We start from the raw sequence: 144,179 nt of genomic DNA on the forward strand, positions 1-144,179 counted from the left end.
TTTTGAAAGACCTGACCACTGTTCCAAAATATTATAGATTCTGGAATGGTTCCAGAAAATTGGAGAGTAGCAAGTGTGATTTACGAAAGGAGGGAGAGAGATAATAGAGGACTATTGACTTATTAATCTGACATTGTTTGTAGAACCAGTTCTGAAGTCTGTAATAAAGGTTGTAATAAGTCATTTAGAAAATAACATGATTGTGTGGAGTCAATGTGGATTTATGAAAGGGAAATTATATTTGATTAACCAATTCTTTGATGATGGATAAAGGGGAACCAGTGGATGTAGTGTACCTAGGCTAGGAGACAAAAAAAGGTAAGAAAGCAGAAAGAGAGTCGTAAAGGACTATAGAATGGTTAAGTGAGTGGGCGAAAATATAGCAGAAGGCATTTATGGGGAACTGTGAATATGTACTTTACTGGGAATAATCAAAAGGCAGAGCATTGTTTAAATGGAGAAAGACCTCAGAACGCTGTTGTATAAAGGAATCTGGATGTACATGAAAAGTAGAAAGTTGGCATTCAGGTATGGCAAGTAATTAGGAAGACAAATTAAGTGGTGGCTTTTATTGCAGGAGGTATGGAATATAAAGGTAAGGAAATCTTCTTCATTTATACAGGGCGAGATCTCACCTGGGGTACAGTGTATAGTTTTGGCTTCCATATTTAAGTCGGGAAATACTTAAATTGGGTACAGTTCAAAGTTCACCAGATTAATTCCTGAGATAAAAGATTGTCTTCAGAGGAAGAATTGAGGAGGTTGGGCTTATTTATATTCAGAAGAATGAGAAAAGACCTTATTGATACATGTAAGATTCCAAGGGGTATGATAGGATTGGCTGTTGAGAGAATGTTTATCTAGAACAAAGGCATAGTTTGAAAATATGGGGTCATCCATTAAAATAGAAATGAGGACTTTGTTTCTCTTGGAGGAAGTGAGCCATTGGAATTCTTTACCACAGAGTGTTGTGGACGCCAAGTCATTGAATATATTGAATGCTGAGATGGACAAAATTTTGGACTAAAGGAGACCTAAGAGCTATGAAGTTTGGACGGCGAAGTGGAGATGAAACCAAGAGATCAATCATGACCCCATTGAATGACAAAGCAGGGTCATAGCCTACTCTTGCCCCTATTTCCCAAGCTCTTATCCTTTTTTTACTCAGTGCACTATTTTGATCTGGAGTATTTATTTGCCTAAAGCAATGGTTAAAGAAGGCCCAATAACATTTTAAATTGAATATATACTTGAAAAGGAAATGTTTTGTGACCTAATGGGGAGAAAATGTAATGAACTGGATAATTCTTTCAAAAGACCACCTTGGATATTGTGGTCTCTTTCTATGCTATACATGTAATAATGTGAATGAATTTATGAAGTCATGTAAATATATAATTGAATGTACCTCGTTGATAGCTGTCCTCCTACAAACCAGCAGGGGTCACATACATTTGCAGGCTTATCTTGTGGCACTGTATTGATTGTTGGCAGTCACCATTCTTGGTTGATTTCTGTCATGGCTGTGTTTGCAGACTCGTGGATCAGCAGGCTTGAAGAAAATAAATAAACTTCCGAAAGGATGAATTCCAGTCTTCATCTTGCTGTATGTTAAGATATTGCAGTATAATTCCGTAAGTAACCAGGAAAAACTCTTCTGCTCACTGCCAAAGTAACGTCATCAGGTCTCCTTTGTCCACCTGTTAGGTAAAGCATGATATTAAGACTAATCCAAAAGGCAGCACCATGGAGAATGCTGCACTATCTCCACCAATGCACTGGGAGTATCAGGCTGTTTCTTGTGCTCAGCTCCCTGGAGTGGAACTTGAGGCAAGCGTGCTGCCATCTAACACTTACGAAGCAATCTGTATTGGTGTTTGAGTTAGATAAGATAAGATTTCTTTATTAGTCACATGTACATCAAAACACACTGTGAAATGCATCTTTTGTGTAGAGTGTTCTGGGGGTAGCCCGCAAGTGTCGCCACGCTTCCGGCGCCAACAACTTTCAGGTTTTTGCCCCAAGGTTCTGCACATAGCCCCTTCCAATACACAGCAATTTATCTCAAAAGGCACATTATTATTTTTGTCAGCTTCGTGGAAGGATTAGATTACTGAATTCTGAATTACTGAACTCAAAATAAGATGTAGCCCGAAGTCTTAGCAAATTACGCAAAGACGAAACTTCAAAGGAAGGAACATAAGGTTTCCCTTTATGCACTTCTATAAAGATTAATCCAATTGTCCTTGTCCAGAATGTTGTGGGCATCAGAGGTAGATCTGACTTTGACAATGCCACAAAATAAGCTGAAATAAAACAGAAGAGTATTATTGCAGCAGCATGTTGCTACTAATATATAGTCTGTGCTGTATTTTAAGGGATTGAACAATGGATTAAGATATGTGGAGATTACTCCCACACTGACAGATTGAACAAAAGCAAATTACTCAGTATTATTCTTGAAAAATACTGAGATGAAAGTGTTCTTTTGAAGAGACTGAAGGATGTAGTCAATGACGGCACAGTGCCAAGCATTCAGTGCCTCCTTCAATTACTCTTCATTAGTACTCCCAATCACACCCTTTTTCAGTTTATTCTATGGGCTGGATTGTGCTGGATACAGTCTACTGCCCAACTGGGCCAGAAGCAAAGGAACGTTCGATTGTGCTGACCTGTTGAGGGGTTATCTGGTGAGGTGTAGCAGGGTCACAGCCAGCGTACTACTGAGGTTCTGGCTCAGGAACATCCTTACAGTCTGACAGGAGGCAAAGTTGGGATTGGAACTCCTGCCAAAATGTTTCTGTTTTTAAATGCGTCTGATAGAGAAATTTTAAAGGTATTAAGGTTGCTGTAAATAATATTAAACAATTAAAATTATTTCAAAAAAATAAAAGCCCATTAAAACACCAAGAAGAATTATTTTTTAAATAATAACTTTTAAAAAGTCCCTTTTCTTCTGAATCTCCAAACCAGGAATCCCAGTTCGAATGTACTATGTGGATTCAGTCCCGAACCAGGTCTGACAAGAGTGGGATTATAGGGGCAGGTTCACAGCACAATGCTGAGGCACACCTCAAGGATGTGTGCTTGGCCCACTGCTCTACTCTCTCTACACTCATGACTGTGTGGCTAGGCACAACTCAAATGCCATCTACAAATTTGCCGATGACACCATTGTTGTTGGCAGAATCTCAGAGGGCGGGGAGGATCCATACAGGAGTGAGATAGATTGGCTGGTTGAGTGGTGTCACAACGACCTTGCACTCAACTTCAGCAAGACCAAAGAATTGACTGTGAACTTCAGGAAGAGGAAGTCGGGAGAACACACCCCAGTCCTCATTGAGGGGTCAGCGGTGGAAAGGGTGAGCAGCTTCAAGTTCCTGGGCATCAACATCTCAGAGGATTTATCCTGGGCCCAACACATTGATGCAATCACGAAGAAGGCACGCCAGTGGCTCTACATCATTAGGAGTTTGAGGAGGTTTGCTATGTCACCAAAGACTGTTGCAAATATCTACAGATGTACAGTGGAGAGCATTCTGACTGGTTGCATCACCACCTGGTATGGAGGCTCCAATGTGTAGGATTGAAAGAGACTGCAGAGGGTTGTGAAATCAGCCAGCTCCATCACGGGCACCACCCTCCCCACTAGCAAGAAAATCTTCAAGAGGCGGTGCCTCAAGAAGGCAGCATCCATCATCAAGGACCCTCACCATCCGGGACATGCCCTCTTCTCCATACTACCACAGGGGAGGAGGTACATTTCAGGAGCAGCTTCTTCCCCTCCACCATCAGATTTCTGAACAGTCCATGAACCCATGAACACTACCTCATTATTCCTCCTTTGCACTATTTATTTATTTTTTGTAACTTATAGTCATTTTTATGTCTTTACATCTTGCACTGTACTGCTGCCGCAAAACAACAAATTTCACGACATATGTCAGTGATAATAACCCTGATTCTGATTCTGAATCCCAGCCAGATGGGGCCCCACCTGTGTACTCCACATGGGGTACAGTGGTGGATGCAGGTATCAGTCACCCTGCACTTCCCAGATTTACAGTGTCCGTGTAAGTTGCAAACTTATTTATGTGGCAGAGGCTGAATGCTGGTAATTCCTTTGGAACTGCTGACCACAGCCAGAATGATTATAAAATGGCAAAGGGTGAATAATTAAATATACAGATGAGCACGGTTTAATTTCTTGCAGTGATATCCAATGTGTTAGATTAATTAAGAGCCTAAATGAGGCCATTTTGCAAATATGAAATTTAAAAACTCTTGTTTTCAAATTCTCCATGCTCTTGGTCTTATATGGACCTCTGGCACTACTATTCCCTAAGATATCTGCACTCCTTCATTTCTGCCCCCTTGGTCATCCCTGAACTTCATACCTCCATCATTGGTGGCTGTGCCTTCAACTGCCTGGGCCAGAATCCTACGAACCTCTCCCTTTCTCATTCCCCTTTTAAGATGCTCCTTAAAACTTAATCTTTGACCAAGCTTTTGGTTACCTGCTTTAATGTCTCTTTGCTTCCCCGTGTTGAATTCTACATGATAATGCTTCTGTGAAGGAACATATTGCAATGTTGAAGGTGTTATACAAATGTACGACCTTGCTTTTGTTACTGTTTGGGAATCCAGATGTGGCTAACTATATTTTTGCTTAGTAAGTGAAAGCTGAGTAAGAGACTTGATTGTTGGCCTTGTCATTTCAGTAATCAAATTGGCATGGCGTGTAAATGTGAACTTTAACCTCATTGTGAATTGTTGTTGGAAGGCTAAGACATAAAACAAATTGTGTGACTGCTTTAATTATTTGCCTTACTTTCTCAGTTATTGATGGCAGATGCTTCTTTACCAAATATCCACATGTGGAAGGGATATTTACCTGTTAGGTGATTTTTACTAAAATTAATACATTCCACTAAAACTGTGTCACTGCCTTTGGGGTTAGTGGGGGTTACAATGCAATTTCTACTGAATTAAAGGAGGGAAAGAAACTCAAAGGTTCAGCCGCTACCTTCCAGACCATCCCAACTAACAGACCAGGCCTGGAGTGATCATTTTGTAACCTGTTGGCCAGTGTTTCGATTAGTGGTGACACAGACGAGCTCAATCAAATTTAACACCATACTTCGTGGAAATTCAACTTCTGGTTTCCAGAGCAGCAACATTCTGCCACCTACTGGACAAATCCTTCAGTTTGTTTTCCCTCAAAACTACAGAAAGAATTTTAAATGCCTGCATGAAGCACATACCCTACTTCATCTTATCCATCAACAGTCCCCTTCTGTTCCTTTCCTGTTCCTCTGTATGCTCCAGATTCCCTTAAAGCTTTCAGATTAAAGACAAAGTGAGAGATCATGGATTCTGGAAATTCAAAAATACCCCAAAAATATTGGAAAATTCATTAGGCCAAATTTGGAGACAGAAACAGAACAAAAGTTTCAGGTCAATGACCTTTCATTTAAACTGTGTAAAAATCATTGTTCTGATTTGCTATTAGATTTATTATTGAATTTCTTGTACTTATGGTGTCGATTCAGACCAACTGTAAGTAGAAATATGTCTCTTTAAAAATTTATTCGAGCACAGAATGTGGACATCACTAGCAAGGCCAAGTTATTGTTCAGTGCTATTTGTTATAGAGAATGTATGGTGTGTTGTGTTCTTGAACCACTGCAGTCTGTATACTGCAGGTGTTCCGATGGTGCTGGTGAATGGGAGCTTTCTGGATTTCGACCCAGTGACAACAAAGGAACGGGGATATATTTTCAAGTGAGGATGGTACATGACATCGATGGGATTGTTATCTATCCTGTCAAAATCTTGTTGTGCTGAATACACTGTCCATTCTTCTGTTGTGTGATGGTTATTTTAATCCTCTGGCTATCACTCACTTCATGATTTTAACTACGCCTTTAGGTTAGTTTAATTTCACAATGGCAATCTGATAGATTGAATATACCCCCAAAAAATAAATAATTGATGAGTCCTTCTCTTTCACCATGCCCTTTGCACTCAGTGCTCAGTTCTGATAGTACATGACAGTAACCCAAGATTCTCAGAATCAGAATCAGGTTTATTATCACTGACATATGCCATGAAATTTGTTGTTTTGCAGCAGCAGTACAGTGTGAGACATAAAAAATTACTATAAGTTACAAAAATAAATAAGTAGTGCAAAAAAAGGAAGGACGAGGTAATGTTCATAGGTTCATGGACCGTTCAGAAATCTGATGGCGGAGGGGAAGAAGCTGTACCTAAAATGTTGAGTGTGGGTCTTCAGGCTCCTGTACCTCCTCCCCAATGGTAGTAATGAGAAGAGGGCATATACTGGATGGTGCGGGTCTTTAAAGATGGATGCCACCTTCTAGAGGCACTGCCTCTTGAAGATGTCCTCAATGGTGGGGAGGGTTGTGCCCGTGATGCAGCTGGCTGAGCCTACAACACTTTGTAGCCTCTTTTGATCCTGCGCATTGGAGCCTCTATACCAGGCGGTAATGCAACCACCTAATGTGACCAATGGTTCAAAATCAAACCACATTCATAAAAGAATTTTCAAGACATCATTGAAATTAAGCAGACACTAATCACTTATGGCAGTATGATTGTGGATATATTACTCTGTTTCAGTGGGATAGTTACTTGGTATTCTTGGTCAGGGTTTGTTACTGAAAGGTGAAGCAATGTGAACTTGTTTTCTCCGTACAGCCTCCGCCACTGACCGTGTGTCTTGTGGATAAGGGGCCAATCTGTTACAGCCTAATGAAATACTCACACATATTGTCTCTCATATGATTAATGAAGAAAGTGTAATTTTCTTCTGAAGATGTGACTAAGCAAAATATGATCATGATTTACACTTTTTTAAGGTGTTTGCAAAGCTCCCAGTATCTGATCACATTGCTTTATCAAGAGGGTCAGTAGCAGCAAATATTATTCCATTCGCTTAGCTCATTATATTTTGCATGTTGCCTGATTAGACTAACTTAATTCATTGACCAGTTGTTAAATTATTCTATACATCTTGCTTACTTACACTATTATAGTTTTGTGTTGAAGTCCAAGCTGCATTGGTTTGGTGTTTTGGACACATGTCCCTTGTTATTTAATGTTTTGACAGTGAGTACCAGTGTGATTGGACTTCTCCAGATGCCAAATGATTAAGAAAAATTACAAAGGAAAGAATTAGCATTTATGCACCGACCTTCATAATTTTATGATGTCCCAAATTGTTTTGTACCCAATTAAATACTTGTTGCTCTGTAGGGAAATGCAAGAATTGTGCATAGCAAGCTTTCAAAATAGTGCTGACACAATGAACGGTTATCTGCTTTTCTGCTGCCACCAGAGGGATCTATTTTGGCAGGACAATGGGAAGATCTCATTGAGTCATAGAGTCATAGAGCACAGAATAAGGCCCTTCAGTTCACCAAGCTCACACTGACCATCAAGCATATATTTACACTAATCCCATTTTTTTATTCTTCCCACATTCCCATTAACTTTCCTCAGATTCTACCATTCACCTGTACACGAGGAGTACAGAGAACATAGAACATTACATCACAGTATAGGCCCTTCGGCCCACGATGTTGTGCCGACTTTTAATCCTGCTCTAATATCTATCTAACCCTTCCCTCCAACATAGCCCCCCATTTCACTATCATTTATGTGTCTATCTAAGAGTCTCTTAAATGTCCCTAATGTATCTGCCCCCACAACCTCTGCCGGCAGTGCGTTCCGCGCACCCAACACTCTCTGTGCAAAAAACTTACCTCAGACATCCTCCTTATACCTTCCTCCAATCACCTTAAAATTATGCCCCCTTGTGTTAGCCATTGTCACCCTGGGAAAAAGTCTCTGACCGTCCACTCGATCTATGCCTCTTATCATCTTGTACACCTCTATCAAGTCACCTCTCATCCTCCTCTCCAAAGAGAAAAGCCCTAGCTCGCTCAACCTATCCTCATAAGACATGATCTCCAATCCAGGCAGCATCCTGGTAAATCTCCTCTGTACCCTCTCTAAAGCTTCCACATCCTTCCTATAATGAGGGGACCAGAACTGAACACAATACTCCGTGTGGTCTAACCAGCGTTCTATAGAGCTGCAACATTACCTTATGGCTCTTGAACTCAAAACCCCGACTGAGGAAGGGCAATACACCTTCCTAACAACCATATTGACCTGTGTAACAACCCTATTGACCAAGTAATTTACAATGGCCAATTGACCTACCAACCGCATGTCTTTGGAATGTGGGAGCAAAGTAGAGCACCCAGAGGAAACCCACGCAGTCACCGGGAGAACATGCAAACTCCAAGCAGACAGAACCCTGGGTCAGGATTGAACCTGTCGCTCAGTGGCAGCAGCTCTACTGGCTGTGCCATTGTGCAGCTCATCAACCTCACTGTTTGTCCTAAAATAAAAACAGAAAATACTGGAGGTAGTCAGCAGATATGCAGCAGTTATGGAGAAGGATAAACAGAGTCACTGTTTCAGATCGATGATCTATCATTTGAACTAGATGGTAAAAAACAAATGACATGTCAAGGATGAGTAGACACAATAGGCTCTGGGCTCTGATGGGGTAGGAGGGGCATGTGGGAATGAGAGCCCAGCAGAGATGGGGTGGTGGGGTCTGGAAATGGGAGCCCAACAGGTCACCAGCATCTGTGACTGGATAGGGTGGGTAAGAAGTTCTTAACCTCCTCAGCAGAGATATAAAGCTCAGGGTAGAGATTTTAAGGCTGGGACTGCCATAGTGCTGAGGGCTTAAATGGGGTAGAATTCGTTAAGTCTGTTCAGGAAAGATTCCTCAGGCAATATATAGAAGGCCCTACTAAGGAGAGGGCAAAGCTTGACCTACTCTTGAGAAATAGGGCAGGACAAATGACTGAGGTGTCAGTGGGGCAGCACTTTGGGACCGGTGACAATGGTTCTATAATTATGGAAAGGGGCAGACCTGGTCCACTAGTTAAAATTCTAAATTGGTGCAAGGCAAATTTTGATGGTATTAGACAGGAACCTGCAAAAGTTGACTGGAGTAGGTTGATTGTGGGCAAAGGGACTGGGAAGTAGGAGGCTTTTAAAAGTGAGATAATGAGTGCTTAAGCACTGTATGTTCCTGTCAAGTGTGAATTAGAAGGAAGTTCAATGAAGTTCTTCTCAAGCCCAAAGATGGCAGGAGTCTGGAATTCAGCACCTGAAATGGTGGAAGAGGGAGAAACCCTCAGCAGATGTTAAAAACCTCTTGATGTGCAGTAACAGTGGAATGAGAAACAATTACCGTTTCAGGCCCTGGACCCTTTGATAAATGTTTCTCCTTCCTCTGGTCCTCCATTTGCCCAGCTACCTGACATGAGCACGTCCTGGTTGACCAGGATCTGAGCATGAAATTTCACAAAGAGACATTGGAAACTTTCGCACATTGCGAGACAGGTTAGTTTTACCCTACTGACGACATCTTGTTGCAATAGTAATCCTGCTCAGTGCGAGAGGAATTGCAGGTTCGGACTTTTGGTGTACGTGTTTGGCTGAGGGGTCAATGGTGTGAAGCTACCATGCATGGAATTGTGACTGAGTGCCTCTAAGTCAGAATCCTGCCTAAGATCCTACTTCCCAGAGATCAGTCTATAGGCCTGTAAGTTACAGCACATCAAGTCCTCAAACATGTACTTCTTAACATGAGGGTTTCTGCCTTCACCACCCTTTCAGACACTGAATTTCAGACTCCTACCATTTTACAGCTTTAAAGGAATTTTCCTCAGCTTCCTTTTAATTGCCTTCAAATCTAACTTTTTTAATCTCTGCTGAGAAAATTAGGAGTTTCTTATTCACCCTATCCAGGCCTCTCAAAATTTTATATACTTCAGTTAAATCTCCCTTTTATTCCAAAGAAATCCAACATAATATTTCCTTATAACTAATTTTCTTCAGTTCTGACCCCTCTAGTACTATAGATCTATAAAGTTGTCCAATTCTGTCTCTCATTCCTACTGCTCCTATAATGTACATCCAGAACTTCAGTATATTGAAATAAGACCAGAAAATGCTGGAGACACTCAGTAATTCAGGCAGCATCTGTGGAATGAGGAGCAGTTAATGTTTCAGGTCCTGGACTCCTTGATAACTGTTTCTACAGATGCTGCCTGACATGCCGAAGGGCCTGTTTTGTGCTGTATGGTTCTGTGCTGTATGGTTCAAGCATTTTGGTTTTTATTTCAGATTCCCACCAGCTGCAGTTTTTTTTGGATTTTCATTCAGTATTTTGAACCTCCCTGTGTGAAGTGTTGCCCCTGCTACAGTTCCCTAAGCAGCACACTGTTGACTCCAAATGGTTACTGTCTATTAGAAAGAAACAGGGAGCCACACAATGTTTCATTGATTTGACCAAGAGCTGGTACAAAGGCAAGTTCTGTTGTAGTGCATTGCAAAGTTACCAAAGACAATGGCTCAAGAGGTAATGACAATTTCTATGTAGCAACGATTTGGATCAGAATTACATGTGAATTAAAGCTGGAGATGGTTCACCACCTCCTTCTCAAGGGCAATTGGTGGTGGGCATTTTCTGCTGCCCTTGCCTGTGGAGGGTATTTGCTGTCAGAAAAAGGCTGGGTTGAACGGTGGTGAGCTGCAGGAATGCGGAGATGTGCTGGGATCCTGCACTGACATCTGTCCCTGGGCTGGGCAAAGCTGGAACAGGGTACAGAGCTGGTGCAGTGGCCAATGACCAGACTAATAACCCAGAGGCCTGAACTAACAATGCAGATTTCAAATCCTACCATGGCATCTGCAGAATTTAAATTCAGTTAATAATCTGGAATTTAAGATAAGACATTATTGACAACACCATTACAGGTTTGTCATAAAACCTCATCTTTTTCACTAATACCCTTCAGAGAAGAAATCTGCCATCTTTTCCTATCCGGCCCATACATGCAATACCAGCACATAGATGCAATGACAAGGAAAGCACGCCAGCATCTTTACTTTCTTAGAAGGTTAAGGAGGTTCTGCATGTCACCAAACGCTCTTGCAAACTTCTACAGATGCACTGTTGAAAGTATCCTGACTGGTTGCATCGTGGTCTGGTACAGAAATTTGAATGAGCAGGAACATAAAAAGCTGTAGAGGGTAGTGGACTCAGCCCAATACATCATGGGCATATCCCTTCCCATCATCGGTAGTATCTACATGAGGTGCTGCCTCCGGAAGGCAACATCCAGGCCATGCCATCCTCTCACAGCTGTTATCAGGTAGGAGGTACAGAAGCCTGAAGTCCCACACCACAGGTTGAACAACAGCTACTTCCCTTCAACCACTCAGTTCTTGAACCAACCTGCACAACCCCAATCACTGCCTCAGTATAGCAACACTTTGCACTAAATAGACTTTGTTTTTTTTTTGTTCTGTGTTCTTTCTTGTAAAAAAGTGTTTGTTTATTTCTTGTGAATGCTGCTTATCTGATGCTATGTGCCCGTGATGCTGTTGCAAGTAAGTTTTTCATTGCATCCGTGCACACATTTACTCGTGCACATGGCAATAAACTCGACTTTTGACTTTGACATGACTCCAGATGCATTTATATGATTAAAACTTAACCATCTCCTCCACTCAGGATAACAGTATTACACTATTTAGTCATGTTTTTAGTCAGTCTGTCTTACCAGAGAAATTACCAGTGTGTGTGCACCTTAATAATGATGCAAGAATATGTATTTCTGTGGATAATGTGTATGTTTTAATGTGAATTTCCAAAAGCTGACAGATTTAAATGCCTGCACAAGCCTTTGCATCCATGTCGAAATAAAAACTGGTGATGCTGGAAATCTGAAACAAAACAAAAAAATAATCCTGGAAAAATTCCTGGAAGATGCTGCCTGATCTGCTGAGTGATTTTCCAGCATTGTCTGTTTTTTGCTTGCACCCTCGTTACCCGGTTGAGTTCTCAGAGCCCTCTGGATTAGCCCAGCAAGACGTTCTGTTCGGGGGCAATTGGGGGCAAGAAATGGTTAGATGGACGCTGACAACAGGTCAACATCTCCTGAGAAACGAAGTCGAGCGGCCGGCGCTGGGCGGCGCTCGGGCTCCCAGTCCTGCGCCGCGCCGGGTTTTGCGCTCCGCCAGCTGTCGCTGTGTGCGGAGTGCTGGCCAGGAAGTCGAGCGCTGCCCTCCTGCTCCGCAGCTCGGGGAGTCTGGCGTCAGTCGTGCGTTGGCTTCATGCAAATCTGAGTCAATCAGTAGGTCTGGCGAGAGCGATAACACAACAGCGCTGGGGATCCTTCAGAGTGTAGGAGACATGGAGCTGCGGGTAAGGGAGCGACTCCAGGGCGCGGGCGGCGGACGAGGGGCAAAGTAGGCGGCGGGAGTGTTACACAAAGTAGGCGGCGGGAGTGTTACACAAAGTCCCGGCCCCGCAACAATGGCCGAGGCTCGTGACACAATCGCCGGCGTTCCGCCCTGGATGTAACAATCGCTCCGCCCGGGATGTAACAATAGCCGGCGTTCCACCGGTGATGTAACAATCGCTCCGCCCGGGATGTAACAATAGCCGGCGTTCCACCGGTGATGTAACAATAGCCGGCGTTCCACCGGTGATGTAACAATCGCTCCGCCCGTAATGTAACAATAGCCGGCGTTCCACCGGTGATGTAACAATAGCCGGCGTTCCGCTCGTGATGTAACCACAGTAGCCGGCGGCCCGGTGGGAATCCAGTGTTAAACACTAAATTCTATTGTGATTGTGCTCTGTCAGGGCTTGTGTAACATTAGTGATCTCCTTCGCGATATGACAGTAATTTGCAGTCTAGGCCAGTAGGGCAATCAGGTGATGTACAGCATAATCCCCCAAACGGCGAACAGATCTTTCCTCAGTGACACAGTGTGACTTGACTATAGTGTGATGTCTGTATTTATTGCAAGGCACAACTGGCTGGATCTAATAATTTAAGTAACTTCTTAATCTGCACAACTTTATTTGCTCATTTAGTGCCTTTTGCCTCTGAGTGGGAAGTTAGTTGTGAGCCCCACTCATAGAATCTCAGCTGACATTTCGTTGTGGTACTAAAATAATGATGCACACTTGTTGCAACCTCAGAGACTCCACAGTGCTGTTCAAGTTAAAACCAAAGATCGTAGTCATCAACCGTCATTGTTAAAATGAGCTAATTATTCATTAGCCTTGTTTGTGAAGTGCTTCATTTTTTTTGCATGCACAACAATATTGACTGTTTTTCAAAAGTAATTTGGTTATGGAGTGCTTTGGTTAACTTTGTGGTGTGATGAGTACTACGTAAATATGACAATTAATTTTAGCTGCCAGTGGTTCTTGTTGGGTGACTTCATTCCCTGTGACTTGAGTCAGCCACCTTGTGGGATATGTCATATGATCATGCTGCTGAATACCCAGGGAAGTGGGGTAGAAAGAATCTGCAGTTTTCAAATATGCCATCTTTCCTGTTTTGAACAGAAGCTGTTTGTTAGAGACAATGACGAAGATTTTTTTTCCCCCTGTCCTTGCTCTGTTGTGCAAATCTCCCTAGGAACAGTAAATCTGTTGAGCAACCAGGTTTAAGGCTTGGTGGAGAACTAAATGTATGAGTACAGTCGGGCTGTAACTGTAATTTGTGTGTGAATCTGATCTTAAAGGCATGGGAGCAGGAGGAGACAATTTAGCCTCTGAGTGAATCAATTTGATCCGTTTTTAAGGCAACAACTTGTATGGTGAAGGTGGCAGAAACATCCCAAGGTGCTTCACGGGGTCATGATCAAAGAATGTTTGACCCCTGTGCTGTACAAGGAGATATTTTGTTGGGAGAGATGTCCAAAGACTTGGTTTGTAAGGAGCATCTCAGAGGAGAGGGAGGTAGAGACTGGCTTGGTTCTGTGCACTAACAAGGCAGAAATGTTACAAGTGGTGGTTTTGGAGTTTTCACTGCACACCACTTGTCCAGTTTTAGCTGTGAAGACATGCTCCCTAACATCAACCCTGAATGACCTGGGCTGATTTTTGTGCCCATACCCTTTGTTCTGGACACTGGACCACAGGAAACGGGATGGATAAAGAATGATCACCTCCCCTTGTCTTCAAACACTTGAATTTGGTCTCCCCTAATCTTCTGCACTGGTGAACTATACAACAAAGTTAGGTCCATGGGTCTTTGTCCTGTGACTCAAAATTGGTAAATTGGTTTATTATTGTCACATGTACCGAGGTACAATGAAAACCTTTGTTTTGCATGCCATCCATACAGATCATTTCATTACAACAGTGCATTGAGGTAGTACAAGGGAAAATGATAACAGAATGCAGAATAAAGTGTTACAGTTACAGAGAAAGTGCAGTGCAGGCAGACAATAAGGTGCAAGGCCATAATGAGGTAGATTGTGAGGGCAAGAGTCCATTTTATCGTATTAGGGAACCGTTCAGTAGTCTTATAACAGCAGGATAGAAGCTGTCCTTGAGCTTGGTGGTATGTGCTTTCAGGCTTTTGTATCTTCTGCCCGATGGGGGGGGGGGGGGGAGAAGAGAGACTGTCTGGGGTGGGCGGGGTTCTTTGATTATGCTGGCTGCTTTACCAAGGCAGCGAGAAATCTAGACAGAGTCCATAGAGCGGAGGCTGGTTTCCATGATGTGCTAAAATATGAGTACAAAATTATAGTTTACACATGAGTGTATGCTAATGGGGTCTTGCCTCGTTCACAGGCTCATTCTGCTCCCTTAGGTGGATATGGGTGCTCTTATGAAACTGTTTCAAAGAACGGAGTTGTCTCCAGTTTCCTTGGCAGACTTTACCATCCAATCAACATCATTGAAACTGATAATGTATTTATTATCACACTGCACTTCGTGAGAACCTGCTGTGTGTAAATAGCTGCTCTGTTTCTTCCATTACAGTGGTACGTATACTTGTGAAAGATGCAATGTTTTTTTAAGGCGTGGGCCACTTCATGATCCATAGCTATAACACCAGCAGATCTGTAGATCCACGAGTCTCTCTATTGTGCCAATTAGGTTGCCAAGATTAAATATCCTACAAGGAGAAGAAAAAGGGGGCCTGGATTATTTGGTTGTTATTTTTGGTTCCCAAATGTGTTTTGATTTAATAACCTGGCATCATATTGAAACTGCAGTTGGAAAATAATTTGAGAGTATCCAGGAAGTATAGCTCAGAACAATACCAGTTTATGTCTGGTTTTAGTTACTTGGAGGAAGATGCCAGAATTGCAAGGCACCACTAATTGCTCTTGGTTTACCTCAGTCCAGAAGCCGAGGGTTTTAACCTCTAAATAGGCCTTCCGGCAAGGCATGTTATTAGGTTCCCTGGGTAAATACTAGTTGAGAATGTGGAAATTGAATGATTATCGTTCCTTGGAACTACATTTCATGTGTGGGGTCGTCGGCCATTTCAAATTGTTGATACCTTTGTTGCTGTATTTCAAACAAGCAGTTTGGCATGCAAGGTTATTTTTAACAAAATGTCTTACTGAAGAGTAAAGAAAAACAATAAGGGGTTTTCTACAGTGTCATTCACGTGCTTTTCAAGATGGTCTAACGCATCATGTACTTTTGGAGTGCAGTCATTGCTGCTATGTAGTTTGTTCATTGTAAGCAGCAAGGTTCTGATGACTTGATGTACTGGGTTAGAAACTTCGACTGCACGTAAGGCACCAGACAGATCTCCACTGCTGCTCTTCTGAAGTATTGCTTTGGGATTTTTGGAAAGATTAGATGGGGCCAAGGTTTGACAGTTCATCTGAAATAAATGTGTTCCATCCCTGTGGATTTTATGCTCCAGGTTGTGTGCTGGTATCTGGATGAACTGGTCTGAGTCTCTGAAAGATGTGTTAAATATGTTTATTTGCAGCAATGGTAATCGAGGCATTTCAGAGGCCGTACTTGACCTCTTTGGTCAATGTTTCTCCTTGCTTTCCCGACACTGCTCATCACCCAGTTAAAGGAGACTTGGGGTGTTTGTGCTACATCTTGCCTTTCTGCCAGGATTAATGCTTACAGTCCTCTCCCACATTCCATTGCCTGTAATCTGTAAGTTATCCAAGCTCGGCTGTCCGTAACCCAGTTGACCCATCCCTTGGAGTTTGGTGACCTGCGATGGCTTCCAACCTGCCGATTGTGTTGATTTTAAATTGCCCACAGTAATCTTCCTCTCCCTCCTTCCTGCAATCTTTCTTCCAATTGTGGTCCTTTGCACATCCCCCAGTTTCTGTCGCTTCACCAGGAACAAGTGTTCCTATGATGCACCCTGGGTGTTTGTCTGAATTAATGATCTTGTATTAGAACGAGCTGCAGCAGTAATTTTAATCTCTGTTTAATGAAGGCTGTGTTGCTGAAGGCTTCTTCAAGCGTTACAAGGTTAGATCCCACATCTCAGCACTGTCCTGAGCAACGTTTACAACCCAACTTAAAAAAATGTGGCAAGTAGCTGATCCTGAATTTAAGTTAACTCTCTCTGCAAGGGAAGACTTATCTTAGAACAGAACAGGCCCTTCAGCCCACAATGTTGTGCCAACGTAGCCAATCCCTCCTACCTACAGAATGCCCATATCCCTCTATTTTTCTCTCATTCATGTGCCCATCCAAGCCACTCTTAAAAGCCCCCATAAATTTGCCTCCACTGCCCTATCAAGCAACACATTTCCGGCATCTACCACTCTCTGAGTAAAACACTTACCCTTCAGTTCTCTTCTGAACCTACCCCCTCTTCACCTTAAGTGTATGCCTTCTGTATTGGATCACTCAATAATGGGGAAAAAGATATTGCTTGTCCACCCTATCTATGCCCCTCATAATTTTATACACTTCTCACCCCTCAGCCTCTGCCGCTCCAGAGAAAAGTGCCCATCTAGGCCAGTCTTCCGTGAGGAACCCTGTCAAATGTTTTTACTGAAGTCCATGGAGAATTTGTTTATCCTTTGTTTCTGATTTCACATAACAATTGCTCGAAAATTGGATGAACAGTTGACAAGCTGTGCAGGGTTGAAGCAATGGAGTAGGAATTAGGATGAATTGGACAGCTGTTTCCAATAGCTAGCATAGCTTGATGGCTAAATTGCCTGTGTTCCTCCATCCTGTTTTAAATTTTCATGAAAGTGCAGTCCTTGACGTTTTGTCAGACTGTTGGGTCGTATTATCAAAAGTTAACAGTTTCATTTCTTTAGATGTTTTTAAAAAAAATACAGATTAGTACTGGTCCATCACCAATCATTCAATCACTCACACTCTTCCACGCACACATCATGGCTGTACAGTTCTATCCACGAGTCATTTACAGCACCTCTCAAACCCATGACCTTCACCAAGAAGGATCAGGGCACCAGCTGCATGGGAGCACCACCATTAAAGGGGTTCCCTCCAAGACCGCACCACCCTGAATTGGAGATGTATTGCTGTTCTTTCACTATCACTGGACTGAATCTGGAACCCCCCCTGCCCAATGGCGCTGAGGGAGAAGAACTGAACCATTTTCACAGGGGCAGTTAAAGTGGGCAATATATGCTGGCCTTATCAGTGAAGCCCATACACCCAGAGTGTGTGTCCATTTTCTCCTTCTGAAAGTGACTGTTAGTTTTGCTTTTAGTACCCTTGTATTACATATTGACTTGTGAGTTACTGCTTTCTTTGAAGAAATTCTTACCTCTAGTTAGCGATCCTCCTCCCTCAGAAATGGTTTTCTTCTTGTTCATTATGTTGGAGATTGCTTGTGATCTCCATTGCTCATTCATTTGCATTATGCAGCTCAGTACAAACAGATCCACATCTTCTGAGTCAGACGTCTCTGGGTTCAAGTTCCGTTCCGTACTTGTGCAGTAAATCCTTGTCCGACACTGTAGTGCAGTACTGACGGAGTGCTGCTGTCTTGGAGCAGGTCTTGACCTGAGGCCCAGTGGCCCAGTGTATTCTCTGAACATACAGTGTGGGTACAGCAGCGCAGTGGTTGTCATTGGACCTGTATCCAGAGGTTTGCACCCTTGATTCAGAAGTTCATGTCCCACATTTGCACAAATTCAAGTAACTAAATAAGTCTGGAATTAAAAATTAAAAAGAAACTTGTATCAGTAATTTGTCTTTTTTTTTAAACAATGAATGTTTATTGGGAAAGGAGATCTTTCAGTCTTACCTGGTCAGGTAACGTGACTTTTGAGCCACATCAGTATAGAGTCATACAGCATGGCAACAGGCCCTTTGGCCCAACTGATCCATGCTGACCAAGATTCCCGTCCAAGGCTAGTCCATTTGGCCCATATCCCTCCAAACCTTTCCTATCTATGTACCTGTCCAAGTAACTTTTAAATGTTGTTAATGTACCTGCCTCAACCACTTCCTCTGGCAGCTCGTTGCATATACAGACCACCATCTGGGTGAAAAAGTTGCCCCTCAGGTCCCTATTAAATCTTTCCCCTGACATTAAAGTTAACTCCTTACCCTTGCCTCAGTCTATAGGGTTTATTATTGTCACAGTAAAAAATTTAGTTTTACATGCCATCCCTACAGATCATTCCATAACAGAGGTACATTGAGTAATACAAAGAGAAGGGCAATAACAGGGACGCAGAATATAGTGTAACAGCTACCTTTACAGAGAAAATGCAGTGCAGGTAGACAATAAGGCGTACAGGCCTTGACTAGGTAGATTGAGAGATCAAGACTTCATCTTGGGCAGTTTGGGAATGGGCGGTAATAAAAGTCCCGTCCTGTGAAGTATTTTCAAAAATAAAACAACTCCTTGGCACTATTTGGAAGAAGAGCAGGGGAATTCTTCCCAGTGGCCTGAGTATCTCTCACCAGGAGTACAAAGTCAGTCAGCACCTGTTGTGATGTTCTGTCACCATGCGTTGTTTGCAGCGATCCGTTTCCCATTCATGTTTTAATGTACTCAATTACTGAACCTGAATGTTTTAATGCAAGGAAAGGGGGGTGGATGTGAAGAATGGGAGGCAGAATTTCCTCAACATTCAAGCTTATTTCATTTTCCATGGGGCTGCTTTGTTCTGTAGTTGGCATTGCTTAGCTATGGTGCCTGATGAAATGACCCACTTGGAGGGGTGGGTGGAGAGGGAGAGGTCTTTCACTGTTTGTACCTTCACTCCAGCCATTGGATTGTGAACGGCACCAGAGTTACACCCCTTTTCTGATTTGTGCTTGATTAAGGTCCACAGTGTAAACCTTGCCCTATTGGGACTGTGCAAGGAAATCTGATGCAGTCCCAGAGGGAAGCAAAATGCAAAATATTTTCCCAGAAAAGTCTCCAAGAGTATAAATCTGACATCAATTGATCCAAAGTTTATTGTGTTAACTTTTCTCTCCAGTTACATAAGAGAAACGTTTCATACTGTAAATAAGGACATAGGATGTTGTACGACGTGGTGTTTTGTGACTGGAAGGCCAGGTCGTCAGCTCCATTTGATAGGTTGGTGTGTCAGTTGAGATGCAATTGAGTGCGATGTGAATATGCAACAATGTGTTGAATTTGGGGCAGAGCAGTAAGTGACTGGCTGTTTCTGTCCGTTACAATAGGAGATCATCATTACCAAGCTTTAAAAAGGGAATGTATGTCAGCATTGTTCTTGTACCTGATGGCAATTCAATGATCCTGATGGGCAGGCACAGTAGTGTAGCGGTTAGCGTAATTCTATTACAGTGCCAGTGACCCAGGTTCAATTCCGACCACTGTCTGTAAGGAGTTTGTACGTTCTCCCTGTGTCTGCGTGGGTTTCCTCCGGGTGCTCTGGTTTCCTCCCACATTCCAAAGACGTACAGGTTAGGAAGTTGTGGGCATGCTATGTTGGCGCTGGAAGCATGGCGACACTTGCGGGCTGCCCCTAGAACACTCTATGCAAAAAGATGCATTTCACTGTGTGTTTCGATGTACATGTGACTAATAAAGATCTTATCTTATTGTGAGCTCAGGAGTACGAGGCATGGGACCATTGCTGGACATGCAGAATCGGGAGCTGTACACAAATCAGTCTTCCACCCATTGAAATGAGTTGCCAGGCTTTGATCTTAATTGCTCTTTTTACTGATGTTTTTCAATGGACTTTTGACCTTTGAATAATTTAAAGATAAATAGCAGAGAAGGATAGCACAGACCGTAAATTCAGAAAATTAAAGGGTGATCCAGTTCACTTGGGACACTATAGAATTCTGAAACATTGGAGTATTTATTACAGATTGTACATGAAACGTTCTTGCATTCATTACCTGAGGTAACCTGTAACCAAATAACCAGCTGCAGCCAGCTGGACTCTTGCTCCTTCCAGATTCCACACTTCTGTATCACCCAATGTTTGTCTATGATGTTTGCCTTGCTCGGAGGAGTTTCCACTGCAAATGCTCCATAGACATCCACGCCACAATGTCTTGGCCACAGCAGACTCTCTCTCTTGTTCTTTGTCCAGTGAAACAGATTTAAGTGAGCAAAGCATAGAAAGAATTGGGGTAGGAATGGGCACTTAAACATAAACTTTTAAGACCAGGCTAAAAAGTGGACGCTGCCATCCTCTCTGCAGATGCCTCTTTGTCCTTCTGCCTCCGAGGACTTGTGAGGGTTTTGATGGAGCTGTTTTGACCTGCATGAAGGTCATGAATTGGAGGACCGCCTTTTAAGATAATTGGCAAAAGAATCAGAAGAGAATTTTTTTTGCACAGCAAGCCTTTATGATCTGGAGTAAGTGGGTGGAAACAGGTTAATTGCAACTTCAGAGAGGGAATGTTTGGATATGTGAAAAGTTAAAGTTACTGGACCATGGAGGAAGATCAGTGGAAACGGTGGGTTAAGAACATTAGAAGTTGGAGCAGGAATAGGATATATCGCCACTCACCTGATCCACCCTTTGATAAGTTCGTGGCCGATGTGATTTTTGGACCTCTGCTCCACTCTCCTGTCTGTTCCCCCTGACCCTTGAATCCCAGTCAATCCTAACCGTGAATATATTGAATGATTTAGCCTCCACAACATTCTGGGAGAAAGAATTTTAAAGAATCACAAGCCTCTGAGAGGAAATTCCTTCTTTTCCGACTTAAATGGGAACCTCTTACTCTGAAGTGATTTCTTGTGGTGTTCAGCCTATCGGGTCAATGCCAGGTCTCGGAACATTCTCATCGATCCCATGCTGCTGTTTATTTCCCTGTGACCTGTTCTCTCACCGGCTCATCAACTCTACCCTGATTCCCCTCCCACCCACCTGCACTGGAGAGAATTTACAGTAACCAATTAACCTACCAACCCGCATCACTTTGGGACGTTGGAGAAAACTGGAGTACCCAGGAGAACAAATTTGTCTATAATATACTCATTTTCTTTAATAGTTGAGGCCACATCACTGATCCCTCTGCCTCCCCCTCGCCCCCTACCCTTTGGGATTAGGTACAGTTTGCCATCTATTTATCCCAACTCTGTTGGCTAATCGTCAATCCATACTAATGTATTGCTTACAATGCTATCAGCTCTCCACGTGTGATTATCTTTTTGTGGCATTCTCACTGAATGTCTTTGGGGAAATCCAAATGGACTACAACTACTGGTTCCCCAATATTCATTCTTATTATGTCATTGAAAAGCACACGTTCTCTTTCATAAACAACATGCAACATGCTGGAGGAACTCAACGGGTCAAGCAGCATCTATGGAGGGAAATAGACGGTCAGTATTTCAGGTCTAGACCCTTCACCTGGACTGAAAGATAGAGGGGAGATGGCCAGTATAAAAAGGTTTTTATACATTTTAAACCTTATACTGGCTATAGTCACCTTTTTATACTGACCATCTCCCCTCTATCTTTCAGTCCAGATGAAGGGTCTCAACCCGAAATGTTGACTGTCCATTTTCCTCCTGACTCGCTGAGTTCCTCCAGCATTTTGTGTGTTGCTCCAGATTCCAGAACCTTAAGTCTCTTGTGTCTCTCTTTCATAAAACTGCATTGACTCTACTTGATTATATTAATGGTATTCTAGACACCTTGTCACTATTTAATAATGTGTCTCAGTATTTTCCTAATGACAGATGTCAGACCAATATGGAAAAACTGTCCAAGGCACAGTATATATACGATAAGCTGAATGGTGCACTCCCATGTCATATGATTTTATGTGAAAATGGTTTCAATTACTATTTCTCAATGTCAACCTTTGGCAGAGAGACTTCACAGGCTAACACCCTTGAAGAAAGATAATACTGCCATTTGGGAAGGCAGTGAAGGTTAACAGTGGTGTACATAATTCTCAAATTTTTTTTGTTCATCCTCCTTGGATTGCTGCCTTTAATGTAAGCCTTTGATAAGAAGCCACTTCCTGTGCTGTCTTTGATGTCTGTGATATATTCCATCACTGCCTTTTCAATGCTTGCGACGCTTTTCCCCAAGACTGAATTGTTTTTGCTGTTGGAAGTGACTTGCCTCTTGCTGGGTCACCAGAATCTATCACAAACTGTGCAGATCTTGGGCTCTTTCACCCGCCTGTTCAAGGATCAAGTGTCCCATTTAGATGGTGAATGTGGTCCAAAAATTAAGGGGTGAAAACCATGCATCTACCTGGCATATCCAGGGTTACTTGGGTTTTGGGGATCTTTGGCCTAAAAGGACTAAGCAGCACCCTGTTCCAAAACATTCAGAAGGCCATTCAGCCCCTCTAAGGTATGTTGGCTGAGTTGCTTCAACCTAACCCCCATCCTCTTCTCTTGGCCTAGTGGCCTCAAGACTACAGTACATCAGTTTCTCATCAAAGTGCTTGCTATTTGTGTCCTCATCCTCTGAGGCGAGTATTGGAGCCTGGGTCAAAAGTTTCCCCTTCAACTGCAGTCTGTTCCTTTTGATTTAATAACCCCTCTCAATTAAGGGTGATGGGTCTTTCCTGGCCAATTTATCCAGGCTTGTCATAATTCAATATAGTATCACCAAGTTCCACTCCAGCACCTTTGGGAGGGCTGGTTGTCACTATTTATTGGAGGCTTAATCGTTCACATTCGTACTTTGGGCAATGTTATCACCTGTATCTAAGAAGCTCCCCTATCACCTACAAAGCTTAAGTTGAGAGTGTGATTTAATATTTATTACTTGCTTGGACAGACCCAGGCACAAGTAAGTTTGGATAGTTCACTCCCTGGATTGGCTTGCAATCTGTCTGAGATATTTTCTCTCCTGATCTCTGTAGTCTTGCCACCTCTAAAACCCTCACACTTCTTGTCCTTCTCCATTTCTAACCTTGCACATCCTTATTCCCTTTGCTCCATTGATGGACATTCCTTCACCTGACAAGACCCTAAGCCTCTGAAATTCCCTTGTCACCCTGTACTGCTCTCCGTCTTTAAGTCTCTCGTTGAAAGCCTACTTCCAAATGAGCTTTTGTTGATGTCCTAATCTTCTTTGGCTTGCTGTTGCATGTTGCTTGGTAACTCTCCTGTGAAGTGCATGAGGATGTTTTGAAGGCATAATGTAACGTAAGGTTATTGTTGTTGAGCTAAAGGTATGACCTTATGTGGCCCACTTGTGGGAAGGTATGCCTTCTTTGCAATCTCCTCAAATCTAACCATTTCTTAGTGAGGGAAGTATATTAGATTGAAAAATATTTGTAACTTGAGGTAAACAGAGTAAGTTGCTTGCTTCTCCTCATTTAAACGCTTTAGTTTGTGTTTGTGATAAAATGCATAAAGTGTCCCTGTCAGTCATGTTCCTCCCTGTGATTTAGGCATGTTTTGATGGCAATACCTCAAATATAATGAGAAACTGAATCAACTCATGAAGCTTTTACTTCGATGCCAAGTTAATGAATTAAGGTTTTCTTTCTGTGACATCTTTCATGTTCATTTGAAAATATCTCAGTGTTTCACACCCAGTCAAGTACATTTTTGATATATTGTGTGTTTTAGTGCCAATTTGTGTGCATAAAGTTCCTATAAATAACAGGGTGATAATGACTGGTTAATCTTCTTTGAAGCATTAATATTGACTGGAGAGAACAGCACTGCTCTTTCTTGGAATACTAGTGTATGATCTTGTGCATCCCTTTGAGGGAGCAGTTTTAGCATCTCGTCCAAAAGGTGGCAGTTCCTGACAGCCCACATTCCATCAGGATCTCTCAGTATTTTTGTGCTCATTTCCTGCAATGGGTCTTGAACCCATGACCTTCTGGCTTAAAGGGGAGACCGTTGCTCTGAACTATAGCTGGCACAAAGTGAAACGAGCTATATTTTGGCTAAACTCTATGTAATGTGAGTTAATCCTGAACTATAAAGCACTCATTAGACTAAAGCTAGTGTTCCGGTTGCCTTAGTGTAGGAAGGTGATAAACAAGCTGTAACAAGGTGTTGCTAGGGGTGGAGAGTTTAATAGCTGCAAGGACAGATCTGATAGGTTGGGATATTAGGAACAGCAGTGGCTGAGGAGAGATGTATAAATTTACAAAGCCTGGTAGGCTACTTCAAAGCACTGTGTAATGAATTGACCTGTACGATTGGTATGCAAGACAAGTTTTTCACTGTATCTCTGTACAAGTGACAATAAACCAATACCAATTTGCCCTGTTTGCTTTTGTGGATAAAATTATTGATAGAAGTGTTTTGTTTCAGTGGTGGGGCTGAAAGAGGGGTGGAGACCGAACCCTCATTGCATTTATTAAGTACTTTGAGGTGTATTTGATGTGTTGTGACCTTAAGGCTATTGAAGTGGGATTTTCTACCCCACTAGTTTAATGTTGGATTTCAGACGCTTGGTGTGTAAGGGGAGCTGAATGCTGAGCACAGAGCACCCCGTACCTAAGCTTGCTCCACAAGACCAACAATAGGTACCTTTGTAGTGCGTTTGGAAAGACACCAATGCGTATTCCTATAGCACTTTAGGACATTACAAAGGGTTTTGCAGTCAATGTGGTCATTGGAATCTGGGAAAAGCAGGAATCCATTGTGTCAAAAAAATGTGTCAAAGACCAAGTAATCTTTATGCTGGAGAAAGAAATATTGGTCAGGAGACTGAGGAAGTTTACTATGCTTTGATTGGACTAGTGACTTGGGATCTTTTGAGTGGGTCTGGGTTGACTTTCTCTTTTGAAAGACAGCTGTGACAACTGCTCAGAACTCGTCCTGTACCATCTTGGGGCATGTCAGCCAGGGTTATGTGATCTAGGGTGGGACTTGAACCAAGAATTTCCAGACTTCACCGAGAAAGTACACCCACTGAGCCACAGATGATGCTCCTGTCACCATGATGTGGGGATTTGGTTTAATCGGCTTTCTCCTGTTGATGGGCACCAATGCTCAAGACAAGGGGGCATGGCTTTAAGTTATGGGTGGGAGGTTCAGGGGAGATGTCAGGGGGAGGTTTTTCACCCAGAGAGTGGTTGGTGTATGGAATGCACTGCTTGGGGTGGTGGTGGAGGCAGACACATTGGACAGTTTCAAGAGTTTGTTGGATAGGCATATGGAGGAATGTGAGATACAGGGATATGTGGGAGGAAAGGGTTAGATAGTGTGAGGGTGGTTTGATGGATGGCACAACATGGTGGGCTGAAGGGCCTATTTTGTGCTGTGTGGTTCTATGGTTCCATGTACTTGGTAGATTTTGTAGAACTGATGAGTGAGAAGGTACGTTCCGCTTTATCAAGTTGTCTCCATCACTCAACAAGTGAAGAATTGTGATGTACCAGCATACGTGCACGGTACCCAACAATCTGTGGAATGCAACGAGAAATTAGTGAAGAGACTTTGAGATAATGAGAAGAAGCACCTTGTGGCTTTTGATAAATTCATTAGGAGTGACAGTATTTCTTCGCAGTGCTGCCCTGGCTAAGTATTTAGATCATTGTGTCAATTTTTTTTTAACACATTTAAGGAAACCAGCTGCTGCCCTGACAAAATGCGGAATGTTTGAGGGTCAGTGCAAGCTACAAATAAAGAAGTTTGACGTGCCTTGGTTTGAGAAGTTTATTTTCTGGATAAACTATTGGTATTTAAGAGAGATTTTGAAGGCACTGGCCTTTAGTTTGGAATTTTTATTGACACGACTATCACCAAGTCCCTTCATCCAAGTTTGATATTTGTTTCAGCCTCTTGGTTACACCTTCTCGAAGGGCCCATATTCCAAGTCTGTCTCCTTCACGTGCTGTCTTTTGAGGGAAGCACTATGTTTCTAGATTGGCCCCTAGCCTGTTTGGAGTTGAGTGTTAACATTTGGGCTGATGCTTTGAGCTTTGCTGTGTCTTGGCTATGAATTCAGTTGGGAGTTCCAGTTCTGGATTGACAACAGCTCTTGTTGGATACCAGACCTTGGATGAGAAATGGACTTTGAGTCTGCTCTTTGGGTGGCTTGTAACAACAATTTTGCCATAAAGATCTTGGAGACTTGAAGGACAAAAGATTGCAGAGGTAGGCAGAGGGATTTATACACAAGGATGAGAATTTTAATATTGAGGAATTGCTTAGCTAGAAGACAGTGTAGGTGAGCAGACACTGGGGCATGTTGCAAGGTGGGAGATGGGTGGCAGAGTATTAGAAGACCTTCAGTTTACTGCGATTGCCCAGATGAGCATTGGAAGGATGGTCTTGAATTTACAAAGATGTGTGAGAAGAATCCACCAAGCATGATCACATGTTGGATGGAATTTGGCTTGTTGTCCCTTCAGTGTAGACAATTGAGAGGTTGTTTGATTGAGCTGCTCAAAATGTGACAGGAAACTCAATGGTAAAAATGGAGCAATGTAGTTCTTCTTGCCCTCCACCTCGTCAGAGGAATCTATGGCCTTTCGGGAACAAAATCCAGAAACAATTTTTGATCCATAGGGTGGTGGAAATATAGAATTCTGACTTCTCCTCTCAGAGGCTGGAAATGTCAGGCTGGTTGGAGCTTTCACAACGGAGGGTGGTAATCTTCCATTCGGCAAGAGTAGCTTGGAATATCGAGCACAGGAGGCTAAATGAGAGCAAAGGCAGGTGAATGGACAAGGTCAATGATTCATCTAACATCTGCTAGAGCTTGGTTACTGGGACTGGAGAGGGTTAAAGTGAGTATATCTTGTGGCTAACTCTGCTGGTTTTCTTTCAGGAGACGCTCGATCTTTACAAGGAGACGGTTGGGCTGTACCTAGGACAGGGGATGAGTTATGTAAACGCACGGTTCCAAGGGCTGGAGCCCTGGCAAATCGCTGCCGTCACAGTCGTGGCTACTCTGCTGGCAGTGTGGCTGCATGGCTTCCTTTTCAAGCAGCAAAGTGAGTAGGACCGGCCTTGGTGGAAGAACAGGGATAACGGAAATCAATTACCTTTTTATAGCGTCTTTCACAACCTGAGGATATTCCATAGTCACTGAAATACTTCCTAAAATGTTATCGCGTCATACATGACAGAAACAGGCCTATTGGCCCAACTTGTCCGTGCTGACCAAGATGCCCATCTAAGCTAGTCCCATTTGACCCATATCCCTCTTAAATTTTTCTTATCCAAGTGCCTTTTACATGTCGTTATTGTACCTGCCTCAACCAGTTCTTCCGGCAGCTTGTTCCATATATGTGCCACACTCCGTGTGGAACAAGTTGCCCCTCGGGCTCTTATTAAACCTTTTGTAGTGGATAATTTGTACACAGCAAGTCCCACAAACAGCAGCGAATTTATGTTAAGCTATTATGTTAATTGAGGGGTTCAGTGTCACCAGATTACAGCAGAGAATTCCTTGCATTCCGTGGCATGTGATCTCCACTTCTCTGCAGTGTTGGAACATGGTGGGAAGGGCCATCTCCAGAAACCTGAGCAGTAAATGTAGACTGACAACCCAGTGCAGCTTTGGGGGACTGCAGTACTGTCTGAGGTGGCAGCTTTTAAATGAGGCATGAATTAGGCAGTACCCAGCGTGTCACGGAAACCAGCCTCCCCTCCATGGACTCTGTCTTTACCTCTCACTGCCTTGGTGAAGCAGCCAGCATAATCAAAGACCCCACCCACCCGGGTCATTCTCTCTTCTCCCCTCTCCCATCGGGTAGAAGATACAGGAGCCTGAGGGCACATACCACTAGACTCAAGGACAGCTTCTATCCCACTGTGATAAGACTATTGAATAGTTCCCTTATACGATGAGATGGACTCTGACCTTACGATCTACCTTGTTGTGACCTTGCACCTTAATGCACTGCACTTTCTCTGTAGCTGTGACACTTTACTCTGTACTGTTATTGTGTTTACCTGTACTACCTCAATGCACTCTGTACTAACTCAATGTAACTGCACTGTGTAATGAATTGGCCTGTATGATCGGTGTGCAAGACAAGTTTTTCACTGTACCTCGGTACAAGTGACAATAATAAACCAATACCAATGGCAGTGTAGCTGTGTGAGAGCTCCAAGGAGCCATGTTCGATTCTGTGTTTGGAGTTGGCATGTGTGAATTTCCCCTGGGTGCTCTAGTCTCCTTCCACTTGGAAGGACGTGCTGGTTGGCAGGGTAACTGGCTACCCAAAGACACAAGAGATTCTGCAGATGCTGGAATCTGGAGCAACCCACACAAAATGCTGGAGGAACTCAGCAGGTCAGGCAGCATCTATGGAGGGAAATAAACAGTCAATATTCCCGGTCGAGACCCTTCAAGTGCATGTGGCTGGGGTAGGGGGGTGGGTGATGTTAATGGGTATTTGTGAGAGGAGAGGTTACAGGGGTATCAGTGAAGGAATGGGAAGCTCTGAGAGTTGGCATAGGCATGATGGGCATATCAAATCTGTGCCAAATATGAAATCCCCCCTCTTAGATTCTCCTGCAGGTAGATGAGAAACTATTTTGAAGAGGATCAGGTGAGGTTCCTGAATTGTGTGACTTCATCCTACTTACCACGTAATAGAAATTGCTTTACTTGGTAGTACATGAAAATAAAATCCCCAGTGACGGGGGACTGGCAGCTACTTCACAAAGACCAGCAATGTCTATGTTGAATCCAGCAATCTCTTTACCTGATGCATGAGAGCTTTGCCTGTGTTATATCTTTACCTATCAACTGTGTTACTCAAATTTTAGTTGGCATTCCTTGTATAAAAGAAAGATTAGTATACTTTTATAGTTGAAGAAAATAGAGTAAAACAGTGATTTTTCTGACCTTTTGATAACTAGAGGGAGTCAATCAGACTAAAAATGATCAATATTGTATTCCCCACTTCGTAGACTTCTTCCTTGAAATGAGTACTGCAGTTAGATTGAAACATCGCTGCAGTTTTGTGGATCACTGTATCTGTCAACAATGCGTTGGAAAATTCTTTCTGATTTGGAGAAGGCGTGCCTGTTTTCTACCATCGAATATTCAAATTTTTTTTTCTCTCTGCAGGTATTTCCTCACGACTGAGAAAGTTCTTCTTCAGAATCACAAGGAAATTGCCATTCCTGGCTGCTTCAGTAAGTATGTTCATAAGCAAGAAGGCATGGATGGAATTTTTGCAGTTGAATGTGGAAGATTTCCTCTGCGTTTGTCAAGGACCATTTTTCATCTGCTACCTTCAAATTAGTTCTAAGATCTTTGCCCATGCACCTCAGGCAGTCAGTTTACACACAGCAAGATCCCACAGAAACCGTGAGGTAATGCTGAAATAATTTGTTTTGGCAGTATTCATTAAAGGATAAATATTGGCCAGATCATTGGGGAGCATGCTCCAAAGTGATGGCACAAAATTTTTCATGTTCACCTGAGAGAGCATCTCACTTGGTAAGCTCCACCTCGGAGTGTGTGGCACTCCTTGGCATTGGGCTAGAGTGTTGGCCTCCAGTGTTGATCTGGTTCATGGAATGGGTCTTGAACTCATGACCATTTGGCTGAGGCCAGAGTGCCACCCACCAGGACACATCTGACTGTGTTTTTAAACAGAGCACCCCTGACCTTCCTTGCCAACTGTGTCATGTACTCTGCCATTTCATTGAGAATTGAAGAGTTGCCCACAGTATTGTATGTCTGGAGTCACATATAGCTCAGAATGACTAAAGCCAGGAGATTTCTTTCCTCTTAGTGAACTGGATGTGTTTTTGCCACAATCTGGTGGATTCAAGGTCACTATTTCTGTCATTCTGAATTTATTTTTATCTAATTAACTAAATAAAAACTGTGGGGTGTATTGTGATTTGGGTTTCTGTTTGCCGATTGTTAGCCCAGGGTTCTGGGTTACATACTGTGGGGTGGTTGGCAAACAAATGCCTCAGATTATCCTTGTGTGGGATGGAGGTGTTGCAGGGTTGGGTGTCCATTTAGTAAATGAGCTGGTTGGAATCAGGAAGCTGTCAGAGTGGTGCATGGCATCGGGTGTCATGGATGAAGGTGGAGTGAGAATGGATGGAGCCAAGGTAGGTGGAAGTAAATTCTGCAGGATAACATGAGTCTGAAATGATTGGTCTACCCAATCACAGCCATTCTCCTTGTTATCCTCCCCCTCTGCAACTTCTAAATTTTCCCACTTTTGGAGATAGAGTTTTCACAGAAGCTGCCTGCCCTGCTGAGTTTTCCAGCATTTTACTTTACAGTTTCAAACTTGCAGTTTTTTTTTTCTTTTAAGGAATTGTTCTTGTAATTTTGCAAATCCTGCATTTTATTGTGCATTGTAAAGTCAGCTAGACAATGGGAGGGAGTGCAGTTCACTGTGCTTGTGCAGCTGTTTGAAAACGCTCTCCAATTTAGCCCCAGTATTGTATCCTCTTCCCCATAACCCTGTACGCAAGTTGTTTTTGGGTATGTCCAATTAACTTCCCATGTTTTCTATGCATCTGCTACAGTTCTTCCCAAACCTTTTGTATTAATTCAGTTATTTTATACTTGTTCTCTGTTTGCTGACACATTTGTCAAAGGAGAAACTTTTCTCTTGCTTTTTCAAAATAACATTGATCACATGTGTTGGGCCTCCCTTAACTTTCTCCCCCTCAAATGGAGAACACTCCCAGCTTCTCTAGTATCTCCACAGTATGAACTGCCTCACCCCAGGTATTACGATGAATTGCCTCTGTAACTCTCTCGCAAGGCCTTGAAATCATTGCTGAAATACAGTGTCCAGAGCTCAGCTGAAGTTTAATCAATGATTTGTAAAGCTTTATCTTCACTTGTTTGATTTTGTAATCAATGGCCCAATTTGCAAAGCTAAGCTCGCTTTAGTTTATCCTCTCTGACTCGCCCTGCCACCTTCATTACTGGATCCCTCAGCTCTTGCGCCCTTGTCTCTTTACGTTGCTTCTCCCAGTGTGCATCACTTTGCACGTTTCCACATTACACTGCATCTGCCGCCTGTCTTCTCACTTCATCAATCTTGTCCGTGTGCTCCTGTTCTTTGTTACCAAACTTGTGATGTGCAATGTTCACAAGCTTTATGTCATCCACAAACTTGAGAATTGTACTCCTTATACCCAAGTCCTAGTCATTTATCTATAGCTCTGATCTGGAAGAGTGGATGACGTATTGCACTCTGCTCTGCTAGTTTATTTCTATTAATTGCATAGTGTTAAATATAGCATGGTCATATGCCTTTTGCTGTTGTATAAAAAAGGATGGGAAGTGACCTAATTGCACAGTCCTATATAATTGTAATGTCTTGTCATCCCATTCTGAGCTCCTCGGAGAAGGGAAAGAAAAAAGATCTGAAAAGATCCTTTGATGTCTCATGAGGAAAGATTGAGTGAGCTAGGGCTTTGCAGCAACGCAGGATGAGAGGCGAGTTGATAGAGATGAATAAAATTATGAGGTGCACAGATAGTGGACTGCCAGCACCTTTTCCCCAGGGCAGCAATGGCCAATACCAGAGGACATCTGTTTAAGGTCAGAGGAGGAATGTTCAGGCGAGATGTCAGAGGTAGGTTCTTTACACAGAGAGTGGTGAGTGCCTGGAACACACTGCTGGGGGTGGTTGTAGCGGCTGATACAATAGGGACCATTTAAAAGGCTCTGAGATAGGCATGTGGAAGAAAGAAAAATGGAGTGGTATGGGCTGTGCAGGAGGGAAGGGTTAGCTTGATCATGGAGGAGGTGTTCATATAGTTCGGCACATCGTGGGCTGAAGGGCCCGTACTGTTCTGTATTCTAAAAGCCATGTGATGAAAAGAAATGTTAAGTTGCTCCTACAGTAACTATGTCCCCAAATTCAAATGATAATGACACCTCGTACTGATTTTTGGCTCAGGGTGAATCAGGTTTGCTTTTCACTTGAGAACCTCAGTGCACCAATGCTCATACAATGGACAGTGTGGATGAGATGCTGATGGCAAAGTAGGGTAGAGCAGGGTACTTAGCTCATTGAGCCTGCTCCACCATTCAATGGGATCATGGCTAATTTGTGACCTAACTACATAACCAGCTTTTCCCCACATTTTTTAATACTTTTGGTTGATAAATACCAGCTAATCTCAGATGTACAGTTAAAAATTGATGTAACATCAGTTGCTTTTTGCGAAAGAGGCTTCTGCAGATACAAGATGGTAGAAATTAAGAGTTTCCTGATTTTACTCCTGAAAATGCTGGTTCTAATATTTCATCCTTAGTTTCTTGGTCCTTCTCTTTCCAATTGTTGCTGGCAGTTTTGCTTTATTTATTCCTTCATTTAGTGTCTTAAAAGTGTAAACCTTTCTAAATTCCAGGGAATGGATCCTTATTTGTGCAATCTCCATTTTGCAGTTTAACCCATGCAGCTCATAATCATTAAAGGTACCATGTTCACCATCCAAAGCGAAAATATCCTACCCATGCTCTTATGAGGAGCATTGTTTGTTGGCAGTGTGACATTTCTACTTTGTGCGCTGACCTTGGAAGGAATGGTCACAGATGCTTCCAACAGGAAAGGAGGGCATTTGGTACAACTATTCTCTTTGTGAATACGATTCAAAACCAGCTCAGCTGCCTGCATCTCTGCTTGTAGACCTATGTTTAATTTGCTTCCAACACTGGGTTCTTGTTCCTTCCTGTGAAGATGCAGTGGTCAGCTTGGAATACTTCCAGTGGTGCAGACTTCCATGCCCAAATGTAAATTAACTGGCTGGGAACATTATGATTGAGTTCATCCTGTGTTGACTGTGTGGTATGGCAAGGGAAGCAAACAGGATTTTTTAAAAAATAGATTTAGTTGCTGATTTTATTGTTGGCTTACATGAGGGATTATTTCTTTATCCACTCAGATCTGCATGATGGGAGTAACGTTGTTTGCTGTTTCTGATGAGGAGAAAAAAGATCAATATCCCAACATGTTGATAGTTTATGGAGCAGTTCGTCAGTAGGGTAGAGGCCACTGTGGCTTTGGCTTGCTTTCGCATCCACTTCTGTGTCTGTCAAATGCATTGCACTCTGCACTTTATTCTTGGCATGTGTCCAGCTCTGTTCTGGGTGCAGAGTTCGGACTGGTCTGTCATTGAATGTTGATTTAGGCCAGGAAGCACTTCATTTTGATTATTGTTTTGTTTTTAAAGAGAGATTTTGAAAATGCTTGAAAGCTGAAGAGTGATTTTAGATGGAAGTGTGCTCCAAGCTACTTGCATCCAGATCTGCGTTGCAGGAGCCCAATGCAGAATTTTTTTTATTTTGATTCACTTTATTTTTAACTCTTCAACTAACTTCAGTCCTTGATAATGAATTGATTCTGGCAAAGCTAAGGAAAATTTTTTTTTAATTGTATCAAAACTATAGTTGCAACCAAAGAACTATTTCCTTGCAAAGTGGCATGTTCCTGGTTGGTTAAGTATAAAACAAATGCAGTTTTGTAGAGGTTATGATGAGATGCAGGGAATAGCTGACCCCGAATGAATTAGCACATTAAACACTCTTGATGCACTCCATCAACAGATACAGAAGCAACTTGACAAAGCACTGAGTGACCTGTCTTCGAGTGTCTTAACCCTGGAGGATGGGATGAAGTACGTCACATCCTTACCTGCATGTGGGCTGACAGAGTCTGATCTCCTCAACAAGGTTAAAGAATATAGCACAATGGGTAAGTTAACATGATTTTAACTTGAAAGATTTTGCCTAAATTCATTCTTACTCTCCATCTGAATGAAATAAGGTGAGTTTTATTCATTGGGGTAGAAATCTGTTCTGTGCTCACGACTGTGCATAATACTCTGCTTCTGAAATTTAGTTCTACTGGTGTTTCATATCCACATTTTTAGTGGGGGAAAACCTGTATTTTAAATTTCCAGTACCTGCAGGTTTTTTTCCCACTTCCCATTAATTCATTACCTGATTTAAATCTGTGGGTTAGCAACATCACAGTGAGTAAAGCTCACACCTCACAATTAGATCTCTTGCGGCTTGAATCCCTGCTCTGGAATCCCGAATGTACATCCAGTCTGACAGACCAGCACAGTGCAACGTCTGTCTGATGAGATGTTAAACCTGTTCTTTTCCCTGAGCAGATAAAAGATTAAGGGAATTATTAACTGACTAATACTTATCTCTCAATCAACATAATCTTAAAAATAAAACCAATGATCAGTTTGCCTAGATCAACTGCTGTATTTCCTACATTACAAAGTGACGACACTCCAAATTACCTCTGGGTTTAAAGAACACTCCTGAAAGGAATGAGAAAATAACTGTAAAATATTTAAATGATGTGACATTCTCTTGGAGATAGCTGCCTGTCTACCACTTTGCTTTGTAAAAGTGTGCCTGCAAAATGAACTGTGAATGTTTAAAATTGCCCCTGAAAAAGTGCAAAGCTTGCACTGATGTATTCTTTGCATGAATCGGTTAAGTTGAAATGGCAATGTGTAGCTTTGCCTGCATTGACAGCTCAGCTTTCTGCCTGCGGGGTTAATTGATGGAGGTTAAAACCCTGCGATGAACAACAGTACCTGGATGTCGAGATGTGTTTGCCTGATCTACTGATTCGAAACCTTGTCTCTTGCAGGGGAAGTATGTTGGGAAAAGGGCCAAGTTTCTGGGACAGTGTACAGTGGTGAAGAGCAACTCACAAAGCTGATGGTGAAGGTAGGAAATGGCTCGACTGTATCATAACAAAACATCAGGACTGATCCCCCTGTCTCCGGTAGTTCTAATCCTTTCCCTCTGTTTTTCTTCAATGCTTGCATGACACCAGCCATGCGAGATGGATGAGAGCCCCGTCCTCGGCCCCTGCACCGTGAGGAAACCTTCCTTTGCATCAGTTCCTATATAACTTAAGGTTGGCAGCAAGGATACGGGCAGGATTTTGGCACGGCGTTGCATGACTCGTTTGAGCGCAATAAATAGACGAGAAATGGGAAGAGCAGAAGGCCATTTAGCCTCTCGAGCCTGCAGTAAGCAGTAATCTTTTGCCTCGGATCCATTGTTCTGTCCAATCGTGACATCTCTTCAGAATGCATGAACAAGAAAAGCAGGAGTAGGTGACATGGCCCCTCAAATCTGTCCCATCATTCAATATGATCATGCCTGAATTGCCCCAGGTCTTGTCTACTATTCTCTGCCAGTTCCTCATAGCCCTCAATTACACAATCTTTCAAAAACGTGTCTACTTCCTCTTTAAATACCCACAATTACTGTCGTGGATTACCGAGATTCGATAATAATCAGGAGACGCAGAAGATTCTTCAAGAAGTTAAACCTTTATTTGCAAACAAAGGCTGTGATGGTCAGAGAGCTGGTCACTGAACGCCCCTGAACAAAGGCTTACAGCTATTTTTATGGCCCCTCCTTAGTCTAGTTGGCATAATCAATCATGTCAGTTTCAGCAGCAGTGATATCTAGTTACAGACCCCCACTTCTCATCCCCCTGCATTCAGCCAGTTATTTTCACAAGTGTTCCTATAGTCTACTCTAATTACAATATACTCTAATTATTTCTGTAGTACAACATCGGTACCAGGTACTACCCTAATTACAATATACCTTTTCTACTCTTATTACAATATACTTTGGTTATTTCTGTAGTACAGACATCGATACCAGGCACAGGGTCACACTTAGGTCACCATGCTTAGTCACCCGCGAGTTACCTTACTCTTCCCACGGGCGGGCTTTCTCCTTCCTTCGATGGAGAAGGAGCCAGCACCATCTTAGGCACAGAACAGGTTATGAATAAACATGTCTGCAGCCTCTATTTTCTGTATATTCTATATTACCCAGCCCCCACAACCCTCTGGGATAGAGAATCACCCACTGTGAGAAGTTCCTGTTCACCACAGTCTTAAATGACTACATCGAATCTTGTAACTATATCCCTCGTTTGATATTTTCCACTAGTGGAAACATCTCGCCCATCATGCCTCCTCAGGATCTTGTGTTTCGATAAGACTACCCATCATTCTCCTAAACCAATGAATGTAGGTCTCGTTCCTTTCGGAACTCACGATAGGACAACCCTCTATTCCTAGAAATTAGCCTTGTGAATATTTTTGGGGCTGCCTCCAGTGCCAGTACATCTTTTTTTAAATAAGGGGACTGAAACTCTGCACAGTACTCCAGGCCTCACTAGTGCCATCAGTACAATTGTCACAATACTTTCATATTTCTAAACTCCAACCTTCTTGTAATTAAAGGTCAATGCTTCCCTAGTCACCTGCTGCACTTTGATGCTCTTAGCTGGGAAATGAAGCTTCACCAGATCAGAAACCAAGGATCTGTTGATCTCCTCTTGAATACACACCGTGATTGAGCATTCACAGCCCTCGAGTGGAGAATGCAAACGGTTTACAACCGTTTGTGAAGAATTTTTTTCTTCATCCTGGCCTACATGTATTTGTATTCAGATGCTCTACCCCATAGTAGTAGATTCCCCCCAAGAGAAACAAACTCCTGATTCAGAGTTTTGTTTCAATGAGATCCACTCAACCTCTATACTAGGAAAATTATCACCCTAGTATACACAATCTCCTCTCTTGAGATAGTGTTTCTATTCCTCCCCTCACCCCCTCTGTACATACATTAAAAAAAACTCCAAATTCTGAGTATCAACCTAGTAAATATCTACCTTCATTTGGCTCCCTGCTTGGATAAGGGAACCAAGCTGTAATTGGTATTCCAGGTGTGTTATCACCAAAACAATAAAGAACGGCGTAAGCTTTCTTCATCAATAGGTAAGGGACTGGGTCATGAAGATAAGTAGGAGTTTAACACTTTACCAGCTGCTGTTTTCTGAAGGAAATTACTGAACAATCTTAATGATCCTATGAGGGCACGAACCCTGGTTAAAGTTCCGGATCTTGAGTAAGCACCATTACTTAATCGCTTGGTGTGAGAGAGGAATTTAAATTCATTTTAATCTCAATTTCTGTATTTTCCTTCTGGTTTCAGCTACATGCTTCAGTTTCCTCCCACATCCCAAAGCCGTGCAGGTTCGTAGGTTAGTTGGCCACTGTAAATTGTCCCTGGTGTATAAGCAAGTTTAGAAACCTTCCCTTCACTTCCCACCCCCTCCAAATCCTCTCCAACCCAGCCACCTTCTCTCCTCATGTGAGGGTTTGACCTGAAACGTTAACGATTCCTTCCCCCAACAGACGCTGCTCGACCCGCTGAGTTCCCCAGCAGATTGTTGCTCCGGATTCCCACACCTGCAGTCTCTTGTGTCTCCATCTGGCTTCTCTCATTGCCTTTCTAAATGTTGGTTCCTCTTGGGTAGAATTACAGGTGGAGGAGCCAGGACAAATTGGGAAGGAGCATTGCCATATAAATGTTGCAAAGATGGGGCTGCAGAATGTTAGGTGATGGGGGTAGGTTGGTAAGTGAAATCGCAAATGATGGAGAGTGTGAAGGTGGGGAACTTGAGTGTCTGGAAGCCCTGTAGTATTAACCATTTGTGCAGACCTGTGATTTACTTCTCTGCCCCATTAGACATTGTTAGTTGAATGCAGCTGGTGGCTAATTATGGTCCAATGAATAACATGTTCCAGATTGATGCTGCAATGTTAAAAGTACACTACTGTTATGAGGGTTAATGCTTGAAGAACACATCATTTTGCAACCAAAGCTTTTTTTTGGGAAGGGGAGCAGCTGCTTGCACTTTGGCAGCCTCCTGCATGATCTCTCTCCGAAGGTACAGTACATTATGGTACTAATGTTCTTTCTGGGCTGCACATACACTGTTGTAATGTAGGAAGCACAGCAGCCAATTTATACCTAGCATACTTCTGGGAATAGCAATGTGGTAATGACCAAGCAATTTCTGAATCAGAAGGTTGTGGGTTCAAGTTGCATTCAGTCCTTGGGCACAAGAATCTAGGCTGATACAGCAGTGCAGTACTGAGGGCCTGGTGTTTGGGCAGGTCAGGGCCATCATTGAGGCTGCTCGGCACTGATATGAGGCTCTGGCAGTCCCCAAGCGTGAGCATAAAGACCCCAGAGGATTAATTGAATAGCATCTGAGTTCTCAAAGGAGCTATTATAGCATTGTATGTACAGAGCTGTGTATCTGATGGTGGTGTTGTGCAGGGAAACTGCCACAAACTCCTGCTCACCTCACTGCTACATTGGAACCTGGTTGAGGCCTCAACAGTGATTGCTGGTCATTGAGCACATTATTGGAGAAAATCTGGGGGGAGCTTTGCAGTCAAGTTGGGGAGGGAGATGGCATCCTCCATTACACCCCAACAGGAGAAAGACTGTAGGACCCAGGCAGTCTGTCAATACAGACAACGGCTGTCAACGGCTTCCCTTGCAGTGCCAGACAGGGCTCAGCCACTGCACCCTGCACCTCAGCCCTACTGCTCATTCTGGTTCACCCAGCACCAGTCCTGACAGACAGCCTCTGCACACTGCCTTGGTGGCTCACTCCGCACCATGCTGTGCTGTGTCGAGATCTCCCTTTCACAGCTGTGGGAGCACCAGCGGAGGGCAGGGATTTGCACTGGATTCCCAGCAGGGCTGTGTGCAGCCTGAGGGCACATGTTTTTAAATAGTACAGTCTGCTGCATACCTCCTGAGCATTCGGACTCCAGTACCACGAACTCCGCAATGAATCAGTGTGAAGTCGTGCTAGGCGGGCTTCCTCATTTACAAAAGCCACACACCACCCTGACTTGGAAATGCATCGCCGTTCCTTCACCGTCACTGGGTCAAAATCCTGGAGCTCCCTCCCTAACATTCACATGGGTATTCTCACACCTCAGGGACTGCAGTGGTTCAAGAAGGCAGCTCACCATCACCTTCTCCAGGACACTTAGGGATGGGCAATTAAATGCTTGCTTGTCCTGTGAAGCACACATCCCTTGAATGAATAAAATCTTGAGGGAGAATGGAAAGATTTACATTTTTGTAGTGACTTCCACACTCCTCTCAAAATATACCATTCAGACTTTCTGAAGAGTATTGTATTAAGGCAGGAAACATTGCAGGTAAGTTGTGCACAGCAAGCTCCCATAAACATTCATGTGATATTGGGCAGACAGTCCCTCTCAGTCAGGTTGGTTGATGGGTAAATATTGGCCAGGATATTGGGGAGAATTCCCCTACTCTTTGAAATAGTGCCATGGTATCCTTTGTACCCTCTTGAAAGGGCAGACTCTGTCTCAGTTTATTGTTTCATCTAAGGTGGCACCTCTGACAGTGACGTACTCCCTCCGTACCACACTAGGATGTAGCCTAGATCTTTGTACCAATGTCTCCAGAATGGGGCTTTCGACCTGCAGCTTGACTCTGAAAGTATATTATGACATGGTTTGATTAAAATGGGTGGGAGGTGATGTGTGTACTCTCAACACTGGTGTTATGGTGAATAGTTTGTTCCTGTGTTGTAAGTACTTGGTAACTGAGGTAAAATAAAAATTGACGTGTTCTGACCTAATGCCTTGTGTGCTTCTGAACTGCCACTGTTCTTAGGTCTATGGAGACTTCGCTTGGAGTAATCCTCTCCACCCGGATATCTTCCCTGGAGTGCGAAAGATGGAGGCGGAGGTTGTTCGGATGTCTTGCACTCTCTTCCACGGGGGACCTGACTCCTGCGGCACGGTAGGTAGAACCCATGTGTGCAGGGGATGACTCCTTGCCTGAGAGCAGAGGAATTATAAGGGACCATTCTGCCATTGACCAAACTGGTGATTGGTACCAACAGCCTGGGATATAAGGAGTTGAACATATGTGGGAGTAAGGGGAGGGTGTGGGTGGTTGGTTGGTCTTGTACAGTGAGTCACAGAGTGACAGGCAGCTGGCCTGTTAACATCTGTGACTAACCAAAGTGCTGGGCCAGGGTGTACTGATCTTTAGCCACGGGGAGCTGGAGGCTCACTGCAGTGTGCCGGTCACATTTGGCAGAAATGACTGCCTGCTCCGCCCCTGAACCTCCCACTGAGTCCAGGATAGAGCGGCCTCAGGACACCAGTCCTGAGCTTAGAGGTCAAATGCACTTTGCATCAGCCATGGTTGGTGTAACTAACACAAGCCCATTCATTAGAATTGGTTGCTGATCTTGATTTCAAAAAAAGTGATTTGCTTATTTTTCTTATAATTATGCTTTTAAGTAATTTCTAGTAGTTTAAGTTATTTTAAGTACTTTTTGGTAATTTGCATTTAATTAAGCTTATTTGAAAACTTTTGCCAAATCTGATTATCAGTGACATTTAAAAACAATTTAAACAGGTCCTTAAACTGCAGCAAGCTGTCAATAGGTCATCAAGGTGTTCTGGAGGCGGGGTCATTAGATCTGCCATGTGAGGCTCTATTGTTGCTTGGAGCCTGCTCTGCTTCCCCCAGATGCTGCTTCCCCGAGATGACACCTACAGGTTGAGTACAAGTGAGTTTGGTCAGATCAGGTGCAATTTGTGGGAGTCAGTAAGAACGGTTGTCAATAGTCACTGTAGCCCATTGCAGTTTGATAAGCGTGAAATTCTGAGAGGTGTCATAAGGTAAACATATCATTCCGTGTATGGTGGCTAAATAAGTGGACTAGTGATCTGGAGATGGGAGTTCGAATCCCACCATGGGACTGAGGATTTTATATTTAGTTAATTCCAGATAGAGTCATACAGCACGGAAACAAGCCCTTCGGCCCGACTGGTCCATGCTGACAAAGATGCCCACCCAAGCTAGTTCCATTTGCCAGCATTTGGCCCATAACCTTCTAAACCTTTCATATCCATGTACCTGTTCAAATGTCTTTTAAAACAGTTGTCTTTTAAGATAATTTAACTATCAGTAAATAGTAACCATTAAATGTCTGGATTGCTTTTTTGGGAAGAAATTTTCTTATCTGGCTTGTATGTAACTCCAGAACGCAGGTATGTGGTTGCCTCATAACTATCCATTGCCATGGCCCAGCCACCCCTGTAATTCAGGAGTAGTTAATGGTGAGCAATGAATGCTGGCCTTGAGATTCCCCACATATTGTGGAATAACAAAAACAGACTGAAATTCTGCAAAATTCCAAAGATGGATTTGCATTTTAAAGTAGATTGAAACATTAGTCTCAAATAATGTCTATTTTTAGTCAAGATAACTGTCTGGCAATTTTCACCCCTGGTATTGCATATTCAAGGTGCAAGAGTTGAGTCTGTGAACAGGCAAACAAGTTCATGTTTCCAGTTCATTGGTAGCAAAAATTCAATAGCAGGGTTAGGAGTGTTCTATCATCTTTAATTAGGGTACAGATCACTGCTCAAAGGTAGTGTTATGTGGAGATGTTTATATTTTATCAATTCTCTTTGGCTGATAACTTTTATCTTTCAGGAACCAGCCACATTAATGTGATAGGGAAGTCCAAAGGCTGCTGTTCACGACATATTCTGCTTGTCTAAGCACATCCTTTCTGTATTCTGCAGAGAAATATAATAAAGTGAAGGGCCTATTTACAACAGGAGCAGCTATCATTTGCATTGCAATCTTCAATGTAGTAAGATATTACAAGGTGCATCAATAGCTTAATCAGCCAAAACTTATAGCATGTGATATCAGGACAAGTGTCTTAAGGGCTGAGCAGAGAAGTAGGTTTCAAAGAAGATAAGTGAAGTTTACAGGAGGAATCCTAGAACTAAGGCTGTCTACAGCTGATGGAGATGGAGTGATTAGATTTGGGGAACAGCAAGGGAGTGCAGACATCTTGAAGGGTTATGGGACCCTATATATAGGCACATGCAAAGCCATTGTAAGAACTAAAAGTTAAAGGCAATTCTCGATTTCAAACCAGTACAGATCAAGCATGTGGGGATGGATGAACAGGACTTTGAGTAAGTTTTGCCCGTGTTAGCAGAGTTTTTGATAGATTGTAGTTGTTAGATAATGCAAGGTGCATTAACTGCTAAAGATCTGCTGGAAGAACTCAGCGGGTCGAGCAGCATCTGTGGGATGAAAGGAATTGTCGATGTTTCGGGTTGGAACCCTGCATCAGGACCTTTCCTTAATTCCTTTCCTCTCATAGATGCTGCTCAACCCATTGAGTTCCTCCAGCAGATTTTTGGTTGTTCCAGGTTCCAGCATCTGCAGCCTCTTGTGCCTCCGTGCTATTGATCGAGACCAAATGACACGTGCATTAAGATTAAGCAAATAACCCTAAACTGGGTAGAGTACTGAATCGGGCCTGCACGGCCTGATTAAAACCAAACCTGATCGCTTTAACAGCCTCAACCTATCGCAAACCCAGCATGGTTGGATATTGCTGGTCTTGGGTTCTGTAGCCAGACTCAAGTTAGAGTAGGTTTTTGCCTCAAGTCTTTCGAGTGAAGCGTCAACCCAGAACCCACACTGTGGTAACTCCTGAGGCAAAAGTATTATCCGGTGGACAACACTGACAGTGCCATGTTGCTTATTAAGTGAGGAAACATCATTGCCAGGATCCACCTGAGCACTTCCTCTTTGGGTGCGATAATTGCAGGATAGACACTGCTTTCAGAAGTTTTATGTTTTTATACTGAAGGCATTGATTTTATAATGCAAGCTGTCCTTTGCATTTAAGCTTGGGGATTTCAAGCGCTGCTCATGGAATGGATTGCTAGCATTAAGAATGCTTTAGCTGATTGTACTGAAAGGAATCTGGGAGTGATAGTTTGCAAGTCTGACCTTTGTAGAGTAATAACAATATAAGCAACTTGGTACAGTATGTCTGAGGTAATTATGTTAGAATCGACGGTTACTTATCGTTGGGCTGTTCTGTTCTTCTTTCCATTGTCGTGTACCAGTCTCTGCAACTTGGTAAAGAAACCCTCCCACGGATTTTGCTTCCAGATTTGTCAGTCTGTGCAACTGTTTGAAGTTTCTCAGTAGTGTAGACCACCAGGTTAAGCAAGAGATGAAAATGGACGGAGAGTATGACTCTGGAACTTTGAGCCTGCTTCAAACAGGAAAATCTGAACAGGCTCAGACTCTTTCCTTAAGGAATGACAAGACTAAGTCTTAATCCGGTGAAGATTTTGTTAAGATGTAGAAGAGATGCATTTGCTCAGGGGAAGGAGTGGAAGAAGGACACTTGCACATGAGAAGCTAGTTAAACATGAGGAAAGAATAGGTTATACTTGGGTAGGGCAACATGAGACTTGTGTGGAACGTGTTCTAGCACAAACCAGTTGGGCCCAGTGGTCTGATTTTGCAGTAACTCATTAATTCTATGTGAATTGAAGGTATTTTATGCAGGTGTGTGGGATCTTGCAGGTACATGAGTTTCACGTTAAGTGGAAGTTCATTAAGTTACTTAAAAGTATACAAAGAAATTTATTGACAATGACAGATCACCAGCAAACCTTAGCAATCGTATCTATATTTCCAGTCTTCTCTGGGACACTGCTCCTTCATTCTTCTGGTGTTCTCTTGACAGTAGTTTGTTCTCAGATGTCTGAAGATCTGATTCCACTCACTTTAAATCCTCTTTGGTTACCAATCTTGTGTGGAATTTGACTAGCAATTGCTTTGCTCTGTAATCTCCAAATCTCTGTTCCGTTGTTTCTACTTTCCTAAGACTAAATTTGCATCCATTCCCCAGCCACTCATCCTGCAGATCTCTGATCTTGTGAACAGTTGCTCTGCTCTTATCTCTTTGTCTCCCCCAATTTAATGACCATGCAGTTTTGGCCTGATTTGTAATCTTTGAATAATGAACTTTAATGCAACTGATTACATTAATGGTTTACTGAACAGAACGGCCAATTTAACATAGAAATATTTACACATTGTCTCAATTCTGTAGCATCTCTTTGGTTAGTTACAAAACTAAAGATCCTTATCACACTTAACAGAAGTACCAGCGTATACAGTACATGACTTGCACGTTACAGGTATATAATTTTTTAACCCTTAACTTGCAGCCAGGTTTCCCATCGTGACACAACATTACAATTTTACAGCTATGCATAAATAAAAAATTGAAGAAAAGTTTGTTTAGCACTACAGTAATGCTAGTCAATTTCTCCTCGATGTGGTTAATGCTTGTAATCTGATTGGCATGTGAATGCTTTGGATTATTAAAGTCAAAGTCAAATTTATTGTCATATGCACAAGTATATGTATGCACAGGTGCAATGAAAAACTTACCTGCAGCAGCATCATGGGCACATTACATCAGAAAAGAAGCATTTGCAAGAAAAGCATAAACTAAACATGTATTATCCACAATTTTCACAAGAGAGAACACAATTAAAAACAAAGTCTGTTTTAGTGCAAAGTGGTCATAATGTTGCTATACTAAGGTAGTGATTAGGGTTGTGCCGGTTGGTTGAAGGGAACCAAATGGCTGAAAGGAAGTAGCTGTTCTTGAACCTGGTGGTGTGGGATGTTAAGTTGAATGTGATGAGGCTGATGGCAGGTGCCAGGTCTGGTATTCTCTTTTTAAAGTTGATCTAATATTTTTGCTTGGCAATTGAATGTTTAGATTTCTGAATAGGTTGTGATGTCTTAACACAGGCAGGGGGGATGGGAGGAGCTATGCCAATATCTGTGGTGGGGGTGGGGTGGAGGAGATTTAAAGGTGTAATGTTTTCAGAGTTAATCTCTAGGTGTTTTTTATTAAAAAAATGCCTTCAATCTTTCCACACTCTTTCTTCTTCATTATCACTAATGACCTTTCAAAGAAGGTAAACATTTTTTTTGACTCCTGGCAAAAAGTCAACCTAAGTGAGAAAATTTGGCTTGAAGTGACACCTCATGACCAGCAGTACATACCAAGCAATTTAGACTAATCTCCTGATGCACTGCTGCCAGGCAACTTTCACTCACTGTTTTCTTTTGGTCCCAAGAACCTTTTCTGATGGGCTTTGTGATATCCAGGTTTCCCTACGCCACAGTCTAGACTGAGAGTCTTGTGGGATTATGCAAATTTCATAATTCCTTGTAATGGAAAAGAAGAAATTCCCAGCCCTACCGCATAGGTATAGGAGATGTGATATGAAAGGGAACTGGATGCATTGGAAAGGAAGAATGCTTTCAATGCTGCGAAGAAAGAGTTGTGAGACGTGTTTAGTAGAGATTGGGACTTATTTGGTAGGTTTTTTCCAGGAACTGTATAGGTAGAATGGACCAAATGGCCTCGAGTGTTGTAAAAGTATTAACCCAAATCTATTTTAGTCGGTTAATCAATGAGTAGTACCAAAAATAGTGCATATTAAATAATGTTCAGAGAAATGGAGGGATATGAGCATTGTGTAGGCAGAAGGGATTAGTTTAGTTAGGCATTTAATTACTAGTTTAGTTAGTTCAGCACAACATTGTGGGCCGAAGGGCCTGTTCCTGTGCTGTACCATACTAATGCTCTGAATTTATAAACTTTTCTTTCAAACTGGAAGGATGTTGCAAGAATAAAAGGTCAAATTAGAGGTATGTTCTTTATGTTGAGGGTTATTTGGAATTTGGACAATCTTTTTGTCCTAGAAGATGGTCCTTAAAGCTCTCTTTCACCAAAGATTTTGATCATCTTTCCCCGTGCCTCTTATCTGGCTTGTTGAATTTTGTTTTACCCTGTTTGAATTGGGTTAGAACATTTTATTGCATTATTCAGTATATAAATACTGAAAAGGCAGTATATAAATACAAGCTGTATTTATCAGCAGTCTTCTCAGTAATTACAATAACAAGGCCTAATTGTTGTAATTACTAAACTGCCAGGAATAGCTGCCGTGCTTAATATGTTCGAAGTGATGCCTTTGGAATTGACTTGTATAGCAATGATAGCAACACTTTCCAGCAGTAGGTGTCTTCAAAGCAGATAAATGTGGGTGGCATGTGTACCAGGGGCTATATCCAGGGCAGTTACAGGGAAGCACCTATTTAACTAAGTCATTGCATAGCCCAGCATTACATTCCTGTGATGAATGTAAATATAGAGCTCCATCAGAAAATTTCAGGAGCCAAGATTTCATCTGCATCATGCTAGTAAAATCTAGAGGTTGAATTACAGTGTGTGCATGTGAGCGAGTACAAGTTGTGAAAGTAAATACCCTCTCAGACTATGACTGTGTAAACTGGTCACACAACTTTTATTTTTCAAATCCCTTTGTGGCTTTGCCCCTTACACCAGCCAAGCACTTCTCACTGTTGATTATTCCCAAAAAAATATCTTATCATTTGCGGCTTTGCCTTCAGATGTCAAGGTCCAAAGTTGTGGAATTCCTGAACTTTCTATCTCCCTCCTGTGATAATTGCTCAGAATTCATCACTCAAACAAATTTTTGATTGACCACCCTGATATCTCCTTTGTGGCTCGGTCTCGACTTTTGTTTGGTAATGCTTCCTTGGAGCACCTTTAGACATTTTGATATGTTTAAAGGTACCGATTGCTGTTGTTACAACTGTGGTCACCTGTAGACTTGATGTCAGAGAAGGACGTTGGTGAAGCAGTTGAATCTTTCCAATAATCTGACAGTAGTCACTTTCTGTCTCACTCCGCCATACCATTAGAACATAGAACCATAGAACAATACAGGCCCTTCGGCCCACCATGTTGTGCCACCCTTCAAACCACACCTAAGACTATCTAACCCCTTCCTCTCACATATCCCTCTATCTTAAATTCCTCCATATGCTTACCTAACAATGTCTTGAACTTGTCCAATGTATCAGCCTCCACCACCACCCCAGGCAGCGCATTCCATGCACCAACCACTCTCTGGGTGAAAAACCTCCCTCTGACATCTCCCTTGAACTTCCCACCCATTACCTTAAAGCCATGCCCTCTTGTTTTGAGCATTGGTGCCCTGGGAAAGAGGTGCTGGCTGTCCACTCTATCTATTCCTCTCAATATCTTGTATACCTCTATCGTGTCTCCCTTTATCCTCCTTCTCTCCCATGAGAACAGCCCTAGCTCCTTTAGTCTCTCCTCATAATCCATACTCTCTAATCCAGGCAGCATCCTGGTGAATCTCCTCTGCACCCTCTCCAACGCCTCCACATCCTTCCTATAATAAAGGGTACCAGAACTGGACACAGTACTCTAAGTGTGGCCTAACCAGAGTTTTGTAAAGCTGCATCATCACTTCGCAACTCTGAAACTCGATCCCCCGATTTATGAAAGCTAACATCCCATAAGCTTTCTTAACTACCCTATCTACCTGTGAGGCAATGTTCAGTGATCTGTGGATATGAACCCCTAGATCATCTGCTCCTCCACACTACCCAGAATCCTGCCATTAACCTTGTACTCCGCCTTGGAGTTAGTCCTTCCAAAGTGTATCACCTCACACTTCTCTGGATTGAACTCCATCTCCACTTTTCAGCCCAGCTCTGCATCCTATCAATATCCCTCTGCAAGCTTCGACAGCCCTCCACACTATCCACAGTGCCACCAATCTTTGTGTCATCTGCAAACTTGCTAACCCAGCCTTCCACCCCCTCATCTAAGTCATTAATAAATATCACAAAAAGTAGAGGTCCCAGAACCGATCCCTGTGGGACACCACTAGTCACAGCCCTCCAATCCAAATGCACTCCCTCCACCACAGCCCTCTGCTTTCTACAGGCAAGCCAATTCTGAATCCACACAGCCAAGCCTCCCTGGATCCCTTGGCCTCTGACCTTCTGAAGAAGCCTACCATGTGGAACCTTGTCAAACGCCTTACTAAAATCCATGTAGACCACATCCACTGCACTACCCTCATCAATCTTCCTGGTCACTTCCTCAAAGAACCCTATCAGGCTTGTGAGGCAAGATCTTCCCTTCACAAAAGCCATGCTGGCTGTCCCTAATCAGTCCATGATTCTCTAAATGCTCATAGATCCTATCTCTTAGAATCCCTTCTAACAGCTTACCCACCACAGATGTAAGGTCACTGGCCTGTAATTCCCTGGACTATCCCTACTACCTTTTTTGAATAAGGGGACAACATTCGCCACCCTCCAATCCTCCGGTACCATCCCCATGGACAACGAGGACTCAAAGATCCTAACCAACAGTTCAGCAATCTCTTCCCTCGCCTCACGAAGCAGCCTGGGGAATATTCCATCAGGCCCTGGGGACTTATCTGTCCTAATATTTTCTAACAGCTCCAACACATCCTCTCTTGATATTTACATGCTCTAGAACATTACCCTCACCAACACTGTCCTCAGCATCATCAAGACCCCTTTCCTTGGTGAATACTGAAGAGAAGTATTCATTGAGAACCTTACCCACTTCCACAGCTTCCAGGCACATCCTCCCACCTTTGTCTTTAATCGGACCTACCTTTACCCTAGCCATTCTTCTGCTCTTTACGTACGAGAAAAAAGCCTTGGGATTTTCCTTAACCCTACTTGCCAAAGCCTTTTCATGTCCCCTTCTCGCTTTCCTCAGCCCTTTCTTAACTTGCTTCCTTGCTACTCTACATTCCTCACGAGCCCTATCCGATCCTTGCTGCTTACATCTTCTGCCTTCTTCTTCCTAACTAGTTGTTCCACCTCTCTCGTCACCCACGGTTCCTTCACCCTACCATTCCTTCTCTGCCTCACCAGGACAAATTTATCCCTAACATCCTACAAAAGATCCCTGAACATCGACCACATCTCCATAGTACATTTCCCTTCAAAAATGTCATCCTAATTTACACTCCCTAGTTCTTGCATTATAGCCTCATAATTCACCTTTCCCCAATTAAATATCTTCCCATCCTCTTTGATCCTATCCCTGTCCATGGCAATTCTAAAGGTTATGGAACAATGGTCACTGTCCCCCAAATGCTTACCCACAGATAGATCTGTCACCTGTCCCGGTTCATTACCTAAAACTAGATCTAATATGGCATTCCCTCTAGTCGGCCTGTCAACATACTGTGACAGGAATCCATCCTGGACACACTTAACAAACTGCGCCCCGCCTAAACCCTTGGCACTAAGTAGGTGCCAATCAATATTTGGAAAGTTGAAGTCTCCCATTATAATAACCCTGTTATTTTCGCATCTTTCCAAAAACTGCCTCCCAATCTGCTCCTCAGTATCCCTATTGCTACCGGGGGGCCTATAGAATACTCCCAGGAGGGTAACTGCCCCTTTCTTGTTCCTAACTTCCACCCATATTGACTCTAGAGAGCATCCTTCTACATTATCTAGCCTTTCTGCAGCTGTAACAGTGTCCCTGACCAGTACCGCCACCCCTCCTCCTCTTCTCCCCCTCTCCCTATCCCTCTTAAAACACTGAAAACCAGGAATATTCAATATCCATTCCTGTCCTGGTGTCAGCCATGTCTCTGTAATAGCCACAATATCATAGTCTCATGTACTTATCCAAGCTCTCAGTTCATCTCCCTTATTCCTGATGCTTCTCGCATTTAAGTAAGTGCACTTTAGCCCATCCACCTTTCTACTTTTATAGCCTGTACTCTGCTTCTCCTTCCTCAAAGCCTCTCTACCTGTCAGATCTGACTTTTCCCCATCCCCTTCTTCCTCTGACCTACTTCTCCATACAAGTCATCACATTTATAACTCCAGGGAGAGGTTTGATGTTCAAGTTGTCCATTTTACTAATCTACTATAATTGACAGAAACGATTCACACACCTGGAATTAACATCTTATATTGAATGCAACAAAGAAGCTCTTGGATTGTTGTTTAAAATCTCAACTGGTTTCCTAATATTGGTTCACAATGTGAAATCCACCACTTGCTTCATCTGTGTGTCTGTGTCTCTGGGCATGCAACGTCGCAGTTGGGTCATAACTGTCCTCTGAAGTGGCTTAAGAAGCCTCTAATTTACATCATAGTGCAACCAGTATTCGGAAGGAAGGCCCATCACCTCCTCGAGGCAGCTTGAGGATGGGTAATAAATACTAGAGGTAGGTAGTGAGAGTGGAGAAAGAAAGAAACAGTTAACGTTTCAGCTCAAATGCATTTAATCAGAACTGCTGGCCTTGCAATTGACGTCTGTGTTCTGAAAGCTAAAAGAAAATGGTAATAGAGAGGTTTAGCAGAGTTGGATTAAAGTTTGAGTAGTCTATTGTGCTCTTTAATGTTGGCACAGTAAAGATAGGTTACAAAGCTGAACAGGCGGTGTCCTACAAGTCTAAAACAGAAGCTTAAGTGCAGGATTTAATTATAGGCGATACAAATTCCCACTGTGCATAAATGGGAGAGAGAGTCATGGGAAAAATATTTCACCAACAATGACTGCACAACTCTGAAAGCTGGTTGAAGTGTATGATATATTGACGTTGTAATGATGGAGAAATCCTGTATGCCTGTGGGTTGTTTCTGTACTTAAAGGCATGCTTTGATCTCGTGCTAAGGGAAAAGAAAGAACTAGCATTTATAAGAAGTTCTGTCATGACCTCAAGGGATGTTAAAGTGTTTTACAGCCAATGAAATACTCCCATGTGTAGTCACAGTTGACAAATTCTGGAGACGCAGCTGTTTGTATTGCACCATCTATTTTGAGCTGTTTGTTGAGTACGTTCTGTATTTGCAAGATTAAAATGCTCTTCATCAGTCAGCTCTCTGCACCTTTTTCAATGCTGGGTGATTCTAGATGCATCGTCTGGTAGACTGACTGATGTTAATAAATGGAAACAAGAGGGTTGTAGGTTCAAGTCCTTTTCCTGAGAACTTGAGCACAAAAATGGACAAACTTACTGTCGTCCCGAAATCAATTTTCCCTTTCCGTCTGCTGTAAATAACACAGTGCCACAAGGTCGATTCGAACAAATACCTTTATTATCAGTGCACCGCTAGGAGAATTCTCTTCAGCACTTACTAAGAGTCGCTTCCCGAGTTCTCCCCGAACAAAGGGCAGACAGACATTTATACAGGAATTGTCATGCACATCCCATGCAGACAGCGCCGCGAGTTTCGGTCAAGCTATAGAGATCCCAAGACAGCTATCACACCTTTTGTCTTAGTATAATTGAGTTATAATCAAGGCTTTCAAAGGCAGGTATCACCCTTCATTGTTCAGACCAAGTCTTCACCTTGATGTTAATTACACTCAGTATCGCCACCGTCTGACATATCGGAATGGTTTGTTACCCGAAACAAAGGCAGTTAACATACTTAACATTCCAACCTAACTAGTGGGTCAGCAGCTTGCTAGTCCTTGCTAAAGAAATATAAATGCATATGTATATATTTTGTTTGCCAGTTATAGGTATGGTTGCAATTCTTAACCCTTCACTTCCTCATTACTAGCCAAGAAATGTGGTTGCTGTTGTCGGTGAAGTGGCGACTGTTTGCACACAAGAGGTACCCAGAAATAGAGATGTGTGTTTGCCAGGTGATTTGCACAACAACGTTGATTGAAGGCTAAATCTTGTCCAGGATGCCAGGGATAATTCTACCCTGCTTCAGATTTCTGCCACTGGCTCTACTGTGCCACTTTACAGGGTGGATGGGGCCTCATTTTAACTTCTCATCCAAGACACCCCAGACAGATCAGCACTCTCTCAGTACTTCACTTGACCTCTTTATTTTCTTGTGCTTTTGGCCCATTCCCAAAACTCTGACTCTGAGGTGAATGCTGTCACTAAGCCGCTCATTGCACTCGAGAAGGACTAAATGTAAAGACATCCTTGCTATAACTTGGATGAATAAATGAAAATTCTCATTCATTTGCTGGCAAGACCCACAATTATTCTCCATCCTTGAGTGGCCAAGTGATGAGCTGGCATCATAAACTGGTTTGATACAACAATGTGGTTTGCTCATTTGAGGGGCCACTTTGTGACTTGTCAACTCATTGACAGAGCAGGTAAGGACAGCAGATTTCCAGCAGAAGCGTTAAAGGATATTTGTGAGCTCGATTTGCTAATGTGGTGGATTCACTAATGCAGTTTAATTATCTCCATTTAAGTTCCCCAGCCACCATGGGGGCATTTGTCTGCTGATTTATTTGCATCTCTGGATTTCAAGTCCAGTTTCATTACTGCTGTTACCATTCCCTACAAATTGGTGAAGTTTGGACTAATTGTATTGTTTTCAGAGAGCCACCTTGGATATGTTGGCTTCCTGGACTCCTTAGCCGAACAATTCTTTGACTGCGGGCTCAAATTATTCTTCTATTTAGCATAGCTTGGTTTGCCAAGGGCTTGTTTTCTCTAGCCTCTCGAAGGGATAAGTGCTCCTGGGATTTACTGCGTGTTGACCATGGGATATGACAATAAGAATGTTAAAAGGCTGTGACTCTGATCTGCCCTTGCTTTTTTTAGGTAACATCTGGTGGGACCGAAAGCATCCTCATGGCCTGCAAAGCTTACAGGGACCTTGGGCTCGAAAGAGGGGTGAAGTATCCTGAGATGTAAGTGACTGTTAATGTGTATAAAATCAAGAAACATGCGAAGAGTGGTCCTGCATTCCATGAAAGTGATATGGGGATATTTTCCATTTCATAATATGGACTATATAATATTTGATTTAGCACACAACATTTTGGGTTTTAAATCATGACTTATATCTCTCTCCCTTTCCCCTTTTGCCTCATTGTGTTCTCAACCCAGTAATCCAGGCAATAACCCAGAGCCCTGATGCAGGGTCTCAACCCAAAACATTGGCTATCCCTTTGCCTCCACAGATGCTGCCTGACCCCCTGAGTTCTTCCAGCACTTAGTCTTTTGCTCCAGTAATACACTCATGCTGTGCTGCACAAGTTGCTCCAGATTCCATCACTTCACCTTTGACTGCCATATCTAAGCTCTGCAAACTCCTAAACTTCTGTGTCTCCCTCTTGACCTTTCTTAAGTTGCTTCTTGAAACCTACTTTGACCAAACACTTGTGCTAATATGTAGCTGTGAGTCAATTTTATTTGCTACCACTCCTGTGAAGTGCTTGCGCTTATTTTGCAGTATTAAGCATGCTTTTATGAATTGTAATCTCAAAAACTGATGTCAAAATTCCTACTTATTTTGCATGTCTGTCGAGCTCCTGATACACAATCACAGAAGGAAATTGCTTTGACCTGTTGTGTCCACACCATCTCCATGTAAGAGTAATCAGATAGTCCCAGTCTCCTGTCCTCTCCCCTTACTGCCACTGATTCTTTCCTGTTTAGGGTATCTATCCAGCTCCTTTTTGAAAATTACTATTTAAATCTGCCTCCACTACTACCCCGGTCAGTGCATTCCAGACCCTAATGTCGCTTTTGGTTCTTTTTGCCAATTGCCTTTATTCTGTGTCCCCTAGTTCTTGCCCCTTTTCCCAGTGGGAACAGATTCTGTCCATACCCTTCTTCCATGATTTCAAACACTTCGATCAGATTCCTTCAAAACCATCTCCTCTGTTCCAAGGAGAACAGTCGCAGCTCTTCCAGGTAACTAAACTGTCTAAACCCTTCAGTCATTTTGGTAGATCACCTCTGCACTCTCTTGAAAACCATCGATGTCTGTTCTAAAATGTGGGACCTAAAACTGTGTTCAGTGATCTAGTTATGGCTGAACCAGTGTTTTACAAAGATTTAGCTCCTGTACTGTGTCCCCCATTTATAAAAACCCAGAATCCCAGTTCCTTTTAGCTATTTTCCATGAAATTTGCACATGTGCCTCTAGATCTTTCTGTTGTTGTACTTCTTAGAGAATTGTGCATTTTGCATTTCTCAGTATATTGTCTGCCACCTATTTACCCCTTCCACATGCCTGTTTATATCTCTCCCAGTTTATTAGCCTTCTTTTCACAGTTCTTTATGCCAACTTTTGGCCATCTACGAATTTGGAAAACCAAGTCCAAGTCATTGACACGACTGACCTCTGCAGAGGTCCTGTGCAACTTCACTGTGTACTCCATCTAGTCCGAAGAAGCAACCTTTTTGCTACTGTTGTTTCCTGTTACTTAGCCAATTTTCTATTTAGTTTGCTTCAGCCCCTTTTACTTCATGTCATTCAATCTTGATGTCTATCTTATTAATGCAACACTAACTGTTCAAGTTCACTACAGTTGGTGTATGTGATAACTAGATATTGGTTATCTTAGCTGTTTTAATTTGAGTAAGTTTTGCTTTGAGTTGTGATGGTGGTTTGTGTAAGACATATCCAGCTTCTTGCCTTATTGGGTCTGAAGTGTGTTCTGTAAAACACTGCAACTTTTTCTCTGGAGCTCTATGGAGTTTGGTAAAACATCCCTTTCCATTTCTGTGTCTACCCATGCTATACATTTGCTAAAACTATTTGACCTTGACATCACATTTAACTATGCAATAACAGTTGCTGCATTGTGAAATGCAACTTTCTGCCTGAGGTATTTGTTAATTAAATACTGCTGCTTGTGGTCAGGGAGAGGGCAGGGTTTGTGTCTTCCTTTCCTGAAGTCTGACTTCTACGCTGTAAGGTTGAGTCAGCACCATAAGGAATCGTTTCTTGTATCTCCTTATGACATAGGAGGCAGCCATTTGGCCCATTGAGTCTATGCTGACTCTCTGATCAATCCCATTCCCCCACTTATTTCCCTGTACCCGATTCTTAACTCCCTCCTTATTTGTCTACCAACCACCACTTTGAGATGGGGGATGAAAATGGAGCCCCCGGGGAAACTCTCACAGACCATGATGAAGGTCAGAATCGAACCTGGGTTGTTGGAGCAGTGCGGCTGCAGCACCAATGTTGTCTTCAACCTGCCCAACCCCCTGATAAAGTCGGCTGGAGATGCTATTCTCTGGCAGAGACTAAGCTGCAATGTGACCGATCATTGAGGTGATGAAGGGTTTTGTTGCAGTGGATGAGAAGAGAAAACATTGGTAAGACCAAGAATGAGGGTCCTCAGTGTAACATGGCTATCATTTTACCATATGGAAAATCAGGAGGAGATCATTTCCTCAGAGAGTGAGTGATAAGTGTGTGGGACGTACTTCCATACAGTTGACGAAAGCAGCAGAGATGTAATTTAAGACAGGTAGACATATTAGTGAGGAAGAAATGGATGAAGACGTTGATGGGCTGGATGAAGTAGAAGAAGTGAGGGTTATGTGGAGAACTAACACTCGTATAGACCAATGAGGCCAGAAGGCCTGCTTCAGTGCCGTCATGCCCCACTACTGTGGCAGTGAACTAGCAGGGAACCAATCTTAGAAAGAGAGAAAATATAGAACTTGCATTTATTTAGTGCCTTTCACAACCTCAATGTCCCAAAATAGCCCGCGGCCAATGAAATCCTGTTGAAATGTAGGACATGCTGGCAGCCATTTTGTGCACAGCAAGATCCCACAAGCATGTTTCCATATTGACTCGATTTTTCTTTTGATTTTTGAGAGCGATGCGCCAGGAGACTGGGGAGGAATTGACTACCCTTCTCTTTAATCTGTGTGTTATTGTTTCATGCCAATTTAAAGGTAGAAGAGACCTACATTTTATGTCTTATCCTGAAGGTCAGACCTGTGACGGTACAACACTCCCATAGTCCTGCCCTGGACTGTTATCTCTGAGTTCTTGGAGTGAACCAAGGCCGACATTATTTAAGCTAATAACAGAAGTGCCTTTTTTCAGGTACTCTTGTTACCCAAAAACATTGGAATACTTGACAGGGATCTTGGTGTACTGGTTCATTAAAAATGTAGAGCAACAAACACAAAATGCTGGAGGAACTCAGCAGGTCAGGCAGCATCCATGGAGGGAAATGAACGGTTGCCGTTTCTGGCTGAGACCCTTCATCAGGACTGGAAAGGAAGAGGGCAGAATAAAAGGGGAGGGGGAGGAGCACAAGCTGGCAGGTGATAGGTGAGACGGGGAAGGTAGGTGGGTGGAGGGGGGGTGGGTGAAAGGGAATGTTAGTATTTGGATGCAAGCAACAGTTAAGAATATGCGTTGGCATCTGTTGCAAAGGAGCTAGCCTTGCTGCAGTTGTGCAGGGCTTTGAAACCACATCTGGAATATTGACTGGAGTTTTGCCTACCATATTAGCGAACTTCCCATGGAGATGTTACAGGGTGTAGATTCTTTGGATTTATTCCTGGGATGAGGGTGTTGTCCCAGGAGGAGATGCAGAGTAGAGTTGGTCTTTGCACACAAGAGATTACAAGAGTGAGAGGTGGTCATTGGAAAATATTAGATTCTGTGAGAGATCAACTGAGTAGAAGTTGAGAAGTGTTTTTTTTGCTCAGTAGAGATTCAAGAGTGGGAGGGAGGGGGTGGGACATGGTCCCAGGATAGGAGGTTGCCATTCAGGGTTGAAGTGAACAATTTATTCTGAGCACTGCAAATATTTGTAACTCAAATCCAAACGCTTGTGGGTGCCTACTTGTTGAGTACAGTCATGTTAGACTTGGATGGACCTTTGAAAACTTAAGAAGTTCAAAGATATGGTGTGTGGGTGGGAAAGAGTCAAGGTAGAACAGTGAAAGCACGATTGCTATTGTGTGAAAGTATTATAAAAGAGTAATTTTTCTTTTGATTCTTTAAAGAGCTGTCTGGCTTATGGAGGTCTTGTGAAGGAGGGATCGTCTTAATGCAAGGCGGTAGAAATCTGCACTTCCTCCAGCACTTTTTGTGTATTGCTCCAGATTCCAGCATCTGCAGAATTTTTTGTGTCGCAATAGAAATCTGATCTGGCTCATGGGAAGCAGTTTCCCACCTGTCCGATTACCTGTATGTTCTCATTTGCTGTCACTTTTTTGATGATTGTTCTGAGTGTGAAGGCATTTTGTGATTCACTGTGAATCAAAATGTGTCTCATGCCTTCACTTGCTGCATCATTGGAGAGGTCAAAGTCTGGAATGCACTGCCCGAAAGCTGGTGGAAGTGGCTTCAGTAACAAACATCCAGAGGATCATGGGCAAATCCATGAAAATAATTAATTGTTAGGAACTTGGAGGAAAAGGGCAGGAGAATGGGATCAATTGGACAGCCTGAGGTGACACAAACATGATGGGTTAAAGGGCCTCCTGTGGTGTCATTCTATTATGCATTGTGGAAGAGATTATTTGCATATCTTTAACAAAAGATAACTGCCATATTAATTCTAATTAGAAAAAGGATCTGTTCAGTAGGCATCTATTGTTTGTTTGAGTCCTACTGTAGATGGTCGAAATTCAGCTGACACCTGTGGGTTGTAAATAAATTATCACTTTAGTTCTTGCTGTAGGGATGGTACAAAGGGCATGTGTGTGAAGATTCATAACATGATCTGTCTGTTCTGAAGAACGTGGTTATGCCAAAGCATATGGCTTATTGATCAAGGGAAGGGTAATTCTGTTTGCTTACTGATGCACATGATGCACTGTTGAAAGCGGCTGTCTGTCACCACATTCTACTTGTTACACAACGTGTTGGAGATGTACATTGGAGAATGGTATGTTGTGGAAATGCATATCATGTGCATAGCCCTATCATGTGTTGTATTTTTGAGTAACTACTACTCATTTAATTCTGAGGTGCAAAAAGAAACATTTTATACATCCACGAATGAGTGCAATTCGTATCACTTTTATAACAACTTTTATCTCTACTCTGCTTTTATGTTCCTAAGTGGTTCAGAGGAGTGCAATCCAACATTAATTGACAAAATGCCACAAAGAGCAATTGGGGACAGGTGATACAAAGCTTGTTTGCAAAGACTGGTTTTTAACAAATAGCTTGAGGGAAAAAGAGGTAGAGAGCTGGGAGAGGGTTGGGGGGGGGGGGGAAGCAATTCTAGAGCTACGGGCCTTGGCAACTGAAGACACAAAGGGATCATGGGGACAGAATAGGGGAAATGTGATCTTGCAGGGTTTTATGAAAGGAGTTGTTTGTTGACGGAGAGACCAAGCAGGCATTTGAGAACCAGGATGAGAAGGTTAAAATGGAGACATTGCTCAACTGGAGTCAGTGTAAGTCACCACAGTTGTGATTTGACCCAGTAGAATTCTGGATGAGCTCAGGTTTATGGAGAATAGGTGACACAACTGGCAGAACTGCTGTCTCACAGCTCCATGAACTGGGTTCAATCCTGACCTCTGCTGCTGTCTGTATGGAGTTTGTCTGTTCTCCCTGTAACGGAGTCTGTTTCTTCCCATGTTCTAATGATGTGCTGGAGATACCCAACAGGTGAGGAATTGTCCATAGAGAGAGAAACAGAGTTAATATTCCATGTCTTGAACTGCTGAGTGTCTCGAGCATTTTGCTCTTATTTCAGCTATCTGCCATCTGTGGTCATTTTTTTTGTTCTTCTGCGACTTCTAAGTACTCAGGGTCATGTTCAGATTGGCTGTGATTGAGACTTGTTTTAATTTAATCCCAAATAGACCTCCATATTAGGCTTTTATTGCTCACAAAGTCTTTCATTGACCTTGTCAGAATTTAAAATCAGTGGAACAGTTTGAAATGTGTTTATGTGAAAGTCAGCTGCTTTGTATTTTTACTGAGATTTGGCTTCAGATTTAAAGGTTTGTGTGAGGCTTCACTGGGCTTGTCTGTAGCACTGATTTCCTGCAGAACTATACCAGACACCAGAACTATACCCAATGAGGGTAGCTGAGAGCACGTCTCACTACTTTCAAGCCTGCCTCAGATTACAATTTGAATGAAAGGAATTTTTTTCCCATCGTCCTCCTGAGCCTTTGGGAGTGTGGAAGGAGGGATTCTAAACAAAACTTGCACTGACACAGGTCGTTGAGCAGGATGCAGAACTGCATCAAAGTGCTTGTCGTGCAATGAATTATTCAGGAGTGTGGGGCTCGGGAAGCAAACAAGGCATCTTACACTGAGGAAGTGTGGATGGGTTAGTGAGTGGACACTCAACTAACCCTCCAATGTATCACTGAGCAGGGCTGCACTGAGTTTGAGAGGGAGGTTCTCCCAGGTTGAGTGCATAAGTTTAGATGAGTTGAATTTTAGGAGAGTTGTATCTTGATCAATGTTTTTTGCTGTTCATTTATTTGGCAATGTCGTTTGTATAGGGTGTTGCTGTCCGCAAATTGGCTGCCATGGTTCTCTGTGTAAGAACAACAAGGGCACTTTGAAAGAAAAATACAATTGCTCATTATGAAGTGGTTTGGGATTTGTGGATGTTGTGGTTTATTGAGTAGGATTCTTGTTTCTGAGTCAGAAGGTTCTGGGTTTAAGTCCTGCTCTGGCGGATGGAACGAGTCTAGACTTCAGTGCAATACTTGGAGCCAGCTGTACTGCCAGAGATGCAGTCTTTAGATGTTATAAACTGTGGTTCTGTCTTCCCTATTGTGGTGTAAAAGATTCCACGGCACTATTTAGTGAGCAGTAAGCATTGATCCGGTTAAGATTTTGCCATAAAACCTGGTTAGGGATATTTGTGCTGTCTGGAAACATTTCACTTTTCCAAATTCTAAATTGCTGTGCTGTTCATTTAAAAGAAAAATCGAAGCATCATTAAAAATAACCTCCTACTCTTACCTTCCCCTCCTGCTCACCCCATAAAATCGTAGCATTCAAAATGCTTGGAATAATTTGTGGTTTTAATTTATTTGAAAACACATTATATGTGTAATAAATATTAAATAGCACTAACTTTTCCTGCAGTATTGATTAGTTGGTTTTCTAGATGATGGGGTAGTCCACAGTGTGAGATTGTCAGTCGTAATCAGAAAGAAATTTTTACCCAGACTGGTTAAAATGTTGAGGTGAGTATGTTGGATACATTTTGAGAAGCAGGAAAAAAACAAATGACAGAGAAAAGAACAAAAGGAGCTGTTGATGAGGGTTGAAGTAAGAGTGGGAGAAGGCTTGTGTGGAGAGTAAACCTCAGCACAGATTAATTTAGCCAAGTGTCCCATTTCTGTTTTGTTCCGTAAATCTCTTCTCTGATCCGCAATGCCACCTTGCACAAATCGAGACAAGTTCAGATTCAGATATATTATCACCGACTTGTGTCGTGAAGTTTTTTGTTTTGCGGTAGCAGTAAGTTATATGAATCCATTGGTAGCGGACAAGGCCACTTGGACTGTATTGGTTCGGTTTTTGATAGAACATCCCTTGGTTTTATGGCCTTTGACTGCCATAGGCATTGGTGAACAAAGGAGCTTTGCTGCACATCAGTTGATCCCACCCTGTGTGGTTGAGGATGTTGATCCTACAGCTTCATTTGCACCACTAGCAGTGAACCAGCATCAGGTAAGCTGATCGGTGCACTTGCTGAAACTTTGCATCTCCTTGCACATGGGTATCCTAAAGAAACAGCAACCATATAAGGTGTCAGTTACTTTTGCATGCACTGATCTCACCTCACTGAAATGTAAAATGGCCTAGACTAGCACTGAATCATGCCTTCTCTTTTCAAACCCAGTGTCGCTCCAGTAAGTGCTCATGCTGCTTTCGACAAGGCTGCCCATTACTTTGGCATGAGTATAGTCCATGTTCCATTGGATAAAAAGACAATGCAGGTGGATGTGAAGGTAGGTGTCTGACGTTTCTTATTCATGTAATCACACTTTCAAACATTACCTTTGACTGAGTTTGGACAAACATCCTGGATTCTGATTCTTGGCTTCCTCGCTTAGTGGGTTGGGTCCACAGTGCAGAGAATCTGCATACTGCAGTGAGGGTCAATACAATATTCCTCTTGTCCTTTTTTTCCCCACCCCCAGCATTATATGAATGTCAGAGAAATGGAGGGCTATGTGGGAGGGAAGGGTTAGATAGATATTAGAGCAGGATAAAATGTCGGCACAACATCGTGGGCTGAAGGGCCTGTGCTGTGCTGTAATGTTCTATGTTCTAGGTACAGAGTATGCAAGAATCCACACCTTCTCTCCTTCCCCGTCCATGTATTTGTAAAATCTTTGGGGAAATAGAGTGGACAAGCCAGTGCCTTTTTCCCAGGGCACCAATGCTCAATACAAGAGAGCATGGCTTTAAGGTAATGGGTGGGAAGTTCAAGGGAGATGTCAGAGGGAGGTTTTTCACCCAGAGAGTGGTTGGTGCATGGAATGTGCTGCCTGGGGTTGGTGGTGGAGGCTGATGCGTTGGTCAAGTTCAAGAGATTGTTAGATAAACATATGGAGGAATTTAAGATAGAGGGATATGTGGGAGGAAGGGGTTAGATAGTCTTAGGTGTGGTTTGAAGGTTGGCACAACGTGGTGGGCCGAAGGGCCTGTATTGTGCTGTATTGTTATATGGTTCTATGAAATATTAATTATTTAGGTTTGTTCATGCACCTGGTCAACAACTAAGTTACTTTGTGCTTAAGGTGTTGTACAGTTGCATTGTGGTGCTGCTGTACTCTGCCTTTTGGGAGTGTTTAATTTATTGTTACTGGACACTTAAAGCAGAGGCCTGGATTAATGATCTGGAGCAATCTCTTTTAAATCCTGTAACAGCTGTGGGAATTCAAATTCAGTTTAATCAATCTGGAATGAACGAGAAACTTACCATCAGTAATGGTAACTATGAAACCTGTACAAAACTAAATCTATTTTTCATTTATTGTTTTGTTTATATACCATACCATTCATTCATTAGTAGGTTTAGTCCATATGCCCACCAGATCCACAGTAATGTGATTCTTAATAACTTGAAACACCTAAATATATTTTTATAAAAAGCTGCTAAAGTGGTTTCATATGAACGTAAGAAGGAAAGGGAGTCTGTTCCACCATTCAACGGGCTCATGCCTCAAGTCCTTGTTCCTGCCCTTTCCTCATAACCCTTGATCCCTTACTGATAAGGAATTTGGCTATACCGTGCATTTTAAGGCTGTATGAATTTCACAAGGACAGCCAATGTTTCTTCATTGCAACCCAGTGGAATTGGTGAGGCATCCTTACGGTGGCTACCCAATTCAAGGCTTCTGCCTCAAGACATTACATAGGATTTGCACCACTAGTAACCTCTGCTTGATGTTTATGCACACATGTTGAGTCAGAATAAAGAAGGGTCAGTGGTGTGATATACACAATATTCCACTCCCATGCTGGTAATCAATATTTGAGTCTGGTGTCGAGGATGCTCAGTGCCTCGTGGTTTCTCAGCGAGGAGTTGAGACCTTGAGGACTAGAGTGAGGAGAGCTGCCTCCAAAGCTCCATAAACCTAGTTCAAAATATAAAAGCAAATGGAACCGAGCTGCCTTGGCTTTGTGGACTGGATTGTCAGTGTCTAAGGACTGATCTATTAGTGAAGGTGGGGAGATCAGGATTCACGTTATATGGACAGAACCTCACCTTATGAAAAACTGAATGTCATCAACTGAATTATGTGTCAAGGAATGCTGTGGTGTAAGTGGAGCCAATCGATGCATTGTGTCTGCAGTGACCTGATTAGATAAAGGTTCTCTCTGGTAAATGCCAATCAATACTACTTTATCAAGAACTTCTTAAACTGATTTCAATAAATAGTGCAAAAAAAAGGAATAATGAGGTAGTGGTCATGGATTGTTCAGAAATCTGATGGTGATTCCCAGGGAGCTGAAGGGGTAAAATTGTTAATGAAAATAAATCTCTCATGGACTAAGAGCAAAGGCAAACATACCACACCCTGCTGTGCAACCCATCTGGGAACACTACTTAAATTTAAATTGCCTTTCTAATTACCTTCCTAATCTGTGTTCTGCATGCTGGATTGTAATTTCCTGTTTTGTTTGTTCTTTTTGTGCACAACACTTGTTTACAAATCGAGACTGTGGATGGCAGGAGCTCTGATTTTGCTCAGTCATTGCTGCTATCCCTTGGAAGATCCAGATGCCCTGTCCGCAGTGCTTTTGCTTTCAACTTCTTCCTGCTAAAACTGCCCACATCTTCATCTTAAAGAACAACGAGAGCTCCCATTGTTGAACACTCCCTTTAAGAGCCCCCACCCCTTCCAGTACTGACGACAAACACCATTAAAATTCACTACCGCCCCCAGTCCCAACAGCATCCCTTGCCCTACCTTCAACTTTCCCGCCTATAAGCCAATTTTTTTTCAAGTCGTGTTGTCCATGAGACCTTGCGCACTTATCTTCTGTTTCCCTTAAGCTCTCGATCACATCATGACCCTCATGTTGATGTCTTCCCTGGTTTCTAAATTTCAGAAAATGCCCTGTCCCTTTCAAAACCACCATTATCAAACTCCCCCTTCTCACATTAAAAAAAACCCTAGTCTTGAGGTTTAGAGGGGATTTTTGCCGCCCAGAGGGTGATTGTAATCTGGAATGCACTGCACTCTGGTTGAGGCAGGTACTCTCACGACATTTAAGAAGCATCTGGATGGGCACTTGAATTGCCAAGGCATTGCAGGCTATTGACCAAATGCTGGTAAAATGGTACCTGCTGGTCAGCATGGATGTGGTGGGCTGAAGGGCCTGTTTCTGTGCAGTATGCTTCCATGACCATTTCCCCCTGCAAACTACCACCTTACCTCTCTAGCCTCCCTACCTTTTACCTGTCCAAGGTCTTTAAACTGTAGTCACCTCTGAAATCCATGCCTAACTTGGCTTGCAGTCATGTGGGAAGCTGAGAAAACCAGAATAGGAACAGGACTTTAAGCTCCTTGGACCTGTTATACTTTCAGTTGGTGAATATGAATCTATCAATCTAGATTTAAAGCAACATCAACTGCCTTTTGCAGAAGGGAATTCAAAATCAGTACCACCCTCCTACTTGTAGATTCCTGACTTCATTCCTGCAAGGTCTGGCTCTGTTTTTGGACTGAGCCTCCTCTTTTGAGACATCTTAAAGAGTGGAAGTGGGTTCTTTCCTTTTGCCTCTATTTGTTCCCCTGAAACCTTTTATCAAACCAGCCCTGAGTTCCAGGAAATACAACCACAGTGTGTGCAGATAGTGGAGCTGCTCCCTCAGTTTCAATCCTGACCTCTGGTACCCTCCCTGGCAGGAGTTTGCACGCTTCCACCCCCCTCCTGCCCCCAGTGACTGAGTTGGTTTCCCCCATTTGATCCGGTTTCCTCCCATGTCCCAAAGATGTGTGGGTTGGTGGGTTAATTGGCCACTGTAGACTGCCCCTGGTGTGGAGTGAGAGTGGTAGATTTGATGGGACTGTGGGGAGAATAGGGTACAGGGGAAATTAGTGGAGAAATGGAATTGCTCTGTGAGCTGGCATCGACTCGATGGGCCGAATAGTCTCCTGTGTCTTAAAGAAATATATCACCCCTTGAAATTTAACCCTATGCTGAGACTCCTCCCCTTTAATGCCTCAATACACCTCTTTCCTCTATTAAGATGCCCCTTAAAACTTGTTACTTTGACCAAGCTTTTCATCTGCCCTGATGCTGCTTGTGCTATCGTGACAGGTTTTGTCTGGTAGAGACTTGAGGGGGTGCATTACTGTCGCAAGTGGCCAAAGAAATTAGATTGATATTCTTTGGAGTTTAGAAGAATGCGGGTTGATTTTACTGAAACATACAAGATCCTGAGGGGGACTTGACTGAGTAGGTGTCGAGACATTTCCACTTGTGGGAGAATCTCAGTGAGGTGACAAAGCTACAAGATTTGGGGGTGGTCATTTGAAGCTAAGATGGTTTGGAACAACTTCTGGCAGAAATCAGTTAATCTCTGGAATTCTCTGTCCTGGAGAGTTGTGAAGGCTGGATCACTGGGGGCATTTGTCGAGGAAATAGATAACCTTTAGAAAGATCGGTGAATTGAGGGCTGTGTGGAACTAGCATAGAAGAGATTAGGCCTGAGACAAATCAGCCATGATCATATTGAACAGCAGGGCAAGATGGAGAGGCTGAGTGATCTACTCCTGCTGCTATGTTTTTTTTATATATAGTGTATTAAAAGGAGTATTATAAGGCATTGTAATATATTTTTGGAAATCTTTGGAGGTTTCAGACTTCATGGATGTGACGCTTGTCTGCTTTTCTCCCCAGGCCATGAAGAGAGCCATTTCGAAGAACACAGTCATGCTTGTCTGTTCTGTGCCTCAGTTTCCACATGGAGTCATGGATCCAGTCGAGGAGATTGCCAAGGTGCTTTCCCAATGCACTTACTAACAATGATGGAGCAGCTCCAGAGGGAATTACAAGGATCTCTTTGAAGAAGTTAGAAGTATTTAGCTACGAGTGGTGGATATGAAACAATGGTGTTGTTTAATATGATAGTTAATAGAAAAGTACTTAAGGCAGGGCTCTCCTTATTTTTGTAACTGCTTAAAGTATCACTGCCAGGAAGCCTTCTAATATTTCAGATTCTGATGGTTAGCAACAATTTTGTTTGCACACTATTTTGACGTTTTTGAATGGTGTTCACTAAGGAGGTCTTGGGTTTCTGGATACACAAGAGACAGCAGATGCTGGGGTCTGGAACAACAAACAATCTGCTGGAGGAACAATCTCTGGGAGGAAAGGAATTGTCAATGTTTCGGGTTGAAACCCTGCATCGGGACTGTTTATTTGGAGTTGCTAATAGCCACATAGTGCAGCACATCGACAGTCGGGCTGCCTGTGAATTGCTGAGGCTCAAAAAAACTTGTATAAAAATATGATGATCCTGCCATTGGCACTTCCTCTATAACTTGGCAAATGCAGCATTGAAGGTTCCTTTCTCAGGGGAGACTAGAACCAAGGATCACATTCTCAAAACAAAGGCTTGGCTATTTCAGAATAGAGATGAGAAGAAATTCTTTCACCCAGAGGGTGGTGAACCTATGAATTCTTTACTGAGAGGACTGTGGAGGTTCGGTCACCCAGTATATTCAACGTCCATCGACTTTCCGTTTAGTATTAAGAGTGTCAAGGAATATTGGTTTGTGCAATTGGAGCTGAGGTATCAGATCAACCATGATACTATGGATTGGCTGGGCACGAGGGACTTGATGGCCTAATCCTGCTTCTATTCCTTATGGTTGAATGTCCAGTTAGAGTGTAGGCACGAATAAGTACATTGAATAGGGTGGAGAAAAGAATAGGGGACAGGGGGTTAAAGAGGCATTGGATTGGATTTGGAGGATGCTGGATGGCGTACACTTGGGATTAAAGTGTGGGACGGGTGGCTGCAGAGGGAAGTTGGGAAAAGGAAGGAAAGGCCATTACAGATGGGCTTAATCCAACATCTAAACCTGATCAATTCTAATGGGAATCATTGGACAATCTGTCAGGCACTGCAAATTGAGGGAAGACTTGCAAGAATAATGGGGACTTTGGTCATACGGGGAGACTGAAGAAGCTGGGATTGTTCTCTGCAAAGCAGCAAACTTATGGAACCATTTGCAGGAGTTATTTGACATAGAATGGGATTTTGATAAAACAGAGCAGAACTGTTTCCAGAGGCAGGAGGATCTGTAACCAGAGGACACTTTTAAAGTAATGGCAAAAAGAATTGGATGAATACTTTTGAAAACCTGAAATCTACAAAGCCATTGGGATGAGTTATCCAGCTCTTCCATCTAAAAAAAAATATGATGGGCTGTGTGGACTTTTTGTGTGCTGAAAGATCTCTGCATTCATTGTTTAAATGATGTTTTGGGATTCCACTGAATGTCTACAGTTATTGAATTCTTTCTCTTGCATCCTCAGCTGGCCCTGGATTACGAAATTCCTCTGCATGTGGATGCCTGCCTCGGGGGTTTTCTTATCGTCTTCATGGAGAAAGCTGGTTATTCTCTGCCGCCCTTCGATTTCCGGGTCAGGGGAGTGACGAGCATCTCTGCTGACACGCATAAGGTGGGCTAGCGCTGGTGAATGTGGGGAAAGCCTGGCTCAGGGTGGTTTATGGATAGGTTGGAGGAGGACAGAAGATTGGCCAGAGACTGCCAGGAGGCAGTTGTATTTTATTCATTAGGTGTGTGTGTGTGGTTGGCCAACGTTAATGGCCCATCTCTAATTGTCCTTGAGAAGATGGTGGTGAACTGTCTTTTTGGAATCACTGTTGTCCCTCTGGTGAAGGTGCTCCCCCAGCATTGCTGGGTGCACAGTTATAGACTTTAGACTCAGCGACTATGAAGAAACGTGATGTATTTCCAAGGGAGAGCAGTGTGTGGCTTGGAGAGGAACCTGCAGGTGGTGGTGCTCCCAAGCACCTGACTTTCCTCCAGTTGCTAGATGTCTGGGTTTGAAAATGTTGTCACGTAATCCTTGACATGTTGCTACAGCAGATTTTGTAGATGTTGCCCACAATGCAATGGTGGTAGAGGGAGGAAGGGAGTGCTTATAATGAAGGATGGGGTACTCTGTACAAACTAATTATTTCTTTTGAATAAATAACAAAAGTCTAAACAGAAATAGCGGCTGAATGTTGGGAGGGCTTCTGAAAATAAGATCTTTAATCTTCTGGTTAAACTTGCAGCTGGAACTGTGAGACCATTGCGTCAAAGCAATCCATTGCAGAAGTGGTTATGTTGCTGGACTAATAGCTCAGAGACAGAGTAGCAATCAGAGGACGTTAAGATGGCTGCTAGGTTATTGAAATTGAGGTAACCAAGTCTGGAATAAGGAAGAGTAAGCGTTAAACCACTGGATTGTTGTTAGAAACCCATTCTGTTCACCAGAATCCTTTAATGAAGGAAATCAGCAGTTTTCCCCATGTGACTCCAGACCAACACTAACATGATTGACTCCTAACTGACCTCTAGAATAGCTCAGCAAATTAGTCAGCTCAAGGATAATTAGGAATGGGGAATAAATGTTGCCTTGCCAGTGCCACCACATTATTTGAATGGGTACATCAGAGACAGGGCAGGAATAGCCCTACACAAACTACTGATAAACTGATCAGATTTACATGAAAGTTCCACCTGAGAGTTCTGCGTCACTGAGTGTTATTTTCTTAATGTTTTCTTCCCTCAACCACTCTGATTTCCTTGCTTCCCCTCACCAGTACGGATATGCGCCCAAGGGTTCATCAGTTGTACTGTACTGCGACAAGAAATACCGACACTACCAGTTCTTTGTTGCCCCAGACTGGCAGGGGGGCATCTATGCATCGCCGACGATTGCTGGGTCAAGACCAGGAGGGATCATTGCTGCTTGCTGGGCAACGATGATGTATATGGGTGAAGATGGTTACGTTAAGGCTACAAAGAAGATCATTGACACGGCACGGCACATTGAAGCTCAGTACGTATATCTGAAGATCTTCTGACTGGATTATGATGGGAAGAACTCTATTTCTATTCTTCCTTAGATGGTCATCCCAATATTTGGGTTTTGAGATGACTGATGTGGGATCTGTAGACCGGGTTCGATCCCGACCTTGGGTGCTGTCTGAGTGGAGTTTGCACGTTCCCGTTTCCTCTCGCGTTCCAAAGATGTGCGGGTTGCTCGGTTAATTGGCCACTGCAATTTGCCCTGAGTGTGTGGGTGAGTGGTAGAATCTGAGACGGGTGATGAGAATGTAGGAGAATAAAAAAAATGGGATTAATGTAGTACTTGTGTAAATTGGTGGGCTGAAGTGCCTGTTTCTGAGCTGTATCCCTGTAGGACTCCAAGTCTATAGCCTCTGACACGTGGGGCAGGAGGTGCTTGACAGGGCAGGTGTGTGTGTACTTTTGTGAGATGCTGCATTCCTGTTGTTTATACTGGGCAGCCAAGGAAGTTGGTGTTGTAATGTAGGAAACTAGTTTTTCTATCCACATTTCTCTGTCTTTTATAAAGAGATGTTTCCTAATTTACGAATGCATTTACTTTGATTTCAAGTTTATACCCTTTTCTGCTCCACCAGCAGAAAATATTTATAACCACCCTATTAATTTCATCCTCAATGCTGAGGAATTGCCTAAGAAGGGAATTCTTTTTAATTGTCATGAAAACTTCAATCATCAGCCCTCAGTGAATAAAAGCCCAGTTTTAATATGCGGACCATCTCAGTTTATTAGTCTAGTTCACTGCCTGGAACTCTGTGGTCTTCTTGAGCTCTCATTGGCTTTAATTTCCTTTTTTCTTTGTCAAACATTGACAATTTTCTTCTCAACACCCAGTCTAGATGTCTCTGAAGTAAAATCAAAATATTTTGAAATATTTAGCAGATCAAGCAACATTTACAGAGGGGGAAAACCAGTTAACAGCAAAAAATAGGAAGGCAAATAGTATGTCCTGAGTTTGGACTATGTACTGAGTCCTGATGCAGGGTTTCGACCTGAACTGTTGACACTTCCTTCCCCCCCACAGATGCTGCTCAACTCGCTGAGTTCCTCCAGCAGATTTTTTTGTTGCTGTAGTACGTTGGCCTTTACTGGAAGCAATTTGAGTTGAAGAGCAAAGTTGTCTTACTGAAATTATATTGGCCCCTGATCTGAACTATTGTGTACAGGTCTGGTGTCCCTACCTAGGAAAGGACATACTTGCGATAGAGGGAGGATAGTGAAAGGGTTGGGTGAGGATTCTCCTGTGAGCAGAGATTAAGCAGGCAGGACCTGTGGTCTCTTGGGTTTAGAATTAAATCATTGAAAGATGCAAAATTGTTATGTGGCTCAACAGGGTTGTTGATGTTCCCCTGGTTGTGGGGTCTAGACCTAGGGGTCACAGTATCTAAACAAGGAGTTGGTCATCAGGACAGAAGTGAGAAGAGAAATTGGTTTATTATTGTCACATGTACCGAGGTACAGTGGAAAAACTTTATTTTGCATGCCATCCATACAGATCATTTCATCACATCAGTATATTGAAGTAGAACAAGGGAAAAGCAATAACAGAAATCAGAATATAGTGTTACAGTTACAGAGAAAGTGCGGTGCAGGCAGACGATAAGGTGCAAGGCCATGACGAGGTAGATTGTGAAGTCAAGAGTCCCAAATTTTTCTTTCAGACCTTGGTGAATCTTTAGCAACCACCCCTGAAGAGGTTCAGTTGCTTGTGTATTTGATACTGAGATCAATGAATTTTTTAAAAGCTATCTGAGGGAATCAAGATGGCATTTGTATGGAAAGTGATGCTGAGTAGCATGATCAGGTGTGAGGGTCCGAATGCATTTTTCTTTGTTCTTTTTGGATCGGTGAACTTCCATTAAATCAATGACCTGAAGCATTAATTTGTATTTTCTCTCCACAGATGCTGCCTGACCTGCTGAGTGTTTCCAGCATTTTCTGTTTTTATTTCAGGTATCCAGCATCTGCGGCACATTATCTTTGGACTACTAAATGTCTCATTTACTGCTCAGTGTTGGTCTGCTGCTTTACCTGTGCTGTAGCCGGAACTTAGAAGCAAAGAAAAGCCTTGCATTTCTCTGGCATTTTTTTAAATCTTAGGATATCCCACAACCAGTGAAGGACTTTTAAAATGTGATCATTGTTGCAGGAATGTGGTGGTCATTTTGTGCACAGCAAGCTCCCATAAATGGCAATGTGTTAACGACCAGATTATCTATTTGTGATGTTGGTTGAAAGGTAACTTCAGTCGAAAGGTAACTTTGGTCTTTCAAATGGTGTCAGTGTTTAACACTTCACTGGAAAGGCAGCACGTCCAACAGTACAGCATTGAACTGCAGAGAAATGTTGGCTTAGGGTGGGATCTGAACCTACAACCTTCTGATTCAGAGGTGGGAGTGTTACCAACTCAACCCTGACAAGGGCAGAATTAAAGTCTCTAAACACTGAAGGTGCTTTATTTTCTTTTTCCCTTACTTAAGTATTTTATGAAGAGACCGCTTGAATTTTTTTTAAAGGTTCTGTTTCCGCCATGAAAATGCCCCCTCAGGCACCCCCCTTCCATCAACCACTGACTTTTATTCCATCACACGCCAACAATCAATCACTAGCAGAGATGAGTGAACAAATTGGGTAATTCTAGGCTTTCAAGATCTTCTGGTTTGCAGTGAATACCTAACGAGTCTGGTCAGGTGGGGGAGATGCTGAGAAACTCTGAGACTGGAAGAATGTTTGTTCAGACCTGCCTGCAGAATTCTTAGGATTGTGGTTCCACTGAGAGCTGTTGCAACATCTCTGCAGGCAGTTAGAGAGAGTCAGCAATGAATTATTCAAATCAGTGACTCACTAAACAGCAGATTTGTCGAAAAAGCCTTTAATCAGGCAAATTTTCTTATTAGTCAGCCCTGGTCCTACCTCCTTCACTGAGACCCACAAGCAAGACTGGGCAGATCCATTGTTTCAGCCTCATTTTTACCCCGCCAAACTTGATTCTTCCCATCCTTTCTCGCCGGCTCCACTCTCTTATTTGATTCATGACACCGTGACAGAATCTTTCTATGCCTCCATCCCACACCAGTTTCTTGAATTAGTTCCCCTTCACCAATACACTCATTTGTCTGGCTAAGCTCATTCTTGTGTTGAACAACTCCTTCTCGAACTCCACTCACTTTCTCCAGATCAAAGCTTCAGCTATGGCAACTGCCAAGGGCCCAAACTTCACCTGTCTCTTTGTGGGCGACATAGAACAGTCTTTGTTTCAGTCCTCCCTCAACTTTTTTTTCTGGTACGTTATCAACTGTAGTGATGCTGCTTCCTGCATTCATGCCAAATTTAAACATTTTATCATTTGCTGCCAAGTTCCACCCTTCTGGCACAGTCACATCATCCACCTCTTCCCTTTCTAGATTTCTTTCCATCTTGAGGCGGGTGGGGGGTGGGTGGAGTGGGATTGGTTAGCAACCATTACTATGCTCATGGACTCTTGCCGCTATCTCCACTGTACTTCCTCCCACCCTGCCTGTATTCTATTCTCCCAGTTTCTTCATCTCTGTCATATCTTCTTTGACAAGACTTTCTGCACAGGTGCCTCTGAGATGTCTTTCTTTTTCCTTAAGTGTTACTTCCCTCTACAGTAGTTGGGTAAGGCAAGGAATCACTTGCACTTCTTCCGATCCGCTGTTGTATGTTCAGTGCTCATGATGTGCATTGGAGAAAACCCAACACTGTACTTAGTGATTGCTTTGTGGGGCATGGGGATGCCACTGAGCTTCCCATTTTACCAGTTCTGCCAGTTTTACTCTCCATCCCACTGTCTATGACCTCTTGCCCTCTTCCAATGCGACCCAATGTGAGCTTGAACAACAGCACCTCATCTACCATCTGGGTATGTTGCAGCCTTCTGGAGCAGTTTTGGGGGACTTCCTTTTTCTGTTTGCGTCAGATCTGGCCTGTTCTGCTGTGCAATTATCCATCTGTAATATCAGCTGAACTTTTCACTCTTCACAGACACCACCTGATCTTCTGGGTATTTCCAGTGTTTTTTAATCTTTCAGTTTCAGATCTCAACAAACAGTATTCCACAGCTTTTACACTACCTCTTTTGTTTTTTTCCTCTTTTTCTCTCTTTCTCTCTCTCTAATTACCCTCATAAGTTTATCAACCAGATGGTCCTGTAAACAGCAGAATTGCCTCTGCGAACTTGGCCTTGTCCTACCAGCGATACTCCCTTTGTGCTATCTGTCCCTTCCCACCCCCTACAACTTGTTTTCTCTCTTTCCACAGATGGTGTCTGACCTGTTGACTGTTTCCAGCACTTGTTGTTTTTATTACTTATTGTTCATCTCTAAAGGACAAGCCACAATTTAACAGATTAACATTAGAAAGGTACCCCTGTCTGAAAATATTGTTGTTTCTTTTACTTTTTGCTGAGTATTGGATTACTTCTTGGCACTGCATCTCCATGATGTATTGGTTTTGGAAGGGTGCTACACAGAATCATTTAGAATCACAATCAGGGCTTGTTTTAGCCCAGTTGGTGGTGAATCCTACTCTGAACTAGACATGCGATAAAATCCAGACATGCAGGCATGTGCTGATGAACGTTAAGCTACATTTGGGCCACACAAGGGCAAGGCAATGGCCATTTCCAACAAGAGAGTCCAACCACCTACCTGTGACGTGCAATGATATTACTGAGTCCCATCATTCATTAGAAGGCAATTAGACAAGCTCCATTTCTACAGGAGCAGGTCAGAGGCGGTGACTTCTTTCCTGAAACCTCCATCTTTCCACCGAATACATGCCAGGAGTTGAGAGTGTGATAGAATACTCTCCACTTGCATGGATGATTGCTCCAAAAGCACTTGATATCGTCCAGGACAAAGCAGGCTGCTGTTTGGCACATTATCCATCACCCCTAAACATTGACACAAGAAGTTCTGCAGGTGCTGGAATCTGGAGCAATACACAAAAAGTGCTGGAGGAACTCAGCAGGTCAGGTCCCCTGCCCTCTCCTACTGGATTCCTCCTCCTTCAGCCCTTTGCCTCTTCTACCTGTCACATCTCAGTTTATTACATCTCAGTTTATTACATCTTCTCCCCCTCCTCCACCCACCTACCTTCCCCCTCTCACCTGGACTCACCTATCCCCTGCCTGCATGTGCTCCTCTCCCTCCCCTCACCTTCCTATTTCCGGCTTCTGCCCTCATCCTTTCCAGTCCTGATGAAGGGTCTCGGCCCGAAACATCGACCGTTTATTTCCCTCCACAGATGCTGCCTGACCTGCTGAGTTCCTCCAGCACTTTTTGTGTATTCCCCCTAAACATTATTTCCCACCACCACCAGAGCACTGTGACTGCACAGTATTATCTGCAAAATGCACTGCAGTTACTTGCCTTACCTACGCCAAGAGCATCAAACCCTTGACCTCTGCCACCAAGAAGGATGAGGACAGCTGATGTGTGGGAACAAGACTTGCAGGTTCCCTTCCAGGTTGCACACCACCCTAACTTGGATCTGTATCACTGTTCCTTCATCTAGGTCTAAATTCTGGAGCTCCCAGTCCAACAACGTTGTAGGAACATGTTCACCAGAAGGACTCCAATTGTTCACAAAGTCAACTGACCACCACCTCGTTGTTATATTTCCTTATGATGGAGAAGGAGGCCATTCGACCCATCAAGTCTATGCTAGCTCTCAGAATAATCCCACCAAATCATACTGTTATGTCTGCATCCCAAAACTTTCATGAAGTTTAAAATAAACTCAAGTCTGTCTGCTCATTTAGGTGGATGTTAGTCTTGGCAGTAATGCAAAAATAAGTAGGAGAGCTGGTCCAAGTATCCATTATTTATTCCTCGCACAATAACACTAAAATAGTCATCGTCACACTGCTGTTTGCTGGAGTGTTGATCTTTTGTTACAACGGTGACTGCTCTTTAAAAGTACTTTGGGGCATTCTGAGTTTGTGAAGGGTACTATATAAATGCAAGTTCCTCCTGTCCAAGTTGAGACTGAGGAATGATCACATTGTTATACTTAAGATGTTAAAGAATATGTTGAGGTCTGTGCAGAGGAAATGTGTATCTCATAAAAGAACAAGAACATGTAATTAGAAGTTGACCATTCAGGAGTAAATCAAGAAACAATATTTCACACAACTGATCATTTCCAGCAGATTTTGGAGTCAGTTGGAGCTTTCAAGACTCAATAGATTTTCATTTTGTAATGGCATCAAAGGATTATGGAGCTAAGGCAGTTAAATGTTGGACAGAATAGCAACGATCTGGTTGTGGGGGGGGGGGGGGGGGGGGGGCGGGTGAACAGGCCTTGGGCTGAAGGGCCTCCTACTCTTCCTACACAATGCTGTCCTATCCTGTGCCACCAATAAACTGAGAAATGATGAGGATGGGGAAGGATGAGTAGTTGTGCATTCTCCCTCTGCCAACTTCTGTCATCCCTTCCAACTCTTCAACTGTGTTCCTCTAATTCTGGCTTCCTGTGCATCATTCCCATTGGTGGCTGTGCCCTTAGCTGCCAAAATCCCATGCCTTTTTGACATTACAAAATCTGCAGACTTAAGCAAGCAGTTATCCAGTGATGGAGAGAGATATTCATACCACACAACTGCATTCTCAGGTCTCCCGTGTCTGAGAGCAGCCACAGTACAAAAGATTCATATGTGGATTCATTAGAAATACAATTCAGGTACCATTTCTTATCCTTAGTACAATAAATTATTTTAAAAATATTTATTGGAACAAACAACAAGAGCAAATATTTTTTTGGCTGTTCTGCAGAGGTTCAGCCAATCCTCTTTAATAATCACTAACACGGTTAAATAAAGACGCTCTTGCTGACAGAAGGTAAGGTGCCTTAAGCAGAAGAGTTGTAGCTAGGTTTACCATGCTGGTGGTGACACACATGTTAAAATATTTTGTTGAAGTGGCTGCAGACCAGTTTGTTCAATGGCTCCACCATCAACGACTGTGCCTCCAGCTGCCTTGGTCCTGAGCTCTGAACATTCCCTAAACCCCCTCCACCTCTCTGCTTCCTTTTAAGTTTTTGCCAAGTTTTTGGTCACACCTCCTATGTAGACCAGTGAATGTGAGAGGTAAATTGGTTTATTGTCACGTGTACTGAGGTACAGTGAAAAACTTTGTTTTGCAGGCCATTCATACAGATCATTTCATTACATTAGTACATGGAGGTAGTACAAAAGGAAAAGCAATAACAATACAGAATATAGTTTTACAGTTACAGGATGCAATGCAGGCAGACAATAAAGTGCAAGGCCATGATGAGGTAGATTGTGAGGTGAAGAGTCCATTTTAACATACAAGAGGTCCATTTAATAGTCTCTCAACAGAGGAATACAAGCTGTCCTTGAGCCTGGTAGTACATGCTTTCAGGCTTTTGTATCTTCTGCCTGATGGGAGAATGTCCAGGGTGGGTGGGGTCTTTGATTATGTTCGCTGCTTTACCGAGGCAGTGAGAAGTGTGGACAGAGTCTATGGAGGGGAGGCTGGTTAGTGCTTTGAGATATTTGGTTACATTGCTTCATGAATGTATGTGTTTGTGCCCTTGTGATTTAGAAGTGCTGAGATTAGCTGTCAGGCATGTGAGAGTTCGGTGCCCAAGTCTGTGTTTCACACAGTGGGGTTCTTTTGAGTCATTCAGAAGTTTACTGCTGTTTTAACTTCTTGTCGGAGAAATATCACCCCCCCCCCCCCCCCCCCCCAACAATGACCTGTAATCTATGTGTTAGTTTTGGAAATGACCACAATTGAGATTGTGAATTTGTGCATTTAGGTCTGTATTACTTCTCCCTGCTTCTCTTCTGTATTTTTAATGAGGAAGTGGTGAAGAATGATGTATGACTAATGTCTTAAGCAAGAAAAATCAAGAGCCATTTGGCACGAGGAGAATGGCTGACAGGCGTTTGAGCAAATGTGTGGAAACAGAATAAAGTGCAAAACGGGCTTGTGTTAAAGGGACCTTGGGATGAATTGCTCCATCACTTGTGACAGTCAAAACAAAGACAGAATTCTTTTGTCTGAGTGCGTTACCTCCTGAAAATTTGGCATTAATCTGATTGGAACCCTTGCCTCTAATCGGGAGCAAGCACGGGTTTGTTTGAGCTCGACCAGAGTAGGTGAATTCTGGCACATTTATGGTTGTCAATGCAATTGGTTTTGGGTGTTGATTAGAAGCGGGGAGGATGTTGCAATGGATCAACTGGTTTTTGTTGATTTGGTTAGAGTTTCTCAGCAAACCTTCTTTCAAACAGCTGTTCTTTTTGAGAACTCCCTTGAAAGTCATTTGCATTTCCATTCCCCTTCTTTTGGTAGTTCAACTCTAACTGCCCCTGAGGAAGACACTTGGCTGGGCCAGTAAAAGGGAGACCTGGATTTCACGACTTTGCATTGTTCCAGAACACTTTACACTCAGTGAAATACTTATTGAAGTATATTCACTGTTGTAATGTAGGAGATGAGGAATCCAGTTATACTTGGCAAGCTCCCACAGACAGCAATGTGGTTACAACCCAGTTGCGTCTGAGACATGAATAATGGCCAAATCGTGGTAGGGAAAACTAGTGCCACATGAATTTTTAAAAATTATTTTGCATCCACCTGAATAGACAGATAGTAACTCTTGCCTGAAAGATGATGCTTCATACAGATAGCACTCTGTCCCGGTCTGCAATGTCTGTCTGGATTACTGAGCCCAATATCTGGACTGAGACTTGAACCTACAATCTTCTGGTTCTGAGGTGAGAATGCTACCTCTGACTCTCAACCAACAGCAGTGCATAGGACCACTGCAGTCCACCTACCTGCTCTAAAAATTGTCATATGAATACCGCAGTTGATCCTTTCTTTCCTCCCAATCACTTCTGATATCAGGAACTCAGCCAGCGCCCTCTTGAGCTTGTGACGTGATTACGCTGCACATAAGTTTCCCTGTTCAATAAGTTCTGTATTTCTTCTGAATCGACATCTGTGAGCTACATGGCTCAAAGGGAACTGCAAAGAGTGCGTATTGTTTAATCATCGGCCTCAAGTGAGATGGATTGATTGAAAACAGTCTAGAGGCCAATGTAGAAGGGGCACCCTGTGTACTAAGGTTCGGAAACACTCTCTATGATATAATGCAGAAAGGAAGAGACCTAATGCATTCTCAGCCAGAGCAGCATACTGTAAAACAAATTGCTTATCTATGGAGCTGGCAGTGATGTTGTACAAAGAGCTTCCCCTTTTGCTGCAATTAACCTGCTCTTAAAGTGTCAGTGGTCCCACTCAGAAGCTCGAGCAGCAAACTCTGTGCCTTCCTAGATTTTTTACATTGGGTGTGAGGTGTTCCATCTATTGTTCTGAACTATTCTCTGCGTGCACTGGCTTTGGGAATGTTAACAAAGGAAAGGAGACAATAGCTTGAAATCTGACATTTTACTTTGAACCAGACGATTCCATTGAACACTAAATGCTGTAGGTAATTTTAAAAAAATGACAAATTACACAGTATTTTTAAAAATTCATTCAAGGGATGTGGGCTTCACAAGTTGAGCTGACATTTAATTGCCCTTGAGAAGGAAGTGGCTTGGAAGCTGACTTCCCATGTTTTTGCTGCCCTTGTCCTTCTAGCTGGAGGGGTTGGGTTTGGAAGGTGCTGTCTAAGGAGGCTTGGTGAGCTGCTGCAGTGCATCCTGTAGATGGTACAAACTGCTGCTGCTGTGGGTCAGTGGTGAAGTAAGTAGTTGTGGATGGAGTGCCTATCAAGCAGGCTGTTATGTCCTGTGTGGTGTCGAGCTTCTTGAGTGCTGTTGAAGCTGCACTCATCCAGGCAAGTGGAGAATGTTCCATCACACTCCTGACTTGAGCCTTGTAGATGGTGGACAGGCTTTGGGGAGTTAGGAGGTGAGTTATTCACTGCAGGATTCCTAGCCTCTGACCTGTTCTTGTAGCCACATTGTGTGTATATGGCTACTCCAGTTCAGTTTCTGGTCAGTGGTAGCCCTCAGCATATGGAGCACCCAGGGGTTCTGTGCTTATTCAGTGTTTGGAGAGAATGGAGTAAAACTGGCTCTGTACAGTTTAGTTGGACTATAGGGATCGTAATGACCAAGAGTATAAGGATGTAGGAAGGGGCAGGGACAGCCTACTCAGCTGCCCAAACCTACTGTGCCAGGATGTTCATCGTGACCCTTTGCATTTCTCCAGCTCCAACTTCCACATCCCCCTGGGCATCTAAAGTCCCACTGATGTTGGTTTTGAATAGACTCCATGTCAATCATCAGGGGTAGACATTTGGAACTTCAATGAAAGAAAATTGTCCTTGTCGAAATCCCGAAATGGTTAAACTCTTATCCTGTGACTTTGCCTTAATTCTGGACTTTCCAGCTGCAGGAAATGGCCTCTCAGCATCTACCTGGCAATCTCTCAGTGTTTATATTTCAGTGAACCTCTGTTCATCCTTTTAAACTCTCCATGTAGGTCACTGCTACTTGATTTGCTCTCACAAGATAACTTCCTAATTCCAGTAACCAGCCTTGTGAGTCTGCACTGTTTCCAAGGCAAATCTAGCCATGCTTGGATGTGCACTTGTCCAGATGGGATATTGCCAAAACCCTGTCCAACTGCAGCAAGATTTTCTTCCTCTTGCACTAGAGCTTATTTGTCAAAAAGACGAACAATGCCTTTCAAATTTCTTGTTACACCTGTAGGTTAACTTTGTACATTTTTATCAGCTCAGATCTCCCAACATTTTCCAGTTTCTGATCGCTTTTTTTCTAAAGCAAAATTGTTTTGCTGCTCTTCCTACTGCAATGAAAGTATGTTCCTCCGTGTGGCAGATGTTTGGAGTTGAATTACTTCTCATTTCACTGATGGTCATGTGACATCAGGGATTACAGTTTGGAAGGATAATGTTTCCCCCCCCCCCAACACATCTGTAACAGATCTACACTAAATAGAATACAAAATTGCTGCTCCTTCCCTTTCCCCACCACACTTTCTTTGATATTGGTTTAATTGTTTTTCAGTTTCTCAGTACATTTTAGTAGCTCGTTGTGGCAGTTCAATGCATAGGCCGACCCTAGCTCGGTCAACAGCATTCTTGCCTCAAGAGTGTCTGAGGTATTTATCTTGGGATCAGTATTTCTTAGAACGTTGGGTACAACTGCGGGCAGTAGTTAGTGCTGCTGTTGCATGGCTTCACATGCAGGTTCAATCCTGGCCTCGGGTGCTGTCTGTATGGAGTTTTGTATGTTCTCTCTGTGACTGTGTTGGGTTTTCCCCAGGCACTTTGATTTCCGTCCACATCCTGAAGATGTACTGATCGGTTAATTGGGCTACTGTAAATTATCCCTCGTGTAAATGGGCAGCAGAAGAATTAGGGGAGTCTTTGCGCATGTGAAAGAGAACTGGGAATGGTACCGAGAGGAATGCTTAAAGATCCAGCATATACTCGATGGGTGAATGGTCTCCTATGTTCAAAGAAAACATGACATAAACCCCTGCTTTTCTTTGAAATACTGCAGTGAGATCGTTGGCATTCACCTGAGGAGGAGATCTGACAGTGACACTGTATGGACTCTGTTTTGTGCTCGATCTGTAGATTTCTGCAGTGAGGAGCCTCCGGATAAAACCTGTGGCCTTTCTGGTGAACTCTTGTTCGTCAACTTGCTTGTGGCAGTAATGCCTGTCCTCTGGCTCCATCTTGTGCTGGAGATCTGTCATTGACACAAAACAAGAAGTTTTGCAAAACCAAAAGATTTGGCCTTCAAAAGAAAAACCTCAGACGTTGTGGATCCAGGATAGATTTTGTAATAGTTTGAAGAGTAAAGTAAGGTACAGGGAGCTGATGATTATGTTTCAGCTTAGCAAGGACTCTCGGTGACAGTCGGATGATAAAAATTAAACAAAAATGTTAGATCCAAGTCTTATGTGACAGTTGTGACTCAGTTCACTTGGCGCTTGTTTCGCGGTTGAGGGACCAAGACCCATTTCAGAAATTTGAGCCCACGATTTAAGTCAAGGGAATGCTGCCTTTTCTGGGTGCTGAGTGTCATGTGGGGCCTTGTGCTGAGAGTTTGCTATCTCAGATGAAAGTAAAAGCTCCTTGGTCTGTTGGCCAATAATTCCTCAATCAACATGATTGAAGGATCAGGTTATCTGATCGTTATTGCACTACTTTTTGTGGGAGCTTGCAGTGTGCAAATTGATTGCTATATTTTGGCAATGACTGCATTTCAAAACATCCTGACGTTGCGATACAAATGTAAGTCTTTTTCCCAACACCACCCTCCCATCCAAAAGCCTTTGTCAGTGACCCAAACATTTCAGCAGAACCTTCTGCAGCCTCCTCTGTTGCGTTCATTTATCTGTTTCTTCATCCTGATCTCTTTTTCTACAAAGAACCACCCTGGTTCCACAATGCTGTGGGATATTCTCCCCTCCTTCCACCTCCTCACCACCACCCCCCCCCCCCCCCCCATTCACTGCCACATCAGCATTTCCGTGACCTCTCTTATGGTGTAGTAGAGAGATACAGTATGGAAACAGGCCCTTCAGCCCATCAAGTCCCTGCTGACCATCAACCATCCCATTTATCAGTCTCCCCAAATTCAACTCCATGCATATTGCACCACTCCCCTACACACTGGGCACAATTTACAGCGGCCAATCAAGCTACACACTAGTGCGTCTTTGGGATGTGGGAGGAAGCTGGAGCACTCGGGAGAAGCCCACACATTTACAGGGAGAATATTGCAAACACCACACAAACAGCACCAGAGATCAGGATTAAACCCAGGTCTCTGGTACTGTGATGCAGCGGTTTAAGGAACTGAGTACGAGTACAAAATACAGCAGTTTTCTTTTTGCTCCCAATGTACTAAATTATTCTTTCTTTTGAAGGTTAAAGAAAATAAAGGAAATCTTCATCTTTGGAAAGCCTGAAGTATCTGTTGTGGCCATTGGCTCGGACACTTTTGATATATTCCGATTATCAAATGCAATGACGTCCAAAGGGTGGAATCTCAACACCTTGCAGTTCCCTTCCAGGTACGTGACTCTGCTTGTGTGCACTCAACCTTGCTGCTGTGACTCTCTCTCTGTAGGTTCTCCACCAACGCTGATGCTCTCTCAGAGTTATTTTGTGGAGGGCGAGTAGGTTGACTGGAGAAAGTGTTCTTGCCTAATCTGCACAGTACATTTGTATAACCTGTTCACCATTGCTTGTCACGTCTATTTGGAATGAAGTTCAGAGCTGGGTGGATCAAAATAGTGAAGGGTCCATGGGTGCTCATTCTGTAAGTTGCATTTATAATTTGCTGTACACTTGCAGTGATTCCTTCAATGAGATAATCGATGATAGTAAGCTTTAAATAACTTGGGAATTAACTTGACCATTCAGCTCCCTAAACCAGTTGTGCTAATCGGTGAGGTCATGGTGTAAATTTATAAGATATGTTTATTAGTCACATGTACATCGAAACGCACAGTGAAATGCATCTTTTGTGTAGAGTGTTCTGGGGGCAGCCTGTAAGTATCGCCACATTTCCGGCGCCAACATAGCATGCCCGCAACTTCCTAACCTGCACGTCTTTGGAATGTGGGAGGAAACCGGAGCACCCGGAGGAAACCCACGCAGACACGGGGAGAACGTACAAACTCCTTACAGACAGCAGCCGGAATCAAACTCTGGTCGCTGGCGCTCTAATTGCATTATGCTAACTGCTACACTCATTTCCTGGTTATATCTTAATATGTGATGAATGAAAATCTATTGATATCGGATTTAAGCATAACAATTAACCGAATATCAATTGCCTCTCACAGAAGAGAGTTCCAAGTTCCTACCACCCTTTTGATTCTTGCCTGAATCTGGGATAATTTTGTATATATTTTTTTAATTTGGATCCTTTAGGGAAAGAAGTTGGACAAACTCTGATTTTTCAGAAACTTAGGCTGATAATGCAGAATAAAGTACGGCACTGTCGGAGCTACTGTCTTGCACGGTAGTGTGGCGGTTAGCGTAACGCTATTACAGCGCCAGCGACCTGAGTTCGCTTCCCGCCGCTGTCTGTAAGGAGTTTGTACGTTCTCCCTGTGGCTGTGTGGGTTTCCTCCGGGTGCTCCGGTTTCCTCCCACACTCCAAAGACGTACGGGTTAGGAAGTTGTGGGCATGCTATGTTGGCGCTGGAAGCGTGGTGACACTTGCGGGCTGCCCCCAGAACACTCTACACAAAAGATGTATTTCACTGTGTGTTTCGATGTACATGTGACTAATAAAAATATCTTATAAAACAATGTTCTGTGTGCTCTCAGTGGGATGTGAAAGGTCCCATGACACAGTTTTGAAGAGGAGTAGGGCAGTTTCCTGGATAACATTTAACCCTTGACCAGTGTTGCTACAAATGGGTGAACTAGTCATTATCATATTGATGTTTATGGAATCTTGCTACATGGAAATCGACTATATTTCAACAGTGACTGCATTTTAAAATCTCTTCATTGGTGATACAACAGTTTAGGACATTTATAAAGTACAAAGTCCAATAGAGATGCAAGTCTTCCCAAATTCTCTGGTTTTAACAGTTCATACCAGACTAGGAGTATTCCTATGAGCTATCTGCCTGTCTAGCATCTGCAGGAAGCCCCAATGGAACACTGAGCATCCACAGTTGTGCTAACGCTAGTTACCTGCTCCTTTGCAGCATTCACATATGTGTGACGCTTCTGCACACCAGGAGCGGTGTGGCTGAGCAGTTTGTGGAGGATGTTCGTCAGAGTGTGGCTGAAATAATGAAAAACCCTGCTGAGAAGACGACAGGCCGGGTGAGTTGGGGAGCGGGGGCAGGGGTGTTGTGCGCAAGGATGTCTGGCTACACTCTGAGTTTAATCAACAACGCGCACTGCTACTCATGCCTTTGACAATGTGGGAAAAACTTCGCTTGGTTGCAAGGTTTGATGGAAAGATGCAAAAGACTGAGGACACTTGAGCCTATTATAGTTGTGTGGGCAATCTCACACGTGCGGTGTTTTAAACTGCTGCGCACTTTGTCCGTGCCCAGATTGCGGACCTAACCGGGAACAATTGCCACAGGACTCCCAAGCCAAGCGGATCCTATGAGAATTCATGCAACATGGGGAACGCTGCAGGATATGGAAGTGTGTTTGCAGAGCTCAGTGAACATTGTCAGACTCTTCTGCTTTTGTCCTAACTCCCACTGGCTTATTCACCCTTGTTCTTGCCAACCTGCATTGACTCCCAGTTAAGTGCCACACTTGCAAAACTCCCCCTTATTTTCACATCTTTGTTCCCCCTCCTTCAGTGGGTTCACCCCTCCTGCTTTCTGAATGTATTTGTGCTCCTCCAGTATGTCAGTGTCTCTTTTCAGCTGCCAAAACCCCGAATTGTGGGATTCCTTCCCTACATCTTACTATTTTGGTGATTATTTTGAACCGTACATCTTTGGAATGTGGGAGGAAACCGGAGCACCTGGAGGAAACCCACGCAGACACGGGGAGAACGTACAAACTCCTTACAGACAGCAGCAGGAATTGAACCCGGGTCGCTGGCGCTGTAATAGCGTTATGTTAACTGCTACAACCTACCTCTTCGTCAAACTACCTCCTCTCCATCCTATTGGGGCTGATCATGCTCTGAGATCCGTGTGTGTCTGTTGGCTGGCAAACCCACCGATAGGCTATTTCTGGGTGAGACGGTAGCTCAGCAGAGGGCCAGCCTTGGCACACCTGCACTGTATTGGTGGGGGAGTCCACGTACTAGGAAAACCACCTACTGAACCTATCCCAGGTTACCCTGCCTCAAGTACAGTGCCCCCAGCAAATGGATTGAGAGCCATCAAGATGCCAGGAGAAAGGAAATTAGAGGTTTGGTTTGATTTAACTATTTACATTAAGTGATTTTAATTGCTTTTAGATCTTAGTAGGATCTGAATGACTTTTGAATGTTTGAGACATCGAAACCATACATGAATTTTCACTGTGAAAGCTTTTTGGTAACTGGTGATCCCAGGGATGGAGCCTTACCAGGAGTCAATATCAGTGCAGCGCACACTTACAGTGGGAGAACCTGGGCCTGGGGCTGGTTGATGAACTGGGAGTCAGTCTGCCAGTGGAAGACTGCTTGGGTTACACTGGGAGAATGTTTGAGCATTAGGGTACAAGTACCAGTGATCTTGAGGCAGCAGAAGATCTGCCCCAATAGTTCCCCTTATGGCCCAACGTTGAATTTTGTGGACAGCGCTTCAGTGAAGCATCTTGGGATGTTTGATGACTATGAAGATACTTTTTGTTTTGCGTGTAGTCCATTAGTTATTTTGACTTTTGCTGTAGAATCATCTCAGTTTGTTGTAGGACACCCCATCATGACCTAAAGTTACTTCCACTCAACTCCCTCTGCAGGGTGCTATCTATGGGATGGCACAGTCGATTCCTGATCGCTCTCTGGTGACGGAAATATCGCACGGATTCCTCGACTGCCTCTACAGCACCGAGCTTCCCAGCAATGAGAAAAGCCACATGAATGGAGACTCGACGCAGCATTGAACGGCACAAAGTAACTTTTTTGAAAAGAAATCATGGATTCGGTGGCAAGAGAAAGTTTTAGAAGATGTCTGAGGTGTCCAGAACCAAATTCTCTTCCTTGCTTTTTGCAGGCAGATAGAAATCTGGGAAGATGCAATTGGATAAGGTGGGGTTGATTCTCTTTTCTGTTTTTTTTATTATTTGCCACTTCTGAAGCCCAAAAGCCTTGACTTTGTACCTTTTTAAAATGTTATACCCAAAATAATCACCTTGGCCTGTGAGCAGCATAGTATTCAAATGTGAAATTGATTTTTGTTGTTTTAAAAACAAAAGGGAATTCACAGATTTTTGAGGAGGATGTTTGAGCATTGGTTTCACTTGGTGACTGATTTGCCGAGGATTTGAGGGAAGTGGCAATTCACCTTGATGCCTTTCTAAACTTTCTTTCCATTTACATGAAATGTCTTGGTAGACTTTTTCTCAAAGGAGCAAATCTTGTGTTTAGTCACTTCTAGGTAACTCTTAAGGCAAACCTGCATTAACAGGTTAGCGCTGGGAGTGACAGGGAGAGATGTCCTTTACCAGAGGGAGTGATGAATGTTAGTTGCTCTCCTAGAGACAGGTAGTTGCCCAAATGAATAAGACAAGTTATAACCAAGCAGCTGTGCAGTACCCTGGAATGACAGCCTCTGATTGATCCTTTTCACGTTGGAATTGTGTTTGATGTTAGAGCAGAATCTGAGCTATTGAGGGAACCATGATCTTGTGATTGATGTAGACAGGAGGGGGTAGGAATAGCAAGGGTTAATTACAGGTTTCATCATTCATAATCATGACCAAGATGATAAGCAACCTGGAGGCTCTGGTTTGCCTTGAAATACAATTACAGCTCACTCTTACTGTTTGAAAGTTCGCTGGTTGCACAGTTTTGTCCCATTTCATGCAGAAGGATGGACCACCTCGAACACAGTTCCATTGTTTCCAAAAAACTGCATGAACAATGTTGCCTTTAGACTCAACCAGCAGACAGTTTTAAACTCAAAATAAGACCACTGTTACAATCACTGATAGATTGGAGACGGGTTTCTCTGCTGCCTTAAAAACTGCATTTTTGAAAAAAAGATTGCTGTGCAATTCTTTTTGTCTGATTGTTCAAATTGATCAAATACAAAAGGATGTGATTTTTTTTGTTTTTAAAAAAAACATGACACCTGACTCGCTCCTTTGAGACTGTAGGAATGTCTTTCTTTCAGTGTTCTCCATTGTTGGAATTGGTGGTTTGAAGTACTTCAGTGTGTGTCATAGAGTCTGTGTTTCATTGAATCGCATTTGTGTCAGTGTTTTTGGATTCTTTTGTTGCTTCATTACTGTGGCAGAGCCGAAAATCACTTGAGACCTTTTACTGATGCCTTGAAATGCTGTACTTACTGTAGCAAGTGCTCAGACTGTGACTTTACTGTCTCCAAACTGCGCGCCAGTGCACGCTTTATCAGGGAGCACTTGTGAATAATAGATTTTAACGGTACTTTAATGCTATCTTCAAAAACAAGCTTGATTTTTTTTTTACTAATTCTTGAACATTATCCCTATTTCTCCTGGTACATACAACAGCAAAATCTGCTCTGCAGTAGTAATCTTTAACAAAGATGTTCTAGTGCACACTCCCCAAAGTCATCTGCCAGTGAAACTCGCGTCCTTTAATTATTCCCGTCCTTGCACGTTATTGGTCGTGCGGTTAGACCCCTGATGCAGCGGACTTGAATATGGAAACTTGAAGGAGATGAGCTCCAAGAAACCACCCCCCCTCCCCCCCCCACTCTTCCCTAATTTCAACTGTGACATGCTGGCAATGTCAGGCTATAAACTAGTGTCCCACTGGGCAAAGCACATACACTGTGCACCACTCTGTGACCTTAGTGTATTTCCCCACACAGCGAGCTTCACTGGGTCCAAGCAGATGTTGCACAAAGTTCCTGTGGAAGCATGGACCACAGCAGTTAATGGAAGGTGCACCACTTGTTCCCCACCGATCCGTGGCTCCAAGTAGGTTCAAACCAGTGTCCCTCTGGTTCCTTCTAGTGTGTATGGGCTGCATCTCGTACTATCTTTAAAAACTTATCATGTATTTCCAAGAGAGAATTTCTGCAATGTTTTCTGACCTTTTTGATAGGAGAGCCTTAGTTGTGTGATATGAACTGTTATCTACATTCCCTATAAGCCATATCCAACACACTCACGTTTTAGCCTTTAACAGTTTGTAAACCCATTCCATTGACTTGCAGTTTTCCTGGTGCAAACCAGAAGTGTTCTGTGGGACAGCATGGCCAATAGTTCCAAACTCTGACTAGATGTTGGGTTCCTGTTAGGCTGCAGCCCTGCAGCACACAGCTGGAAGTTACTGCAAGATTTCATGAACTGAACCAAATTTTTTGTTGGTGTTCTCTTGGCTTTACTCCGCTTACATGTTTCAACAGCAGGGAGACACTTTTGCACATTGATGTGATGAGAAGAGGCTTCCCCCTCTCCCTTGTTTCCCTATAAACTTGTCCCACATTTCAGTCCAGTCAACAGGAGATCAGTGATGCATGGTGCGTGGCTCCTTTATTTGTGTGTGGCACTGGTCTCTGCCCAACACATCACACAACTCTGCTGGGGAATTCTTACCAGAAGGTTACTGAGGATCACCTATTTTAATGTCAATTTGCTACAAGTTGGACCACATCGAACTTGTGTGTATTGTGATGTTTGTAATAACCGGAGGGGGCAATTCCAGCAGCTAGTTTGTATGCAGCTGTGCAAAGCCTGCACCTCTGTATTACTTTCAGAAAATTATCCAAATTAATTTGGTGTAATATGTATTAACGAGTTTGTAATTGATATTTGGTAATAAACTTAATTTGTTGAAACTGCGCAGTTTGTCTTTTCCACCATTTACCCGTTCCCTCTTGTGTTTTGTCCCCACTCTTTTCCCCAAATCTCCCTCCTCAAAAGCTGTTCAACATCAAATTGATCTGTTTCTGTCTCCAAAGATGCTGCCTGGTCTATTAACTATTTCCATGTCAGTTTTCTGGCATCTGCATTATTTTATTTCTATGTTGAATTCCGAAAACTGCAACCTGCACTTATTTCACAGGCCAGCCTTGTAGTCTGATCAGTGCCAATGTTGGTGAGCTGTCTCGATCGTGAACTTGGCCTATGCTTCAATTTTTCTGACTGGGATTTGAACCTACAATCAGTTCTTTGAACTGGAACACTGCAGAATAGAGTTGGGTGTGCTTGGGAAACTGGGCACTAATGGGTCTTGAAGTTGCATTGGTTGGGATCATGCTCCTGATAAAAATTATTTACGCAACTAAATGTCAAACTTTCTGACAAGCATTGCAGTCAATCAATGTAATGGAGTGCAATCCCTCAATGTTAAGGGCTTTTAGACTACACTTTGGTCATTTGCTACCACAGTCCAGGTTTCTTGCATATGATACCTGCTGCAAGTGTAGTGTGCCTAAGTAGTGCCATTTAATCAATGATTTGTAATAGAACTGGGGTTGGGGGAATAACCTGGGCTTATCACTCCAGAGCGTTGAGTTCAAATGCCATTGAACTTGTAGGCTGGCATCACGATTCAACCGATTCCAAAAGGAAAAACCCAAATAAACTCAATAGGACTAATAAGGCAAGGATATACACAGTGAATAGTCGGACACTAGGAAGTACTGAGTTGCAGAGGGACCTTGGTGTGTATGCCTGAGAGTCTCTGAAGGCAGCAACAAAGGTTGATGAGGTGGTTAAGAAGGCATATGGGATATTAGCCTGGGCATAAAATATAAGAGTTGGGGGTGGGGGGTAGGCGTTTAAGGTGAAACTTTGGTTAAGCCACCGCTGGGGCACCGTGTGCAGTTCTGTTGTCACACCAGAGGTAGGATGTGATTGCATTGGAGGAGAACGCGATGGCGATTCACCAGTATGCTGCCTGGGATGGGGCATTTTGGTTATGAGGAGAGTCTGGATAGGCTAGGCCTTTTTTCTTTAGTGGAGAAGGACAAGGGGGGAACTTGACTGAGGTCAAAATTATCAGAGGCATAGATAGGTTAGATAGTGAGAAATATTCTCCCTTTAGCAATGGTGTCCATAACTAGAGCGCATAGGTTTAAGTTAAAGGATGGGAGATTTGGAAGGTTTTTAGAAGAAAATTTTTCACACATGGGGTGACTAAAATCTGTAACACTGCCTGAGGGGGTGATGGAAGCAGGTACTCCCTCAATATTTAACATTTAGATGAAATGCCAAGGCAGAGAAGGCTACAGGCTGACTGTTGGACAATGGGATGAGGTACCTGAGGGCCAAAGGCCTGTTTCCGTGCTGTATGGCTTTTAACGTCAGGTAAATCTGCTGTTATTCTCTACAATTTTAAACCCTGGCATCAAAGATCAATTGACCAGAGCTGGGACCAATCGCTGCCCACTCTTCTAGCACAGCAAATAACAGAATGCTGTTCATTTCAAGGGGAATTGATAATCCTATTTTAGATTTGAAGCACTGTGCAACCTGCAGAATTGTTATACCAAATCTGCTTTGTGTGTTTGCACTCCAAGTATTTATCTTGCATGAATGAAACCAATGATTTTATTGATACAAGGCACATTTCCTCATGTAGTACATTAATACTGCCACATGTAAAGCAGCTCTCTGTTTAGTCATAATTGTATACACTTTGACTACATTAATAGGTGATAATTTTCAAAAACAAAAGCCACCATACTCTTGAAATGTGTTGATGAAACTCAAATTGTATTGAGCTAAATCCCATCTGGTGCACTGGTTGATTTGGTACCATCAACTGGTGCCGTCCTTGAATGTCATTGAGCAACTGTGGCTTCTTCCGTGAAGGTAGCCAGTTTAATGTCTCGCTCAGAGAGCCCACCACATTCATGCGTGCTTAAAGTTATGTGGACCTGCAAAGAAAACAAGGTTCCAAATGATATGGTTGTCTTCCTTTTGGTTTCCTGATTGTGTTCCACGGCACGGGCATGAAATGAAAACATGGGTTGAATTCTCTTTTAAGTTATGTAAGTTGGTGCTGAGGAAAATTGGACAGGGCGTGAACTGCCACGTGCCTAATGACACATCGAGTGGGTTGTATCCAATGTGACTTGGGACTCCTGACAGACACTGGTATAAAAGTGATACAATGTCTACCACAGTGAAGATTACATGCCCTACAAAAACAACTTGCCATTGTGTAGATTTATTGATGTAACAAAATACAAAACTAGCGTCAGAGACATACAGCATGGAAACAGGCTCTTTGGCCCATTGAATCCACACTGACCATCAAGGATGGACACATGAATGATAGAAAAATAGGGGGCTATGTGGGAGGGAAGGGTTAGATAGATCTTAGAGCAGGATAAAATGTCGGCACAACATTGTGGGCTGAAGGGCCTGTACTGTGCTGTAGTGTTCTATGTTCTTAAGGAACCATCTACACTAAACCTATATTGATTATTTAAAATTATTTTCCCCACAGTCTCATCAGCTTCCACCAGATTCTACCACTCACCTACACACCAGGGGAAATTTACAGCAGCCAATCTACAAACCCACACATCTTTGTGATACGAGAGGATACGAAGGGCCTGTTTTGTGCTGTATGGTTCTATGAAACTGGAGCACCCATAACCATGGGCACCAGGTGTTCAGAGGTAGTTGTGTATAATTGTGGTGCAGTTGATCCCACACTTGCCTTGAGTCAGAAGGTCATGGGTTTGAATCCCAGTCCAGGCAAAATCTTGGTTGTCACCAGTGCAGGACTGAGGGAGTGCTACACAGTCAGGGGTGCCAATATTTTGCATGATCTGTTAAGTTGAAGCTCTATTTGCTTTCCAGTGAAGCATGGCCAATCTAACAGAAGATCAAAGATGTTCTGCTGGTGTCCTGGGTCAACGTTTATCCCCTACATTGTCATCACTGAAACAATAATCTAAAAGCAAAAGATTGCAGGTGTTGTTTCTTAAGCTTGCATTGGAAGAATGCAAGAGGCCAAAGATTGAGGTGGGAATAGGATGTCGTTTTATCATCTGACTGCCTCCACACTGTTCCAACAAACTCAAGGAACGTCATCTCATCTTCTATCTAGGCACGATGCAGCCCCCTGGACGCGCTACTAAGTTTAATAATTTTAGATAACCAGCCTTTCCTGTTCGTGTCAGCAATGGTCAGTTATGATGAAAGGTCATCAACCTGTAATATTAACTCTATTTTTCTCTCTCTGTAGATGCTGCCTGACATGAGTATTTCCAGTATTCCCTTTTATTTCAGAATCTCTCAGTTCCAGCACTATTTTCTGCCTTCATTCACATCTCCAGATTCTTTCACCACCCTCTCTCAACATCCTTTGTCATCTGGTTTCTCTCGTCTCTGCCCCAACACAGATTCTTTTTCTTCTCTCCCTCCCTCCCATCCCATCTCTGCAAAAAAAAACGATTTCTTACTTTTCCCAGATAAAAGGTCATCATAGTGAAACCGTTTCTCTCCCCAAGGATGCTGCCTGACCTGCTGAGTGTTACCAGCATTTTTAGCTTTCAAACCCTGAAATGGGTTCTGGTCATTGTCACATTGCTGTCTACGGGAGCTTGCTGTGTGTAAACTAGCCCCTTCATTTCAAACAGTGTTAACCCTCTGTTTCAGCAGTGGTAAAGTGCTTAGTCATGTCTTTTAAAAATGTGAGAGGTATTCTGGAAATCTCTACCTTATTATACACGTTAAACCACTCTGGGTGATGATCCATTTTCTCTGCTTGTAACGCCACTCTTGTCATGAAACCAAAAGCCTTTAATTTAAAAAAAGATAAACATTCACCTGGAGGTTTGTTGCAAACCCAGCACGTTCACATTTTGCATTATATTACTGTGCATTCAATCACTGATAAATTGTCACCTGGTTAAAGTTTTTAAAGACAAACTCCTTATAAATTGCATCTCTGCCCTCTACTTCAGCCCAACCCACAGCTCTGAGATTGGGGAGGAGCTGTTCACGTTGCTCAGGATTCAGTCTGTGTGCCTTTCCTGCCTAGAAAACAAAAAGCAGCTATCAGATGCAAGTAAGATCAGTTATTATACATTACCCGTCTGCTGTGCTTACACAGGCAAACCACAGGGTAGCCCCATGTCCTGACCCTTATTTATTGCCTGGCCAACATCATCTCAATCCATTAAGTTTGTTATTTATCTCATTGGTGCTTGTGGGATCTTGCAATGCCCATCCACATATTTGCAGCAGTGACCAAATCTGTTGTGTTTCATTGGCTAGACGGAGTTTTTGGGACATCCCAAGCTTGTGAAATATAAATTCTCTCCCATCCATTCCCATTGTGGTGTCTGTGTCTAATTTGTTCGAGGGACTTGATGTCAGACCTTCTGACTGAAGGAGACCGTCAATCACTGAATATGCTGACTTTAGTAGCCAGTGAGTGTTCTGCTACAGAACAGAGAAGATACATTCAAAGTTGGCTGTGGGGGCAGAGCACAGATCACTGCACAAGTTTATCACATTGCAATATTATATTTTACAAACACTGAAGGAACAGAATCAGAACCTGAATGACACTCTCTTCCGATACACTAGGATGTCACGACTGTAGAAATGAGTATGACCCAGACACCAGGAATAATTCCCTGTCCTTAACCTACCTAATACAGATTATCTGGTCGTTATCATACTGCAGCTTCTGGGGACTTGCTGTGCAGTGCTAACTATGAAGTAATTTTCATGGCCTGGACTTTGAAAGATCTACATTAAAAATTGCTTTATCCACTTTCCAAAAAGGGATGAACACAAAAGAGTGATTCTTGTAGGATGCTGGAGGTTAAAATCCTTTACAACGGTTCACAAGAGCTGGTCCATGGAAATATCAGGTTAGAGAAAACTAAATATACAAGTTTTTTTTAAAGAAAGCAATGATTAAGACATCTTGGATTTCTGAGGGGAATTTTACAAAATTTACAATTCGGTTCACTGTGACTCTGCTTGTAGTGTTCTGTTCATCAGAGGTGCAGGAGCAGCACAGTGGAAATGTGGGTAAGAGTGTGACTGGAACCAGGGATTGGGAACATAGAGTACGTGTGCAGCCAGAGCCGGGAATCAGGAATGCCTCTTCAGGAAGCATGAACCAGGTGTGTGACTGGAGCAGAGGGTTGGGAATATGGTTAGGTGTGTGTCGCTGGGATCGGGAGTTGGAGACCGGAGTGTGATTGGCTGTGGGTTCTGGGTGGGGGAGTTGTGAACACCAGAAAATAGCAGCAGGAGCACTTGGCCCCTCAAGCCTGCCTCGCCATTCAATGTGATCATGGGTAATCTACCCCAGGCCTCATCTTCTCTCCTCCTCTGTGCCAGATTCTTCACAGCCCTCGATTCCCCAATCTTTCAAAAATTTATCTATCTCCATTTTAAGTACTTCACCACCCCTGAGGTAGAGAGACCCAGAGATTTGCCACCCTCTGGAAGAAGAAATTTCTATGTACTTCTACACGAAAAGCAATGAGGGAGGCATTAGGCAAGGCTCCTCTGCATGTGTGTGTGTCAGAGAGAGGGGAAAAAAAGGTGAGGGGTGACCTTTGTTGTCACACCTTTAATTATGTTTTTGTACAAATGATGTCGTGATCTCTGCCATTTGCTTTGGGACTGGAATGTGTGAAAATTAAAGCACTCTCTCTCCCCTAGAGATATGGGGCCTACATCTTAAAAAGAAATCTCTATGCTAGCTTTATGTTATAGATTTCTTCCAAGGTGCTTCTTCTGAGACTATGGGAAGGATGTGGTTGTGGTGGGGAAAGCGCAGAGGAGATTCACCAGGATGTTGCCTAGATTGGAGGACCTTAGTTACGGAGGGAGTTTGGAGAGGGTGGGCTTGTTTTCCCTGGAGTGAAGGAGGCTGAAGGGTGATCTGATGGAGGTACGTAAGATTACAAGAGGCACAGATAGGATAGATATTCAGTCTTTTTACCCGTGGTAGGTGTATCAAAACAAGATGGCATAGGTTTAAGGTGGGGGGAAGGAGTTTTAAAGGTGATTTTGAGAGGAAAGATTTTTTATTACAGAGTTTGGTTGATATCTGGAAATTGATGTCAAAGGAGGTGGTGGAATCAGGTAAAATCACAGTGTTTAAGAGACATTTAGACAGGCACAAATAGGCAAGTCATAGATGGAAATGGTGTAAAGCGGGCAAATGGGATTAGTTTAATTCTGTATTGTTATCTTAATTAGTTAGCCACAACATTGTGGGTTGAAGGGCCTGTTCTTGTGCTGTAATGTTCTCAGTTCTAACTAGGATTAGTGTGGCAGGGCAAAAGGGTTGTCATAGACATGGTGTGCCTGTTTCTGTGCTGTACAACTCTTATGTTAATTTTCAAGAGGAAAAGAACATTTAGTGTATGTAATAATAAAAAAAAATTCAACTTAATCTGTGCACTTGTGTTTAATTTCAAGTGTGTATGCATAAATCCAACAGCACAAGAAAATAGATAAAATGGCCAAGATCTTAAAAGAGGTCAGTTCAGGAAGGTCGCGTGGCTATCCTTTGAGGTTGAGGATGATGGTCTTCATTCTGTTGATCTATTTATGGGCTCTTAAGTGGCTTATGAGTCCAATCTTGGCTCTGAAAATTGTTCGGCATTCAGCACAGAGCAAAGATGCCTGTGTGTGTACTTGTTTAACGTGTACTTGATGTTGCACTACAAAAACCACACGATACTTCACAAATCAACCAACTGATTCCAATGGCATGGACACCACGACGATTGGAGCTGATGGATTTGTTGCAGCCTTCATCCGCCTTCACAGCCATTGAGTTCAAAGTAACTTCGTCCGCCTGTTCCACCGCTGAGGTCTTGGTTGGATTGTTCTTTGTCACCATCGACCTTACCGCCATGGGTGACCCTACCAGCAGCATAGCTCCAGACTGCATCGCTCTCGGGATCTCAGGACTGCACAAGATTCTCCACCATGACCTGGTGACAATCCACGGAGAAGAGGAAGGTCACTGTTCACTGGTGTTAAAAAGTTAGAGAAACACTTTCCTCCAGCAGTCTGTTGTTTACTGTTTGAGGAAACCTGGGCAAGATTCCCCACGGCAGCAAAATGGTACGTTTGCTGGAAATCGGGGTCAAAGGTGGGGAAAATTCCATGGGACAGGCAGCATTCCCAGAGAGAGTCATAGCCAAGGTCTTTCATCAGGACACAAGTATCTCTAACCTCTTGGGGCTGAGCTCCCCCTGGCTTTGCGTAATAAAAAAACCTCCGGACCCTTGAATCCGAAACTTTAACTCTGGTTCTCTTTCCACAGATTCTGCCCGACCTGCTGAGTGTTTCCAGCATTTTCATTTTTTGGTTTGCGTCTGGCCAACCGATTATCCGACCCTAACCGCACAACAAAGCCATTTAATCCAGTTAGTTGTTTGCAAACTTCTCTTCCCCCCCCCCCCCCACCCACCCACCCACCCACCCCTCCACAAAATTAAGTCTGTGCATAGACCGTAAATATTTGCCACTTATTTAAACATTGACTCAGAGTAAATACATGGCTCGGCGCGTCCCCTCGAACACTGCCTTCTTTCCCCAAAAATACAGCAAACCTGATGATGCTCGCAACCAATAAGTATCATAGCAACCGCTGCGATATCATCGCAGAATTGACAAACCTCTCTGGGCAGGAAGAAAGCAAACAGTGTAAGCACGTTTTACATTGCATGCAGACATTACCCGGTACCTAGGAGCAATCATGCAGAAACGTAGTCACGATAAACCTTTGATCCGCACACCCACTTCCAGCACAAACATTTCATTTTTGTCAAACTGAATTTTCCAAACTGGAATCCATGAAGGGATAAAGCTGACATCAGCTCGGATTGATTTTCACAATCAGCTGTCAGTCAGCACATCTGAAAACTGTCCCAATTTAACAAAAAGCATTGTTTAATGCCAATGCAATTTCACACAAAGAACTAGATTGTACGTTTCTTTGAATAATTTGGTCTGCTTTCTGTTCAGATTTCATTTTTCCAGTAATTTGTTTTTGCAGCTTTGACGCCTCTTCCACGTTTGACGATCTGAAAGCTGTTAATGATTCCGCGCCCGCACCCAACTACAACCCCGAAGCAAACCAGCGAGGTGTTAATTGCTTACCATTTGCAAGCGCGGTGTGGGTGAGCCGCTTGCGCTGGGCTGCCCCGGGGATTTCAAAGCGAACCTGGGTTCAGAATGCCGAGCTGACAGCTGGACGGCCGCTTGCAAGCACGGTCACTAACCCAGGACCTGCAGGGTGGCGGCTGGGAAGGCCAGTACTAATGCAGAACAGGTAAAGCAACACCGTCAACAGAGAGAGGGCACAGGCGGAGGGAGGTGGAGAGAGGGCACAGGGGGAGGGAGAGGGAGACAGGGTCGGGGGAACAAATACACCCTTCAAAGATTTATATGCATGATCCGTAGGAAGCAAAACTGCCCATGTTATTATTATACTCCAATTATGCTTAAAATGGTTGCAGTCTAGTTGTTTGCGAAAGAGATTTTGCTTCTAAGCAGTATTAAAGGACACCTAAAGTTGGGTCCTTGCAGTGCTGTAGAGGGGCAGGTCTCTATCCAATGACTGCATCATAATATCCACAATACAAAGTTCTCTCTATGTGTAAAGCATGTTCCTTGTAATTGAATTTATGTATTTGGGTACTTATTCATTTTTTCCTGCTAAACAGTTCTCACTTGTTTATGCTGAAAGCTTGTGTACAAACCTCTGTGCTTATTGGAAATATTATTGGTGGTGTTTTATTATAAAAGGAATTTATAACAATAAGGCTGTGTTTGAATGCATTCTGCCAGCAATGTGTACACAACAGCTTTCAATGCAACAGGGTGTTTCATAGTGAGAGGTGAGTGTTGGATATGAGTGATGTCTTGGGCTGGGGGTGTGTGTTTGGAGGAAGCGTTGGAAGAAAAAGGCTACAGTAAGAATTAGAGGCAGAATTTCTGGCAGGATTATCCTGTAGAAGCTGCTGCCTAGTTCCAGGTTTTTGAGCTGCAGATATTTAAGTAATAATAAATTTCAATTTAAAGTATATTTTAATATAACAAAATGTTCCAGATACTTTGTAAAGATAATAATAGGGCAATGGTCAAAAGTATTGGTTTATTATTGTCACTTGCACCGAGGTACAGTGAAAAACTTGCCTTGCATACCGATCGTACAGGTCAATTCATTACACAGTGCAGTTACATTGAGTTAGTACAGAGTTCATTGAGGTAGTACAGGTAAAAACAATAACAGTACAGAGTAAAATGTCACAGCTACAGATAAAATATGTAGTTGCATTGACCGGGTGTGGTTAAAGGTGTAAGTTTTTCTTAAAGAAGTGTCACAGTGGAAAGATGAGTGGAGATGTTCATGGAGGGAATTTCAGCTGAAGTATTGGCAGCTGAAGCCAAGGTTAAAATTGGGGAAGAGTGAGTGGCCAGGGTTGGAGGAGCTGTGGACACTGGAGGGTTCCAGGAGGAGGGCTGAGACCATGGAGAGATTTCAAAAACAGAGATTGAGAATTTTAAAACCAAAGTGTTTGCTTAATGAGTCGAGTGTGGGTGAGCAAACACAGGGGCAATGGATAGAAGAGATTGGATGTGAGTCCAAGTCCATAGTTCACAGAAACTGGTTATGCAAGTGGATAAGGTGGTAAAGAAGGCGTGTGGCATGCTTGCCTTCATTGGTAGGGGCATTGAGCGCAAGAGTAAGGAAGTCATGCTGTAGCTGTATAAAACTCCAGTCAGACCGTACTTAGAGTATTGTTTGTAGTTCTGTTCGCCCCATTATAGGAAGGATGTGGAGACTGTGGAAAGGGTGCAGAAGAGGTTCACCAGGCTGCTGCCTGGATTAGAGGATACGAGCTATAAGGAAAGTTTGGATACACTTGGGTTGTTCGCCCTAGAGCGTCAGAGGCTGAGGGGAGACCTGATAGAGGTATTTAAAATTATGAGAAGCATAGATAGGGTAGATAGTCAGAATCTTTTCCCCAGGGTAGAAATGTCAAACACCAGAGGACATGCTTTTAAAGTTAGAGGGAGGAAGTTTAAGGGCAATGTAAGGAGCAAGTTTTTTATGCAGAGAGTGAGGTACCTGGAAGGGGTTACTGGGGGCAGTAGTGGAAGCAGGCAGTTTGGTGGAGTTTAAGAGGCTTTTGGAGAGACACATGAATATGGAGGGATGTGGATGATACACAGGAAGAGGATATTTAGTATAAACTGGCATCAAGGAAGAGGATATTTAGTATAAACTGGCATCAAGATCGGCACAACATCGTGGGCTGAATGGCCTGTCCAGTGCTGTACTGTTCTATGAGTCAGGACACAGACACTGGAGTTTGAATGGCTTTATTTACAGGGAGTAGAATGAGAGAGACTGGCCAGGAATATGTTGCAATCTAACCCTGTGGTGGGTTCAATGGGGTGGAGTTGGGAAATGCGGCTGAGGTGAAAATGGATGATGCTGGAAATGGCTCAGATTTGTGAATGTGTTGCACCTGAACGAATTTCACATGTTTTACTGAACCAGTACGAGCTGTTATTCCATAATCAGGAAAGTAAAACACTCAGAATGATCAATAAACGCTTGCACTCTTTCTCCTCTTTGTTTTTTTTAGCAACCAATGCACAAAAAGTTCAAAGTTCACATGCAGCCCTCTGTCAATGAGTGAGATCACATGACCAACGACTGTGCCAGGTGTTTGCAATTCCCCACACCTGGATTACCAGTTGTCACTGGGCTGTAGGTCCATTGCCATCCAGGGTTACTGAAAGTTCTGTTGTCGGGGTTTCAGGCAGCAGGAGGGGTCTGGAAGGGAAGACATGAATGGTCTTGCAATGAATTGTAAGTGGCGATCAGCACTCAAATGGAGTTCTTGACACTGAAGCAGAGTACTGTGGCTGCTGGAAACACAATGAAGGTAAAGAGTTCCAGGGTTCCTTGGACTTGTCCTTTCCGGTCACCCTTACAGGAAAACCTTGGCCCTGACCTCTCACTATTTCACTTCTGAATGACTCCCACTTGTAGGGTGTCGACTTAATTGTAGGTAGCTGCTCCCATTTTATTTTTGCCAGGTCCTGTCTTTCGATATTGAAATCAGCCTCCCTCCTCCAATTTGGGACCTTAATTTCCTTTCTGTCCTTATTCCTTTCCATGATGAGTTTGAAATTTACATTGTTATGGTCACTGTCTCTGAAAAGTTCTCTCACTGACACTTGTCTCTGTCCTCAGATGTAGTTTGAGATTTATAAGCAGGGTTGTATTGGGCGAGGTAGTGATGCCATAGCTTGCTGCAGATGGAAGCCTAAGGGTTTTTCATCTATTGTTTCACCATAAGACGGCAGTGTGGTTTCAATTACCTATCACCCATTACCTTCAGACTGAAAATTAGCTCCAGCATTACGTTTGTGAAAGAGTTCCAAATTTCTCCATCCTCTGAGTAGCAGCTCTTTCCAACTTCACTTCTGAGAAGTTTGTGCAACCTCTCCTCGAGTTTAATCCTGGGTATCCAGGTATCACTCTAATAACTTTTTATTGCACTCACTTGGAATTGGAATTGGTTTATTATTGTCACTTGTACCAAGGTACAGTGAAAAACTTGTCTTGCATACCATTCATACAGATGAATTCATTACACAGTGCATTGAGGTAGTACAAGGTAAAACAATACAGAATGCAGAATAAAGTGTAACAGCTACAGAGAAAGTGCAGTGCAGGTAGGCAATAAAGTGCAAGACCACAACGAGGTAGATTGTGAGATCAAGAGTCCATCTTATTGTACTAGGGAACCATTCAATATCAGCAGGATAGAAGCTCTCCTTGAGCCTGGTAGTACATGCTTTCAGGCTTTTGTATCTTCTGTCCGATGGGAGAAGAGAGAATGTCCAGGGTGGGTCGGTTCTTTGATTATGTTGGCTGCTTTACTGAGACAGCGAGAAGTGTAGACAGAGTCCATGGAGGGGAGGCTGGTTTCCGTGATGTGCTGAGCTGCGTCCACAACTCTCTGCAGTTTCTTGTGGTCACAGGCAGACCAGTTGCCACACTAAGCTGTCGTGCATCAGGATAGGATGCTTTTGATGGTGCATCGATAAAAATTGGTGAGGGTTGATGGGGACATGCCAAATTTCTTTAGCTTCCTGAGGAAGTAGAGGTGCTGGTGAGCTTTCTTGGCCGTGGCATCTACGTGGTTGGACCAGGACAGGGTATTGGTGATGTTCACTCTTAGGAACTTGAAGCTCTCAACCCTCTTGACCTGAGCAACATTGGTGTAGACAGGTGCATGTATACCACCCCCTTCCTGAAGTCAACGACCAACTCTTTTACTTTGCTGACTTTAAAGGAAAAGTTGTTGTCATGACACCATGTCACGAGGCTCTCTATCTCCTTCCTGTACTCCAACTCATCGTTATTTGAGATACGGCCCACTACGGTAATATCATATGCAAACTTGTAGATGGAGGTAGAGCAGAATCTGGCCATGAGTGTATAGGGAGTAGAGTAGGGGGCTGAGGACGCAGCCTTGGGGGGGCACCAGCGTTGAGAATAATCGTGACGGAGGTGTTGCTGACTATCTTCACTGATTGCACTCTGTTGGTCAGGAAGTCAAGGATCTAATTGCAAAGGGAGGTGTTGAGTTCCAGGTCTCGGAGTCTGGTGATGAGTGTGCTTGGAATGACAGTATTGACGGTGAAGCTGTGGTCAATAAACTTGGAGGTCTGTCTATCCTTTCTTGCATAAGAAGTGTAGAAGCGGGAACAGGGTCATGCAACCTGGTCCCTCGACCCTACCATGGCATTGAACGAGTTTGTGGCTGATTGGACCTTAGCTTAAGCTCCATTTCCCTTCTGTTCCCTATCACCCTTGATTTCCCTATGCAGGTCCTCCCCGGGTTCTGAACGCCCGACTTATGGACACCCTGTACATACGAGCAAGTGTTTGGGAGACCAGTGGGATGGATGGGGATCGATTTGCTGGCTGCTGCGGGGCTACAGGCATCTTCTGCCGGGTGGGAATGAGGCACTTCTGCACGCCTTCTCTCCCTACCACCCCCAACTGCAACAATGGGGGGCTGGGTCAAGCCAAGCAGAGCCGGGAGCGCTGAGCAGACTCCCTCGCCTGCTCGCTCACCGAGTCAGTGAGGCCGGCTGGCAGCCGTTCTTCCCGCGCCTGCTCACTCCCCCTTCACCGCTGTTTCTGTGATCCTCTCCCGCACTCTGGTTTTGACTTCCGAACAGTTCGGGTTGCAAATGCTTCTCGGGAATGGAACCCTGTCGTAATCTGGGGACTGCCTGTAGAACAAAACTCTACCTTGGTTGTGAGTGTATTCACTGATTCCATCTCCGCAGTTCTGCGGTAGAGAATTGACCCTCTGAGAGAAGAAATTCCTCCTAGTCTATCTCAAGTTGTGAACCGCTTTATTCTGAGACCGTTCCCTTAATCTAAATTACCCCACAGTGGAAACATCCGTTCACTCTCACCCTTGTCAGAAGCTTGTGTTTCAGTAAGAGCCCCTCTCATTCTGGTATAAGGCTATACCGTAAACAGTCCTCACAATTCCAGTCTCTTGAGCCCAGAAATCAACCGAACGAACCTTTGAATTTCCTCGAATGCAAGTGTATCCCTTCTTTAAATGAAGAACCCTGGTGTATATATGCAGTGCTGTGGATGTGATCTTGCTCCCTGTTTAGGTTTAGAGGGATATGGGCCAAACGCAGGTAAGTGTAACTTCGTCTGGATATATAGATTTGCTGATGAATTTCTGGACTGTCTTAATGATCTATATACATAACCTCAAATCTCTTTGGATCTTCACTGCGCCTGGTTTTTCAAAGCTCAAAGTGAATGACCTCATTTTGCCACACTTTTACCCAATTTGTTAACATCTTTGTAATTTAGTGCTTCCTCTCGCACTGAGGGCAAGCTTCGTCTTGATTAGCATGGATGAGTTGGGCCAAAGGGCCTGATTCCATGCTGTGTAACTCTGGCTGTGGTTGTATTAAGATTCCCTCCTCTATATCCATCCCTTTGCAATAAAGGTCAATGTTCTATTTACCTCCGTAATTACTTCCTCAACGGTCATACTTTGTTTCAAATGCAAGGACATGCAGATGCTTGTGTACAGCAACGTTCTGTAGTCTCTCTTCATTAAATCAATATTCTGCTTTTCTATTCTTCCTACTAAAATAGATAACCTCACAGTGCTCTGTGTGATCTAACCATGGCTTTCTATTGCAGCCCTCTGGATATATACATTTGCTGATGAATTTCTGGACTGTCTTAATGATCTATATACATAACCTCAAATCTCTTTGGATCTTCACTGCTCCTGGTTTTTGAAAGCCCCAAGTGAATGACCTCATTTTGCCACACTTTTACCCATTTTATTAACGTCATTTGTAATTTAACGCTTCCACTCACTTACAGTGCTGCCAATCTTTGTGTCGTTAGAAAATGGATATGTGCCTTTCTATCCCATCGTTGATGTCATTTGTAGAAAGGTGTGAATAGCTGAGGTTCCAACACAGGTCCTAGTAGGAAGCTGCTGGCCACATTCTGCTGATTATGAGCTTCTGCCCATTATCTCCACTCTGTCCTCTCCTTCTTGGCCAGTTTTCCAGCCCAGTTAATAATTTGCCTTCAGATCTTCAGATTAAGCAGTTTCTTTTGAGGAACTTTTATCTAATCCCTTCTGGAAATCCATACAAGTAACAAGCATTGCCTACCCACTGCTTTGGGTATTTCTTCCCATCATTCAGGTTGTCCAGTAATGATTGGCCCTTTACAAATTTACAATGGATCTCTCCCATCAGCTGAAAGATAGATGCATAGATATGTAAGGAATGGAGGAATATGGACCATGTGCAGGCAGAAGAGATTTAGTTTAATCTGGTACTGTATTCAGCGCAAACGTTGTGGGCTGAAGGGTCTGTTCCTGTGCTGTACTGATCTATGTTCTTTAGGTATTTGAACACGTTCCTTCGCTATAGACTCAGTAATTTCATTACATTTGTTAGGCTAACTGGTTTACAATTCCCTGGTTTACCCAATGGAGTGACATGCAGTTTTTCCTGAATTGAAAAGATCTGGCAGAAAAATATATGGAGTGCGAGGATTCCTGGGGAAAAAAAAATGGAGACAGGACAAAAAGTCCCTTGTTAATGGAGTCAGGTTGGATGGCATCTTCACAGATTAGGTAGAGTAAGAGAGATAAACAAAGGATCAGCTGCCAATGCGGCATTTGCAGTGAGTGTTTGCATATGTTCTTTAGTATTATTACCTCGGTACATCACTGAGCTGCCTTTTGCACCAGTTCTGGCTGGGCTGCTGTGAGTCATCTTTCAATATGCTGAGCTGATACCTGTATCAAACAAGCTAATGGTGGTGACAGTGTTACAGGTGTAAGTACACACAAAACATGCTTTGCATTATTTACTGTCCGGTGACAGAATAGGTTTTTTTTTGGCTCCCAAGTGGAAGCAAACTTTTTAATAAGCTCTTGTTTAGGGCAGTACAGTGGAGCACTGTCTCACCGTTACGGCAACCCAGGTTTAATCCTGACTTCGGGCGCTGCCTGTGTGGAGTTTGTGTGTTCTGTCTGTGACTACATGGATTTGGTAAGTTGGTTTGTTATTATCACACGTACTGAGGTACGGTGTAAAACTTTGTTTAGCATGCCGTCCATATAGATCATTTCGTTACAACAGCGCATTGAGGTAGTACTAGGGAAAGCAGTGACAGAATGCAGAATAAAGTGTTACAGTGCAGTACAGTATTGTTACAGTTTCCTCCCAAATTGTGCTGGTTAGTAGGTTAATTCGCCACTGTAATTCCCTCCAGTGAGTAGATAAGAAGTTGTAGAGAATGTGCTGAGAAATGGAAATGGACTAGAGTTGGATTAGTGTAAAGTGAGTGTTTGATCTGCACAGACTCCGTGGGCTGAATGGCCTGTTTTCCTCCTGTATGACTTGTTGAATAGCTTGAGATGTAACAAGAGTCTAATTTGACTGATTCTAATGGGTGCAGCGTAAATGATCCTGGTATTTGGTCAATAATTTTAAAGGTGTTGATTTGCATATTTTCAATCATAACTGCTTAATTAATGTCTGTTACATTGGAGGGTTGCATATGCCTCTGTTGTATCTGGTTCTGACCAGCAGATGGCAGTACTGCCCTACATTGGTTCAAGTTGAGTCTTGTTCTGTGATATGACCAGTAAAATTGGATTTTAAAGCAATAATATATTTTAAGTTTTTAGTTTCCATTCATGAATGATTAGATACATTTCAGTTTCTTGGAATTAAAACTGTAGTCTACCCATTTACTATTTACAAGATAATTGGCTTGAATGGTTTCCTAAATTGCCTTGTTAGTTTTAAACAACCATTTCAGCAACATGATTATATTCAAAGCTGCTTTTAATGTTGTGGATCATCCCAAGGTGCATCACTGGAGACAAAGCACATTAGGACAGGTCATCAAAAGTTTGGTCGAACAGGTTTGTCTTAAAAGAGAGGATTTTCGGGAGGAATTCCAGAACGTGGAGCCTGGGGAACTGAAACGACGGCTGGTGGTGGTAGAGTGGTTCAGGGATACTTCAGAGGGCTGGGCAGCGAACAGAGATGGGGACATGCAAAACCACAAGCACTAATATTCACACAACAAAATTTCAAGGCTTTTTCTTCCCTCATATGTAATATAAGATATCTTTATTAGTCACATGTACTTTGAAACACACAGTAAAATGCATCTTTTGCCTAGAGTGTTCTGGGGGCAGCCCTTAAGTGTCGCCACACTTCTGGCGCCAACATAGCATGCCCACAACTTCCTAACCCGTATGTCTTTGGAATGTGGGAGGAAACCGGAGCACCTGGAGGAAACCCATGCAGACACGGGGAGAACGTACAAACTTCTTACAGACAGCGGTCGGAATTGAACCCGGGTCGCTGGCGCTGTAAAGTGTTACGCTAACCGCTACACTACATCAACCTCCTCTTGTGCATAATGATTCCTCTCCAAGCTGTGCCGTACTGTGTTGGTTCACTTTTGAATTCCAGTCCATATTTTTTTTCCTTCAAGAAGATGTAGCACACAGTATTAAACAAAAACTTCATTCAGAATGTAGTAATGTGCTATTTAAGAGCCAACAAGCAAGCATTTAATAATATGATCCAATCCATGGAGCCATTGATATTCACAGAACAGAAGGAGCCCATTGGTATCTCTTGTGCATCAGCGTTTCCTGGAATAATCCATGTCCCTGTCACTGCTTCAAATATTTATCCATTTTCCTCTGGTTTTTTTTAGAAACTGCAATGGTTCTTTGCCTCAACTGCTCCCCACGGCAAACATATCTATGCTCCGACAAGTCCCTGCACTACCAACAGTCATTGAGCCATTATATCTTTGTCAGAGGACAGAAATGCTGATCTAACTGGGAGAGGGAATTAGCCACAGTGTAGCACCGACCAGGGATCTGCACGCAGGGAAGTTAACACCATTTAACTGGGCCAACAACACAGCAGTGAATTGTGCCTTATTCCTGTAAGGTCACGTGTGTTGATTCATGTTTTAAATTCATTCACGGGTTGTGAGTACCATTGGAAGAGGCAGCACTTATTGCACTGAGTGAATTGCTGGGCCATTTCAGAAGGCATTTTAACAATTGAGCACATTGTTCTGGGCGTTGGGCTGTACATAGTCTGGGCTGGGTAAGGTCTTGCACAACAGTAGTCAACGAGATAGATATTTGTAGTTGACAGAAGGGTAGTTCTGTTGTCACCATCAGTGATGTTGGCTTTATGTTCTCGATCAAAGTCAAATTTGAGTTTATTGTCATATGCACAAGTACATGTGTGCACAGGTGCAATGAAAAACTTGCTTATAGCAGCATCAGACACGTAGCATCATATCAGCAGCATTCACAAGAAAAACATGAAATGAAACATAAATTATACACAACTTTTACAAGAAAGAACACAATTAGAACAAAAGAATAACGAGGTCCATTTTAATGCAAAGTGATCAAAGTGGTCATAGTGTTGCTAAACTTTGATGGATGTTGCCTTCTTGAGGCAGCGCCTCCTGCAGATACTGCTGATGGTGGGGAGGGATGTGCCAGTGATGTATTGGACAGGGTCCACTACTCTCTGCAGCTTCTTGCCGTCCTGCGCATTCGAACTGCTGATTCGATTGATGTAATCAACTGAATACAAGTTCTCCCACTGTCTTGGTAGGAGTTCAACTCGTCTCGCTAGTGGTCTGGTGAAGGCCTCCAGACTACCAGTCCAATAACCTAACTGCTATGCTTCCTTAATGAAAAAGCTTCATTGTTAGAAGAATTCCTGTGGCACTGTTCATAACCTCAGGTGCCCCAAAGGGCTTTACTGCCAACTAAGTCCTTTTGAAATGTAGTTGGTGTTGTAATGAAGGATATCAGCTGACAATTTGTACCCTACATGCAGATTAGAGGAACAACACCTTGAATTCCATCTTGGTAGTCTCCAACCTGATGACATGAACATTGATTTTTCTAACTTGCAGTAACCACTCCCCTCTGTTTCCACCCCCCCCCCCTCCTTTATTTTCCCTTACCCCTCTGGCCCCATTACCCCCTTCTCCTCCCCCACCCTGAGGAACTCCCCATCACCCACACCTTCATCTGTCTGGCTCCCCGCCTCCTTCCCTTTATTCCATGGTCCACTGACCTGTCCCATCAGATTCCATCTCCTTCAGCCCTTTGCCTCTTCCACCCATCACCTCCCAGCTTCTCACATCGTTCCCACTCCCCCTCACCTCCCCCACCTACCCTCACTTGGATTCGCCTATCACCCACCACCTCCTCCCACTCCCCCCACCCTTCTGCCCTCTTTCTTTCTAGTCCTGATGAAGGGTCTTAACTCAAAATGTCGAGCTCCTCCAGCATCTTTTGTGTGTTGCCCCTACACTAAGAGCCTGGTTATGTGTAAGATGGTGACTAAACCAAAGCAGTGCTGGAGGCCTGAGGGTGTGGATTACAAGGAGCACCTTCCTTACCTGGAGGGGTTGGGGGGAAGAAGTCCATAGCTCGCAGACAAGAGACCTTGGAGTTAGAGAGGACGATGCAGCTAAAGTCAGGGGTGGAGCCATGATGGATAAAACGAAGTGAGTTCTGAACTGGTGAACCACGAACACCCTCGAGGGTCCGAGTGTTTGGGTGATCGGTGTGGGAAAGCGATGGAGGGAGGGGCAGGAGACCTGGCCTGGGAGTATTGGAAAGGGCGAGGCAATGTTGGGTGGGGTGGGGGTCGGGGTAAACCCATTCCTCACTCTCTTCATTCTTACATGGTTTTCAAATGCTCATCTGTTAAGAAATCTGCTGGTCAGTGCCTCGGGGTGCACTGGATTTAGGGATGCCTTGCTGGGTAGAGAAATCTTTCAATGCCCATTCCTTCCCCATGAACCCTCGCTTTCTGCATTGCCAAACATAAAATCAATGCTGAAAATTCCCTGTTACACAGGATTGCAGTACACGTCCAGGTTCTTGACGGTGCTATGGAGACACAAGAGACTGCAGATGCTGGAATCTGGAGCAACACACAATCTGCTGAGGAACTCAGTGGGCTGAGTGTCTTCTGTGGGGGGGGGGGGTGAGGAATTGTTGATATGTCAACAATTCTTTTTCTCCTCCCTCCTCCCCGCCTCCTCCACCCCCCCCCCCCCCCCACCGCAGATGCAGCTCAACTCATTGAGTTTCTCCAGCAGCTTATTTGTTGTGTTACCAGTGCTGGTAACTAAAGAACAAATAACGTACCCAATCGGACCAAGGCTTTGAATCATTGCAGTGGTTTTAAATGGTTTGACCTGGTCCAGTGATCTTCTGGTCTCCCAGCTTGCTCTGCTTTAAACCTAATTTTGCCAAAACTTGTTCACCGTTAAGCAACACCCAATTGTAAATCCTCGCCCTTGTTTGCAAGTCTCTTCATAGTCTCATCCCTCCCACCCTGTCTCTGTGTACCAATCCTCTCCATCTTGTTGAACTTGGAGTTAACTCACATTAGTCCCAGCCAATGAGCTGCAGTTTTGTTTTAAGGAAAGGCCTGGAAAGGGTTAAAAGATTTTGTTTTTTTCCCCCCCCACCCCCCCCCATAAACATTAATTCTTATGTGCTCTGCTTTTTTTTATTGGTTTTATATATACATGGATAGAGTTTGGCTATCAGATGACTTCTCACTCCAGTTCTACTTGGAGTTCAGTGATACCCGATAGTTTCTCCCCAGAATCTATGCCTGCTTGAAGTCTAAATTCCAAAAGACATGGCTATCTGGTACAGCACTTCCTCTGAGAGCATCAGCAAGCAGTCAGGGCCATCAAATGCACAGGCACAGTTGTCCTTCACATCACACCTTAGCAGCAAAGTACCAGAGATTAGCAAGGTGATTTTCATTATTTTTAAATTCACTTCCACGGCTGCTTTTCGTCTCTTTTTGATGTGGACTTTTATTAAAATCCAGTCCTTAGAATGTAAGGTCATCTGAAGACTTTTAAATGCCACATCCTTCTGAAATGCATGTAATAGGTAGCATTGTTGGAGTCAGTAATTCAGTGAACGTGGTATTGAGAATGGGGAAACCAGTTAAAAATGTATCTAAATAGCTGGTATTACTAAAAGTGACATGTGGTTGTTGTAACACATTCACTAGCACCTCCTGTGGAAGTAAACCAACTGCCCTTGAGCAGGTTTGGACAATTGTGACTCCATCCCACAATCTCTTAATTGCACTCTGAAATAGCCCACAGAGTTGTCTGGGTATGTTACCATCTCTTCAAGGTCACTGTCATCTGCGTGCCAACTATCTGCCCTTGTCAAGCAGAGGACGGTCACTGCTAACATCTGGTGTGCAGTCAGAAATACCAGGCCTGTACTCTCTCTGCTTGAAGATTGTGACCCTGGCTTTTATTGGGAATCCCACAGTCATGAAAGATGCCGTAAAATGCTAGGCTGAATGAACAATTACACTCCACAGATGCTGCTGGATCTGAGCGTTTTCTGTTTATGGTTCAAATCCCACCAGGTTAGGGAATTTAAATTCAGTTAACCAAATAAACCTGGAATGTTGTATCAGTAATAATGATGATGAAACTACCAGATTATCAGAAAACCCATATGGTTCACAACCATCCATTAGGAAGGTCAGGGATATTTATGAATCTGTGTCCACAGGTCTGTGGTTGACTCCTCCTAGAATCACCCAGTGTGTTACTCAGTAGTATTAAGCACTATAGAAACCCCGCAACAGATGCACTGCAGGGCATCATCAAACCGGTGCTTTCCTAGCTTGGTGTAGGAGGGTAAGTGGTTCTGAGCACCTGAGTTATAGGGAAGAGGTTGGGCAGGGTGGGAACCCTTGGAGCGTGGGAGATGGGTGACCTTGTAGAGGTGCATAATATCGTGAGGGGCATAGATAGAATGCACAGTTTTTTTTCTCTGGGAAAAGGAATCAAAAACAAGAGGGTATAGGTTTAAGGTGAAAGATTTAAAAGACACTGAGGGGCAACTTCCTCACACAGAGGGTGGTGTGTATATGGAATGGACTGCCAGAGGAAGTGGTTGAGGCAGGTACAATAACAACATTTAAAACTCACTTGGACAGGTACATGGATAGGAAAGGTTTAGAGGGATATGAGCCAAATGCAGGCTTAGATGGGCATCTTAGTTGGTGTGGATGAGTTGGCTTACAGGCTCTGTTTCCACACTGTGTGACTCTATAGCTCTATGCAGAGGTCCAACAAGGGAGCTCACTTTACCTTCTCATGGGGATTGGGAATGGCCAGTAAATGTCCACAACCCTGAACAAATAGTACATTATAACCAGTCCTGAACTTTAACCAAGAGACTAACTGCTAATAATATTAGGGAATATTTATTGAAAGCACAACAGACTTTCATTTTTTTAAATAATGGTCATGCTTGTGTAGAAGTACTCGTGGTGTCCCAGAGAGACCCAGTGATTGTCACTAATGTAGCTCGCAATCCTTCCAATCTGCCTGATAAAATGTTATCCTTGGAATCGGAGCACAAGGGCACCAAGTTCTATTTCCCAAACCAGTAGTTGGTTGAGTGGGGTTGCTGGTGGCTCCCTTGGAACTTCATGGAAACTGACTGCATGTAAAAGCCTTGCAGCCAATTCAGGAAAAATGTGTATCTGGAAGGGAAGAGGCAGCATGACTGTTCATCACTGGGACTATACAGAAGACTACCTAGCATTTTTTGGGATATCTTGTATGACTGCAGGAGTCCCAAAACGCTTGGTGGAAAAGGTTGAGACCTTTAGCCACAGGGAGGATAGCCCTGGCATTTCAGATTGTACACCACATCCATGGCAGTGACTGACGTGTGCTTGGCATGTTCCATCTCTCATCTTCTCCAGGAAAACCTTCATCACCCAAGATTCACCAGACTCAGCTAGGCAATGGACGGCTGGTGCCCTGGATGTAATCATGAAACAATTTATGGTGCTGTCCTTGCCTAGTTCTTTGCCTCCTATTCCTCTGCCAGACGTGATACTGCTCCACTCATTGCTGTTCAATGTGCTCTCTTGCCAATGGGATGTTGTTGAAGTGTACTCACTGCTGTAGGAAGCACAGCAAGCTCCCATTGCGCTGCAATGATGACCAGGTGTTCTATTTGCAGAGATGTTGATTGGAGGGTTGAAAAAGTGGGGTCAGGGCAACTGGGGGGTCATGGGTCACCCTTTCTTGAAATTTTGCTTTGTTCTGTCCTCTTACCAAGCCTGGCAGAGCTCAAATTTCTACACCTTTACCAAAGCCAGCACCTCTGGCAGTGCAGCTCTCCCTCAGTATTACACTGTGGTGTGAGGCTGGGCTCTAGTCTCTGGAGTGGGACTCAAACCCACAACTTTCTAAATTGGAGGCAAGGGGGACAAACCCTTGCCAACACACCCACAAGCCAAAACCCTCTACAAACCCAATTAAACCCCCCAACGACTACACGACTACAATACCTGGGACCCTTATCCCACCCTATTAAGATATGGAATAAAGAATAAGGCACAGATTGCAATAAAGGTGAGTGGAGCAGGACCAGGATAATGAAGATGTGGGCCAGATCAAAGTGGCAGGGTCCAATGAGACAGAATCTCCAGTAATGAGATCAATGAACACAAGAGGGATAATTTTCCCACTGTCCACTAACTAACAACCTAATCCTAATTTATTGATTCTATCCCTACATTAATGCAGTGACTATACTTTGAAACTATTCAATTGGCTTTAAAGCATTGAGGACATTCTGATATCATGGATTGTTTTTTGGAATTATATGAAAAGCCAACAGCCCATAATAACCTAAAAGCAAAACAGCCACTTTGGCAAATAGACCAATTGGCAACTTGGAATGGAGTTCTATCTAATCTGAAACCAAGACCTGTAGAGAAGCCCCAAGTTAAGGCTGTGCATCTTTATACTTGGTGTTTCTGCTGAAGTTCTAAAACCTTGTGAGAGGAACTTTTGATACAAACTCACGGCCTCCCCTCCCTCGATTAAAACAAGGAGATACCAGTACACCACAGAGATCCAGCAAATGTGACCATCGTCGAGTAGGTAAATCTGATTGCCGTAAGTATTGAGGGGTCTCTTTGTTGTACGCCACACAGAAAGACATTGCCAAGGTCCTCCTCCATTGTCTCTTCCTAGTTGCCGAAGCATTGCTGCCCAAATTACAGTGTGAATTCTGTGAATCTAGAGGCACTATTGATGTGATCTTTAAGCACTGCCAACAAGAAATATGCAGGGATTTCCCTTCATGGATGCTGCCTGATTTTCTGAGTTCCTCCAGCACTTTTTGTGTATTGCTCCACATTCCAGCATCTGCAGAATTTCTTGTGTCTCCAGGCAACAGCACTGACGTTTTTTAATCTTATAAAAGATTTGAGTCTGTCAAGCAAGAGGAGATATGGCAAGTCCATCTTAAATGGCTGCCCTTAGAAATCATGTCCAATCTAAGTCTAATGCATGATGATATGTGTGCTGTGCTCCCAACCAGTGGGTCCATCACAGACCCATCCCCTGTATGATTAGGGCGAAGTGAGGCTCCAAGCCTCCTTTGGTGCCTCGTCTCCAATGTGCTTCCCCGCTGGAGCAGTGCTGATCTACAGGTTGAATGGGGAAACTGTTCAGCCTCTGTAGCCTGCACTCCAGAACTGATCTCCATCATTGAGCTACAATACAGAAGACAATTGTGTCTGTGCACTTGAAGAAGCTGAGCTCCAAGTTTTTATTGGCTCATTCACTGAAGCGTAGGAGAGAATGGGTCTTGCATTAAACTTGCATCAACACCTGTAAAACCTCTTCTAACCTTCCCCTGCATTCCTTCTGCAATAAAGTTTCTTGAAGTGGCTCTGGAAACTTGGATCACTTTCCATATCTCTGGAGCTGGCTCCCATTGCAGGCAGACTGTTTGGTGGGATTCACCACTGCTTGAAGTTTATTGTCATGTGTACGAGTACGGTGAGGTACAGGTACAAGTGAAAAACTTGTGTGCAGCAGCATCACAGCACAGAGATTCCAACAATACCCAGGACATAAATTATATGAGACAATGAAGAAAAAGACTGTGCAAAACAAGACATTAGTGCAAAAAAAACCACAATTAGAGACACATCCGTGTTAGTGCAAGAGGTGGGCCGTCGTGCTCTGTTTATTGAGGTAGGTTTAGGGTTGTGCAGGTGGATTCAAGATTGCAGGAAAGTAGCTGTTCCCCAACCTGTGGTGTGGGACTTCAGGCTTCAGTACCTCCTGCCCTGAATGTAGCAGTGAGAAGAGTGCACCGGCCCAGACGGTGGGGATCCTTGAGGATAGATGCCGCCCTTCCTTGAGTCAGTGCCTCATATAGATGCTGGTTAATCTTAGGGAGGGTTGTGCCCATGATGGACCGGGCTGTGTCCACTACTCACTGCAGCCTCTTGCGTTCCTGTGTATTGGAATTGCTGTACCAGCTCATGATGCACCAGTCAGGATCCTTCAACAGTGCACCTGTGGAAGTTTGTCAGAGTATTTGGTGACATGCTGAACCTCCTTGAACCTTCATGGCCTTTGGCTTCCTGAGGGAAAGTATTTGATGTTCAAGATCTCAAACCTGACACCAGACAACGGTAAATCTCTCCCTCCCTGGATGCTTCTATGACATGGACTCTGCAGAAGGAACCTCAAAGACTTGAGAGGTAACACAAATGCTGTGTCTACAGATTTCTCCAGGTCCATTGGCAGGGTAAGGGAACCAACATCAACCTGCTCTCCCAGGCTAACGTTCCCAGCGTTGAGGCTGTGGTTATACTCAGATGGGCCCTGCTGTTTGCTTGCCTGATGCTAGACTCCTGAAACAAGGCGCTCTACCCCAAACTCTATCATGGGAAATGATTACTGGGAAGACAGGAAACAATTCAAGGGAGTTTTCAATACTTCCTCAAAGTTGTAACATCCTTATCAACTTGTGGGAATGGTCTGGCCAGTGACCGATCACGGAGGAGGAGTGTCTGGGAAGGCACTGAGAAGCCTTGAGCCTCCATTGGGGGCATGTAGAAGCCATTTGCTAAAGAGGCAAGCTGCCCACCCTATCAAGGACCACTGGCCCCATCTGTGGCAAGGTCTCTGAACCCTATATTGAACTCATCAGCCAAGTCACAACCCACAGAACTTGACTGGAAGCAAGATTGCTAGGGAGTATCTAAGAGAGGCACCTGGTCCACCGCGCTAATGTTTCTTCTACCACCAGCACAGTGTAGCTGCAGTTTGTACCATCTATTAAAAGCTCTGTGGTTACTTGCCTAGGCTACTCCAGCTCCTCCAAAACTCACAACCTCTACCACCTAGAAGAAACACTGTTGCTTGCAAACTTTCCTGATATGCACATCACCTTGACGTAGAAATATATCACTGTTCCTTTATTCTGGCTGAACCTAAATCCAGGAACTCCCTACCCAACAGCACCATGGGAGTACCTTCATGTGGTGAAATACCACCTCCTTGAATGTAAATGTTGGACTTGCCAGTGACATGGCATCTTGTTTAAGGGCAGTCTGGTTCTGACATCTGCCACCCCACTGATTACTAGGGTGGATTCAGCTGACCTGGCTGGCTAGCTATGCGTCCTCTTCCTTCATGCCTCCATGTACATCCCTTTCAAAGCTTATCTCAGTCGCAGACGAGGGTGCCCTACAAGAGGACTGCGCCGCCTGTCTAGGGTATACGATGAGCTACTTCCTGTGAGACCAAACCTCCAAGACCATTTGTAGGATCGTGTAGGGAAGTTGAGCTCCAGGATTTCAACAACATCCAAATAAGGCACCAAATGTAGCAGTCTACCATGTTTTTTAAATAAAGAAGCATCCTGAAAATGAATTAAATAAAACTAAACAAATATAGATATTTGCTAGTACATACAATTTCTAAAGGCACAGACTGAAAGGGTCTTGCTTTACACACTGCCTGGTGTCGGTTTTATACCATAAAGTGCTATAAAACCGATGAAGTACTTCTGAAAAATAGGCACTGTTTTTTAATATTGAAGCCAATCTGCCCACAGTGAACTCTCAGACACACCAATGCAGTAATGACTGACAATAAATTTAGGTGATGTTGTTTGAGTGTTGAAGTCTCCTACTCTTCTTTCGAATAGTGCCCTGGGATCTGTGAACTCACCTGAGGGTGTAGGCAAATCCTGTGCTTTGCATTGCATCTTTCAGAAGTGACCACAGACAGTGTAGAATTCCATCTATGCACTGAATTTCTCTGGATCTGGGTGTGAGCCTAAACCTTCTGAGTCCATGGTACTCCCACAGTGCTGTTGGAGAAGGAGTTTCAGGATTTAGACCAAGTGGTGATGAAGAAATGGCAATGTATTTCCAAGCGCGGATGGTGTGTGCTTGGAGGGCTGTCTAGGGCTATTAGTGCACATATCAAGGGTCTGGGAGATGCTGTTAGTATAGTCTAGGCAAGTAACCGTGGTGCATTTTGTAGATGTACGCACTGCAACCACTGTACTGACACTGTGAATGACACGGGAGGAGTTTCTTCTTGAGAGTTGCTTCTTGGTGCACCCTTCCAGCAGTCCTTGTCACTGTGTTTGATGCACGTTGACACCCACACTGAAGCATTCCTACTTCTGACGTGATCTCTGCAGGTTTTTAGCATGATTAATTAAACCCGATTGCTGGGAAGTAATGTAGTCAGTTACACATTAAAATAATTTAAAATTGCACAATCGCATGTATTCTCAGATGCAGTGCACACATGAGTAGGTTCTTCAAATGAACTGTTTATTTGTTCCCCAATGCCAGGGAGCAATGCTAATGCTGGAAACTCATGACTTGTAATTTAAATCACTGCAGTAAATATTAGCACCTCAGCACAGTAGAATTATCAGTCACTAAAGCATCAACCTGTGATGTATTGCATATCCTTGCTCTGAACTCCTCTGTAACGTAGGAGCAGAGATTGAAACAGGTACTTTAAGAATTACTCATTTCAATTGCTAGAGAATGAACAACATCTGTTGAGGCACAAACAAAGTCGATTTGTAATGGGACAACTAATGTTCAGCTGTGGGATCGTTGCTAGGGAAATCGAAGGCATCATTTGCTAATGAATAGGGCCCTTCGTTGTAGAGTCCACAAAGGAGGATTAGTTGTCTGGGGCTGGATTTAGGTGAGGAGATGTTACGGGTGAGAGGTTAGGGTTGGGAGAGATTGCAGTAGATGAGTTGGGGGGATTGGAAGGGGGGCGGTTGGAGCACTTTAGTAAAGGGATTGGGCTGGGTGTGGGTGTGGCGGAGGTGAATGGGTAGATAGTACTTGGAAAGTGGGTGCTTTGTCAGTTGGGTTGGCAGATTGAAGGGTGGAGTGCCACCAGTTGACAAATGGGGAGCGGGGATTGTTGGCAGTTGGGAGGGGGGATTCTGATAAGGTTCCACTAAAAGGTAGTTGAATTGAAAGGTTCTTCTAAAAGGTAATTGAAATGAAACCTGTTTCTCTTCCATTGAAGCTGGAGAGGCTGGGTCTTATTTTTTTTTCCCCTAGAGCATAGGTGGATGTGGGGTGACCTTACAGAGGTATAGAAAATCATGGAGGCCGTAGATAAGGTGGATGGTCAGTCTTTTTCCCAGGGTAGAGGAGTCCAAAGCCAGAGGGCATAGGTTTAAGTTGAGAGGGGAAAGATTTAAAAGGGACCTGAAGGGGCAATTTTTTCACACAGAGTGGTGGGTATGTGGAATGAGCTGCCAGAGGAAGTGGTGAAGTTGGATACAATTACAATGCCCAAAAGACATTTGGACAGGTACATGGATAGAAAAGGCCTAGAGGGATGTGGGCCAAACCCAGGCAAATGGGACTAGCTCAGATGATGAGCATGGAAGGGTTGGGCCAAAAGGCCTGTTTCCATGTGGTATAACTCCAAGACCAGTATTTTCTGTTATATTTTGAGATTTCCAGTATCCACAATTTTTTTGATTTTGAGTGGCTTAAAGGGATGGAATAATAAAGTTCCAAGTGTGTCAGCCGTGCCTGTGACCTGACCTTGTGGACAAAATTAGACCACAGCAGGAACAACATTAAGCTTGGCAAAGGCCTCCCATTATTTGGTTAACAGATCTCTGATTATTTGCTAGCATTTATCGACATAAGGGTTACCTTTGGCAGGCCATGTGCTGAAGGCTCCAGGAGGTTATGTTAATGCATAAATCTGAGTTCAGTAGAAAGGCATTGAATGTTTGCCAATGGGGTGAGGGGCAGCAATTCCCCAGGGTTGCCATGGAGTTTGAAGGAGCTAAAGACTGATCTGAACACTGGACAGAAGAAAGTCATGAGATATTATATAAAATGGTATGGTTTTATATTGGTTCCTTTGAACACATTTTAGGTGGGAAAAATTGGAAACAATAAACTGAGGCTGGAAAGGGTGTTTGATTGGGTAGGTTTGTTGGAGATCTGAAGATGACATTTCTTGCAATAAGAGTTGCTATGCAGAAGCAAAAACATTCCAAGGCTTTTCTTAAGAGCATTATTTCAAAAGGAAATGAATTTTGGGCCACAAGGTAACAACAGGCCAGGTGATCAGAAGTTTGGCAATACAGGTCATCTCCAGCTCAAGGCAGAGTTCCGTTCCTGTGAACTGTTCCTAACTTGAGCAGTTTGCAACTTGGAAATGCGGCCATGAACTGAGTTCGTACCCAGTAAAAGATGCCTGCAGTGCCACAGAAGCCGGCAAATCCATTCCACCAGTCTCCCAAACGCTCATTCCTCTGTCGGGCTATACGTAAGTTGGGTGTTAGTGAGCTGACAAGGACCTGTATGTTAAACTTTAGACTTTATCCCGCGCCACCCAATACACCCATGTTAATCTACTAACCTGTACGTCTTTGGAATATGGGAGGAAACCGGAGCACCTGGAAGAAACCCACTCAGTCACGGGGAGAATGTACAAACTCCTTACAGACAGCGGTGGGAATTGAACCCGGGTCGCTGGTGCTGTAATAGCATAACGCTAACTGCTACACTACTGTGCCAGCCCAAACTGAAATTCAAACTGAATTGCCAATCCTTTAATGGACGAGTGATCCTGCTGTGGGTTAATTGGTAATTTTCAAAGCAAAATAGATATTTGGTTAGAAAATCGGTTGGAATGTTTTTTTGTTTCTTCAGGCTAAGGGGAGAATTAATTGAGGTGTAATGAAAATTGTGAAGAGCCTAGGTAAAATAGTTAAATTGGACCCATTTCCCTTGATCAGAAACCAAGAGGCACAGCTTTAAAGGAACTGGTGGAAGGATTAGAGGGGAAAATGATGAACAGGTTTTTCACCGAGAGGTTGGTTAGGGTCTGGAAACTCACTGCCTGAAAATGGTGGTGCAGTCAGAAATCTGAGTCACATTTGAACAGGATTTGGATGAGGAGACTTTTCCGCCTTTTATGTTTCTCCAAGGTTAGAGGAAGTGGCTGCCGTTTCTTGATGAGCTGCTTCAGTGTTGTGGATATGCTAATGCACGAGATGTTTGATCAGGTGGTCCATCAGTCATTGCATGATACTATCGGGCAAGTGTGCTGGCTGTTACTGTAAAACTGCTTAGTTTCCTTTGGTACAGTGGTTATGGGGGAAGACTCCTTTGCCTAACCTGGTGCGCTAAGATTTAGACTGCTGCCCTTGAGCTCTCTGGTTGCATTGTTATTTAACAGATTTTCTCAGGTTTTGCTTTCGGGCCTTGATTTGTCAGGATGGGCAATAACTGCCAGAGGACTGCGAGTCACTGACACTCGGAGCTCCCCTGTTTCCCCCAACCTACCCACAGGGACAAGAGTTCTGCCCTTTGTGTCACCAATCCAAGAGCATTCCTGATCTTAATGAGTTAGCGTTGCTTTTTTGATTGCACTGCCAGATTAGATGTAAACTGGTAGTGAGACTGCGTCAGCCTGACTGAAAGTAGCATCCTAAAATCCTCTTCGTCTGTTGCACCAGACACTGCTAATGTGCGATGTCCTTTTATCGGAGACCTGATCTGCTTAGTTTGCAGTTCAGGGCTGTTTTAAAAAAAAATCAAAGGAATGCAATTGACCTTTCTTTTGCTCCTTTAGAATTTCTGAATGTTTTGAAAGGCATGGCGTCTTTCTGGGAATTTTGAAGCAGACAGTAGTTCCTGGAACAATTTGGGGTCAGTAGGGAAAATACCCACTAATGTCTGGATGGTAACATTGGTAGTGTAGCGTGCCTTTGTGGAATCTGGATGGTCTACACCCCCATTTTGGTTTGAATTCTGATCATGCTTGAAAATGCAATCAATGCACGGCGGGAAATGAGCTGTCTGCATTACTGCTTGTGTGTATAAAACCCAGTTAGGAGTTCTCTGTTTGAGATTGGATCCAAAGCTTGTACATTTGATACCGGGCATGTACACGCAAAGTTCTCATTTGGAAAGGAGAAGGGACAACAGCTGAGCTGTGCTGGGCAACTGACCACCTTTTCTTCAGAACATGTCCCCTTGCTTGCTCCCTGTTTATCCAGCATGTTAACAGGCCCTTCAGCCCACCAATCATCCAGCATCTATTTGCACTAATCTTTTCTTTTAGTCTTCCTCACATTCCCATCAACACCCTCTAGGTTCCATAACTTCCTTACACACTTGGGGCAATTTATAGTGGCCAATTAATCTACCACCCAGCTTGTCTTTGGGACACTGGAGGAAACTGGAAGCTCACCCAGTCATAAGGAGAATGTGCAAGCTCCACACAGAGAGTGCCAGAGGTCAGGATTGCACCTGGGTTGCTGGAGCTGTGAGGCAGCAGCTCGATTAGCGAGGAGCTCTGGCGGAACCTCGCACCAGGGCTCAATGGACCCAATGGAAACTCAGAGTCAATCTTAATGCTCATCAGAAAGTTCCCCTGGGAGGGGGAGAAATGGCTTCTCAGAGTTTTTTGAAAATTGTAATGGGTGGGAAGTTCAAGGGAGATATCAGAGGAAGGTTTTTTTACCCAGAGAGTGGTTGGGGCATGGAATGCACTGCCTGGGACGGTGGTGGAGGCAGGTACATTGGTCAAATTCAAGAGATTACTAGATAAGCATATGGAGGAATTTGAAATAGAGAGATGTGGGAGGAAGGGGTTAGATAGTCTTAGGTGAGGTCTAAAGGTCGGCACAACATTGTGGGCCGAAGGGCCTGTATTGTGCTGTACTGTTCTATGTTCTATAGAAGTCCCTGCCACAGAAGGGATGAAAACCAAAATACTTTCATTGGACATTCCAAATGGGTGGAAGGATGAAATGAACCATGAGATTAGAACGAGGTGGAGAGTAACAGTGTGGCAGCCCTTGGAGAAGAAGGAAATATTTGCCTTTGTTATATTGACTGTAAAGAGCTATGATCAGTAGTTCCTGTTGCAGAAAACAGTGACCAACTTGCACAGTGCAAAAAGCAATTTGATCATGGCCATGTAATCTGTTTTGGTGATTGAAGAATAGAAATGTCAGGGATGACGTCCCTGTTCTTCAAAGATCTCCACCCAAGAGAGCAAAAGGGCCGCAGTTTAACACTTCAGCCGAATGATGGCAGTGTAGTGCTCGCTCAGCGATGTGCTGGAGTGTCAGCCTGGATTTCTGTGCTACAGCCTTTGGACCTGACTCCACAACCTTCTGACTCAGAGGCAAGAGCACTACCTATTGATCGACGGCTGACACCAGATCCCAAGCCATGAATAGTGGGATACTGAGCATCACTGAGATATTGGACATTACACTCGGATCAAGTTGCAATTGCTGCAGTCTTTGTTTCCAACTTAGTGCATGACTCAGATGCATTAGATTCCATGTGCCACATTTTGACCTATTTTTAAAAATGCACCGTAAGTTGAATATTGGCATTGTCTGCAAATTTCCACAGCTGTCCCTGTGAACCTCTAGAAATGCTTCTAACACAGTGAGCAAAAGTTGCCCAAACTGGGATCCCAATGTAAAATAACAAGCATTCCAAAAAAAGCTGCCCTTGACTCAGTTTTCTCTTTAATAACTCGGTCTTATCTAATTTATTATCTTTGCCCTCTTTCTCTGTTTTTTTTTTGTAATAATCTCTGCTGGGCTTGGATCATATGCATTAGCAGGAGATTTTGACAAATTTTAGTTGAGCTCATTCAAAACCAGGAGACTCAGCCGTATAATCAGATAAAGTGACTATGCATCATTTTAATTATTTAACCATAAACATTTCAGGACAAATCTGCATGACTGTCCACAATTAGTCTGGAAATCCACAATGCTTAAATGGATGACTGCATTAGTTTGCTCTGTTAAATACATTCCAAAATTAAGCTTTTGGAATGACATTCTTAGTTACACTCCAGGCCCATTCTACCCAATCATATCACCTTTTCTTCAAGTAACTCTTATTTGCTTCTGTACAAACTGTGCATAATTCTGTGAAAGTTTCTGGTCTGTTTCTGTGCACTATGTTTTATTAAATAATTTAAAACAAAATATTTGAATTTATGATGGAATTTGGATGTAGAGGAAGTGTTTCAAGAGTAGGAGGCCAGTAATAAAATCCAATAAGGAGCAATCTCTATCTAACGAGTGGTGAGAATGCTACTCCTGAGACTTGATGAGATTAATGATATAGATGGAGTTAAGTAAATGCTGGGTAAGCACGCAACCAGTGGCACAGCTGCCTCACAGCCAAAGGCCCAGGTTCAATCCTGAGCTTGGGTGCTGTCTATGTGGGGTTTGCACGTTCTCCCCTTGGGTTTCCTCCCACATCTGAAAGAAGTGCAGGTTGGTAGGTTAGTTGGCTACCTTCAGCTTAACACATCATGCAAAATAAGGCAGCCCTGACAGTCCGCACTCCCTCAGTCCTGCACTGGTGATGACAGATTTTGTCTGGATTGGGATTCAAACCCATGGCCTTCTAACTCAGACAAGCATGCAGTCCACTGCATCACAACTTGTACACTACCACCTCTTAACATCTTGTACCACCGTGGTGACGGGTGCTCCAGTTCCTCTCACGTCCCAAAGATGTGTGGGTCTGTCGATTGACTGGCTGCTGTAAATTGCCCCAAGTGTGTGGGTGAGTGGTAGAATCTGGGGGAGTTGATAAGAATGTAGGGAGAATATAAAATGGGATTCGTGTAGGATTAGTGTAAATGGGTGGTTGATGGTTGGGCTGAAGGGCCTGTTTCTGTGCTACGTGACTCTATCGTCGTTCGTAGTGATAGATGGGATGGAAAGGGGTGGGCTGGAGGTTCACTGCAGCATTGACACTGGCATTCTATACAAAGTGTTCACAATTCAGAATCAGATTTATTATCACTGACATAGGACGTGAAATTTGTTGTTTTGCAGCAGCAGTACAGTGCAAAGACATAAAAATCTATAAATTACAAAAATAAATGTGCAAAAAGAAAGGAATAATGAGATGGTGTTCATGGACCGTTCAGAAATCTGAAGGCGGAGGGGAAGGAAGCTTTTCATCATGCCATTTACTCAACCTGCTTGCAAAGCTTTCTTCATAACTGCTTCCAACTGCTCTCGAACTTTTCATTGAATTCATTCTGCAACCTGACGACAAAGTCCTGTTGTGGCTTTGTGTGTCCCACTCCTCTGTGTCACTGTTTTCCCCCCCCTCTCCCCCATGTTCCTCCAAATTATTTTTACAACCAGAGTTGCCAGGCTATTTCAGAGGGAGCTTGGCATCAAAAACTTTTGTGTGTCCATGTGTTTGGTGTGTTGTGTGCTTCTGACTCTGATGGAATGGGTGGCTGGGGTAGTGTGCCATGGAATCTTCTAACATTCAGCTGTGAAAGTAAATGGGGCCTTGACTCACCCGTAGGATGGCTCCTCCAATGTAGAGCTCCCCAAGTACTCCACTGGCATGTCAGTCTACTTGTGCTCCAGTCAAGGCAGCAGCGTTAACCACCTTTGAGGGATAATTGCAGTGGTCCCAAATCTGTAACGATAGGCCAGGTGATGTGAGGGTAGTTGGAAGATGTGGGATTTTACTTGGTTGGCCTTGAAAGTGGAAACGTATTCCTGTGTTCCTGCCACCCCCTTAGACGTAGCACCAGATGGATTTATAAACTTGTGGATCATGCTGTGCACAGAGTGTCCGCTAGGCTGGTTGATGGTGGCTGGTGCATTTCAAAGTTCTGTGGCATGATGCCAAACTCGGGTTGCATTCGTTTTGTTCCATCTGTAGGAGTGACCCTGAGCTTATAGTTGCCTGCCACTTTAATTCACCATCTCACCGTCACTCTGACCTTTCTGTCTGTGGCCTCCTGCCCTGTCACAGCAAGGCTCAAGCTGGGCTTGAGGAACAACAACTTGTGTATTGTCTGGGCACGTTGCAGCTTTCCGAAAGGAATATTGAATTCTCCCACTTTGGGAAGCTCACTCTTTCTTTCTGTCTGTATTAGAAGTGGCCATTTCTGCCTGTCGTGAGTTTTAGCTCCGTTTTTCTTATTCTGTTCTGTATAGTCAGTCCTGTTGGGCACATCCCACAGCCTTGCTATTTACAATACATTACACAGACAAAGAAGCACTATATGCTTGTGACTGCCTCCATTTAGATTCTCCCTATCGGAGATAATGCATTTCTTCTACCCAACCCTTCCCCACTCACTCTTCTGTTGAAAGCTAACGTCTCTCTTTCCCAGTTCTGCCAAAGGGTCCCAGACCTGAGACTGTTTCTCCTTCCACAGAAGCTGCCCGACCTTCCAAGTGTTTCCTGCATATTCTGCCTGTGTTACACTGCTTTCCTTCTGAGACTGCCCTTCTTCCCTGTGCATCGGTGCTGGTTGTCACCTTTTGCGAAGTGAAAACAACGAAGGGTGAAATCATCCATAAGTCTCCTTGCTGTAAACAGCAAATTGCTGCCAATATGCATTTAAAATATTGATGTTACACAGGATGCCCTCATTATAGATTTTAATGAAAATTTGAAATCTCCACTGATGCAAAACTTAAATCTACTCCGGCAAACTACATCTTGACAGTTTGTGCTCAACTGTGCTAATTAACTGGATGTTTGAATAATCTGGGACTTGGGAAGGGGTTTGAGGAGGGTGTTGGGAAAATGATATTATTTCTGCACTTGTTTGGGCAATATTTTCTTAACATGCCATTTGATATATAAGAGTGTGGAAAGTGCAGCAATGATGAATAGTTTTTCTTGATCTGTGACAGATCTTATTTTGCTAATGTTTGACTGAAAATGAAATTTAATGTGTGCTGACTAAGTGGAATACTTAAACAGTGTTATCACTCTCAAATGATCCAGTGATTATTAGAGTCTGCACACAGAATACTTTGGAATCATTATTGGAAATGAACTGGTGTGACGATGGCAAGGCAATATCAAACATTCAGCTTTCTTTTTAGTTTTACTTGTATTCTTGTGGCTATTTCAAAATAACAATTATTTGTATATTTTAAAATAAAAGTTGACATGCAATCCAGAACTGGGAGGTTATACTTGTCAGGAAAGATTGAATAGTTTGGGGCTTTTCAGTAGACAAGAGAAAGGGCTTTTAAAATTTTATGTGAGGATTTGATTGGGCAGATATGGAGGGGATGTTGCCCCTGTATTACATGACCAGACTAAAAGCAGGGCCATGAACATAAAACAGTCGCTAACGAATTAAAAGGGGGAAGGATAAATTTTATGCAAAGAAAAAACTGCTAGAGGAACTCAATGGGTCAGGCACCATCAGGGAATCCAATGGGTTGGTATTGGTTTATTATTGTCGCTTATACCGAGGTACAGTGAAGAACTTGTCTTGCATACCGATCGTACACAGTGTAGTTACATTGAGTTAGTACAGAGTGCATTGAGGTAGTACAGGTAAAAACAATAACAGTACAAAGTGTCACAGCTACAGAGAAAGTGCAGTGCAATAAGGTGCAAGGTCACAACAAGGTAGATTGTGAGGTCATAGTCTATCTCATTGTATAAAGGAACCGTTCAATAGTCTTATCACAATGGGGTAGAAGCTGTCCTTAAGCCTGGTGGTACGTGCCCTCAGGCTCCAGTATCTTCTACCTGATGGAAGAGGAGAGAAGAGAGAATGACCCGGGTGGGTGGGCTCTTTGATTATGCTGGCTGCTTTGCAAAGGCAGCGAGAGTCCAAGGTGGGGAGGCTGGTTTCCGTGACGCTACCGAGACCCTGCATCAGGACTGATAAATTTTATTTATTTCTTGGTCTGTGGGTGTCAATACCAAGATCGGTGTTTATTGTCCATCCTGATTACCCCTCAGAGCTGAGGTGCTTTTCTGTTCATGATTTAATGCCACTTGTTAACTCACTATTAGCGAGAACTAGTTTAGTGTTCAATTGCTAAATGATGTCACATGCTTCAACTTTTAAATTCCCATCTACGTGTTAAAATCCTTCCTACAATCCTTGCCCTTCCCCATCCTAGGATCATCCAACAAAGCTCAGAGTGATCCTCCAAATCCGGCTTTCTCATCATCCCCACATTCAATTGCTCCCCCACAGAAGGCCGTATCTTCAGCTGCATAGCCTAAACTCTGTGATTTCCTCCCTAATCTTCACCACTCTCTGCTCCTTTCAAGTGCTGCTTTCATCTATTCTTTGATTAAGCTATTAGTTGTCTGATTTTTTTTCTTTGTTTCCTAATACTGCTTTATATCAAGTTCTGTTTGGTTATGCTCCTGTGAAGTTCCTTGGGATATTTTACCACTTTAAAGGTACCATATAAATGCAAGTGTTGTTGGGAGGATGTCTGGTTATGGGTTCATGTTGAGCCATTGGTTCTAGATGTGCTGCCAACCATCTAAACTCCCTGCTCCTTGCACATTTCAGGAAGAATTATAACCTTTTTTTGGGGGCCTCTCCAGCTCCCTGCAATTCCTTACCTGCATCCTGAGACTTATGAACTCTCCATCCCATTGAACTCCGAGTAGATCCTTCCATGTGTCCAATTCCAGGAGGTGAGGCCTCTGACTGAGCCGCACTCTCTCAGTCCTTGAGTATTACTGGGTCGCTGGTCTTTGGCATGGCCCTTTCTGGGGACTGATGGAGTGGAGGGCTGTGGGGATAGGTGTTTTGAGAAAAGGATCACAAGTTGTTACAATAGGATAGGTTTGAGGGGCTGAATGGCCTTCCTTATATGTTCTAGTTTTGGTGCTTAAATAGAATTACAGAATATTCAGCATCGAAACTGCTCCTCTCCATGTGTATATTTGTGGTTTACTCATCTTCTATTGGCTCTATAACCCTTCCTCCCACAGCTACCCCAGTTTATCCATTAGTGCATCTCTGCTACTTGCCACAACTACCACTGCCTTTGGCAGCAGGTTCTATATTCTTTCACTCTATAAATCAAGAAGTTTCTCCTAAATACCCTGTTAATTATCTTATATTCACAGGGAATTGATCTTACCAGCAAATGGCAACATCTCCTCTACTGGATCCTTCCATTAATTCGAAAGAGCACCTCAGTGTTTTTTAGCAGTTGCTCCATTTATTTGCACTGAATTTTGGAAGTGGTGTACAATGCAAAGAGGATGCTATTATCACATGTTTAGTGCTTGTCACCAAGGACAAACTCTAGTCCAATAAGCAGTCTAAATATGGAATATTACAGCACAGGATCAGGCCCTTCGGCCCACAATGTCTGTGCCGAACATGATGCCAAATTAAACTAATCCCTTCTGCCTGCACATGATCCATATCCCTCCATGCCCTGCATATTCATGTGCCTATCTAAAAGTCTCTTGAATGCCACTATCTGCTTCCACCACTAACCCTGGCAGCGTGTTCCAGGCACCCACCACTGTCTGTGTATTTAAAACAAAACCTATCCTGCTCATCCCCTTTAAACTTTCCCCTTCTCACAAAGCAATATCCTCTAGTATTTGACTTTTCTACCCTGGGGAAAAGATTCTGGCTGTCTACCTTATCTATGTCTCTCATAATTTTATAAACCTCCATCAGGTCTCCCCTCAGTCTCCGACGCTCCAGAGAAAAACAATCCAAGTTTGGATGTTCAAATTTTCAAAGTTGTTGCATCTCTATCAAGATTTTGCACTGCAAACAATCTCTCATAAAAGCAGTCTCTTCTGTTAATGGACTATGCAATGAAAACTTCCTTTTCCCTCCAAGGACCTCCTGAAGCAAATATATTCAGCACAAGAATGACAAAAAAGACCACCAATGCTGGAAATTTGAAATAAACAAAGTGCTGGAAATACTCAACAGGTCAGGCAGCATCTGTGTGAGAGAAAAAATGTTGATGTTTTATGTTCATGATCCTTCATCTGATGACCTAAAATTATTGATTCTGTTTCTCTCTCCATAGATTCTGTCTGACTGACTATTTGCAGCACTTTTTAATCTTATGTTCTGTGATGACACTGGTGTGATTATGTGTGGATATGTCTGAGAGTGCAGACTAGTGAATGAATGGTTATTTTCTACTTTGTCGGGTGTAAAACGTTAAACAGTGAGTCAAAGAACTTGAAATTAGATAATGGCAGGCAGTTGAGCTAATTTGTCCCATTTTTTGGGTCAATGAATGACTCAGACTGAAAGCATTATTTGCATCATAGGGTCCCACAGCACAGAAATGAGTCCAATGCACGAAAAGTGCTGGAGGAACTCAGCAGGTCAGGCAGCATCTATGGAGGGAGATAAACAGTTGACATTTCGGGCCGGGACCCTTCATCGGGACTGGAAATGAAGAGGGCAGAAGCCAGAATAAGAAGGTGGGGGGAGGGGGAGTAACACGCAGGCAGGGGATAGGTGAGTTCGGGTGAGGGTGGTGGGGGGGGGGATGATGTAATAAGCTGAGTGGTGATAGGTAGAAGAGGCAAAGGGCTGAAGAAGAAGGGATAGGGTAGGAGAGGGCAGTGGACCATGGAATAAAGGATGGAGGAGGGGAGGAGAGGAGATGGGCAGGTCATCAAGGTGGGGGAAGGGAGCCACAGAAATAAGGGAAGACAAAGGAGTTGGGGGGAGAAAAAAGGAGGGGGGTTACCGGAAGTTAAAGAAATCAGTGTTGAGGCCATCAGGTTGGAGACTCCCAAGGTGGAGTGTGAGGTGTTGTTCCTCCAACCTGCACCTAGCCTCAGTGTGGCAGTAGAGGAGGCCATGGATAGACATGTCAGTATGGGAATGGGATATGGAATTGAAGTGGTGGCTACCAGGAGGTCCTGGCTGTGGTGACGGACGGAGTGAAGGTGCTCGACGAAGCGGTCACCCAATCTGCGTCGGGTCTCATCGATGTACTGAACCGACGCCTGTTTTTTATTGGCTGAGATCTAAGTATTGGCCAAGGCGCTGGGGATGATTGCCTATATTTTGATGTAGCCCCAAGGGATCCTTTACATCCAGGGAGTGGACAGGGCTCAGGTTAAAGTCCCATCAAAAAGTTGGCACCTCTGCAATGCAACACTCACACAGGACTGTATTAGGAGCATCAGCTTAAAATTTGGTGCTTGAGTCACTGAAGAGGGACTTGTTGGAAACCAGAGGATTAGGGCTTGGTTTTTTGGGTTTTAACTTTGGTTCCCCTTGAGGTGTTTGCTTGGCTATTATTACTGTTCAGCAAAATCATTTTCTTAACAAAAAGGCAGTCAGGATGCATTAACTTTTGGCTTTTATAAAATGCAACTAAATTGAAATAATAATGATACTAAAAATGGACTAGTTCAGTCTTTGAGAATTTTGGTGAAGAACCTTTGTCACAAAAGGAGGTCATTCAGCCATTGAGTCCGTGTTAGCTCCTGGAGAGCAGTCCCAATGGTCCCATTCCCTCTCATTATTATAACCCCATATACTTATCCTGTCTCACACATGCCCATTGACTCTTTTTACCATTAAGCCATGGCCAAAGTGTGACTTACAGTAATCAATTAACCCACCAAGAAAGAATAATTTTCTTTTCATATAACCATGAATCGCTGTTGTTTCCCACCTCATTTTCTGTCCCTGCTTTCTCACTTCTGACCTTTTTACCAGCATTTACCACAGATCCCACAAACAAAAGGGATTGGTGAGCAGCTTATGTGAAAAACAGTTTGCTTAAACTTTGCGCAGTATTGTTAAAATAAAATGAATAAAAAAGTAAATTTTGTATTTTGATATTAGTTGCTGATGTTGGTTAAAATAAAATTGATTTTCCAGGTTGGTCTTTTGGGGTACTTTTTGAGTTGTTGTTCAGATAAAACCAAAAAATTAAATCCTAATCATAAATAATGTCACTAATCTGTCTACCTATTGGTCTTATAAACAAATCTAACAGAATTTGTTCAAGTTATTTGTAAAAAAATCATTTATATTTGGGCAACATGCTCGTTGAGGTTGAAACAACTGGTGGAAATTATACATGAAATTATTAATAATGTGTCTTAACAAATGCCTGAAGGTTATTAAAATCTTGATGTACCAGTCACCTCTTCATAAATAAATATTCTTTACCATGACACATGGAATAACTTTCAGCTTCAGACTGGAATTGGAAAGGGATGGTGTTGGGTGAGGAAAAATATATTAAGATATTTGCAACTTTCAGATGTAAACTGTAAATAATCATAGAAAGCTGGTAGTGAATTGAAAGCAATAATCCAGTCTCAGAGGTTCACTTAATTTCATTCCCAAGGTTTATATCATTGAAACTCCTCTATAGAATTGTGGTTTTGAAATTCACTGGAATCTATCCATTCTCCGTCAAGCAGAACAGTTGGAAATACACAGAACTGTGGAACATTAACAAATTCATTATATCTTGATAATTTAAAATTTTCCAATATGTTCTGGCTGTGGTAAATGAACATCCATATTAAACCATAAATTGACGTTTAATCACTTCATGATTACTAATGCTTTAGTGTGAATGCTATTATAAATGCATCAGCCCAACGGACCAGGCCACCTGCCAATGCTTCTGCTTTAGCTGAGACGTGATTTATCTGCTTGCAAATCACTTCTTTTCTTTTGTAATCTTGGTGAGGTGATGGTGATATCTGTCAAATGGGCAATTGGGCTTTAGTCCTTGGGGTTGCTGTAGCTTCTACTCACTGCATTAAAGCAATAATTATCCTGGGACAGTTCCCTAAAGGAACAACGGTGTGGAAGATTGTTATGTCCAAGTCCTACTGTATCCCGATGAAGGCTGTTCATTGTCACAGGGTCATCTGTGGGAGCAGCAGTGATCCCAGGCTCAGCAACCCATAACCTTCTGAATCTAAAATGAGAATGAGATCAACAAAATCAAGAAACCACTGTGTAAATTGGAAATTAAAGTTACATTTTGAAACTATTTTTGTTTTTAAAATAATCTCAAGGTGTTTCCTTTGTCATACATTTGAGTGTGAAAATTTCCTTAAATGTTGGGCTGTGTTTTGTGTCACGTTGTTGAGAATTGACAACTACAAGCAGTAAAATAGTTGGTCTTGGAGATGAATTCCCCTGGGTTTCTGGAGAGAGATCATTGACGTGGAGCCTGTCTCAAGTGGAACATGTGGCATCTTGCTTGTTTAAAAATGCCCTTCAACTTATTTTCATACCATCAGCAAATTTGCAAGCTTGCATTTCGTTCCTTCCTCTTGGACATTATTGTAAATAGTAAACAATTGTGGGCTGAGAACCAATCCCCGGAACCCTCCACTAGTTACATCACTCCAGCCCATTTACTCTAACTCTTCGTTTTCAGTGTGACAGCCAGTTTTCAGTCCATGAAGACACTTCCTTCAGTACCCTGGGCTTTCAATTTATGCACCAGCCTCTTGTATGGCACCTTGTCAAATATCTTTTGGAAATCTAAATACACTACATCCACAGGTTTCCCTCTATTAACTCTCCTTGTCACATCCTCATAGAATTCAAGCAAATTTGTCAAGCATGACTTACTATTAATAAAACCACATTGATGAGGTTTGATTACATTCAGCTTTCCTAAATGATTAGTTAGTCCCTCTTTGATTATTGACTCTAGCATCTTTCCAACAAAGATGTTAAACTAACTAGTTTATAATTCCCTGCCTTCTGTATTCCTCCCTTTTTGAGCAAAGGAGTCAAAGAGGCTGTTTGCTAATCTTCTGCTATCCTTCCATAATTTAGCAAGTTTTGAAAAATTTCTACTAATAAGTCCATTATCTCTTCAGCCACTTCCTTTGAAAACCTTTGGTGTAGGCCATTAGGTCCTGGTGATTTGTCTGCCCTTGGCACTGTGAGCTTCTCTAACACTTTGACCTTTGGGAACGTTGCAAGGTCCTCCATGTTATTTGAAATTAGCCCATCTAGTAGGGATATTTGTGGTGTTCTTCATAGTGAAACTGGATGTAAAAACATTGAATATATCTGCCAATTCTTTGTTTCTTGTGATTAATTCACCAGTCTTGTTCTCTAGAGGTCCAACCACCCACTTTAACCCCCTTCTTCCTATTTGTATATCCATGGAAACTCTTGCTGTTTGTTTTGATATTACTTGCAAGTTTTTTTTCTTCCAATCTTTTTCCTTTCTTTTGAGTTTTTTAGTCTTTTGTTGATGGATGCTAAAATCCTCTGGCCTACCACAAGCCACTTTATGTCCTACTTTTCAATCTAACATTATCCTTGACCTCCTTTGTTAACTACAGATTTGGATAAACTTCTTTCTCTTGGAATCCCTCTCTCTGATTGGGATAAATTCCTGCTGATCTGTTTGAATATCTGCCACTGTTCATCTTCTGACCTGCCTCTAAGCTTATTTTCCAAGTCCACTTTAGACAACTCCACCTTCATACCGTTATAATTGCCCATATTTAAGTTGAAGATGATAGTCTTGGTCCTGTGGTGTTCACCCTCAAACTGCATCTGGAACTCTATCATTGTGGTCACAACCTCGAGGATATTTAAACACAAGATCCCTTGACTAATCCTTTCTCATTACTCATGACCAAGTCTGGAATAGCATGTTCCTACGGAGGTTCCGTAACATACTGTTCTAAGAAGTAATCCCTGACATACTTCAGAAATTGTTCTTTGACTATATTCTTGCCAGTTTGGTTCGTCCAATCAATATATAGATTAAAATCTCCCATGACAATTGTAGTTCCCTTCAAACATGCCCTAGATATTTCCCCATTTACCTTCAACCTATTGAGACGTCACAATTAGGGGACCCAGAGACTTCTTTCACCCATGCCTCCTTTCTCCTGCTATTCATAATTTCAACCCAGACGATTCTACATTAGTATCCACTGTCTCTATCACCACTCAACACCTGTCTGATACCTTCCTGATTAACAATGTTACGTCAGAGACACAAGAGATCCTGCAGATGCTGGAATTTGGAGCAACACACTCAAAATGCTGGAAGAACTCAGCAGGTCAGGCAGCATCTATGGAGGGAAATAAACAGTCAGCATTTCGGGTCGAGACTGTTTATTTCCCTCCATAGATACTGCCCGACCTGCTGAGTTCCTCCAGCATTTTGTGTGTTAACAATGTTACGTCGCCTCCTTTCCCTTTTGGCCTGTTCTTTTGGAACATCACGTAACCTAGAATATTAAGCACCCTGTCCTGATCACCCTGCAACCGCTTCCCTGTAATAAGCTACTAGATCATACTCTTGTGTTGCCATCTGTGCTGTCAAATCTTCCATCTTATTGCACATGCGATGTGCATTCAAATAAAGACCGTTAAGATTTGATTTTCTTGGCCAACATTTTTTGCTAGCTGTGTACTTTTGTTTAAATTTCCTGCCCCAGCTTGTCACACTCTGTTTGTCAATTCTTCCCTCGCTATCTTATGTCACCGCTCTCTCATTTCCTCTTGATCTATTAAGCATCCCATTCTTGGAGCCCTCCTCCCTCCTGTTCACTTTAAAGCCCTGCCTACAACCCTATTTATCCAATCCACCAGGACACTGGTCCCAGCATGATTCAGGTGAAGCCCATCCCCATGGAGCAACTCACTCCTTCCCCTGTCCTATGAATTGGAACCCATTTCTACCATGCCACATGTTTACCTCATTAATCCTATTTAGCCAATTAATGCCAATTTGACCATGGCTCTGGTAGTAATCCAGAGACTAGCACCCTTGTGGTTCTGCTTTGCAATTTTGCCCAAACTCCTGATAATCCCTCAGCAAGACCTCCTTCCTAGTCCTCCCTATATTGGTGCCCATGTGGACCATGATAGCCGGATCCTCCCCTTCTCACTCCTTCTCCTGTCCAGTAAACATGTCCTTAACTCCAGCACCAGCTGTTCCCCCAGTGATACTATCCCCTGTGACAATTGTGCTTCTCTTCACTTTGCCCACTGGTGCTATGGACAGTTTGCACACCCTGAGAGTCAAGAAAGGTGCAAGATAAGTGCATGTCTTTCATTCCTTTCTCACCAAAAGTGTACAGGATAGTATAATATAGTTACTATCAATTGCCTTCATACCAACATGATTGGAAATCAATCAAGAAAGGGTCTTCCTGCTTTTGGAGTTTTTATGATTTCAACAGAACTTTTGTATTCGGGGAGGAAACAAAAAGAAACTGGAAGAGCTTAGTGGGTCAGGGTTTTCAACCCCTGATTGCATTCAGGGTTGGGGAGAAGGCAGCGTTAACTGTGGGCCAAGTAGTGGCAAAACACAAAGAGGGAATGATTCAAAATTTGTACCTTTTTAGTTCAGCAGTATAGAGGCAGGAAAGTGGGTATGTTAGTTCATAGCAATATCTGTCAAGAGAAGTCTGAGCTGATAGCAACAAGACGTGTGGTGTGGCAGCTAATGTTGCTGCTGCCACACAGCTCCAGTGACTCAGGTTTGATCCTGACCTTGGGTACCATTTGTGTGGAATTAGCACATTCTCCCTGATGTGTGTTTTCCCCCTGGTGTTCCAGTTTCCTCCCACATCCCAAAGACGTGTAGATCGATGGGTAGCAGGAAAATCATTCTGGAGTTGAAGGGCATATGAGAGAGAATAGGTTACATGGAAATAAGTAGAGGGAATGGGACTGATGGGATTGCTCTGAGAGCTGGCATTGACTTGATGGGTATAATGTCTGCCTAAAGAGTCATGTAAGAAATATATCTATGGATTAGCTTCTGTCCTTTCCATCTGTGGCTCGGTGAGTAGCACTTTTTCATTTGAGTCCAAAAAGCTAAGGGATGAGGCCTCCATTAAGAAGCCTGAGCACAGAACTCTCTGCTGATTCTCTGGTACAGTACGGAGGGAGTGCTGAACTGTCGGAGGTGCTGTCTGTCAAATGAGCTTTTGGACTTAAGCTCTAATTGTTCTTACAGGTAGGTGAGATCACATATAAGATGAGATATTTTTATTAGTCACATGTACATCGAAACACACAGTGACGATTTCAAAGAGCAGCAGGGGAATTCTCCCTGGTGCATTTGTCAATAGTTATCCCTCAATTAGTATCACAAAAAGCTCTGTTTGTTTTCAGATTGCTATTTGTAGGACAGTATTCGGTGCAAATTCTGTTAGAACAGGAACAGGCCCTTCGGCCCATGATGTCTGTGCTGAACATGATACCAAATTAAACTAAATCTCTTCTGCCTGCACATGATCCATATCCCTCCTTTCCCTGCACATTCATCAGTCTTTCTAAAAGCCTCTTAAACACCACTATTGTATCTGCTTCCACCACCACCACCCCGGCAGTGCATTCCAGGCACCCACCACTCTCTGTGTAAACAAAAAAAAACTTCCCCACACATCTCCCTTAAATTTTTCCCCCTCTTACCTTAAACCTATGTCCTCTAGTACTTACTATCATATCTGCCATCACCACCGTTCCAGGCACCCACCACTCACCTTAAATACATGACTTCTAGTATTTGACATTTCTACCCCGAGAAAAAGATTCTGACTGTCTACCCTATCCATGCCTCTCATAATCTTATAAACTTCTATCAGGTCTCCCCTCAGACTCTGACGCGCCAGAGAAAAAAATCCAAGTTTGTCCAACCTCTCCTTAATAGCTAATACCCTCTAATCCAGGCAGCATCCTGGTAAACCTCTTCTGCACCGTCTCCAAAGCCTCTACGTCCTTCCTGTAATGGGGCGACCAGATCTGCACACAATACTCCAAGTACGGCTTAACCAAAGATTTATACAGCTGCAACATGACTTCCTGACTCTTTTCGTCAATGCCCTGACCGATGAAGGCAAGCATGCCATATACCTTCTCTACCTCTCTATCTACTTGTGTTGCCACTTTCAGGGAGTTATGGACAGGGACCCCAAGATCCCACTGTACATCAATGCTGTTAAGGGTCCTGCCATTAACTGTATACTTTCCCCTTATATTTAACTTTGCAAAGTGCAGCACCTCACACTTGCCTGGATTAAACTTCATCTGCCATTTCTCTGCCCATAGCTGTAACTGGTCAATATCCTGCTGTAGCTCTTGACAACCTTTCTCACTGTCTGCAACTACACCAATTTTTGGTCTCACTAGTGCAATATCCTTATCAGTGAAGGAGCCCAGTGAGCAGATGTGACATTGTCCAGACAGTCCTCAAGGTGACTAGTATGACTGAGCATCAGTTCTCATACCGCCTTTATTCCACTGCACAGAAAAAACAGTGACTCATAAACATCGAGATGGGGACAGGTCCAAATAATCATTTTCAATAAATAAAGGAACCACATGCAATGAAGATTTAGATGAACTCAAAGAAACTTTTCCACTGTGTGTAACAAACTGGATAAATTAAATTACAGTGGATTTACAGCATGGAAACAGGCCATTAGCCTAATCACCCAAGGCAGGGTCTATGGTCCATATGGGCACCCCTCATCATACTTCACTTCACCCTGTCAGCTCTTCCCTCGATTCCTTTCTCCTTCAGCGTCTTATCCCAATTCTCCCCAAATACAATGACTTTGCTATAGTTAAATGACACTTACAAAACATGCGCATACGCGCACACACACACAAATACTGGTAACATAGTCACGCTACTATGGCCTTGCGCAAGTGTTATCTTCCCTGTCACGTATATACCATAACTCTCATGTTGTATCATTTCCTCAGGATGAGACTGCGGACAGCCAACACATCAGCCTTGCACTTTTTCACAATTACAGGGAATCTACAGTTTTGCATCTCATGACTTTGCCTCATCCAAAGAAGAACAAATGTTCTGACTTCTTACAAAAGGGGAGCATTGTCATAGAAAACAGAATTTCCATGAGACAGCCTTGTATAGTGTTGGTTATTGTTTGCTGTGACAATTCTACATTAAGCTTAAAGGACTGCATTAGGGGTAGGCATGAATCATGGATTTTATTTAATCTTCCATAATTTGGCTATCTTGGGCAAGACTGGCCTTTATTGCCTCCCCTAAATGCCCTGAATTGAGTGATCTGTAGGGGCATTTCAGAAGGCAGTTAAGAGTCAAAAAACATCTCTGCAAATCTGGAGTCACGTATAGTGTGCAGTTCTGGTCTCCCCATTACAGGAAGGATGTGGAGGCTTCAGAAAGGGTGCAGAAGAGGTTTACCAGGATGCTGCCTGGATTAGAGGGTATGAGCTATAGGAGAGGTTGGATAAACTTGTGTTGTTTTCTCTGGAGCATCGGAGGCTGAGGGGAGACCTGATAGAAGTTTATAAGATTATGAGAGGCATAGATGGGGTAGACAGTCAGAATCTTTCTCCCGGGGTAGAAATGTCAAATACTAGAAGTCATGTATTTAAGGTGAGTGGTGGGTGCCTGGAACGGTGGTGATGGCAGATATGATAGTGGTGTTTAAGATGCTTTTAGATAGATGCATGACTATGCAAGGGATGAGGGATATGGATCATGTACAGGCAGAGATTCATTGCTTCATTTCTTTCCTTTGGGCGATGACGATACAACAAAAGTACTACAAGTGTGTAGCAATGTCCAGGTAATGGGAAAAATGCAGGTCTTTCTGCACTTGTCCAAAGTGTGGTTGAGATGTTAAACCTACAGTTGAATGTACAAACACAGCCCTTGCTCTAAGTTTGGGCAGTGGCAAGTTACATGCTTCTGTATCCATTCTTTGTCAATTTTGTGATTAAATTATGTGAAGAAATGGCAGGATATGAAAATATGTCAGGATGAGCACCTCACATAATATTCAGATTAAAAAGAAAGTTTGACAAGCTTAACTGGCTGACAGAAATACTTATTTTCATCTCTCAGTGGAGTTTAGCCTCTTAAAATATCCAAACTCAACCTTTTGAATTTGAAGATAATTGTAACGCAGGAGAGGGATGGTTAGATGTGTGTGGAGCGGAGGCAGAGAGAGACAGAGGAGTGAAAGATGCTGCACTTCACAGCTTATAGCGATGAATTTTTTCAGTGGGATGAGCCGTATGGAATGGGTGCTGTAAAGGTGGAACTGGTGCAACCAGTCATTCAGAATCAAGGTTATGAATCAACAAAGTGACAGACTCCAGCTGTGTTTAATCTGTCACAGATTCCAAGGTGTCTTGCAATCTGTGAATCATGAACGTTGTGTGTGTTTGTGTACACACACACACACACACACACACACACACACACACTCACTCACAAAACCAAGATATGTACACAGAAAAGCCAGGTCTGATAGGGACATCAGAAATAATTTATCATTCCTACTGCTGTATTTGCTCTTGAAAATAGCAATGTAAATGAGCAAGTTTGTAGTCAGTGGTTAATACAAACTCTCATACTATTTTGTTGTTTGCCCAAACAACTGGAGGTTGAGGGGGATTTATATTTCTTACCTTTTATTTCTTTATTAACTAACACCATCCATAACAAAACAGCCTGTTTGATTGGTGCTGCGTCCAGCATGCTGAACATTCATGCCCTCCGCCGCCAGCACACCTTGGCTGTAGTTTACAAAATGCATTGAGGTCTATTTGACTGCACTTCCCACAGCTGAGATCTCCACCAGCTAGGATGGTCAATAGCGGCAGCTGTGTTGGAACGCCAGCTTTTGCAAGCTCCCCTTAAAGTTTAGCATAATCCTGATTTGGAAACTGTTTAAATCATGGCGCTCCCTACCCAACAGCGCTGTGGGAGCTCCTTCACCAGAAGGACTACAGTGATTCAAGAAGGGGGCTCACAATCACCACCTCAAGGGCAACTGGGGCAGCTAATTAGTGCTGACTGCCAATGTTACTTGTATCCCATGAGGAAATTGAAAATAAGTGAAAGGGGAAATGATTGATTTGATAGTGTTGCTCCGTAAACATTGTTCCCTGTGTATTATCCTGATTTCAGGAACCCTGATCAGTGTTCTACGACTCCACCAATACTATTGACAAATTAAATGCTTGAGTTTCTATTGTGCCTTTCATACTATTCTGGAATAGCATGAAAGTATTTCTTGGTGTGGTCATTTTTGTGATGAAGGAAAGATGGCTGGCAATCTGTGCACAGTAAGATCCCGCAAACATCAAACTGAAAGGTGGCCAGATACTTAGCATGACTGAGTGATGCTCAATCAATAATGGATACAGAGGAAATATTCTCCTGCTGTTTTTCCAAGCAGCATGCAGGCAGAAGGGGTTAGTTTTGGTGCAACGTTTTTCTGAAATGCCGTACCTTGGGCAACACTTCATTTCCCCCTGGGTAGTGTGATGTGGTAGGGGACTTGACACCTACTTGGCTCAGCTGATAGTGCTATACGCTGGACTGATGCCAAGGTCCAGGTGAAAGTGCTTTCCATTTTTAGTCTGCCCCTGTGAAGCAGGCACTGCTGTTTGTGTCCAGTAATGAGTTGTCTTAAAGCTGGGAGAAAAGTCTCATGATGAATCAGCAGTATGTCACTTGTAGATGTGTCTATTGAGTAATCTCATTGGAAGGTACAGAATTCTTAAGGATGTGGTAGATGCAGAGTGGCTGGGGTGTACAGAACCAGGAGTCACAGTTGGCATGGTAGTGTAGTGGTTAGTGTAATGCTATTACAGCGCCAGCAACCCGGGTTCAATTCCCGCTGCTGTCTGTAAGGAGTTTTGTACGTTCTCCCTGTGTGTCTGCGTGGGTTTCCTCCGGGTGCTCCGGTTTCCTCCCACATTCCAAAGACGTACAGGTTAGGAGCTGTGGGCATGCTATGTTGGCGCCGGAAGAGCAGTGACACTTGTGGGCTGCCCCCAGCACATTCTCAGTAGCACAAAAAAACACATTTCACTGTCTGTTTCGATGTACGTGTAACTAATAAATATCTTACTCTAAGGGGACAGCCACTCGAGACAGATTAAGAAATTTCTTCACCTGAGTTTAGTGTATCTTTGGAGCTGTCTACCCAATGAATTGAGTATGTTCAGGAGCCAAACACAAAAAGCTGGAGGAACTCGACAGTGGTTGAGTTCCTCCAGCTTCTTGTGTTTTGCTCCAGATTCCAGCATCTGCAGTCTCCTGTGTCTCCTGAGTATGTTCAGGATTGAGATTTCAGATATTAAGGAAGCTGAGGGATATGTGGTTAGTGCAGGAAGCAGGCACCGAGGTAATATTGAATGTCAGAGATGGCACCAGGGCCGAACAGCTTGAACCTGTTTCCATTTTGCATCATCTTACACGTAGACTCTGGTAACAGCAAGTGACTGCGGTTTCATTAAGATTGCCAAAGGCTTTCTGTCAAACAGCAAGAGCAAGTTCCATTTAGCTAAGTCCATTTCTCCTTCAACTGTGACACATCTTCTGAATGGGTTGTTCCAGCTTCAGACTCCCACTTGTGATGTAAGATAATGATACCCACTTTCCCCCAGTAACCTGAATTACCCCCACTTTAGCAAGAAAATACCCTCCCAAAAAGATTTCATCACATTTTGAGATGCCTGCAAGCACATAGCATTTATTTTCCCTAAACTAGAAAGTAGCATATGTTCAATAATCTAAAAAATGATCAAACATTCAGAATGAACCAGTGTAAAGAACAATGTTAGTTGTGACTCAGTTTGTAGTAACATCCCTTAAGAGTGTTGATCTGTTGTGCTGTGTCCCTTCTGGTTGTTTGTTCCAGACCCACTCCTCTGACCCAAGCACAAGATGTAGACTGAAGTACTTGGTCTAGAGCTGCACCTTTTGAAGATGCCATCTTTGGCACTAAACCCAACTTGTGTGTGCTCTCTCTGACAGAGAGAGAGGTGCCACTCTCAGAAGAAGAGCAGAGCGTTCTCTCCATTGAAATTCCAGGGGAAAAATGGAGCTGCTGGAAGTCTGAAAATGAGCAGAAAATGCTGGAACACCAAGCAGGTCAGGTAGCAACTGTGAAAAGAGAAATAGACATTTCAACCTGAAATGTTAACTCTGTTTCTCTTTTCACTGATGCTGCCTGACCTGCTGAATGTCTGCAGTATTTTCTGTTTTATTTCTCAGTTCTCTCCTTTATCCTAGCCAGTTTTTATTTTCACTCAACTGATTTATGTATGTGGTCATTATCACACTGTTGTTTGTGGGAGTTTGCTTTATGCAAATTGTCTCCCTTGTTCCAATGGTAATTTCACTTTAAAAAGTACATCTATAGCTTTCATGTATTTTGGGGTTTCTGAAGGTTCTGACAACAGGCATGATAGAAATGTTAGATATTCTTCTGAGGACAAATTGCAGTACAGAAAATGATAACATTGATTAATTTTCAAGATCTTCAAAGTTTGTTTTTGAGAAAGCAGAGTCTGTTTGATTTAAAGATGCTATTGGAAATTAATGGAGATTTCTACAACAATTTATTCAGGTCAAATTTAGATAGTAATAGTGATGCTGAATTCACTGATAATCTAACAACTTCCATAATTAGCATTTATGGATTTCTTGAGGTTTCTGTCAACCTCTGGTTAAAAGGAAAACTGTGAATATGAAGCTGAGATCTAAAGCAGTAAATGTTTGAAATAGCAGATCCCTCTGTGTTTAGGAAGGGGAAAAAATGGTTCATGGCCTGAGGGGGAAAGAATCTGAATAATACCTGATGTTAGAGGGTTGAACCCTGTTGGAGAAATAATGAGGGAACAACACATGATGTTATTATTGCATAAATCTGCCAGGGAATCGAGGCTGAGCGACGTGTGGTGGGTTGCAAATCTCCAGAACCTGCTGCATGAGCGTCATCACGTTATTTATAAGAACTTGCTGGATTTGCACATTAATTGTCCATTAAACGCTGCAGGAAGTTAGGGCTGGTAATTAATGACATGAATAACGTTATAACATTGTGATAGATGTTTCCGTGATGCTAATGAACCACTTGGTCCCAAAAAAAGCAGCTTAAACTGTGGGGTCTTACTCATCCATGTGGTGAATTTTGCTGAGTGATTTTTTTTAAAGGTTAATTTTTTTTTCTTCTTTGTTTCACTTTCTGGACCTGATTTCATCGTTTTCCTGTCTGTCCTCCCTTTATTTAATTTTAACCCTGATATTTCATTGGTAAAGGAAGTCACCATTTGCCCTGGTTCTGACCCAGAAGTCTGTTTCATTCATTGCTTATTAATTTGCATTCCAATTAAATAACATAACAAAATTCTTTTCAAGCTGAAAGGTGCAGAACAAAGTTTTAACTTACACCGTGAACTGGGTGATATCCCAATGGTCCAATCCATCAAGAAACTGGCCTGGTTGGTTTCCTATTGGACTGTAAGGCTGGCGATGTCAAACTATTAAACAATGGTGTTTTCTGAGTCAGAATGAAATATTCTTCCCCACTTCTGCATGATGAATCAAACACTCAGGATGATTGTTGATGCCGTGTGACCATTTCCAAATAGAAACTCATCTGCAGCAGTACATCAATCACAATGCTGTAAGAGTAGGTCAGAGGCTCGGTATCCTGTGGCAAGCGACTTACCTTCTGACACCACAAAGTACTTTCTCTCTGTTCAAGGCACAAATTAAGAGCATGATAGAATACTCTCTGCTTGCCTAGATGCATATAGTTCCAATAGCTCTCAGGAAGCTGTACACCATCCAGGACAAAGCAGCCTGCTTGATCAGCACCCCAGCAACCACACTAGCTGTTCATTCCAAAGCATAAAGCTGGAGAAACTTAGTGGTTCAGGCAGCACCCACGGAGGGAAATGGTCGAGTCCTTTCATCTGCACTGAAAGATAGAGGGGAGACAGCCAGTATAAGATGGTGGAAGGAAGGGCTGGGGACAAAGGTGGTGGAACCAGCTGAGGGGGGTGATAGGCAGGTAAGGGAGGGGGGGGGGGAGAGTGGGAATAGCATCAGAAGCTGGGGGTGATAGGGGGAAGTGACAAAGTGTTGAAGATGATGGAATCTGATAGGAGAGGAAGGAGCACGGAATCAAAGGAGGGAGGTGGGGAGGGAAGATGGGAGTAGTGGGGGAGGGGAACCAGTGGGAGGATGGGCAGATGGAGGAGGGGAAAGAGAGTGATGGGGGCTGGGTAGATCAGGAGGAGAGAGAAAAGGGACAGGGGGAGCGGCTTACTGGAAGTTGGAGAATTCAATGTAGACTACCCAGGTGGAATATGAGGTGCTGGTCGTCTAGTTTGCGTTTAACCTCCTGTTTGCAGTAGGGGAGGCTGAGTACAGACATGTCAGTGGGAATGGGGAGGGGGATTGACGTGGCTGGCAACTGGGAGATCCGCACGGCCATGGTGGGCGGAGTGCGGGTGCTCACGTGGGTCCCAGCTGCTACTGCCTTTTTATTGGCTGCAAGGAGTGGTCCATGTTCCAAACCTACCCAGGCACCACTCTGCAACTCTTTCTCTGCTGCATGGACAACTGCATTGGTGCCTCTTCCTGCACCAGTGCAGCGGCATGGTAGCGTAGCGGTTAGCGCGATGCTATTACAGCGCCAGCGATCGGGGTTCGATTCCCGTCACTGTCTGTAAGGAGTCTGTATGTTCTCCCGTGTCTGCGTGGGTTTCCTCCGGGAGCTCCGGTTTCCTCCCACATTGTAAAGACGTACAGGTAGGTTAATTTGGGTTTAAAACATGGGCGGCGCGGACTCGTTGGGCCGGAAGGGCCTGTTACCACACTGTAAATAAAATTTTAAAAAAACTCATCAGCTTCATTACCTTCGCTATCGACTTCTACCCCACCCTCAATTTAACTTGATCCATCTCCGACACCTCTCTCCCCTTTCTCGATCTCTCTGTCTCCATCTCGGGGGACGGACTATCCCCTGAAATCTACTACAAACCCATTGACTTTCACAGCTACTTTGACGACACCTCCTCTCACCCTGTCACTTGTAAGAATGCCATTCTTTTTTTCTCAGTTCCTCTGGCTCTGCCGCATCTGTTCTTGAGATCAGGCCTTCCACTCCAGGGCATCCAAGATGTCCTCCTTTTTCAAGAAACGGGGTCACTCCCCCCACTCATTCATGGAGCCCTCACCTACATCTCCCCTATTTCCCGCACTTCTGCTCTTACCCTATTCCCCCTCACCACGCCCACCCCCAGACAGAACAGCGATAGAGTTCCCCTGGTCCTCACCTACCACCCCACCAGCTTACGCATCCAGCGTATCATTCTTCACAACTAGCTATAACATGATTCCACCACCAGCCACCTCTTCCACACCCCACCTCTTTCTGCCTTCCGCAGGGATTACTCTCTCTCTGACTCCCTGGTCCGCTCATTCCTCTCCCTCCCCCTCTCCAGGCACTCTTGTCTGTAACCATAAGAGGTGTAACACCTGTCCCTACACCTCCTCCCTCGCCACCATCCAGGGCTCTAAACAGCCCTTCCGGGTACGGCAGTCATTCGCGTACATATCCCCTGGCCTTATTTATTGCATTCGGTGCTCCCAATGTGGTCTCCTTTACATTGGTGAGACCAGATGTAGACTGGGCGACCACTTTGGCTCGATCTCTTCTTTGAAATTGTGTTATGGGATCTTTTTGTGTCCATTTTAGCAAGCATTCTGTCTCATCCAAAAGACAGAATAAGTGATGGGACTCAAATTGACTTGCATTGATTGAACTGCAAGTATTTCTGCTTGGACAGTGGACCTCTTTAGTGTTGATCACCTGTGTGCCAGCATGGGAAGAAATATTTTAATCCCATGGTTCCAGGCCGGATTAAACATCCGAGGATAAAGCATAATATTGTGCTTGATTTGACCGGCTAGTCCCTATCTTAAGAGTATGTTGTTGCATCATTTAAAACACCATTGCTTTGTGTGTCTGAACGAGAACATATTTGAATAATTCAATAGGCACAATCAAAAATACTCAGGAATTCATTTAATTTGTTTCATGAATATATTAATAAATACATTAGTTGTGATTATTTATTAAACATATTAGCACCGCAGAAATAGGAAAATGTCTGACAACAGGCAAGAATTTCCAAAAGTATTGACTTGAGTCGTTGGGGTAACAAAATTCCTTCTGTGATTAAGTTGTAATTTCCAATGTGCAATTTACCATGTATTGAACCATGAGTGGTTTAATTTAACGTGAGCGTAGATTAAATCCATTCTGAGCACAGTGGTGTGGTACAATATGCAGCTTTTAAAAGTACAGATGGGGAGTTAATGCAAACACTGAACTGTGACTGATGAGACAATTACTTTTTCCCTAGTAGAACACAGATGATTCAGGCCCTACACGACACATCGAAAACAGTCAAGCAGATACCAGCCAATGTGCCTCTCGTGCTCAAAACAAACTTTTTTTCCCTTTGACTGCTTTTGAATTGGGGTTAAGGGAATCTGATTCAAGACAGAAAAACCCACCCTGTATCTAACTCGCTTTCTGAGATTAGTAGGTTTGACTAATGGCTAACAGGTCATCCTCTGGCCTCCATAAACAAGTTTGCCAAACCTGTATTACGAAGAAATTATATCTTAGTATAGAATATGCTGAGGGTTTTCACAAGGTAGATGTGGCAAGGAGGTTTCCTCTTGTGAGAGAATCTAGAACCGGGGGTCATCATTTAAAAATAAGGGGCCACCCATTTAAGGTGGAGAT

At 43.3% G+C, this 144,179-nt stretch overlaps 2 protein-coding genes across 2 annotated transcripts; one reads left to right on the top strand and one right to left on the bottom strand.

Annotated features, from left to right (window-relative positions):
* Positions 1–12,159: 12,159 nt before the first annotated feature.
* On the top strand, positions 12,160–87,652 carry sgpl1 (sphingosine-1-phosphate lyase 1). Its single transcript, XM_052041663.1, has 14 exons — positions 12,160–12,325; positions 27,064–27,229; positions 29,320–29,387; positions 33,790–33,937; positions 34,859–34,938; positions 39,760–39,888; positions 52,455–52,543; positions 60,458–60,566; positions 64,978–65,076; positions 66,622–66,768; positions 67,922–68,160; positions 81,104–81,250; positions 82,907–83,027; positions 84,621–87,652. Exons 1-14 carry the CDS (start codon positions 12,314–12,316, stop codon positions 84,762–84,764), a joined length of 1,698 nt encoding a protein of 565 aa, XP_051897623.1. The 5' UTR covers positions 12,160–12,313; the 3' UTR covers positions 84,765–87,652.
* A 1,702-nt stretch (positions 87,653–89,354) lies between these two features.
* pcbd1 (pterin-4 alpha-carbinolamine dehydratase/dimerization cofactor of hepatocyte nuclear factor 1 alpha) lies at positions 89,355–96,303 on the bottom strand. The gene is made up of 4 exons (XM_052041527.1): positions 95,922–96,303; positions 91,680–91,811; positions 91,492–91,572; positions 89,355–89,695 (listed from the first exon to the last, which is right to left on the bottom strand). Exons 1-4 carry the CDS (start codon positions 95,922–95,924, stop codon positions 89,600–89,602), a joined length of 312 nt encoding a protein of 103 aa, XP_051897487.1. The 5' UTR covers positions 95,925–96,303; the 3' UTR covers positions 89,355–89,599.
* Positions 96,304–144,179: the final 47,876 nt, after the last annotated feature.

This window comes from Pristis pectinata, chromosome 30 (assembly GCF_009764475.1).
Source record: "Pristis pectinata isolate sPriPec2 chromosome 30, sPriPec2.1.pri, whole genome shotgun sequence".
Lineage (NCBI taxonomy): Eukaryota > Metazoa > Chordata > Chondrichthyes > Rhinopristiformes > Pristidae > Pristis > Pristis pectinata.

Bases quoted from the DNA above. Each gene is read 5' to 3' on its own strand.
- sgpl1 (XM_052041663.1), top strand. The intron at 27,230-29,319 runs GTGAGTAGGACC...TTCTCTCTGCAG, and splicing joins CTTCCTTTTCAAGCAGCAAA to GTATTTCCTCACGACTGAGA. The intron at 83,028-84,620 runs GTGAGTTGGGGA...CTCCCTCTGCAG, and splicing joins CTGAGAAGACGACAGGCCGG to GGTGCTATCTATGGGATGGC.
- pcbd1 (XM_052041527.1), bottom strand. The intron at 91,573-91,679 runs GTGACAATTTAT...TTTAAATTAAAG, and splicing joins TCTTTAAAAACTTTAACCAG to GCTTTTGGTTTCATGACAAG. The intron at 89,696-91,491 runs GTAGAGATTTCC...TTTTCTTTGCAG, and splicing joins GGTTTAACGTGTATAATAAG to GTCCACATAACTTTAAGCAC.